The sequence below is a fragment of the Erythrolamprus reginae genome, chromosome 1 (genome assembly GCF_031021105.1).
Source record: "Erythrolamprus reginae isolate rEryReg1 chromosome 1, rEryReg1.hap1, whole genome shotgun sequence".
NCBI classification, from domain to species: Eukaryota; Metazoa; Chordata; class Lepidosauria; order Squamata; family Dipsadidae; genus Erythrolamprus; species Erythrolamprus reginae.
The window spans coordinates 190,265,614-190,387,509 of record NC_091950.1 but is presented as its reverse complement, the minus strand read 5'-3'; the positions used below and the strand labels follow the sequence as shown (position 1 = coordinate 190,387,509).

Below are 121,896 nucleotides of genomic sequence, written 5' to 3'. Positions count from 1 at the left end.
AAAAATACTTGTTGGCATGGGTGTCAAAATAAAGGAGTGTTTATGCACATGCTTTGGGAATGCCCGGTAGTGCAGAACTTTTGGCAAAAAGTGCAAGAGGATATTACTGTAATAGGATGTTAAATACACGATGGATAATTACAAAGGAAATGGCAGTATTAGTTAAAAGCAATACGATGGGAGAATTTAGAGAAATAAATTAAGCAGCGATAGAAAGCGCTCAGGCGGTAATAGTCTTGGGTTGGAAGGATGCGACAAAATGGACAATGCAAAATTGGTACCGGTACATGGTGGATAATATTCAATTTGAGATTATGGACAAAAGGATGAACTCGGTTAATGAAACTGATTTGCGACAACTGATGGAATGATGGGACAAGGTAAGACAATATATGGTTAGTAGAATCCGAGAACAAACTACAGGAATAAATTGGAATCACTTTATAATGTATAAATAGATATATTGCTCTTGAGTTTAAATGGCATATATAAGAAACACCCCCATTTTGGTGGAGGGGTGTGAATGTTTTTGTGGTGGTGGCTGGTGGGCATTAATCACTGAGCACTTGTTGTTTGTTCTGTGTGTGTTTTATATTCTTTATTTAAAAATCAATATATATATATATATATGTGTGTGTGTGTGTGTGTTAAATGTTTTTAGCTGGAATTTTTTTAAAATTAAGGGAGACTAGGATGGTCCCATTTCAGCCTTGTTCTGGCCTCATCAGCTAGCCACACCCTTCCTTTACTGGGATCCGACATAAAAAAACAAAAACAAAAACATATATATATATAGCAGCACGCTAACGAAAGCTAAGTGGTTTTATTAAAGTTTCTATGTTCCGGTGATCGAGATGGCTGCTGCCTCATCATTCACACACGTACCTGGAACTCGCATTTTTAGGACTATTCTTGAGAGAGAGAGAGAGAGAGAGAGAGAGAGAGAGAGAGAGAGAGAGATTTTTTTTTTCTTATGTCGGATCACCCTGGTATATTTTTAAGGAACGTCACAGCTCCTTTTTTGCCTCTAGGCCCAACCCGGGCCACTGCAAGGCAGTAATATATTTATAGCCGACAAACTATATTTTGTATGTGTTAAATCCCAGTAAAGAAAGGGTGTGGCCAGCTGATGAGGCCTAATAAGGCCGAAATGGATCTATACTAGTCTCCCTTAATTTTAAAATTCCAGCTAAAAAACATTTAACATATATATATATATATATATATATATATATATATATATATATATATATATCAAGAATAGTCCTAAAAATGCGAGTTCCAGGTACGTGTGTGAATGATGAGGCAGCAGCCATCTCGATCACCGGAACATAGAAACTTTAATAAAACCACTTAGCTTTCGTTAGCGTGCTGCTAACTTCGTCAGAGTTATGGCATTTTAATACTCTGACGAAGTTAGCAGCACGCTAACGAAAGCTAAGTGGTTTTATTAAAGTTTCTATGTTCCGGTGATCGAGATGGCTGCTGCCTCATCATTTATATATATATATATATATATATATGTAGATTGTTTTGAGTTCGGGTTTTGCCCTGTGTAATGTTTTGCATGTCTATGCGACGTTTCGGTAAAATCACATTTACCATCATCAGGCTGGAGTTCCAATCTCTGTGTTTTTGCAAATGAATATTAGCAACTGACATTCATTTGCAAAAACACAGAGATTGGAACTCCAGCCTGATGATGGTAAATGTGATTTTACCGAAACGTCGCATAGACATGCAAAACATTACACAGGGCAAAACCCGAACTCAAAACAATCTACATACATATACCCGTGAAAATTTACGAAAACAAATATATATATATATATATATATATATATATATATATATATATATATATATATATATATATATATTCGTAGATTTTCACGGGTACAGGTATGACGGTCTTGGCATATTTGGGTTTCTTCCCGTGTAGGATTTGGAAATTATTTCTGGGGACGTTTCGACGAGGTCCCACTTGTCAGCTGGTGCTTCTGTCCTTGTTCTAGGGCGAACACAGCGAGATCTGAGCTGCCTTCCTTCTATAAATACTGGTGGCTGGGTGTGGTTTGATGGCTCAGCAATTGCCTGCTGTGTAGAAACTTCCTGGTGAGTCAGTAGGGTAACACCTGGGGTCGTTGATGTAACTGAGGTATGCTGATTAGTTAATGATTGTGGATTAGGTATGATATCCTGAGTAGTTGGAGCTTGCAGACTACTTGATTGTTTTGCAATGTGTGTTCTGAGTCTGGTTTCAGTTTCTATGGCTGGGATACGTTTGTTAATGAGGGCTGGTTTCCAGATGTCTGGTAGGCGGGAGGTATCATCCCGCTTGTTCATATTTTGGGGATTTTTTCTATCTCGAGATATATATAAAGACAGTATAAATCTTCTCCCCTAGGGAAGGAGGAATACAGTGAGAGCCATTTCAATGCAACTCTCCCTATCCCAAGGAGAAAATATTAAGAATGTTCTCCTGGAAATCATATCCTCAAACAGATATAGTGGATTTTGCTATTGCAAATCTGCTCACTTATAAAGTTTTTAAAAAAGTGATTCCCTGTCCCCAAAGTGTCAATAGTTGAGGTTAATATAAGGTGAGAAGTGGAAAAATACTGTAGCTGCAAAATCATGGCCATAGGCATTTTATAAGAACTATATTTATGTCAACCGGAAATACCTGTGCATTTCTGAACAAAGCACGCGGTCTCGGGTTGAACACAAATCAGCATACCTAAGACAGAAAGGCTTTAAAGGCCAACTCTCTTATACCCAGGGAAGGGCTGAAATGGTGGTATAACATTGGTATATGAAGATTTGTAAAATGGTTTGAAGAAGACGATTCCAGGGAGTCAACCCGAGGCTGCATGCTTTGTTCAGAAATGAACAGGTATTTCCAGTTGGAAATGTTGACATAAATGTAGCTCTTATAAAATGCCTGCGGACATGATTTTTTTGCTTCCATGCATACGCAGAAACAAAAAATTGATGAAAATTCTCACACGTGCATCCCCTTGCAAAGAGTTTGCTTCCTGTGCTTGCGCAGAAGCAAAAACACACAGGGATGCAGGCATGTACACCCAAGATAAATGAATCTGCGCACGCAGCGCAGTGATCATTACCGGTGCGCCATCTTTTACTGTACTAGTAGCAACCCGCTACTGACTATAGTGTAATGATAAGTTGCGTCAGTACAGGTCTTTTATACAGGTAGTCTTGGACTTTCCACAAATGAGCCCAAAATTTCATCTGCTAAGCAAGTTAAATTCTAAGTGAGATTTTATTTATTCGTTTTTTATGCTGCCCTTCTCCTTAAACTCAGGGCGGCTTACAACATGTTAACATAGCACTTTTTAACAGAGCCATTATATTGCCCCCACAATTCAGGTCCTCATTTTACCCACCTTGGAAGGATGGAAGAATGAGTCAACCTTGAGCCGGTGATGAGATTTGAACCGCTGACCTACAGATCTACAGTCAGCTTCAGTGGCCTGCAGTACAGCATTCTACCTTTATGACCTTTCTGCCCCAGTTGTTAAGTGAATCACTACAATTGTTAAGTTAGTAATATGGCTGTTAAGTGAATCCTGCTTCCCAATAGACTTTGTTTGTCTGAAGGCAGTGTTCCCTCTAATTTTTTTTTGGGGGGGGGGGGGGGGCGGAAAAGTATAGTGTCTGAGCGGCAGTCCTTTCGGGACTGGGCGGCACAGAAATATTAAATAAATAAATAAACAAACAAACAAATAAATAAATAAATAAATAACCCACCCTGTTTTGCCTCAGAGAATTTCAAAATAAAATACTGTACTGTGTGTCTATAACAGTGAGCTCATAATAGGGCAACTCTATCAATATCAAAATGCCACTTAAATAGTTGAGCTAGTTTCAAACTAGATTTTCTTTCTCTCTTCCTTACTCCCATTCTTTTTCTTTCCTCTCTTTTTTCTATCTGTTTCTCTCTCTTCCTCTCTTCCTCTCTCTCTCCTTCCCTCTCACTCTTTCCCTCTCGGCTTCTGGGCAGGTTTGAAAAACTCTGAGTTGATGATGATTTTTAAGTGAGCGATTGCTCACTGCTCAGCTTAGAGGGAACTATGTCTGAAGGTCCCAGAATGTGGTCACATAACCACAGGACACTGTAGCCATCATAAAAATGAGTCATTTGCCAAGTGTCTGAATTTTGATCACATGACCAGGGGGATGCTGCAATGGTTGTTAAGTGTGAAAAAAGTCATAAGTCACTTTACTCGGTGCTGTTGTAACTTTGAATGGTCATTAAATGAATGATTGTAAGTTGAGGATTACAAGGTCAGAGATACCCATTTATTCACATCCCTTTGCATGCAGTGGCAACACATTTAAAGAAGCCAATCAGATTTTCCAATTACTATACTTGCTGTAGTTCAGTTATTTTGGCTCTGGAACAAGAGTATCATAAGGAAGGGGATCATTATGATAAGGCTGACATTAGTGTTTAATATGCATATTAAACAGTTGAAATGACTTCATCTTCATACTGAATTTCCAATCCAGTGCAATAAAGACATCTGATGTTGTAGGATAATATGCCAATCACAAGGAACAGAATTCAACAAGAAATAACAAATGGAGATATAACGATGTGAATATTTCAGTAACAAATTTATGAATATGGAATGCATAGCTTTTTAATGAAAAAGATACAAGTGAGCAATAATGGGAAGTAAATTAGGAAATGCAATTGAAGGTATAACGTTATGCTAATTCTGTATTTCAATTTCATTACTGTATAAATGTTTACTTAAGCATGACTATAATTTAGACTTGAGGCTTTAAGTTTTAGAATATGTTTTAAGTTCAGTACTTTTAAAATGATACACACACTACTTTGATACTATTCCTCCCAATATATTCAAAATTAATCCTATTGCTTACAGCCAAGATCTGAAGAGCTATAGAAGTCAGGACTTAAGGCGTAATCATCTCTCAGGCAAAGTCCTGTAAAGGGACATGCAAAATAAAGGAATTGTGTGCCTTTACAAACTCTAGAAATTGTTAAGAGCATGTTCAGTCTAACAATTACAGTGTTCACATAAAAATAATTAAGCTGATCTTCCTAACGTAGAAGACATGGTTTGCTTTGTACAACTTTCATGATTTAATGGCTATTAAAGAAGACTGCTTAATGAGTAGGAATAGAATTAGTGCTAGAGATTAGAAAAGGATGCTCATAGTCAGAATTTCTCTAGGCTTCAAGGTAGGGTTGCTGTTGTTTTTGTCTCTTAGACCCATATTGAAATCTAAAGGATGTGTAGTTCTTCCCCAGAGAGTAATTTCATACCTCAGTCCTTGGAGTTTTCATTCCAAACAGGGCTGTATAGCAATAGCACTTGTGTACAACCCCATAGTGCTTTGCATCACTCTCTGGGCGGTTTACAATGTCAGTATATCGCTCTCAACAATCTGGGTACCAACTTCAGAAGGATGGAAGTTTGAGTCAATCTTGAGCCCTATCAGTATCAAACTCCAGGCTGTGGGCAGAGTTTGTATGCAATTCTGCATTCTAACCACTGCAACATCAGAGCTCATGGTCTCATCTGCATCATTATTCTGCCTATTAAGTTCTGAAAATAATTCCTGTTATACCCATGGATAGGTACAGTTCAAATCAATTATTACTACTGTAAAAAGCTAGCCATCTAGTCTTTAATAAGATAAAAACAAACCTTGTCTCCTAATTAATAAACTCTTATTTAAAAAATTAACATATAATCTACTAACATGAACTATAACAGCATTAGCTATTGTTCTCTCTGACATTAGACTATAATACAAACTTTTATCACTGCCTTCCATTGAGGACCTGTATACTGCATGAGTCAAAAAGAAGGTAATGAAAATATTTACTGACCCCTCGCATCCTGGACACAAATTGTTACAACTCCTACCCGCAAAACAACACTATAAAGCACTGCACATCAAGACAACTAGACACAAGAACAGGGTTTTCCTGAATGCCATCACTCTGCTAAACAAATAATTCCCACAACACTGTCAAACTATTTACTAAGTTTGCACTACTATTAATCTTCTCATCATTCCTATCACACATCCCACAAACAACTATATGACTGTAACATGTTGCCTGCATCTTTATGATTTATATTAATATTGTTTTCTGATTGCTTATTTGTACCCTATGACAATAATTTTGTTCCTCATGATTCTTGACAAATGTATCAATTCTTTTATGTACACTGAGTGCACATGCACCAAAGACAAATTCCTTGTGTGTCCAATCACACTTGGCCAATAAAGAATTCTATTCTATTCTATTCTATCCTGCTCTGGTCTAATTAATGTGCTCAGTTTTATGTGATGAAATACGAAAGAACAAAATAAGTGTGAACAAAGGTCAACTGAACTGGTGCACAGTACTTAAAACTATCTCTATAGAAATTACAATACAAAAGCGCATGGATTTCATTTTTAATTGCTCCTGCTTCACAGGGCTAGATTTTTTAAAAAAATATATGGAATATTTCTCAACCTGCATTGTAGAATTTGATTTGGTAACATATCAAATCTTGCTTTCCAATATGCTAGATAATATTCTCAAATTATTGATGCTTCAACTTTTCTTGTTTTCTCCATATAACACTGTTGATTGAAAATATTTTACTTAAAATTATGTAAAGTTGTTTCAAAATGGTAAAACTCTCCAGTCCTTATGGACTGAGGATCCGAAAGCAGCAAGCTATGGCTGATCTTATTTTTGTACAGTTCATAACTTTCCATTCATCACGTACTTACTCTCCAATTATATAGCAGAATTAATGAGCTTCAATAATGAAGGAGATAGGAGCACTTGACTAATGTATGCTATTTTAGAAACCCGGGTCTTTATAACTAGAGATACTAAAAATTTTATTTAAAATTTAGACTTTCTCTAAGATTGATTTAAATAAAGGCATTTAAATAAAGGCATTAAAGTTTACAAATACTGTACTAATTGTTAGATCAGACAAGAAGAGGCCAGATGCTTTAGCTGCTATTTCTAACTTTATTAGATCAAGCTGTAATGTAGTTCATACTCCTGAGCCGCGTGCCCAGGCGGGGCACTTATAAAGTGTGTTGCCTGGAGGCACGGCTTGATAGCTCTTTAAATTTGCCATTTGCGCCAGATCCAATCAGCAACCAGCATGTAAATTTGGAATACTTCCCCCCCCTCCCGGACATAACACTAACATTGGTAAGAAAATTTCAAGAACTGATATTGTCAGAAATATATCTCATAAAGCAGGGATGTCAAACTCATATCACGTCATCGTCATGTGATAAATCGTGATTCTCCCCCTTTGCTAAATTGGGTGTGGGCATGGCCAGCATGTGACAGATCCAGCCCGTGACTCATGAGTTTGACAGTACTTTCAAAGAATAATAAGGGCCTTTGGAGCATCATAAGTTAAATCTGGCAAGGAATTCCAGAACCAAAGCAACAGAGTCACAGGAAGTTGTGCAGAACCTGGCAATGGCTGAATCTGTCCTATTTGATGTGCTAGTTGGTTCTTGCACAGCACGGTCATTTGGGACAACAATTTGGTTTCAGTGCTAAAGCTGTCAATGGCATGACAAGAGAGTCAGTTTCCTATAGTCTGGGTCAAGAAAACTCAAAGTAAAGTCTGCATCTTGTGAAGAGGGCATAAAAAGGTTGCTAGATTACTGTAATTGGCTGAACGCAAAATGTAGGAACAATATATTTCCCAGAATGCAACAATCAAATAGATTTAATGTAGCAAACCTATGAAACTATGAAATTATGTGGCGGAAAATATGTAACAACATTAAAGTTTATTGTGCTTCTTTCTCCTGCTTGCTCCATGCAAAGGGCTGGAAATTATTCTTTGGGCCAAAGATGCTGCTCCTGTTTTGCTAATGATGATCAAATTGTTACTTTTGATGTGCAAGAACCCCAACAAGCCCAGTGAACAATTCTTCAGAGAGTTTGCAGAAGTGGTGAGAAGCCTTGGATGGTAAAGCAGGAGAAAGCAAGGTTCTAATTCCCAGACTCCCCACACCTTGTCAACAGCATGAAAGTACCGTTCTCTCAAAGCTGCGCTCATCAGCAAATCAACTGAACTATCCAGCAGATTCACCAGGATGCTGGCTTTCTACAGTCTATGTGGGGGGGGGGGCAACCCCCCCAAACAGCTGCTCAGTGTTTGCAGAAGCTGAGGCTTCCATAAAACCATTGCCACAAGTTTCCAAGAGAGTGAAAACTTAGTTCCTCTGCAGTTCTTTGCATCTGGAGGAGGAAATTGGAAAAGCAATGGAAGAAATCATTTGGGGATGAAAGTGGAAGAGGTAGCCACATCAGCCTGATACTGATGGACCTTGTGTCTTGTGGATCTTGCAACTGGCTTAGTGACAGCAATGAATGGTATCAGAATTGATATTCCCCCAAATTGGTACCGATTACTGCTGGCCTAAGGGGAAATCACAACTAAGGACTGCATTTTTTCGCTCCCTCCACTAATCCTTCCAGAAAATTTATTGTTCTCTTTTCTCACAGAAGTGAAATAGAATCATGAAGGAAATGGATCACTTTCCATTCAGAAAGCTGCCAAATTCCTGCACATTACTTCAAAAAACAAACCCACTTATGTTAAAGAAAATATTTTATACAGTATTTACATTCTATGAAGCTGTCTGTGACCCAAAAATCTGTTAAAGGTTAAACAGCTCAGGGTTGCCTGACCCATGAGATAGGTATAAAATAAAACTGATAAATAAAAAATAAAGAAGTTACATTCTGGTGTCAGTCTCAGTTTGCAAGAAAACCAGGACGACTAGATAGCAATAGTTTGCAAGCTTTGAAATGAAGGCAACACCTTCAAAGACCAGTTACCTTCAGACTCCAATAGGGGAGCATCACAGTGGAATCACAGGTGGGATTGATTAACAACAGATCCCACCTCTCTTCCATTCTACTCTTGCCCTCCCCATCTTTCAATCGCTGTATTTGGCTGTGTGTAGTATTTTATTTGTGCTTTTATCTTTCTACAGTTTTTATGAATGTAAGCTGCCCAGAGTTACCTTGAGGTAAGATGGGTGGTTAATACATTTTGTAAACAAACACACATACATACATAGTACATACATACATACATTATTGGGACATGAGAGAATAAAGATGTTGGGGATATTTGTACCATAGTTAAATGCAGGTGGGAAAAGCGTCTGAGTCAAAAGCCTTGTCTTGAGAGTTTGAATCCCTCCCAAGCAAATGAACAATAGAAATTAGATACTTTAACTATTGTCTTTATTAGTCCAGAACTATCTAAGCCTCTGCAAAGGTTTGCCAGATTGCAGGTAGGGGATAAGCCCGATCGATACCTTCGATCAGTGTTTCTTAATTTTTGTCTCTCAAGACCTTCAGCACTTTTAAAAATGATGGAGGAGCCTAAAAGAGCTTTTGTTTATACAAGTTATACTTAATATTTACTGTATTAAAAATAAAAAATAATGCATTTGCTGCTGCTACCACTTTTCATGATTATTTGATAGAACCGTTATTTTTCAAGAGAGGCAAATATTGATTTTCTGGAGCGGGGGCCACCACTCTTTAGCTTTTCTCAACTAAAGTGACCTTTAATCTTCTAAATAGTAGTAGTGCTTTCCTTGAATGAGACCTGCTTAAAGTTGGGTGCAAGTGTGAAAACAATTTCAATAGACCTTCCACACTGAGCATTTTAAACTTAAGATCCCAATGATAACGCTGGCATGACTGGTGTCAAGGTTCCAGATAACCTCCAAACTAAGTCAGAGTCCAAGTCAAAGTACTCCTCAAAGTTCCAAAGTTCTATTGCTGGAGCCATCCTGGCACCTACACTGGGAAACCTGAATCTGAGTTTCCCACCCAGTTGAAAGTTCACATCCCTTGTCCTTCACCCACAAAGCTGTCACATTGCCCACTCAGAATATGCCAGCGTGACCAGTCCTCCTTCTGCTTCCGCTCAGGTGGGTAGGCATAAGATGTCCTTGGACCACTCGAAAGAATGCTTTGTGGCTGCATCTGTTCTCTCATGAAAATCACCCCTCCCAAGTTCCCATAAACATCAGGCCTTCTATAGATAGTGTGGCAAGCTGTTATCACCAACTTCCGCACCGGCTGGACAGCTGCATTAATCTACACAAGATCATGTGGGTTTTGCCAGCACATCATCTTCGATGAAAGCCTTTCTTTCTTTCTTTCTTTCTTTCTTTCTTTCTTTCTTTCTTTCTTTCTTTCTTTCTTTCTCTTTCTTTTTCCTCTCTCTCTTTCTCTCTTTATTTATTGAGCACACATTACATAAAGTGAAACTGATCCCCCTCCTCCCATCAGCAATGAAATAGAAACATAGAAACATAGAAGTCTGACGGCAGAAAAAGACCTCATGGTCCATCTAGTCTGCCCTTATACTATTTCCTGTATTTTATCTTAGGATGGATATATGTTCATCCCAGGCATGTTTAAATTCAGTTACTGTGGATTTATCAGCCATGCCTGCTGGAAGTTTGTTCCAAGCATCTACTACTCTTTTAGTAAAATAATATTTTCTCATGTTGCTTTTGATCTTTCCCCCAACTAACTTCAGATTGTGTCCCCTTGTTCTTGTGTTCACTTTCCTATTAAAAACACTTCCCTCCTGGACCTTATTTAACCCTTTAACATATTTAAATGTTTCGATCATGTCCCCCCTTTCCCTTCTGTCCTCCAGAGTCCAGACTATACAGATTGAGTTCATTAAGTCTTTGGGGGGGGGGGGGGAGCAATAGCATTTAGACTTAGATACCGCTTTACAGCCTTCTCTAAGCGCTTTACAGAGTCAACCCATTGCCCCCAACAATCTAAGTCCTCCTTCGCCGATCATGAGGCTTTCCCATGGCATTCCAGATGCAACTGGAGTGACGACGCCCTCTCCGCGCCCAGGTGGCACTCGGCAGGCGAATCGACTGGCTAATATGCCGACAGGCCTCGGCGTTTTTTAGGAATGCGGAGCCAACGCAGCCATAAAGGGACGCTGGCTTTGCGCTCCCCGCCGGCCCCACTGAGGGCCGGCTTGTTTAGAACGCGGAGGGTCCAGGACTCCGGAATTCTAGAACCGAGCGCGTTCCGGCGACGGGAGCGCCAAAACTCGGGGTCACGCCGGGACAAGCTCGGAGCCCGAATTTAGCGGAGGCGTCTCCTGGCAGAAGAGGGTCGGCTGGGGTAGGCGGGCGGCGGCGGGCCCCGCGGCTTGACAGCGCCGCGGAGAGGCTCCTCCTCCTCCTCCACCTCCTCCTCCATCCGCTTCCCAGAGCGCAGCATGGCGGTCAAGGTGACTCCCCTTTCTCCTTCTCTCTGCTTGTTGCTTTAAGGAGCCGGTTGGCACGAGCGGCTCCTTCCCGCCGGCGGGCAAGGTTGTTCGGGGCCAACCCGCGCCTTGCGGGGAAGGGGGGGACAGCCCCCCGCAGTGTAGCCTCGACACCTCCCCACACCCGCTCTTGGGCCCCTCGCAGCCGGAACGGGAGTACTGTAGTTTTAGCTTAGAGGGACGGCGGCGGAAAACCGGACATTAAAAAAAAAGTGACCTCAGAGAAGGACGACTGTGGGAGGGGGGGTCGAAGAATAGTCCCTCCGTTGGAGCCGAGGGAAAGGGGCAGCTTATAGGCAGCAGCCTTCCTCAACCGGTGTCTTCCGGGGGGATTTTGGTCAGAGTAGGACCGTCCCTGAGGCTGGGAGTTGAAAGTCTGGCGTGTAATATGGAGAGTCCTAAGTTGGGGAAGGTTATCGTAGAGGTCTGGTGGAGGGCACGTTGGAGAAGCATGAACTCCAGATGGCTTGGCTTGGCTGCTTTGCCCTCAACCTGGTTTCTCAATGCATCTTAAACTACACGTTTCTTGCAGCCTGGTTTTAGTAACTATGGATAACAGTATAATGTGCTATTCCTGGTTACTTAGTGGCAACTGTTGGTGTAATGATCAAATCTACCCATGCATTCAATCGAAGGTGAAATATTTCCTGGATTCCCTGAGAGTTTTGGCCCCCTTGGGTTTTTTTATAGTTGTTGTTGTTATTATTATTATTATTATTATTATTATTATTATTATTATTATTATTAATTGGATTTGTATGCCACCCCTCTTCGCAGACTCGGGATTGCTTAAAGTAGGCAAAGCTGGCTCTTCTATGACATGTGGACTTCAACTCCCAGAATTCCTGAGCTAGCCTGATTGGCTTAGGAATTCTGGGAGTTGAAGTCCACAAGTCATAGAAGAACCAACTTTGCCTACTCCTGGCTTAAAGGATTGGGGTTCATTGAGCTCAGGATCCAGTCTCCCTGACTGTAAGAGATTCTCTTAGCATAATTCGAGGAGGAGTCTTTAAAAGCTGCCTCTGGACCATACACCTGAGTTTGAATCCTGGTTTCTTCTTGCACACAGCACATTCTTCCCAGCCTCAGATTTGTGGGCATGACGGAGTAGTTTTCTAATCTGATTTAATGACCGGTGGAATGTTGAGGTGTGGATTATTTGGGGGGGAAAGTTGACAACTATGTTTAATGTGGTCTTTCATCACATTAAAGTAAAAGCTTTGTGCTGATGAAGCAAGTTAGGTTTGGATAATCTGTAAGGGAAGCAACTCTGATTTTCACAGTCTGCATGCATGCTAGCTGTGTTGCATTTCCTGGATGTGGACAATCATCTCACTTTCTAATTTATTATATAATTTAATTTAAATTTGTATTTATTTTTTTAAAATTTATTAAAATTAATTTAGATTTAATTTAATTTAATATAGAAGAAGGTGAGCGTTCAACTTAGAATATCTACCCCTGTTCTCCCCACTCCCCAATCCTACTCTATGGTTGGATTGGTTTTTTGGAGGGATAAGGGGTCTCCAGCTTTGGCAACTTTAAGCCTAGTGGACTTCAACTCCCAGAATTCCCCAGCTGCTGGCTTGCAAATTCTGAGAATTGAGGTCCGCCAGGCTTAAAATTGCCATGGTTGGAGGCCCCTGGCCTGGATCATTTTTGGCCAATGTAGCTGGGAATTCTGGGACTTGTAGTTTGACATATCTTGGAAGACACCCATTTGATAAAGCAATGACATGTAAGTGATTCTGAAGAGGAGGGGGATTCTGAATTTTTTTTTTAATAGAATTGAAATGGTCACTAATATATAACAATCATGGATATTTTGATGTTTTCCCCAAAGTTTGTAAGTGGGCAGTGCAAAAAGACAGTTGACGTCCATCTAGAAAAATATCCATGTGCGTAATAAAATAGGATTCTCTCACACATGCTATATTGCAGAGGTTATATGATCTTGCTTCTTGGAACAGGAATGAGATTAATTTACTTGAGGAAATCTGCTTGTACTTTCTGGCACCTACAAGGTCATGTTTGAGTTGTACTCTGTTATCTTTGCCTGAGAACGTAGCTGTCTTCTGTTTAAAACTTTTTATTAATTTCACACGATAATTTATTATAGCCCAGTCTTACTTTGTTCATAAAATTTTATATTGCAGGCCAGATGTTACTGTCAATTTTTTCTTGGTTTTTCATGGTTCAGTTTTATTTTTATTTTTTCCACAAAAAGTCATTTCAAGAGGGAAAGATGGAATAGTAATGCAACAAAGTTGGACTGATAGCATCAAGAAGTCTACCAAGAAGCATCCTGTTAATTTTGTTACTTTTCTTTGTTACACGGTCTGTTCTTGGCAATTCATCCCAAGTTTGACAATTATATGAGCACCTTATTTGCTTTTTAAGTGTGTAAATATTGTAAACATTTTATCATTTAGATAAGAGACTCGCTACCTTTATCAAAGAGTACAATGAGAGGGTTTCCCTCCTTGGTTATTGAATAACTTGACCAATGGACTATTATTTCCCCCCCCAATATTGTCTTTATAGGTTCAGACAACCAAAAGAGCAGATCCAAATGAACTGCGTAACATATTTTTGCAGGTGAGTAATTTTTTCTGAGAGAGCTGTGATAGTTCTGGATAAAATGACAGAGACTTCTAGTAGTCCTTAAACGTTTAAAAGTTTCTTTTAGAGTATAATCTGTTTCATCAGATGCAGAGAATGTTTGATGTCTGCAGGCCTCTACATTTTTACCTTTTGTTAGATGCTGTTTTCTGGTGGCATGCCAGAAAATTAGTGAATATATTTCTACAAAGGATAATGCAGAAAGAGCTTTAATTAGGTATTTTGCTCAATTTGATAGTGGCAGTATCAATTAGACACCATTGGGATTAACTTCTTTTGGGAGCATCCAACAAGAATATTTGTCTGCCTTTCCTGTCTAGACAGGACTGAGACAAAATGATCAAGACAGTTGTTTCTAGAGCATTGTGGGACTGCAGACATATGTCTCTTCTCTATCCCTGATCTGCAGTGGTAAAGTAAATACAGGGTCTACGTTTTAACTAAGTCAGATGGAGAGCACCACAGAATTAACATTACATGTTTTCCTTTTATACTTGACTCATCTTGTCTTGCATTCATATCTTAGGTGTGAAATTTCAAATCCATTTTCTTTCTTGTCTTTTGCATCTAACCAAAAATGTCCCCATTTATCTTTTTCTCTGTTTTCAAAGTCCACATGTTTACCCATATCTTTTTCTGGAATGTACCCCTTATTTGTGGATAATCTTTTCTCAGTGATTTTCTGTTTTATTTCAGTTTACGTTTTTTTTGTTTTCTGGGTGCTTCAGTGCTACCAGTGTTTTCATATTCCAGTCCTTCAAAAACAGCATGAAACCAACTTGTAGTTATTTTCAAGGCTGTTACATTTCACTATGTAAAAATATGGAGAATAAATTATGAGAAAAGCAACTGAGAAGCAGTGGAAAATGAGAGTTTCTTACAATAGGGGACAGCCTTTAGAACTATAGCGTATCAAGAGAAAAAACTAGATTATTGATTTATTGATATTTCAATGGAGCTACTAATAAATAACTTCAGCTTCCAGGCTTTATCAATAATGTAATATGATTAACTCTAGAGCTGATTCCAATAAAGTTTTATTTATTTTTCTTCCACATTCCACATATAACTTCATATACCTTCAATATATCTTAATATACTGGAGTGCTACAGGAGGATGATCAAAAGTAAATCTGACTGACTGAGGGTAAAATTACAGTATTTCTTAAAATTGCATTGGAGCAATAAGACTGGCAAAATGTAGCTATTTTTGTACGGTTGCTGCATCCAGAAGTCCTGTTTAGCATAACCCAGGGGTAGGCAAAGTTGGTTCTTCTATGACATGTGTACTTCAACTCTCAGAATTCCTGAGCTAGCATGATTGGCTCAAGAATTCTGAGAGTTGAAGTCCACAAGTCATAGAAGAGCCAACTTTGCCTATCCCTGGCATAACCCATTACAATTAATAGATTCAAGTATCATCCAAATGCTGTTGATACCAGCTGTTCCTTGATCCACAGCTTACAGCTTACATTAGAGAACAATCTTTCAGCTATGGTGAGGGAGGCGTTTGCCCAGGTTCGCATGGTGCACCAGTTGTGGCCCTACCTGGACCGGGATTCACTGCTCACAGTCATTCATGCCCTCATCACCTCGAGGCTCGACTACTGTAACGCTCTCTACATGGGGCTACCTTTGAAGACTGTTCGGAAACTTCAGATCGTGCAAAATGCAGCTGCGAGAGCAATCATGGGCTTCCCTAGGTATGCCCATGTTACACCAACACTCCGCAGTCTGCATTGGTTGCCGATCAGTTTCCAGTCACAATTCAAAGTGTTGGTTATGACCTATAAAGCCCTTCATGGCATCGGACCAGAATATCTCCGAGACCGCTTTCTGCGGCACGAATCCCAGCAACCGGTTAGGTCCCACAGAGTTGGCTTTCTCCGGGTCCTGTCGACTAAACAATGTTGTCTGGCGGGACCCAGGGGAAGAGCCTTCTCTGTGGCTGCCCCGACCCTCTAGAACCAGCTCCCCCCCGGAGATTAGAATTGCCCCCACCCTCCTTGCCTTTCGTAAACTCCTTAAAACCCACCTATGCCATCAGGTATGAGGGAATTGAGACATCTCCATGGTATGCTTGTGTCCTTTGTTTTTAAAATAATGGGTTTTTAGATATTTTTAAATATTAGATTTGTTCTTTGTACTGTACATTGTTTTATTATTGTTGTGAGCTGCCCCGAGTCTGCGGAGAGGGGCGGAATACAAATCAAATCAAATCAACTCAACTCAAATCAAATCAAATCAAATCAAATCAAATCAAATCAAATCAAATCAAATCAAATCAAATCAAATCAAATCAAATCAAATCAAATCAAATCAAATCAAATCAATGAATGTTCATCTTCACCCTAAGCCAGCCAAGTAATGCTGTTATTTCTTGAGGTCTGGAGGCTGTTGGGGTCTGGATAGGAATGGCTTTGAGTTGTGAGGTCCTTAAGTTTTGGGGGGTTTCCCCTTTAGAGTAGAAAGGCTTGTATTCCCTTAGAACAGTGTTTCCCAACCTTGGCAACTTGAAGATATCTGGACTTCAACTCCCAGAATTCCCCAGCCAGCGAATGTTGGCTGGGGAATTCTGGGAGTTGAAGTCCAGATATCTTCAAGTTGCCAAATTGGGAAACACTGCCTTAGAACACCAATGGCAAAACTTTTTTGCCCCGAGTGCCAAAAGAATATGCGGGTGCGTGATAGTGTGTGCATGCGTGCCCATACCCATAATGCAATGCCCTCCCACTGCACATGTGCACAACCCTGCATTGCCCCCCCCACATGTATACAACCCTGCACACTGCCCCCCCCGCACTTGCGCACAGGCCTCACTGAAGCCTCCACACTTCCAATTTTGCCATGATGACTGACCCAGATTGAATCCCACAACATTGTCCTGAGGCACCTTCATTCGTGAGTGTTATAGTCAGGTCAGCAGAGAGCTCAGTAGTTACTTTTCAGATAGAGTTCTCTGCAACTTTCCAGTGAATGTGTGAGTTATGGGTTCAAAAAAGGTTCTGGACTTACCATACATCAGCTTTCTCCCAAGTGCAACTGCCTACCAGTTACGTTGGATGATAGCTCCTACTGGTATGAATGGGGTGGTAAGTGTTGCAGTCTATAAGGTAATCTGTTTCAGGAAGGCTACTGTATTTCTCCCACCCCACCCCACATTTTTCTGAATACTTTTAAATACAACATCCGGGGTGGCGCAGCAGGTAAAGTGCTGTACTGCAGGCCACTAAAGCTGACTGTAGATCTGCAGGTTAGCGGTTCAAATCTCATCACTGGCTCAAGGTTGACTCAGCTTTCCATCCTTCCGAGGTGGGTAAAATGAGGACCCAGATTGTGGGGGCAATATGCTGGCTCTGTTAAAAAGGGCTTTTGCTAACATGTTGTAAGCCGCCCTGAGTCTAAGGAGAAGGGCGGCATAAAAATCAAATAATAAATAAATAAAATAAATCCATTCAAGGTAGCTAAGAGCCCTTGTCATTCCTGATTTGCCACCAGGTTATTGTGGCAAATCAGCAGTGCATTTCAAATATGCCTTTGATTCATTATTGTTTAGTAAGTTGCACGTCCTGTCTTTCAAGTACAATACTGACAACTGTGGAAAGTGAACTAAGATATTATTTGGACGGAGTACACAAGCACACAGAGAGCTTTTCAATTGAAGCATGAATGTTAAGTCTCTGGTATGCATCCTTAAGCTTATTTTCATTTGGGCCTTGTCATGATTTCCAACATTCTCTTGAAGACTTTGATTTGAATCTCTAGTAAGAGATTATTTGTCCCTTCTCTAAAAGCCTGCTACGTGGATGGGAGAGAGAAAAAAAAACTTACTTCTAGCTTCCGATTCCTCCCTTCCCGTATTATGCAGTTTTGTCTTCTGAGCTTTTGTGGGCGCCAGGATGAGTCACCTCTGGTCCTGGTTACTGACCCAGACTGGATCCTGACTAACACTCATCAGAAATTATTATTATTATTATTATTATTATTATTATTATTATTATTATTATTAATTGGATTTGTATGCTGCCCCTCTCCGTTGAGTCGGGGTGGCTAACAACAGTGATAAAAACAGCATGTAACAATCCAATACTAAAACAACTAAAAAAAACTTATTATAAAACCAAACATACACGCAAACATACCATGCATAAATTGTAAGGCCTAGGGGGAAGGAATATCTCAGTTCCCCCATGCCTGACGGCAGAGGTGGGTTTTAAGGAGTTTACGAAAGGCGAGGAGGGTGGGGGCAATTCTAATCTCTGGGGGGAGCTGGTTCCAGAGGGCCAGGGCTGCCACAGAGAAGGCTCTTCCCCTGGGCCCCGCCAAGCGACATTGTTTAGTTGACAGGACTCGGAGAAGGCCCACAAACTGGTCACTGGGATTTGTGCGGAGAAGGCGGTCCCGGAGATAATCTGGTCCGGTGCCATGAAGGGCTTTATAGGTCATAACCAACACTTTGAATTGTGACCAGAAACTGATCGGCAACCAATGCAGACTGCGGAGTGTTGGTGTAACATGGGCATATTTGGGAAAGCCCATGATTGCTCTCGCAGCTGCATTCTGCATGATCTGAAGTTTCCAAACACTTTTCAAAGGTAGCCCCATGTAGAGAGAAATTCCCAATATATCTGGAGCAAAGCATTTGTTTTTTTTGTTTTTTTTATATTTTATTTAACCTGATCTAATTTCTAATTAGAAGAAATATTGTCATCAATTGAAAAATAAATTCCCTTACCAGTTTCTGTGAATATTCCCTCCCACTTCATCTGCAGTCACAAATTCTGCATATTTTCATTCCATATTTAAAGGCAGAGTTTGTGACTGCAGGAGAAGTGGGAGGGAATATTCACAGAAACATGACAAACACCATACAGGTAGTCCTTGAATTACAACAGTTCATTTAGTGACCGAAGTTATAACAGCACTGAAAAAAGTGACATGATAATTTTTTCAAACTTATATGACCCATGGTCATGTGATTTATATCCAGATGCTTGACAGCTGACTCACATTTATGACAGTATGCATCAGCTTTCTCCCAATGCCTATTAGTTATGTTGGGGTCATGTAACCACCTTTTCCAACCTTTTGGGAAGCAAAGTAAATGGGGAAACCAGATTCACATAACAACCATGTTACTAATTTAACAACTGCAGCATTTCAGTTAACAAATATGAAGTCGCAAAATGGGGCAAAATTCACTTCACAAATTTTTCACTTTAGCAACATAAATTTGGGGCTTAGTTTTGATCGCAAGTTGTACTGTACAATGGTACTGTTTTACACAGATTTGCTTCCTTTAACCCTGGTGTGCTGCTCAACAACACACCCTAATCTTCTGTTCCCGGGTCTATATGACCCGGACCGCAAATTGTTCATTTTAGGTACTTATATTTGGTCTTTTTGAAAGCTTTTTTCACTTGGAAATAAGTTTGAACATTTCTGCACACGATGAAATGAAAATTGAAATGAAAAAATTAATGCTTATTGGTTTATTTTGCTGATAAAATGCGCCCCCCATTTTTGTGAATTTGTTTTCAATTTATAGATAGTTTTGCTTGCAAAATGCATTCTATTTTACTAAAGATGGTGTGGGATTGGTAGCTTGAACATTTCTGAACACAATGATATGAAAATTAAACTGAACAAATTGATGCTTATTTGTTTATTTTGCACATAAAAGTCTCCCCCCCACTGTTTTCAATTACAGTATTTCAATTTATATAAAAATTATGCTGTTAATTTCAAAATTACATACTTGTTTTTAGTAAAATGGATTTCTTTCATAAAATTAGTTGTCTGGCTATCATGTGCTTGCTTTTCAAAAGGATATTCCAAATATTTCAAGCCAAATATATATAAAAAGTGAAAATAATGGCACACAGCAAGGCCGAGTGGGGGTGGCCCTTTTGTGACCAAAATAAACAAATAAGCATCATTTTTTCCAGTTCAATTTTCATATCATTGTGTGCAGAAATGTTCAGACTACTTTCCAAGTGAAAAAGGTTTTCAAATGGACCAAACATAAGCACTTCAAATGAAGAATTTTCGGTCCGGGTCAGGGTGACCCGGGAACAGAACTCTAGGGATGGGGTTTTTTTCAGCAAGAAAGAAGCCCCCCACCCCCCAAAAAAAGTTCTTATAGAGAGAACCCCTGAAATGATGCAAAATAATGAAATTTCGAGTTTCAGATATGTAGGGAAATTTTTTTACAGGGTCTCAAAATTTGATTTCGGGTCTCACAGACCCGAACAGCACAGCAGGGTTGCATTTTTGAGAACAAATGTAAGTCCAGAGGGCTTTGCTATATACTTAGCTTGCCTAGAAATGGAACGAGATTCATCTAAAAAAGAAAATGAAACCATTAGAGAAACTTGAAGTGGACAAAATGAAAGTGCTTGCCTGCTTTGATTGACCTGTTACATGGCTATGCTACCTTTCTCCTGGAACCTCTCTGGTCTGGCCTATTGCAATCAAATCTATTTTCTGCCTCCCCAATAAAGACATGTTTTTCCTGGAGAGTTCCCAAATGTTAACATTGTGTAAAACACAATGGACATATGCGTGTGACATCTGTGGATTGCATGCAGAGCTGCAGGACTTTAGTACAGTTGGTATGCCAGTGGTATTTGCATGTGTATATTTTCGAATGTAACATACAACTTTCTAAACGGTTCCGTTATCCATCCACAGCTTTTGTGATTTGTAGTAGGCTATATTTAATCCAAATGCTTTGTGATTTGGGCCTCAGCAGCAGAATAAACAGTGTAAAAAAATTACTTGGTTTATTTTCTTGGTTTATGTGACTTGCTCTGTATAGTTTGGATTACTTGACATGCTGTTTACATGGATTTTCAACCCCAGAACATAAATATCCTTAGTTATATTCATTTGTCTAGGCACTTCAAGATTTACATTTTCTAGCCTAGTTTGATGAGGAATTATTATTTCAACTTTTAGAGACTGCTTAAGAAAATGTGAACATTTGTGTTGGTTTCTGTTCATGCCAACATTATTTAGAATGATGATGTCAGTTTCTTTCAGATATCCACATATAGCAACAATATCTGAAAGAGAGCAACATTTGTTAATCCAACTGGAATCTGTAGTCTTTGATTTACTCAGATTTACTCTTTATCATCCTCCTGCAGTACTCTAGAGCAGGGGTCTCCAATCTTGGTAACCCTAACCCTAACACACTCAAAACTGTAGAAATGGTGGTAGACTTTAAGAGAAACCCTTGCACCCTTCCACCTATCACAATACTAGACAACACAGTATCAACAGTAGAGACCTTCAAATTCCTAGGTTCTATCATATCTCAAGACTTAAAATGGTCACCTAACATCAAAAACATCATCAAAAAAGCACAACAAAGAATGTTCTTTCTGCGCCAGCTCAGGAAGCTCAAACTTGCCCAAGGAGCTGCTGATTCAGTTCTACAGAGGAATCATTGAGTCTGTCATCTGCACCTCTATAACTGTCTGGTTTGGTGCTGCAACCCAACAGGACCGACACAGACTTCAGAGGATAATCAGAATTGCAGAAAAAACAATTGCTGCCAATCTGCCTTCCATTGAGGACCTGTATACTGCACGAGTCAAAAAGAGGGCGGGTAAAATATTTTACTGACCCCTCGCATCCTGGACACAAATTGTTTCAACTCCTACCCTCAAAACGTCGCTACAGAGTACTGCACACCAAGACAACTAGACACAAGAACAGTTTTTTCCCGAACGCCATCACTCTACTAAACAAATAATTCCCTCAAAACTGTCAGACTTTCTACTAAATCTGCACTTCTATTCTACTAGTTTTTCTCATCATTCCTATCACCCATTTCCTCCCATGTTGACTGTATGACTGTAACTTGTTGCGTATATCCTAAGATTTTTATTAATATTGCTTCTTCATTGCTTATTTGACCCCTATGACAATCATTAAGTGTTGTATCACATGATTCTTGACAAATGTATATTTTATTTTATGTACGTTGAGAGCATATGCACCAAGACAAATTCCTTGTGTGTCCAATCACACTTGGCCAATAAAAATTCTATTCTATTCTATTCTATTAAGTTTGGAGGACTTCAACACCCAGAATTCCCTAGCAAGCTGGCTGGGGAATTCTGGGAGTTAAAGTCCACCGGGCTTAAAGTTGCCAAGGTTGGAGATCCTAGCTCTAGACCTCTCTCCTATCACTTCTTTGGCTGGAGTAGTAAAAGAGAAAGCTTGCTTTCTGATCGTGGAGCATTGATATTTACCTAATAATTTTTAAAAGAGAGATTTCAAGAAGAGAGATTAAAGTTATGCAAAAACAGTTTGCATAACCCTAATGACAGCACTATGATATTAACATTTCCGTTTGCAACAAAGATGTTTAGGGGACTAGAGGCTAAAACATATAAAGAATGGTTGCTGGAACTGGGCATATCTAGTTTAATGAAAAGAAGGACTAGGCTAGGGGGTGACATAGCAGAGCTCCAATATTTATTTATTTATTTATTTATTAGATTTGTATGCCGCCCCTCCGTAGACTCGGGGCAGCTCACAACACAATAAAACAGTTCATGACAAATCTAATAATTTACAATTTAAAATATTTAAAAAACCCCATTTTTAAGCAGACATACCTATAAACATACCATACATAAATTGGGGGAGATATCTCAGTTCCCCCAAGCCTGACGACAAAGGTGGGTTTTAAGGAGTTTACGAAAGGCAAGGAGGATAGGGGCAGTTATAATCTCTGGGGGGAGCTGGTTCCAGAGAATCGGGGCCACCACAGAGAAGGCTCTTCCCCTGGGGCCCGCCAACCAACATTGTTTAGTTGACGGGACCCGGAGAAGGCCCACTCTGTGGGACCTAATAGGTCACTGGGATTCGTGCAGCAGAAGGCGGTCTCGGAGATATTCTGGTCCGATGCCATGAAGGGCTTTGTAGGTCATAACACTTTGAATTGTGACCGGAAATTGATCGGCAACCAATGCAGACTGTGGAGTGTTGGTGTGACATAGGCATACCTGGGGAGGGCCATGATTGCTCTCACAGCTGCATTCTGCATGATCTGATATCTCAGGGGCTGCCACAAAGAAGAGGGAGTTGAGCTATTCTCCAAAGCAACTGAGGGTAGAATAAGAAGCAATGGGTGGAAACTAAACAGGGAGAGAAGTAACTTAGAACTAAGGAAAAAATTTCTGATAGTTAGAACAATTAATCAGTGGAACAGCTTGCCTCCAGAAGTTGTGAATGTTCCAATATTGCAAGTTTTTAAGAAGAGATTGGACAACCAGTCTGAAATTATATAGGACTTCCTGCCTGAGCAGGGGTTGGACTAGAAGACCTCCAGGACTTCATTCCAACCTATTCCATTCCATTCCATGGTGTGTTGCTACCAGTTTGCCCCAGATTGGGCAAACTGGTAGCGATGGTGCGAGGCTCCACTCACCCACCCAGACAGCATCAAAAATGCTCTGCACATGTGCAAAAGGTTCTGTTCATGTGTAGAAGTGTTGAATGCGTGTGAAGTGTGTGTACACCCATGTGCTCCCGTTCCCAAACTGGTAACAAAGGTAAATGAAATCCGCTATTGATTCCATTCCATTCTATTTGCTGAAAAAGTATACAATAATTCTATTTGCTTTTGTCTTTAGTATGCCACTGTTGAACAAAGTGGAGAACGTTACATGACACCTGAAGATTTTGTGCGACGATACTTGGGAATATATACTGAACCTCATTATAATCCTAAAACAGTGGATTTATTGGCAGGAGTAGCAGATCAGACAAAAGATGGGTGAGCAATCTACCACTTAATTGTAATCTTTGATAGAGAATGATGTCATTTTAAATTTGTTGGTTTTTTTTAAATACAGTGGTACCTCGGTACTTGACCACAATTCGTTCCAGAAGTGTGGTCGAGAACTGATTTGGTCGAGTACTGAATTTATTTATCCCATAGGAAATAATGGAAATGGATTTAATTGGTTCCCAGCCTCTGTTAACTCGCTGGGAACCAATTAAATCTATTTTCTTTATTTCCAATGGGATAAATAAATTCGGTACTCCAAGCTGCAGGAAGGGTGGGGGCTGCTACAATCCCAGCAGCTTCAGGGGGCTGAGGAGTTCTATAATTCCTCCAAGCTGCAGGAAGGGTGGGGGCTGCTACAATCCCAGCAGCTTTGGGGGGCTGAGGAGTTCTATAATTCCTCCAAGCTGCAGGAAGAGTGGGGGCTGCTGCAATCCCGGCAGCTTCGGGGGGCTCCTTTCTTCATTGCTTCCTCTTATTACCTGTAAGCAGCTGCAAAAACTTTCTCCTTCCCGGTGGCTCCTTCCCTTCGAGGAGCAACAGCGCTGGGAACATCACGTAATGAAGGGAAGCTGCTGGAACGGCGGCAACTGCTGAGATGGCTCCGGCGGCTTCCCTTCATCACGTGACGTTCCCGGCGCTGTTGCTACTCGAAGGGAAGGAGCCACCGGGAAGGAGAAAGTTTTTGCAGCTGCTTACAGGTAATAAGAGGAAGCAATGAAGAAAGGAGCCCCCCGAAGCTGCCAGGATTGTAGCAGCCCCCACCCTTCCTGCAGCTTGGAGCTCTTAGAGAGCTCCTCAGCCCCCTGAAGCTGCTGAGATTGTAGGAGCCCTCAGCGGTAACATTTCAGATAATGAACAAAATTTTCTCTGGCTGTTCAGTATCCGAATTTTTGTTCAGATACCGAAGCAAATTTTTGCCGTACGGGAACCAAAGCATTCGAGTACCGAGGTACCACTGTAATATGTTTTATTTTTCTCCACATTCAACCATCAACTTTATACACCTCCAATACAACTTAATATGCATATATCATTTTTCAAGTACAATAAACTAGATCACATTCCAATTTTGCTTTATACTATTTCATCTGTATCCATCTTTCTTCTCTCCACTTCCCTCTTTCTATCTCAGGTGGCTGTTCCACCTCTACTACCTACTTTCTTACTCCTTCTACTACCATTCCCTTCTTCCTCCTTCTTTCTCCTACTCTTCCTCTACTCTCTCCCTTTTCTCTCCTTCTTTCCTACTTCCGATCCACCCTCAAAATCCTTCCCTAAGTGGATAATTCTCTTACAATTACATGACAGACTAAAATTCTTCTCTAGATCTTACCCTTTATAATCACCTCTCTTATTTCTAAATCTCCTATCTATTATATTTAAATCTTAACTTTTGATATATGCATTTTAACTTGTATTACCTCCTTTTACCTCGTTTTGTCTCCTGGGTCTACCCCCAAGCAATTCAATTTTTGTTCCAGATTAGTTGCTATAGCTAGATTTTACAAACTAATTGTTATTTCTTGTGCTGCTTAGTTTTAGGCTTTATTACTTCCTCTCCTTCTTTAATATCTTAGCTCATCTTTTGCTTTTTTCCCCAACCATTTCTAAACACCCAATAAAAAAATCAAAATGTAACTATAAATTTATCCTGTGGTCTCGTATTAACAATAATATTATTCTCTTGTATCTTATGTGCATCAATATCATCGTAGTTCTTACACTGTGGTTTACTCACATTTATATTCAGATCCTGTATCATGTATGTGAACACATTAACTATACAACTTGTGTTTACAATTACTGTATATTATAAATTTCCTTAATAGAAATACATTTATCTGCTGTAAAATATGAGATTGAATAAACAATACCTTTTTAACATTCAATAATCATATTATTTGTCTAATCCAAGTTTATGCATCCTAAATCCAACCACATATCTTTTTATTCCATAGTATTCATCTGTATTTTAATCAGTTCTATCAACAAAATATTTTCATTGAAAAAACTTCTTTGCCAGACTATTAAATGACCACTTCAATAGCAAAGTTCCGAATCCTCAAGGGTTAGGCATCAGTTCAATTTTACTTCTTTTTTTTCAATTTCTCTATGGTCCTCTCTTAAACAGATAGCTGCATTTTTAAAGGTTCCTGTCCTTTTGATCCCCTTTAATTTTTTTAAACAATTTGTTTTGGGCTTCTATCGGTGAACAAAAGCACTCACCATCTTCTCTTTACTACCTTCTTCTCACTCTCCAGCATGCTCTTTCTTCTCAGGTGAATCAATCTTCAACAATCTTCAACAATCAATCCATCCGTTTGTGGCCGCCGCAGCTAGGATGACAATGTTGTACTGTATTCTGTCGCCTCAGCCCGAGAGGGCTTTGTCGGCTCCCTGTGTGGTTTGCCATTCTCCCAGCTTGCCGGCAGGTGCCTCTCTTTCCCCCACCCCTATAGAGTGGTTCTGGATTGGTTCTGATTGAGCCAGACTTCCTAGTGGTGGGGATATTGGAGTTCCCTAGCGGAGCGCGGGGAGCACCTGTCTCGCTGCGGCATTTGGCCACACCAATGAATGATGACATTTTAAATTGCAATCCAAAAGTAGGAACCATGTGAAGGTTATTGCATGTTACAGCAGCTTCCCTTGGTTTAAGAAACTATTATTTAGTTTTCAAAACAATCTTTTCAGTTATAATGGTTAAGGGATTGAATTGGGACTGGAGAGACCCAAGCCCCAGACCAGGCGTGTCCAACCTTTTGACTTGCCCAGGCTGTATTGAGTGAAGAGGAATTGTCTTGAGCTACATATAACATATATATTCTGCTCAAAAATAAAGGGAACACTTAAATAACAGAATATAACTCCAAGTAAATCAAACTTCTGTGAAATCAAACTGTCCACTTAAGAAGCAACACTGATTGACAATCAATTTCATTTTGTTGTCAGCACATTCAACTTTGTACAGAACAAAGTATACAATGAGAATATTTCATTCATTCAGATCTAGGATGTGTTATTTTTTTTGAGCAGTGTAGTATAGTGGCTTTTGATAAAAATCACACGTTACAATCTTATGCGGCCACATTGCTAGCTAACCAGGGCTACATGCAATGCAGGGGTCATGAGCTGCCCATGCCTGTTCTAGATCAACCTCAGCCACAGAAGTTCCCTGGGTGACTTCATGCTAGTTTTTCTTCCTTAGACCAGCTTGTCTTACAGAATTGTAGGAAAATATGGGAAAAGAGAGGTGTGTGCTTGAAAAGCCAGGTACCAATCTAATAAATGGACAATTTAAAAATTGAAGATTAAGCCATTAGGTGCTATGGTCTAAATTATGGGTGCAGGTAGCATATTTGGATCTTTCATGTGAGAAACCATACTGTGCTTGTTGTTTCATATATGAATATAGGAAAACAAATAGACTAAATAACAGCATGATATAGAGGTCTCTAAGGTAGGAATCAACTACCCAGTGTTGGGACAATATATTATCTTTAAACAGTGCCCCTGAGTTAAATTAAAGTGAATTAAAATTATTCTTTTTTAAAAATGCCCAAATCTTGATAAACTTAGAGTACTGGAATATTAAAACTTCTTATTGGATTTTGGTATTCCTTTACAAGCCTCGGGGTGACATTATTAAAACCTTGCATATTTTAGTGATCCCATACCATTTCTGGGCATTAAAAAGATAGGATAATTTGACAAGCTGAGCTTCTGGAGTCTGAATCACAGATGTTATTATACATGGTAAGAAAACTATTTGTAGAATCAGAGTTAATGCTTCTTTTAAGTATTTTTTTTACCAACAATATTTTTATTTTTAAATTGCTTATGGAAACTAATTTACAGATTATCCATTCTGTTCAGACGTAACCTTTTAACCCCAGCAGTTTTAGAGCAGCTCAGCGGGCGTCCTTTTCTCATTTTGCTTTCTTTGGATCTCCAATTCTATTTTCAAGAAGGGCAGATGTTTCTGGACAATATTCAGGAATTAAACACAGTGGGGCGCAAAGGCCACTAATGCCATTGGAGGACTGTGATAGAAAGGCAATTAAAGGTTACGTACAAAATTAAATGTAGCCCTTTTTGTGGGTGGCTGCCAGAATAAATATCTAATCTTCATTTTTGTAAAATTAAAAGCCTCTTAAATTCCTTAGGGTTATTTGGTGAGCACATATGACCTTTGCTGCTACTCTTAAAATATTCTTTCTTTTATTGTGTTGTTCATTTAAACATAAGTAGCTATAAGTTGCCAAGGAAATGTGTTGAATTAATTTCTATCCATACCAGAAATCATGCTTTATATCATTGCAATAAAAGGACTTTTCTTCTTAGATCTCAAATTCGATCGCCTTTCTGGGGCTGTGAATGTTGCTGTATTTTTGAGAGGCTGGAAGTTGCATTTTTTATTAGCATATTGGTAGTTACATCTCCAAAATAGTCATTGGCAAAAGAACAGAAACTAAGCTTGATATGATCTGATTTAAATTTAATATGAACAATTATGCATTTATTCATTTTGACTATTACATTTTGGGGACAACTTTTAGAAGTCCCTGAAGGCTGTATGTGAGTGGGACTTTGGGTTGTCTCTAGGAATGCAGGTTGGGAACTTCTGTTTTTTTTGTCACTTGTTTTATTTATTTGTCTTTGGCTGTATTGCAAACTAAAAGAGGAACCCTGCCTTCTATAGGCTAGTAAAGTTCTCTGAACACCTTTACTTCCATGTTCTCCTTCCTGTTCTTTGCTTTATATAGCAAGTGGAGTGGCTGAGATGTGTGATAGGCCAATTTGTAAGGGAATAAAACTGCTAAATTCAATAAAAGGATTATGTTTATTATGCAGATTAAGATTAAGGAGCTAATTCAGCATTGAAGGCAATTGAAGAAAAGAAAAGAAAGAACAATGAATCCTGGAGGCCTTAGTATCTAAATTCCCAGGACAAATATGCACCCAGACAAACACAAAATTCAGAACAAAATAATGGAGGACTAACTCCAGCTCAGATCATAACATAAATTTTAAAAGGATGCTAATTTATATCTAGCTCTATGTTTTAAAGTAAATTGTCACTGTTTTAATGGTTTTCTAGCCTTTTTCCAGGTTGGGATGTGTTCCTCGTCTGTAAGAATCTGATGGAAGGAAGATCAAAGCCAAAGTGGAATTTATTTATTCGACTTCTATGATGCCCAATCCTGAAGGACTCAGGACAATTTGTCTTGTCCCTTTTAAAAAGTATACCAGCATAACATTTCTGTTAAATACTTAAATAGAATTGTTAAATTGCCCCATAGTGATTTGGCCGTGACAAATTGTCCCATTTCTCTTCTTAGTTATTTGCTTACAGTTTGAATTTCCTAGGATTCGCTACATTTTGCCCAGCATCTAGATTTTATAAGATTTGATTGTTTCATAACTGAACCTCTTGAAATATTTTCTACCCCATCTTTGCATCACCTTCCGCTCTAAAATTTGTGTTTTTGGATTCACAGGTTAATTTCCTTCCAAGAGTTCTTGGCATTTGAGTCAGTTTTATGCACACCAGATGCAATGTTCATTGTTGCTTTCCAGTTGTTTGACAAGAGTGGCAATGGTGAAGTGACCTTTGGTAAGAACTTATCTAGGGCTAAGTATTATTTATGCCATAGGAAAGGATAATATTTTGAGTTTTTATTTCAGAAATTGCAGGACAAATTGCATATTTCTTTGTAGATTTGAATGCTGGACCTATGTAATAAGTATTAGAGTTTATTGCAAAAATCAAAACCAGAAGCACACACAGAAGACTGATTCAGTTGGATTCATAAACTTCTTTATAAACATAGTAACAGATTAATTTATGATACCAGTAGCAGAGTTCTTCTTGAAGCAGTTACAGACACCAGAGAACAGTTAGTTTCATTTCAGCAGAGTTCAGAGTGGATGAGAGAGCAGAGTGGACTGAGCCATGCCCAGCCTTAAGCTTACGTTTTAGTTTTGATTCTCTGCATAGATTCAGAAGTGATTAGCTCCCATTGGCTGACTTAGTTGCTAGGCCTGTTCCTTGACTGACCTTGTTACCATTGGCTCTCCCAGTTCATGAATATCTTAACAATAATTCATTCTTAAAATGCTACATAATTGTCTAACTGCAGAGCATGAACATTTCTAAAATAACTGGTGCAAAGGTTATCTTTGGGCCAATTTAACTTCAAGCAATTAGATTTCCCTGAGTTTCTAGAATAACATTTGAAAGCTTTGTTATCAATTCATTTTTTGCCAAAACGTCAGCTGTTTGATATGAGATGTTATTTAATGCCCCTGCTCGGTAAATGCCCTAGAAATATATTCCCCCAGTTCTCCATTTTCATGACATCAGTCATAGTACTGATCTGTCTAAAGAAATAAAAATGTATCTTTTTTGCTTCTTTAAATTGGAAGAAAGGAAAGAAACAGGCTTAAACACAAAGCAAGAAATAAGAGTGACCAGCATTTTCAAAACTCTGAAAAGTTAACATGTCAAGTTTCCCTCTGGATATTTTGCTAGTATGGAGTTTCTTGTTTCTGTTTTGTTTGCGTTTTACACTTGTTCTCTTACGTATTCATTAATACCAAAATCAGCCCTCAGATGACTTTGCTCCTGGCTAGTATTTTATGATGGTAGACATATAATGTTAATGGCTTTTATAGGCCTATGATATAATTAAATTAATGGCATTATCTAATGTTTTCTATTAAAGGTACCACACTTTATGCTTGAGGATGTAAGTCACTTATTTTCTGTATTAATAGTCCCCTTTGAACATATTATATGTGTGTAAAAAGAACCAGTCCCATTTACCCTGTTCTATTGGCATAACACAGCTGGGAATTGCCAGGAATGGGAGGTCTAGCTGTGTGTCTCCCTTTCCAGTTCTTTTTGCATACAATGCAACTTAATCATGTTGTAAACATCAAACTAAATGCCTATGCCTATAGAACAAAAATTGTGTTCACACGCTAGTACTAAATAGATTGATTTGTTCACATGCTTGCTTTCCTAATTAAGTATGCCAAATAGAAAGAAAATAATTTAACAATGTATTTGATATGCTTTCTACTGATTTTTCCTGAAATTGTTGCTGTCTGCACAAGTTTCAGATTTCCCCTTACTGAAGAGTTGCATTCTAATTAGTTGCTCTATTACAACAAAGCAAACGGTATCAAACTTTTCAATGGGTTAAATGTACAGTTCCTAGAATCACAGGATTGGATTTAGGAATTGTTGTCTCACCACATTAGAAGGCCGTGTGGTTAGACGTCTGGGCGGTACATCTAAGAAAATGTTTCTCAGCATTGGCAACTTGAAGATGTGTCGACTCCCATTAACAGAATTCCTCAACCCACATGGAGGTTGAAGTCCATACACCTTCAAGTTGCTAACCTTGAGAAACTCTGATGTAAGATACAGAAGCAGTATATAGTAGTTTTGGAATCACCATAGTAAAATAATTCCTCCCCTCCCAGGAATGGAAATTTCTGTAAAATAGAGAAGTCTGACATTAAAAGAGAATAAGAGATGTGTAATATGATTCATTAAATATTAGAAACTATTAAAATGCCAGGCATCCCTTAAACTTCTATTGCATTTTTACTACTCTTGGTAACTTTGCAGAAAACACTGTAGTTTGAGTTGGCTTCAAAACTGATTCACTTTGATTGAAAGCGTTGTCTGTTCTCTAAAACGCTGGAATAATGAAGCAAATGCCATTCAGAATTTTGCAGTATTATTTGCGGCTGCCAGGATGAAAAGGCAACTTTGCTGGAGATAATTAGTTGGGAAAGTATTCAGGGGTACTTCTATATTATATATAATTCTTACCTTTATTGTTTGAAGACAATGTAGTGGCAGAAACATTGTTGAGTATGTGTATGCAGTATGTGTTCCTTTTCTAAGTAGGCTCTCAGAAGTTTTAGTTTTAAATATATATTTGGGGATGGTCTGCTTCAATCGAGTAAACATGGTTTGTGGATTAAAAATAATCCGGCCAGGCTGATGAAGAATTTGAGATATTTCCCTCCTATTTGTTTGCCAATTCATGATGTGACCTATAAAAACAATGGCAGGTTTCTTCTCATTCAGCTGTTTTTTTTCCTGATGCAGGATTATAGTTGTAGTACATCTTACATTCCAATTTTTTTCTTTTTTTTTCATCACTGAAGGAAATACAAGTTGACTCAAGCCCCAGTGTACTGTTTGGAAATGTAGAGTATCATATGATAACATGAAATTATAATTTCAATTATAACTTATAAAGTATTAAGAAAAAGTTCTGAGGAAGTTGGAGGTAAAATTGCAAAGAACAAGAAGTATTTCTGAGCTAGCAAAAAGCAGAAAAGTTGTTTGTCAGTATAGTATTCAACATACCCCTGGAAATCTCTTTTAGTACATTCCTGATTCCCTGCTTCTCCCCAATTTTTTGGTTTTATGATTGATTGAATCACATTTTATTCCTGGGCAAGCAAAAAGCTTCTGTATTTTTGCCCAAAAAGGACCCAGCTGCATCCTGCCAACACTCATCAGGCTTAATTTCAGCATATAGTTACATTTATACTGTGTGTATTTTGATACAGTATATTTTTCAAATTGAATAAAATTGGATAGAACAAAGCAACTGCACATAGCATTATCTATCAACAGGGTATGGTGAAGTACTGTATATTGGATAAAAGGGCTCCTATAGTTCTCAACATTTTCACTGTGATTTCCATTCCGATCCTGTTGTCATCATGATTCTGTGGCTTTTGTGGCCATTTTCAACAAATTCCCTTGGGAGCATAAATAGGTCGCTGTGACTTTAGGCAAAAATTTCAGACATTTGGAATCATGAGTTGGTTTGGGCAGGTCATTCAGAGATTGAATCAACTTGCGGATTAATCTTTCAAACAGTTATGTCTCAGAAGATCTTAAAGTTTTATGAAAGCCAATGTATACAATGACTCCAGCTTCATTGGAGGACTCCAGGCTTTAATATTTTGAAAGAGGGAGAAAACGCCTTAAAGTGTAAGGTTTACAAGACCAGGTTGAGGTTTCTGTACTGTCACTTGCGTAGTTTTAGGGTCAGTTCCTTACATGAAGGGGTATCTTCATAGTATCACTGAAACATTAAGTGATAATAGAATAGAATAGAATAGAATTTTATTGGCCAAGTGTGATTGGACACACAAGGAATTTGTCTTGAGCACATGACATTAATGACAGCTTAATGTGAAATTAGTATGGAAGTATACCAGAAATATAATAGTTTCTAGCTCCTATACATCCTCCTGCAACACAAAACAACTGTAGGTAGGCCATTCTCCCTTTATTTATAGATACAAACATTCCTAACCCCAAATCCATGCCTAGCAAGATGCTTTCCTAGGCAACTTCGAGAAAATATCTTGGGTCAGATGTAATAAAGATTTCACCTGAAGAGTGAGATCTCAACCTACTTTACAGGGCTGAAAATTCATGTTGTTTAGCAAATATTTATTTATTAAATTTATGTGCCACCCATCACACTGCCCAAGGCAAAATAGGCCCAATAATGGGATATTTTCAATATTACTATAGTTTGATTCTTTATATAACACTCTGTCACTATCAGTTTTTTCAGAGCAATCATCTGAAATAGTTAATGTATTTTTCATGCTGTTAATGACACAATTTGCTGTATGTTTCTTATACGTATACATAATAGTGGCATTTGCACAAGCGTGAATATGATAATCAACTCTCAATCACAGCACGCAGAGCCTGCAAAATATTGTGATATACAGAAATATGGGTGTTCATTGCTTTTCAATAAGGTCTTAATTTGACAGGTTGGAAAATCAAGAAACACAACACTGATTTTATATCAGCATGCAAAGCACCAGGTATTTCTAATGAACAAAATAAATTGCTCCTTAATTAAAGTTGAACAAGGAAAAATCATGGTTCTCACGGATCTGCATAATATAAACACAGAAGTGGAATTTGGAAATAATCTATATAAAGTTTGTTTTTCTGCTGCAAAAGTAAATAGCTTTCTAACCTATATATGTTTTTTTTTTAAACCCTCTGAACAGCTCTTGAAAAGTAATTTCATTTTCTGTTAAAGTAAAGTAGGGCTGACGTTTTATTTTCTAACATTTTTCTTCTTTTTAAAGAAAATGTAAAGGAAATATTTGGACAGACCATTATTCATCAACACATCCCTTTTAACTGGGATTGTGAATTCATTCGATTGCACTTTGGACATAATAGAAAGAAACATCTGACATACTCAGAATTCACTCAGTTTTTGCAGGTCAGTTACTTTTTATTTATTTTTCGCTATAACATAATGTATGTCTGTTGAGCACAAGATCATGTTTGCAAAATAGTAATAAATTGCATTGCTACTTCAATTTTCAGTATTTTACATTTTAATCCAAATAGAAAAATGGTTGTTAATAATCTTGCTATTCTTACAACATGACAACAAATGATGAGCTGTATATGTGAAGCTTTCTTCTGTTAGTTTTAATGGGGTGGGGTTTTTTTAAGAATGCAAGGATGTAGCTATCAAGGAAAAGACAGAATTAGTGGGGATTCTATGCATTATTTCAGAATATGATTTACCAAACATTGTCTCTTGTACTGTGATTTCAGGAGCTGCAGTCAGAACACGCAAGACAAGCATTTGCGCTCAAAGACAAAAACAAATCTGGCTTGATCACTGGCCTAGATTTCAGCGAGATCATGGTTACTATCCGTCCACACATGCTTACTCCTTTTGTGGAAGAAAACCTAGTCTCGGTAAGTAGCCAGCAATCTCTGGATCAGCTGTTGCTCAGATTGTAATTGTCTTTGGAAACAAAGAAGAATCTGTCATTGATGCAACATTGTTTTAAGAACATAAGAAGAGCCATGCGGAATCAGGCCAAAGCCCATCGAGTCCAGCATTCTGTGTCACACAGTGGCCCACTAATTGTACATGGGGATCTTGAGCAGAAAGAGAAGGCAAAATCCTCCCTTTTCCTTGACCCCCAACAAATGGTACTCAAGGGAATCCTGCCTGCCTCAACCAACATAGAGGCGGCACATGGACATTCATTTCAATAACCACTGATACACTTTCAGTTTTAAGTCTACTAGGATTGTTTTAATGAGGCCATCATAACAACTCTGATAGATATTTGCAGAACTAGAAAATAGGTGAATGGTGATAGTATTCGGTAGTGGTTTTGCAATTAGAATTTGGTACAATTAAAATAAAACTAACATTCTGGAGCCTTCTATTGTTTTTAAAGTGTTAATACCCCCCATGAAACTTGAAAGCTTGTATATAATTTCACTACTAAAATTGTTTCATTTAAATTTTTTCAGACTTGGGATCAATCATCCATTCATCCATCCTCTTCATATTTCTTAACATATATTTGCATGACTGGTATGACAACTGTTAAAACATCACTAGTTAACGTCAGACCATTGAGTTGAAAACTAGCACATTTAAACTTGGGAAGAAGTTCAGTGACCTTCTAGATTTTTTTTTTGAAAAATCACTTCCATTTACCAAGCTAATTGGGTGGAATGGATGGGTGCTGGACTTTTCTGAGAATACAAAAGTTACAGAGATTTTCCTAACTGGTCTCAAAGTTAATGTTAGTCTCAAAGGATCAGAGCCATAGGTTGAATTGTAGCTCAGAAAGATTTATTGCTGACACTTGTACATAAGAATCTGATCAGCTAAAAGTCATCACTAAATTAATAATAATAATAATAATAATAATAATAATAATAATAATAATTTATTAGATTTGTATGCCGCCCCTGTCCGAAGACTCGGGGCGGCTCACAACAATAATAAAAAACAATATAACAGTGAACATTGGCGCTAGAAAAGGGCCAAGGGAATTCAAAGGGCTCTGGTCTTGGATCTCTCATGGCAATGCAAGGACTCTAAACTGATGATGTGTTTAACTCTACCCTCCAGCTCTGCCTGCCCTTCTCTTATAGTTAAGGATCACTATTATGCATATGTAATACCAAGACATTCTTTGAGCACAATGATATGCAGATGTATGCTGCATCCTCTGATAGTTGATTTAGATATATATTCCAATGTTTAATTATCCAAGAATTTGGGAGTGAGGGCTTTCATTTTTCAGTAGCAAAAATTCCTTTAATTTTCCTTGTAAAACTCCTTGTGCATCTAAGCACATTCTAGGTCTGTTAATAAATCTATCACCAAATGAAATGTGCTTTTATCACAGTATTTCCAACCTTCTCATTCTGTACTTATTTGGGCATTGAAATGTCAGGAGAAATGGGGTGTCAAATTCAATTTCATTGAAGGTCGCATCAGGGCTGTGGTTCTCCTGGGGGGGGGAGCATGGGGCGTAGCCAACTCTGGGTGTGGCCAAATGGGGGCGTGGCTAGATTGATGCCGTTCCCTAAATTTCTGGCATGTTTCCTTTTCATATTGGGTAGACCAGGCTGAAGCTCAATTGGCCTGATCTTTCCTTTTCACATTGAATTTGACCCCCCTGTTCTAAATGGAAACTCTTTTCTCTGTGTGACTTACTATGTTTTGCTTTCTCCAAGGCTGCAGGTGGATCTGTCTCACACCAAGTCAGCTTTTCCTATTTCAATGCTTTTAATGCTCTGCTGAACAACATGGAACTTGTTCGAAAGATATACAGTCTCCTAGCAGGCAGTAGAAAAGATGTAGAAGTTACAAAAGGTAAAGAAGTCGACCTCATCATTGTTTAGATTACTGATGCTTCAGGCTATACAGCAGTGCTTCTCAGTTATTTTCTGTTATGCCCCCCCCCAGGAAGAAGTAAATATTTTGCACCCCCCAACTCTCTGATCTGGGCCCCAATGGAATTTTAGTGTTAATATTTATTATTTTACTTATTATAAGTTTCAAGGAAACTATTGGCTGGGGAAAGCTGCTCTACCCACTTAACTGGGAATAAGTCATCCTGGACCCAGTGGAGCCTGTTTTCTGTTAGGCAGGCATAGGCTACCATGGTTAGGGCCAGCGATGGGCTACCAAAATGTTTACCACCACACTGAGGGCATGGTTTATGCATTTTGTTTCAACATCTTTCAGTGCAAATTGGGTGTTCTGGGTTGGAGCTCCATTTTCGCTACCCCACTGCGTGTTCAGTTCTGGAGACCTCACCTACAAAAAGATATTGACAAAATTGAACGGGTCCAAAGACGGGCTACAAGAATGGTGGAAGGTATTAAGCATAGAACGTATCAGGAAAGACTTAATGAACTCAATCTGTATAGTCTGGAGGACAGAAGGTAAAGGGGGGACATGATCGAAACATTTAAATATGTTAAAGGGTTAAATAAGGTTCAGGAGGGAAGTGTTGTTAATAGGAAAGTGAACACAAGAACAAGGGGACACAATCTGAAGTTAGTTGGGGGAAAGATCAAAAGCAACATGAGAAAATGTTATTTTACTGAAAGAGTAGTAGATCCTTGGAACAAACTTCCAGCAGACGTGGTAGATAAATCCACAGTAACTGAATTTAAACATGCCTGGGATAAACCTAGATCCATCCTAAGATAAAATACAGAAAATAGTACAAGGGCAGACTAGATGGATCATGAGGTCTTTTTCTGCCATCAGTCTTCTATGTTTCTATGTTTCTATCTAGGCAGTAGCCCAACCCTGATTATCTAAAGTGTATGTACACACACGCACGCACAGCTCTTCTAAAATTATACGCATTCAACCTCATTTACTGTGATAGGAAAAACATACCCAGAGCCCAGAAGGGAAAAAAAGAAAAAAAAAATCAAAATTTTGCTACTGGTACTGTGTACCTGACCAAAATTTTGCTACCGGTACTGCGTACCTGACCGTACCCTTAGGAACCCACCACTGGTTAGGTCCCTCTTTTGACATGGGGCCAGGCCAGATTAATCAAGCCAATATTTTGGGGTCGCCGGCCTGGCCCACAAGTGCCACCTCTGCCAGGCACTCACAGCGAATGGTGTGGAAGGAGTCTTTAGGGTGCCATTCGAAGCTTTCGCACAGCTCAGAGGATGCTGCTCCTTGCCTGGCAGCAGGTTCATAACACCATTCATGGCTACCACGGCGCCCATCGAGAAGAACAAGAACCCACGCAGCCGCCCTGCCCCGCCTGGCAGCCTTCTCTTCTGGGCTCTGAGCAGCATGCAACTGGGAAAACACTCCCTGTCTTCAAAGAAAAACCAGAAAGACCAGTTGGCTTTTGAAAAAGCACCTTTGGGACAACCATGACCTGGATGACTGAGAACCTCCATACTTGAAGGAGATTACATTATGTAAACAACAGAGTCAGTGCTAATCAGAGTTTCAGCGATGCCCTTTTGTAAAGGATTCAATGCTTATTTTTATTTATTTATTTTATTTATTCTTTGTCCAATATACAATACATATGGAAGAGAATAGACATTAAGTAATATATATAAAGATAGTAAGTAAAAAAGAAGAGAAGTAGATGAGAGGGAGAGAATATATATGATATATGAGATAAGGAAAGACAATTGGACAGGGGACGATAGGCACATCAGTGCACTTATATACGTCCCTTACTGGCCTCTTAGGAACCTGGAGAGGTCAATCGTGGAGAGTCTAAGGGAGAAGTGTTGGGGGTTGGGAGTTGACACTATTGAGTCTGGTAATGAGTTCCACGCTTCGACAACTCGATTGTTAAAGTCATATTTTTTACAGTCAAGTTTGGAACGGTTAATATTAATTTGATTTATTCATTTTGTGAATGATGTATTTTGATGTATACATTTCTATGCCCAATGGTAGAGATCAAGCTTTCCCAATCTGGTAGCCTCAAGAATTTCTAAGTGATAAAGGCCAGATTGTGCATTAAAAACATTGACTTATGAATAATTGGTTCTTTCTCTCTCTCTTTTCTGAAAATATCTTAAAAACAGAGGAATTTTCCCAGTCTGCCATCAAATTTGGACAAGTTACACCTTTGGAAATTGATATTCTCTACCAGATGTCTGACTTGTATAATGCTACTGGGTAATCTTGAACTTTTTTAATAAAAAAAATAGAATGGTGGTGCAGAATAGTGAAATGTTGAGGAGACAAGATGTTAGCCAGAGTACATATAATTTGGCAAGAGAACAAGAATACACAAGAACATACCTACTCTGTTTCCCCGAAAATAAGATCCTGTCTTATATTTTTTTGAATCCTGAAATAAGCACTTGGCCTTATTGCCATGCACTCAAAAGCCCGATCGGGCTTATTATCAGGGGATGTCTTATTTTGGGGGAAACAGGATAGTTTTTTACTTCCTTCCCCCACATTAAAGGAGAGCAATATTGATATTCAGTCTGTGTTGTGATTCATTTTATATTACCATACATGCATGAAAGATTGAAGCCTTATTATACTCAAAACTCTTTTTTGCTGGCAAATTTGTTTCCTTTGTAAACCAGCTGTTTGATTATCTAATAATAAAAATTAGAGATCCGATGTCCCATGATATTATTCACTGCTCTTTTCCCTAACTTTATACCCTTTAGATGTTGTGTGGTACACAATTGGCCAAAGATCTTATAGGTTGGGAATTATGAAAGAAATATAGGGATCAGCTTGAGAGATACCTTTCTGGCATAATTGACATCTTCTGTAACTACCCTTGATATCACAGAATGAAGGAACTGGATTTTTGCACCAATTTGTAAGATTTTGTGGGTGGTTGATGAATTTTGAGAGATTTTGAGGGTTTCTATGGGCATGTCTGAGAGCAGGTACCATAAGTATAATACAGAATATTTATACCTTTCAACAAGTAGGCTTCCAGCTTTTGGTATGTAGCTGTGGCAGATTGGTTATTGAAAGACAGCTTTAGTCTGATTGGAATTACAGGGGTTTTTAAATTATGAATTACAGGCAATGAATGCATATCTTAATATTGCTGTCCTTGCCTTTCGTAAACTCCTTAAAACCCACCTCTGTTGTCAGGCATGGGGGGACTGATATAACTTCCCCAGGCCTATATTGTTTATGTATAGTATGTTGTGTGCATGTTTTTTTTAAAATTATGGGTTTTTAGTTTTAATTATTAGATTTGTATTCTACATTGCTTTTTCTATTACTGTTGTGAGCCGCCCCGAGTCTACGGAGAGGGGCGGCACACTAAATAAATAAATAGATAGATAGATAGATAGATAGATAGATAGATAGATAGATGATAGATAGATAGATAGATAGATAAAAGAGGCTCTCTATATATTGCAAAAAAGACAGATAAACTAGGAGGAAAACTCTTATATATCATTGACGTAATCGTTTCCTGGGTGCTGGAATGAATATGTTGTACCTTTATTTACAATTCTCTTTAACAGTGATCTGTTTTCCCTGCACTTGTATGTAGACGCTTGACACTGGCGGATATTGAGAGAATTGCACCTTTGGCTGAAGGAGCCCTACCTTACAACTTGGCGGAACTGCAGAGACAGGTAATGTGCTTTCGGGGAAAGGCGGAGTCTACCAATTCCGGTAAATGGTTGGATGTTAAAACTCCTGAGATTAAGTTAAATACCTCCCCATTTAAAGATTTACACGACATTTTTATGGACGTTTGTTGAAAAAAAATCCACATTCCACTTATTTTTTTCTTTCCCAAAAATGCCTTCACTTTCTATATAACCTGGGAAGGATGGTATAAATGGCTCAAAGAGAGGAAATATTTAAGTAACACAAAATAAAATTAGCATTAAATTCATCACTCCACAAATGCAAACAGAAATCGTATTAAGTTAAATAATTTATTGATTATACACATTATTAAAGCAACAAACCCAATTTAGAGAGATAGAACATAACCATTACAGTATAGTAACACTAAGTCACATAGTAACGAAAGTCAATGGATAGATGACAGATGTTCATATTGAAGAAAAGCAGTAACGCATAATCATAAAGGATTACTTGGGAAAATATATACAATGATAAAATATGTATTAAGATAAAGAAAATTATAGGTAGTTTAGTTTTGCTTTATAGTTGTTTTAATAATGTTAATTTGTTTATTATTTTTACTTTTATAAATACTTTGATGTATGTACTAAATAAAATCTAGATTTTACAATTTGGGGTGGGGGGAGGCAATATAGCCTGCATCATTGAAGTATACATGAAATTAATTTGTTAATGGAAAAAGGCATGTACTAATTTATATACTTGAGACAAATTATAGTCTGATGTATAATTAATGTAATATAAATATAGTTACTTTAATGCTAATATAATGCTAATATCTGTATATACTACTATTAATTTAATTTTCTTCGATATTCTTCTGTACTTACTATTGCGTTCTCTTTTTTAAAAGTGGAAAATTAATAAAAAATATTTTAAAAGAAAAAATGCCTCTACTGACCTACTGAAATGCTTTTCATAGTGCTGATGCTGATAATAATAATAATAATAATAATAATAATAATAATAATAATTGTTGCAGCTCGATTTTTAGAAATACGAAGATCCAAAAATCGAGCTGCAACGACTCTGGCATAAGCCAGTGAAAGTGGTCCCAGTGGTACTTGGCATGCTGGACGCAGTGCCAAAGGATCTCAGCGGACATTTGAAAAACATCGGAATTGACAAAATCTCCATCTGTCAATTGCAAAAGGCCACTTTACTGGGATCGGCAAACATAATTCCCCGCTACATCACGCAGTCCTAGGTGCTTGGGAAGCGCCCGACTGGTGATGAAATAAGAAATCCAGCATAGTGATCTCGTTTGCTGTGTTGTATTGACATAATAATAATAATAATAATAATAATAATAATAATAATAATAATAATAATTGTTGCAGCTCGATTTTTAGAAATACGAAGATCTAAAAATCGAGCTGCAACGACTCTGGCATAAGCCAGTGAAAGTGGTCCCAGTGGTACTTGGCACGCTGGGCCCAGTGCCAAAGGATCTCAGCGGACATTTGAAAACCATCGGAACTGACAAAATCTCCATCTGTCAATTGCAAAAGGCCGCTTTACTGGGATCGGCAAACATAATTCGCCGCTACATCACGCAGTCCTAGGTGCTTGGGAAGCGCCCGACTGGTGATGAAATACGAAATCCAGCATAGTGATCTCGTTTGCTGTGTTGTATTGAAATGATAATAATAATAATAATAATAATAATAATAATAATAATAATAATAATAATAAAGGGGTTGACTGAAGTGGTGAATGGCATAAGCAAAATTGATCTGTTCTTTTAAGGAGCTCCCCAAAGAGTTATTCTACCAGTCTTAACCTTTTTCAAGGACCTTTGAGGTGTGGTATCTGCCTACAGGAGATGTAGACAACTGTCTGATGATGGGAGTGCCTCAAGGACCCCAACCCAAATTTCCAAGGAAGTTGCCCTTTGTCGTAAAAATAAGCAGTTGTGTTTCTGTCTGACCTCTGACAATTGGGCATGCAAAAGCTTGCGTTTTTACATTTCTTAAAACCAATAATTCCTAATAACAGAAATACCTCTGAGATGATCATTTATAAGGAATAAATCTCAGCACTCACAGCATATAATCAAACTGCCAGAGTGTGATTTGTTCTGGAAGAAAACGCAGGCTAGTGGAATTATATTTATGAGTCTGTGTTATGCCAATTCCTCTGTTTGCAAATGACTGCATTATCTATTTGTGTTAAAACTCATTTTCAAAATTAACTTGCTTTTAATATTTCAGTATATTTCTGTTGTTGGCCAATAATGCCACTCAGTTATTATACTTTAACAATCAACATATGAAAGATTTGTTAAACTAATTATCATGGAGATTGACCAGGACAATTTAACTAGGCTGTCTTTCTGAATTTTACTTAGGTTTGCTTGCTGGCTTTAAAAAAAAGCTTGTTGCCATAGCAATGCTACACATTTATTATTTAAACTTTGATTGTGGGAAAACACTGCTTAAAGTGGTTGTATTAAAATGAATAGAAATCTATGTTCTGTGTTCTGCTTGTCATTTTGAGATGAAAAACTATATAAAAATATATTGGGTGTCTGTATTCTTTTACAGAATTCAGTAAAAGATTCAGTATTGCTTGGCTCTGACTCAGGATGGTTTAATGTAAATGCTACTAACCGACAGATCGTACTGGGATTTATTTTGATTATGTTTGTTTTATTCACTTCTTTTAACTTCTTTAAGCATAGTACGTGTCGTGAGGTTGCACACTCATTTCTGATACTCACATGGGTACTTTTAAAAACAATATTAAATGGAAATTTGTAAATCCAGCTTGCCAATTCCTCCTATAAAAATGACACCTGTCGTGATTCCTGATAATGAAACAATGTGTAATTTCCATTAAAACCTTTAAAACAACTGCATAAGATCATTGTCTTAAGAGACCCCTGCCATATTATCTTTTTTCCATATCACCACAATGTAAAGGTATATTGCTAAGAAGCAGTTTTTATTAGTAGATAGGTTTGATTTTGTAATATCAGGAAAATATTTTTTGTTTTAAAGATGAAAGAGGGAAAGATAAACAGGGAGGAGATGAAAAACTAGTTTCAAAGCAAATTTATAACATTTCAAAACGTTGAAAATCCCAGTATTGTAGAAAGGTGCATATAAATCCTATTCACAACGGAGGCATTCAGAGGAGTGAAAACATGTTGGGCAGCTGATCAATCTGATTATTCACATTTAAGCTTTCCCCTCACCTCCACTCATCCAGTTTTACACTGGCATTGACTATCTATACTTTTTGAGGTTTGTTCTTCTGCTCTGGGTCCTTCTGCCTAAACAAATTATCTCTGCTAAGCCACAAAGGATATTGAGGGAAATAATATGGCTTGATAACTAAAGGCAGGCAATATGTCTGCATACCCTGTGAAATTATTATATTGAACCATGTGCTTTCCCCATTAACAGGTAACTCTGGAAGCAGCCACTAGATAGATTTGAGAGTCAGGAAAGGACTAACATCATCTATGTTGTCTGCAGGAAGGATACCTAATGTAAGAAAGTAGAGGTTATAATTAATGCTTCCAATGAATGAGTAGGTAAAATGCAGTCTTTTGCCATTTACGCAAAATTAACATGTTTGAGAACATGAGAAGTGAGACAAACAAGTGATCCGTTTTCATTTATTTTTTATAGAATTTGTTTGATACAAATGCTGTTTGGATCAAACATTTAGTGAAGAGAGAATTGTTTTGTCATTTAGTTCTACTTTGTGGAGTAACATAACTCTGGACAACATGGCTTCAGTTCGTGGCTTGGCTATGTACTGTCCTTATTTTATGGTCTCCTCTGAAAGACATGTGGTTGCAAAGCATTCTTTCTATGTTGCTACGTTGCTATTGGATTTGATCTTAAATATCTTCTGGCTAAAAAAAAAACCTGATAAGGAAAGTTAGATATTTGTTTTCTTCTTTGCTTGTTGCTACTGGAAGGAGTTGCATTTGATTTGAACAACACAATCACCTAAAAGCAAGAGATGGACAGGGGATTTATACTCATGTTAACTAATGGAGGCAGAGCCTCCAAGTCTAATCATAACTGAATTGCAGTCGGCAGTTGAGATGTCATTCAGAGTTCCCCATTGTGGCCTAGGATTAGGATGACCTGTTAGAAACTGCAGTCTCGGGTTGAGATAGAATGAACCTCAGCATATTTGTGCTGTACCAATAAAGGAGTTTATTTGTAGCCAAGGGTTAAAATGAGGAGGCTTTGATGCTCTCTAAGCTTGGTTTGTGATTAGCACTATTTATTTATTTATTTATTTATTTATTTATTCATTCATTCATTCATTCATTCATTCATTCATTCATTCATTCATTCATTCATTCAATTTGACTTCTATGCTGCCCAATCCTGAAGGACTCAGGGTGGCTTACAGCAGTATAAAATTACAATTAACAACAATAATTTAAAAAGTCAAGGAAAAAACTAATTACTAAAATCATCATTAAAACTAAGACAATTTAACAGCATACATACTAATCATTCAAACCAATTCGAACACGTGGACAAGCTAGTGGTTGATTTAGGGCCCCCAGGCCTGCGGCATAGTCAGGTCTTCGTGGCTTTATGGAAAGCCAGCAGGGTGGGGGCCATACGGACCTGGGGGGGGAGTTGATTCCATAAAGTCGGGGCAGCAACAAAGAAGGCCCTCCTCTGTGGCCCTGCCAGCCTACATTGTTTAGCTGACGGGACCCGGAGGAGGGCAACTCTGTGTGCTCTAATTGGTCTCTCGGAGATATGTGGCAAGAGATGGTCCCGTAAATAATCTGGCCCTGAACCATATAGGTAATAACCAACGCTTTGAATTGTGCCCGGAGACTAATAGGGAGCACTACCTAGTTGGGTAATGAAACATCTGCAAGAAAACAACCAAGCTCAGAGAAGAGCTAGAATGCCTCATTTCTGCTGTGTTCTGCCTTTTCAGGAAAAAACCCTTGTGCGGGCTTTACGTCAGTGTCATAGCACTGTTGACTACTTCTCAGATAGGTTCAGGCTGCAATGCAAGGAGGAGAAGACCTTGTGGGGGACCTCTGTCCCGGGACCCACTCTCTGTCCTCTGTAAAGTGGCTTTTGGACAAAGAAATAAGGAGCAGGATGCAGCCCGAACTTGCTTATCCGCCATGAATTCTCCACTTTTTATTAACCTACTCTTTCTGGCTATTTTACATGCAAAACAAGAATAGAAGCTGATCTTTCTATCACTGCTGATACGATCACTGGAAAAACGTCTTTGTTTTGCTGGTTCATATCTATGTGCGGGAGCTTTGTGGAGAGATGCTTGCTACAGTCGTTTTCTATTTATAAATATTCATGCTCTGAAAGCCATAGCGTTAATTTTACTAATTTGCATCTTCCATCTGAATGCAGGCAATCCATGGGATGCATCTTCATAAATAGGTTGTAAGTTATATTTGCATCTGAAGGGGGGGGGGGAGAGTATTTGCATTGTTATAGCTTTTTAAAATTGCCTGAGTAGTAGCCATAGGAATAGAGACTGTACTGGGAACAAGGGTGAGGTTGAGAAAGGGGAAATCAGGAAAAAAAACCCTCACATTTAGGATTTCTTTTCCTTTTCCACTGTTGTAAAGATTGTTACTTCCCAGCCATATGGCATATATATATATGCCTATCTATCATATCTATATCTATAACTATATCTATATCTATATCTATGTCTATATATCTATATCTATATCTATATCTAAATCTATATCTATATCTATATCTATATCTATATCTATATCTATCTATCTATCTATCTATCTATCTATCTATCTATCTATAATAGAAATGCAATAACAGATATATATATATATATATATATATATATATATATATATATATATATATATATATAAAATGTTATTGCATTTCTATCATGCCTTATTTTCCAAACCAGTCCTTCTCAAACATGTTGAGAATAGGTAGCCTTCAACTCTCAGAATTGCTCATCCAGCATGGTCCACCTATATTCAAGATACCAAGGTTGAGAAGCATAGCTCTTCATGATGTCACTTAATTCCCAGAACCTTGTGAGAGTGATTGGGCTAAGGAAGGGGGACCTTAGATCTTTAGATCAGGACATTTCCATGGCTGAAGATGGATTTGAACTTGGATCTCACTGCTCCAAGTCTAGCCTCTTAATATTCTATTATATTCTGTTCCGTAGTGTTTGTTTGTCTGTCTGTCTGTCTGTCTGTCTGTCTGTCTGTCTGTCTGTCTGTCTGTCTATCTATCTATCTATCTATCTATCTATCTATCTATCTATCTATCTATCTATCTATCTATTGGATTTGTGTTCTGTTCTATTCGATTCTACTCTACTCCATTCCATTCCAGAAAAGTAGAGTAGAGTAGAGTAGAATAGAATAGAATTTTATTGGCCAAGTGTGATTGTAGACACAAACAATTTCTCTTGTGCCCATGCTATCAGTGTACATAAAAGAAAAAATAAGTTTGTCAAGAATCATAAGGTACAACACTTAATGATAGTTCAGGTATAAATAAGGAATCCAATCATATTAGGAATCAGTCCATATAAATTGTAAGGATACAAGCAACAAAGTTACAGTCATACAGTCATTTGTGGGAGGAGATGGGTGTTGATTCTTCATTTCCCAGTGTTCTTCATATGTTCATTGTCATTTAAGTAGCGTGCATATTACAGTACTTCTTTTCTGGCATAGTGACACAAGTACATGCTGTTCCTAACAGGCATCACATTTGTTTTGAATCCATATGCTTGCTTAGAAAGAGTGGACCCTCCAGGGTGGCAAATGGTGTTACCCTTCTTGTGAATAATGTTCAGTGGAGTGGCTGCTGGGTGTAGGAATTTTACACACGTATCATAGCACATGAAGGTCTTGGGATGAAAACTTTGCTGCTGATAGTGTCACGTGAATTCTATTCTCAGGAATGCAAAGGGTTTAACTCAGCTTGAATGTATAAGGAAGTGAACGATCCAGAACCTTATGTTCATACATTCCTTGTTTATAAGGCAATTATACACTGCTCAAAAAAATAAAGGGAACACTTAAACAACGCAATATAACTCCAAGTAAATCAAACCTTTGTGAAATCAAACTGCCCACTTAGGAAGCAACACTGATTGACAATCAATTTCACATGCTGTTGTGCACATTCAACTTTGTACAGAACAAAGCATTCAATGAGAATACTTCATCCATTCAGATCTAGGATGTGTTCTTTGAGTGTTCCCTTTATTTTTTTGAGCAGTTTATATATACTCCACACGCACATACACACACATATATAAATATATATGAAAACCTGCTGTCAACTGTTAAACTGTTGACACCCCCCCCCCCCAAAAAAAAGATGATTAAGATTATCATGGCAAGAGGGGGAAAAACCTGTTTGGAAGTATCTATTTGTTGTTTCCATCATATATATTTAAAAGGGCCTTCTTTTGGAGCAAATTGGAGTTCATGTTGATTAGAATATTGTCTATCACTTGTATTTCATTTTTCTTTCACAAAATTGAACAAGCAAACATTAGACCAAGCCCCAGTATTTTAATTACGTGACTGTTTCTTAGTCCCTGTCAGGATTATTATCTTTGAAAGATACTACTTTTGCGATGAAAAAATAAAGCTGTGGTCCAATGCTGTATCTTGAAAGAAAGGCAATTATTTCAGTGGATTTTAAATAAAATATATTTACCATCCTTCATGCCACAACTGCTTTTAGCCCTTGTTTAGCTTTTGACCAAATTCATATATGACTCTTACTTACATTTGCCTTCTCCTTTCCCCAATTCTTCCCTTCTTCTGTTTCTGTCCTATTCTTTTCTTCACACACAGCAATCTTATGGTGATGTGGGCAGGTCGATCTGGGTCCAGGTAGCTGAGTCGGCTTACAGGTTCACTTTGGGCTCGGTTGCTGGAGGTAAGTAACATGTGACTGTGGATGTTTCAAGACTTTTGTAATATTGTCTGGCTAGCGTAGTTGTAGATCTCCTGAGACAGAGACTGGTAGCTCCCCCAGATTGATAAAGGTATAAATTGCAATAGCACTTAGACTTATATACTGCTTCACAGTGCTTTCCAGCCCTCTTTAAGCGGTTTACCAAGTCAGCCTATTGCCCCCAACAATCTGAGTCTTCATTTTAACGACCTCGGAAAGATGGAAGGGCTGAGTCAACCTTGAGCCTGGTCAGGATCAAACTCTAGGACAGTGGTGGCGCACCCTTTTCTTCTTGCGTGCCAAAAATGGGAGTATGCAACACACAGCCTTCCACCAAACACAACACACTGTGCATGCACAAATCTCTGCACATGCACACACCCACACACCGATTGGGCTGTTTTTCACCCTTGGCTTCCCTGAAGTCTCTGGATTGCGAAAAACGGCCCAACCGGCAAACCAGAAGTTTGGAAAAGCGGACTTTCAGTTTGCCCGTTGGGCCATTTTTTGCACTCTGGAGGTTTCAGGGAAGCCTCCTGAAGCCTGGGGAAGGCAAAAATAGCCTTGTCCAAGGCCAAAAGTTAGCTGGCCAGTGTGCACATGCTGACATAAGGCAACGCCTCATGTGCCCTCAGATATGGGTCCATGTGCCACAGTTTGCCATCACAGCTCTAGGATATGGAACACAGAGTTTGCCCTGCAATACTGCATTCCAAACCCTGTGCTACCAAGTCTCTAAAGAGAAGTCTGACTTTTCTTTCTTTCTTTCTTTCTTTCTTTCTTTCTTTCTTTCTTTCCTCCCGCCCTCCCTCCCTCCCGCCCTCCCGCCCTCCCGCCCTCCCTCCCGCCCTCCCTCCCTCCCTCTATCTTTTTCTTTCTTTCTTTCTTTCTTTCTTTCTTTTTCTTTCTTTTTCTTTCTTTCTTTCTTTCTTCTTCTTTCTTTCTTTCTTTTTTCCTTCCTTCCTTCCTTCCTGAATATATGAAGACTGGCTTTATTAGATCTGGCTCCTGACTGTTTTTGAAACCAAACTTGCAAGTGCAGTTTCAGAGTCATTTTAAAATTAAATATTGGTAGAACTGCTATTCAATTTTCAAAAGGGAAAACATGACATTCAATCTCCTATTATAAATAACTATTTGTGATAGTTTCTGTTAGTTATCAGCTTTCTACCCAAAAGCACACCGTAAAACATACTCACATCTGCAAAGCACTGTCACCCTTGAGAGTTTTGATCTGTAGGTTTTTAAAACAATTGGAGATTTCATCTATTGGTTTTTATGATTTTATTGCTTTTATGTATAAGTCATCCAGAGTTGCTTTTCAGCGAGATGGACAGCGAACTAATTTAATAAATAAACAAATAAATAAACTTCCCATATGGCTGTCGCCTTGCTGCGTTTGCTGTTACAGCGAGGGCTGAAGAGAAATGGCCACTTAATTTGAAAATTAATTTGAGAACTAATTAATTAATTACTCTGATGGCTCCTCCAGATTTAATGTTGCAGAGGAAGTAAATTGAGCTAAGAAGAAATGTGGAAGCTTGACAACATCCTAGGAAATTAGCAAGATCATTTCAATCCCCATTATAGGTACAAAAGCCACATATGCAAGTCCCAAATCTTCAAAAACATTTGTTTGTTTGCTTGTTTATTTATCTATTTATCTATCTATTTATCTATTTATCTATTTATCTATTTATCTATTTATCTATTTATCTATCTATCTATCTATCTATCTATCTATCCATCCATCCATCCATCCATCCATCCATCCATCCATTTATTCACTCCACTTATAATGCCACTCATCTCATTATCTGAAGTGATTCTTAATGACTTACAGAGCCATAAAAATCATAACTGTAAAAGTATTAACAACAATTAAATAAAAGTTAAAGATATTGAAATTAACAACAATTAAATGAAAGTTAAAGATCAAAAACATGAATAGTATGGGCAAGAGGTTTTATCTATCACTCTACCAAACTCCTCCAGCAAAAACTATCCCCAGTGGCAAGTTGGAAGCCAGGTTTTAAGGTCTCTCCTGAAGATCAAAAGGGTGATTGTGGCTTTCACCTCCAGCGGCAAGACCCATATTTGGGATATTTATTCAAAAAGTACGAGTGCAACCACCTCTTAAACTTTTCCTTCACTTCAATCGTATCTGATTCTCAGAAAATGCCTGCAGTTTTGTTGGCAAGTTTTTTTCTTCAGAAGTGGTTTGCCATCGCCTCATTGAGAGACAGGGATTGGCCCAAGGGTCAGCCAGTTGGCTTTGTGCCTAGGGTGGGAGTAAAACTGATGGTTTCCGGGTTTCTAGACTGATGTCTTAACTACTATTCCAAACTGGCTCTCTAATTTCTTAGAAAATGAGAAATGAGGTCAAATGCTTGTCCTCCTTCAGGGGGTAAAGCCAGAATTTCCACCTGCTCTTCCCTCCCACTTTTTCCTTTGATATTTGTGTTAGTAAGAGTAAACAACCAAAACACATTAAAGGTAGCACAATAAATGAATATATGTATTACAGTGATTTAAAAAATAGGGTAAAAACAGAAACAGAAAGAAAGAAGAAAAAGGGGGGTCCGTATAATATTAATATCAAATGACTTCCATCTGACCTGAGAATTTTTCTCCAAAATAGAAATGTCTCCATACAAAATTAGAAGATAGAAGGAAGTTCTTTGCCACGCCACAGGTTTAATCTGAGTTATGGCACCTGAACCTCATTTTAATGCCAGACCTCAGCAGCAACATACAATAGAAACATGAATATTTACCCTGAATCTAAACTGTTTAGGGTTATTAGTTCAGAAGCAGATCTCAGAAACAGATACTTCACTTTCTGCTCTCCTAAACATTCCTTGCTCCTCCCCTTTGGGTTTTCTTGGTTCAGAAGAACCTGCTATGACCTGATGCTCTCCAGAGTTGTCTGGGGTGTTAGTATTAAAGAACTGGACACTAGGTGGAGAAAGGCTGGCACAATTACAGTCACTTAAGGCTGTGAGTGGATCTCAACCTGGAAGTTGGGACCCCTTTGGGGTGTGTGTCAAATGACCGTTTCATAGGGGTCGCCTAAGACCATGGGAAAAGACAAATTTCCCATGGTGTTAGGGAAGCTTCTATTCTGGCGCCCTGGAACATATTTTTACAATCTGACCAATTGGGTGTTTACAGTGGGAGTGTCCTTCTGACCTTCCTGCCAATCAGCTTAAAGCTCTATTGGGAGAATTGGTGCTAGACTTATAGTTGGGGGTCACCACGACATGAGGAACTGTGCTAGGGGGTCGCGGCAATAGAAAGATTGAAAACCACTATGTAAGTGAATATCAGCCAGCACTTATTTTTGTGGGTGTGCACAATGAAAATCAGAGTATCAAGTTGATGTCCTCTTTTGATTGTTCTTCTCAGCTGTGGGAGCTACCGCTGTGTATCCTATTGACTTGGTAAAGACTCGCATGCAGAACCAGCGCTCCACTGGCTCCGTGGTAGGAGAGCTGATGTACAAAAACAGCTTCGATTGTTTTAAGAAGGTTTTGCGCTATGAGGGCTTTTTTGGCCTTTACAGAGGTAAGGCAACAATGGGTGTGTTTCAAATTTGCCTGCAGGGAATTCAAAGAGTATCGTGGCTCTCACCTTGTGTTGCTCTAAATTCAGAAGTCTTCTGAAAGGAGGAAAGCTCCCATTAGTCTGGGAGGTAGCTCAGCATCATATATTGGTTCTTTTTCTGAAGTCAGATGAACCTATAGTTGGAGCAGATTAATATATATGGTGCCTATTTTAATGGGATTGGCCCTTTGGCAAGTATTGCAAAACAGTGAGCTGCTGTATCATTAGGATATGCCCTCATCAACAAACAACTATACAAACTGATTTGTAAGTGGGTGGAAATATGAGTAACATATTTTTTTTAGCCTGTTGTCCTCTATTTGTAAGCAGTTCCCTTTTTGTAAAGTGCACATTGTAGAATGTTAGTCTGTGGTAGCCAAAAAATTGAATTGAATCTGGTCCCACCTTTTTCGACTAAAAGGCAATTTTTGTGTGTGATGTACAGCTCACTTCATCAGATGCCTTCTCAAATCATGACATGAACTCATGAAAACCTTATACCTTTTAATACATTGTATTGGTCTGAAAAGTGTGGTAAACATGCAAAGTCTCTAAGTTTTCTTCATGAAAAACGCTTCCTTGTCTCTTCCCGTTTTCTACATTGTCACAGTATCTGGAAAAACTTGGGTGGCTCAGAGGACCAATCTCCTTAGTAGTATTGACAAAATTGAACGGGTCCAAAGACGGGCTAAAAGAATGGTGGAAGGTCTTAAGCATAAAATGTATCAGGAAAGACTTAATGAACTCAATCTGTATAGTCTGGAGGACAGAAGGAAAAGGGGGGACATGATCGAAATATTTAAATATGTTAAAGGGTTAAATAAGGTCCAGGAGGGAAGTGTTTTTAATAGGAAAGTGAACACAAGAACAAGGGGACACCATCTGAAGTTAGTTGGGGGAAAGATCAAAAGCAACATAAGAAAATATTATTTTACTGAAAGAGTAGTAGATCCTTGGAACAAACTTCCAGCAGATGTGGTAGATAAATCCACAGTAACTGAATTTAAACATGCCTGGGATAAACATATATCCATCCTAAGATAAAATACAGAAAATAGTATAAGGGCAGACTAGATGGATCATGAGGTCTTTTTCTGCCGTCAGTCTTCTATGTTTCTAGTAGAAGAGGCTGGGGAAGATTGCAGTAGAAAGTAGGAATTGTCCTGAATTGAACAAAATAACGTGATGTAAGATCTTTGCAGATTTTGAGCTTTCCTAATCCCCACTCATCCTTCATTGTTCAGGGTAGCAAAGAGATCCCCGGAATTGTATAATGGCTTCTAGTTCCCAGGATTCAAAACCCACTATTGTTACCTGATGATTTAGTAACACAAAAGGACTTGTGTTTCCTTCAAACATTTTCAGGCTCAATATGGTTCCTGTCTTATTTCCAAGTTTTTAAAAAAGTCATAATTTGATGAGAATGAATGAATGAAAGATTGATTGGCAATTGATCAAATTTAACAAGGAATCTTTTTCAGTTGATTGTAATGTATACTGAGAACATATTGCAAGAATGGTTTGGAAATCCTGGGAGAAGGAAGTGCAATTGATTTCAGCAGGAATTGATGCTCGTGAAAATACATCATCCAATTGCCCACCTACAAACAACAGACTTACCAGATGTAGTACAGTGAGAATTTTTCTTTTAAAAAAAGAGTTATATTTATGAAGATAATTGTCCATGGATGTTCTTCATGTGGAAGTGAATGAATTAGTATTATAAAACCAAATGTTTGTGCTGTCTGTGTATATCTAGGTACAGTAATTGTGATAAACCTTTTTTATTTACACAGGGTTAATTCCACAGCTCATTGGTGTTGCTCCAGAAAAAGCCATAAAGCTTACAGTAAGTCTGTTAAAGATCAACCAAATTCCTTTCCCCATTTTCTTTTAGAAAGATTTATGGTACATATATGCATTTACTTGGAAGTTTAATTCATTGGGGCTTATGCTTTCTGCAATACACATGCATAATCCCCCAACTATTGGAACCTATTTTTGAAAGGAATTGCTTTTGATTATCAGGTCTTCTTAATGTATTAAACTGTAAGTGAAAACTATTGTGTAGTAGAAAATCTTTTCTTTTTTTTAATTAGGTCAATGACTTTGTCAGAGATAAATTCACTGAGAGAGATGGTTCCATCCCACTGTTGGCAGAGATCCTTGCAGGAGGCTGTGTAAGTACTAGATTCCACTGTCTGCTCTCTGTTTGTATTACAGTGACAGCTTAATACAATTATTAACTAAGTCATGGGAAGAACTACTAGGGTTTCAAGGTGAGAATATGCCAATCAGCATTTTCTATTGGTGCTAGAATGGTGCTTAAATAGGACAGATTCTAGCACTCCATGGACCATTTTTACGTTACAGAGCTGACACTGCTTCAGCCATCATGCATTTGCTATAAGAAAATACTACTTGTTTTCACACAGTGGTTAAGTCTGGCTAGCCAGTGCCTGCAGGAAATCTGAAAATGTTTTCTGTTGTAGAGTAATATTGTAATGCATTCTACATACGGCTGCTCTTGGAAAGTATTCGGAAGCTTTAACCAGTACAGAATGCAGTTATGTGTGCTCCTAGGATAGTCCATATTATACCTTGGCCCTACAAACCTCATGGGTTGCCAGTTTGCTTCTAGGTCCAATTCAAGGTGCTGATTTTAACTTGTAAAGCCCTTCATGAACAGGACTGTGTCACCTGAGGGATGCCTTTCTCAGACTATATCATCCCAGCTCATTAGTTCCAGAAGAGAGGGACATGCTGCCGGCTTTGGTAGGTCCCAGATGGTGGACCTTCTTTGCTATGGCACCTGTCTTATGAAACTTTCTCCCCCCTTCATCCCTAGACATTAGATGGGCTCCATCCCTTTCAATGTCCTGGAAGTCCCTGAAGACCTGGTTAGGCTATCAAGGATCCTAGGAAACGTAGACTTGTTTAGATGGGTCCATTATTGAAGTAGATATAGTAACCCTCCCTCTTTACATATTTTTAGTTTTAATCATCTCCCTTTTTAATGCTGATTTTTCTATTTTTAATGTGTGTTTTTACATATGTATTGTTTTTACTGATTATTTGTACAGTGCCCAGTCACTTCTTATGAGATGGGCAGCATAAGACCATGTGATTAATATTAAATATTAATATTAAATATTAATATTTAAATACATATACATGATTAATAAATTTGATTAATACATGTGATTAATAAACTTGATTAATAAACAAACATGGGATATGGATAATATCTATATTTATACAGCTTTTACTGCAGAAGGAAAATTAATCAAAACAACTGTTCCTGTACATGTTTGGTTTCCAGGGTTTTTTTCCCAGAAGAAGAAATTGACAGTTTTACTGTCAATGAGGGACATGTGCTGACTTTTATGTCCTCTGGATCTTTCCCATTATTCTGCTGTAAATATGGTTACTTGAGAGAATCACAAAGGTTGGAGACTTTTGTCTGAATAGATCATCATTAATCCCATGATTGATCCACAGTTAAGGCGAACCAGATAGATAATTAGAATCAAATCAGATTCTACCTTGACTTGAGCATATTCCAACTTATGGAGACATGTAATTAAAACAGCTTTTCCAATGATCGACAACTTGTAGATTCTGCACATAAAGACAAACATATATGCATTAAAATATAAAGTGTTGTGTTTGGGCCTGGGCCAGCCGTTGCTCCCACAGATGGGAAAGATGCGGCACAAAGTGAATGTGAAAGCCTGGCTGACAGCCAGGAAGATGTGGCAGACAGCCAGGAAGATGTGGCAGACAGCCAGGAAGATGTGGCAGACAGCCAGGAGGATTCAGCAGACAGCCCAGAGGATTTGGCCTGCAGTCCCTCAGACAGTCTTTCCTCGCTCAGTTCGTCTGCAGATCAATACATTGATCTACGTAGCCGAAGAACTATGCAAAGAAGGGATCGCTTTAAGGAGTATTACAAATCATTATAGGAGCACCTGGGTTGGGTGTGGTTCCCTTAATGAGGGCTAAAGGGATAAAAAGGGAACAAGGGCCAAGGCAAACTGTGTCTGTTTATCTGTGTTGTTTTGTGGTTCCTGCTTCGAAGTTTCTGTGCCGTTGGAGTTTTCAACCCAGGTTTGTCGGACAAGTGGGAGGTGAAAACTCTGGGACTTGCTGTTTGCTTCAAAGATTCAAAAGGACTCCTGAAATGTCTTTGCTCATTCCAGGTTGTCTTTGTTTGTTTTCCCTGTGTTTTTTGTATGCGGCTGAAGTAAGCCTTGCATTGTTTTCAGACATTAAGAACTGTTTTTTGAGTAAGCTATTTTTGTTTATCTAATACAAGTTTGCTGATTAGCAGAGCACGTATGTGTTTGATTTCTTTTCACTGGACTATTACGCATTGCTGAGCCAGTCAGGCAGAACATAAAGCAATATCATTCTCCAAGTAGTTGAGGAAAAAGTGTACGAAAGTACACAGTGCTGATACGGAGACTTTTATTTCTACAACCTCCAACAGGTTTTGGGTGATTTTTGGGCTAAGCAGTAATTTGTTCCATATCAATTAATGTATAAATGAGAATGGTTTTGTGATGGCAGATTTCAAAAGGTGCAGTAACCACAAAAAGTGATTTTAAACTGAAACAAATACAATAGTGCAAAATCAACATTAAAAACCTTAGCAATCGTCTTACGTTAATATTAACTTATTTTTTAGTACATATCCTTTTCTGTAACAATATTGAATTAAAATATGTGTGTTCTCATAATTTTTTAATGCCACAAACACAACTGTTTTTAGTCTAACTTTTTTAGCCATGCACAGACAACTATCAGTGAAAGATTTTCTAAATCTGATGGGAAAGACATATAAACATACATACTTAACTCAATCCTACCAATCTATAGGAGACGCATATATTTCAATTTATTGTGATTTTTATCATTAGCTGTAACTTTCCAGTAGGACAATATTTTCCCAGCAGGTTGCAGAATATTTTTACATTAGGTGTGAACTTTATTTGGAATTTATTTCTTCAAATGTACATTGCAAAAGTGCCCAGCCTTTGCTTGTTGTTTTAAATATTTGGTAGGACAGTATCCTTTACGATTGCCAAGTACAGTCTCTGTATCTTTAAAAACCTGGAAAATAGTTCTCAAAAGTGACCTCTTGGATCAACAGAATGAGAGAATGAATTGGTGACATGAAGCACCTTAGAGATGGACAGTAACTCATTGAGGCTTCATGTAGCCACTGTATTACCGTAATTTATGTTGGAGCAGAATGGATTAATACTGCTTTGGCTTGTTACCTACATTTTGGATGAGAAAGCTGTTGACTTTTACCAGCTGTAAATTCAAGGAGGCTACCTTGAAGTAACATTGTTTTTTTTCCCTTGATTATGAGTGGCAGGTCTGTTGATACTTCAGTCTTTTAATTGTCCATTTGTAAGTCTAAACTTAAGGAAAGGGTTTACTATGAAAGAATCTCATCTGTTCTGGAAGGCCCATTGAATGTCTCAATCATATACACCTGAATCCCTTCCACGTTGCAGATAAAAGGATTCCCAAGCTCAGCACATCTGCTAACCCTTTCCGCTTTGTAATTCTGCTCTAACAACTGGGTGCATTGCTGAGGGTAATGGGGGAATGAAAGGTCTGCTGAGGTTGTGTGAAGAAATCTGCACAGTTAAAAGCGGTGTAATTTTTATGGAAATATATGCACATTTAAATTAGACTGGGTTCATATTTTTTTTAAAAAACCTCAGCTTAAAGATGTTTTCAGGTATGCATTCATTAGGATATTTCTCCCCCTGCTGTGACTTGTGTTCAGTCACAAATGTTAGCAATTTCATTTTTTGTAATGAAGCCTGATAATCAAGGCTCCTAACTTAATATCATTTTGTACCACAATACGATTCCCACTTAGCAAAGCTTCCATTAAGCAGGTTCTCCATTCCTTCTCCCGGGCCATAATTTGCAAACTTGGGAATGGGTTGTAAATCCAGTTCTCTTTCCCTTTAGCTGAGCTTTGAATTAGTTTTATCTGATTATGGCATCCTGTATGGCAAATATGAAATAACCTCTTCCCAGTTAACATTTCAGTGTTTTATCCTGGCACTCAAATGACGTAAGTGAGAAGTTAAAAAGTTGTGATAGATAGATGATAGATAGATAGATAGATAGATATAGATAGATAGATAGATAGATATAGAGATAGATAGATAGATAGATAGACAGACAGACAGATGATAGAATAGATAGATGATAGCTAGCTAGCTAGCTAGCTAACTAGGCAGATAGATGATAGAATAGATAGAATAGATGATAGACAGACAGACAGATGGTGTGTTTGCATATGTGTGTGGCATATCTGCTCTATAGCTGGTAATAGACAAATACATTTGGGCAAGGGGCCCTACTTTATATTTTAAAAATGCTGAGCTCTGCAAGGACCATATGTTTACCTGTGTTTACATGTGCAATATGTAATTAATTTATTCATAAAAGAATTAATTACCATATATACCATGCTCATGGGATGATTGCCAGTAAAAAAAAAAGCACAGTTAAAATACATACAATGTTATTTTCAATGGGTTCACTCAAGCTAAAATATAATTTGAAATTTGATTAAATAAATAAATAAAGTAGGGTGTGTGTTTTTTTAAAAAATGGTTTAGCTCAATGGGTAAAGGAGCAGGCTAGGTTTTTTTTTTAAAAAAATAAACATTAAAAAAATGGCTGAGTTTCTAATTTCGGAAACCCTCACAAGAGATGCCGACCAGGAGCTGCAAAGACTTTGCCTATTCCAAACTACTTGAAATGTTTCCTTGTCACTTAAAAAACAATGACAACAACAAAACTTGAGCCTTTGAATAAGAGAGAGAGGCTTCAGAGCTTGGAGGAGACAGTGGCTATAGCACCTAGAAACCTTTGAAGGAAGTCTCTGTTAAGGGGTTCCTTCCTGTGAGGGAAAATATGTTAGCCTGGGATGGTCTGGGCTGAACCACAGCAGCAGCAACAGCAGTGGAGTGGCTGGGAACAGGCCCCCCACTGTCCACCCTCCTGTCTCTTGTGGCTGGTGCCTCGGGGGTGGAATTGGAAAGGGCAAGAGGTCTCCTGTTGCAAGGTCACGGGTGCGTTTCCTTCAGCCTCTGGCATGTCGAGAAGTGTCTATGGTGGATCTGGGGCGGCGTCTCCTCTCATAACCTTTGCCGTCAGCTCCAGTTCTTTGTTATTTGTTCCTCGCGGAGACTTTATTTTTCACCACACGGAGGTTAACTGAGGAAGACTGGATTGTTCCTATGCCCGAGTGGTATGAATAACCTCCATTCAGGATTCAGTTTGTCATGTGCAGCCTTAAACGTTGTCTGTCAAGTTTAGGAGTTGTGTTTCACGCGAAAATAGTGAGGTGTGCGACAGAGAATGTCCCATTTGAACGGGGTGGTTTATTTCTGGAGTTATTTACTTCCCACTTGCTTTCTATTACAGACCTCAAGCAGGGGCTATAGATTTCCTAGGCAGTTTTTAATTCAAGCATTGGCAGGAGCCAAGTCCTATCATGCTGAGACCAATATGGCATATTATTCCACTGCCCATCGTGTGAATAATATAGACTAGCAACAGTTTAAATGGATGACAGTCTGTTTATGCAGGCCAGCTCTTATTCCTGCTGGACCAGGGGACATGGGGAGGGAAGAAAAATTATGGAATATTTTTAGGAGGAAAAAAATAATTTTAAAAAACAGGGAAGAGGCAAAAATAATAAAACACAAAGTGAATAGGCAGGAATTTACAGGCCTCGCAGAAGACTGTATTTGTTAGGTAAGAATTTTCAGTTCATTCATTTTAGATAACTAAGCACGTTATTTTAAAAAGAGCAGATGATTGTTAAAATTTGTGAATGTATAGGTGTGTGCATAAAAATATACACAAAAGGGTGGCAATAATCAACACGAGTTAAAAATTACAGTAATTTCTGTCTGATTAGTGAAAGTTCCATATGATCTGATCCTATTTCTACAAAAATGCCACTTTTTTTTAACCTCTCCAACAACCCTTGTTGTGGTTAACTCTGGCCCAGCTCCTGCCCCAAGGACTGTGGATGTGGGGGAAACATCCACATGCTATAGGGCTGTTTTGCCCCCGGTGGAATCTGATGATGAAGGCTCCTCTGACCAAGAAGACATGAGTGACAGGGAGGGGGACAGTGTGGCAGACAGCTCAGAAGGAGATCAATTATCTAGCTCCTCCTTGGATTCAGAACAAGAGTTAATGATACAGCCACGCATGCGGAGAGCGATGCATAGGCAACAACAACTGAGAGATTATTATCAAAGAAAATGAGGCCACTTGTGGTTGGGTGGGGCTGTGGTAATTAGTGAGTCTGCTATAAATAGCAGCCTGTGGGTTTGGCCATTGCGGAGGATTATCTAATCCTTGTGTTTCGTGACTGCTTTACTGACTTTGACCTTTTGTGTGCTGATTTTTCCCCGCTTTGAAACTAAACCAGGGCAAACTGTGTTTCACTTTGTGAAAGAAGAAGGACTGTGAATTGCCTCACAGCTGCAAGCTAAGTATCACAGAACTGATAAGGGACTTGTACAAATTACCAGTTTGTTTGGAGACGAGTGCTCTTTGCTATACCAAAAGAGGGCTTGGTGAATTTTCATTATAAAGAACATTGTTTTGAATTTTCAAATGTGTGTGTGTCTGAAATTTGTATCTTTGAATTTTTGGGAGGAGTCTACCAGAGAGCCCGACAGAACAACCCTCAAGGCAAAGAAGTTGAGAAATGTTTTCAATCGGAACAGAAAAAAATGCTAACTAATTGTGGCCAACTAGAGCACCACACATGCTTTAAACTGATGAATACAATTAAGAAAATATCAAAAGGTTTTATTTAAGTAGGTGGGAAGGTCCCATAATCTCTTCCATTTTGCCAGGAGTGAATCTTATAAGGGAGAGCCTAAACATACCCCCGTCCCGGTCTGTTTCTGTGCTTCTGGAGCACAACTGTCACATTAAATCTTCCCGTGAAATTTGAAAGGCAGCTTCGTGGATGTCTTGGGTTAAAACGCACAACTTAGGAGGGAATAGCTCATGCAGCAACAACTTGCAAGGGGTAATGCTTCTGCTCTATTAATGAAATATTAAAAAAAAAACTTGACAGCTGTTAAATTTGTGTCATGTCCAGACTAGAAAAATTGTTAAAGTGTGTTTGTTTCTGTCTGTATCTACCCCTCCTCCCCACACATACAGACATTTCTGGGTTGTTTTTTTTATTGTAACAGATGTGGTGATGGAGATGCACCCATTATTCACTATTAAACAGTGAATTTTCAGGGAAAATGGTAAAAAGCTTCACAGGCAAGCCTAAGAGCCATGCCACTTATTTAAAATAACAAAATGTCATCTTGCTTCGGCTCGTCATTAACTATCAAGCGGATTGGTTAGATACTGGAGGGGAGAAAAAGTCAAGCTACCCTATTACCATCTTCATCCTTCCATCTGTCATGACAATTACATGTCCTGGCTCCCCATCCAGGGGTTTCTGAGCATCTACAGAACAGGCGATGCTGGTAGATCAGTTTTTCCATGAAGGTTGCTGTGACTCCTTCTTCCATGCCATGGGCTGCAAAGAGTTGGGGAAAGCTCAAGGGCAGTCTTGGAAAAGGAAGCCCACTCAAGGATGATGCCTATGTATATGTGAGAGAGATGGGTGGGTCCTAAATACGACAAATCAATAAAACCATCTAATATTTTGGAGCACTGGTATGTCTTGGAGATGTTTTTTTTGTACCCATGTCCAGAAGGACATTGGACTATTCTGCAATGGTTGTGTTAAATCCTCAAGTTACGCCAGAAAAGCCAAGCCGGCTTCTTGCGCTTTGGCTAAGTCCTCAACTTACGACCTGCCTAGAAGGCTGCTGCTGGAGCCTGATTGGCTGAAGTGCAAGAAACCAACGAGTGGGAAATTAAAGCATTCCTATTGATTGGCTGTTTGACAGCTCCACAACGCCAGGTTGCTGTTCTTTTACTGAATTGAAGCTGTGGTGCTGAAGTGGAGAAATAAAGGTTCCTGTTTGAACACAAGCCTTGCCTGTGTCTGTCAAGCCGTCAAACCCCTAATTTTAACAGGTTGTGCAGAGTTAGGATACAGTATTGCAAACAAACTCAGCCCAAAGCCAGGATGTTCAAACCTGACCAGGTCAAGGTTGACTCAGTCTACCCTTATTTTTAGATCAGTAAAATGAGGACTCAGATCAGTGATGGTGAACCTTTTTTTCCTTGGGTGCCGAAAGAGCGTGCATGTGTGCTATCGTGCATGTGTGAGTGCCCACACCCATAATTCAATGTCTGGGGAGAGCAAAAACAGCTCCCCCCCCCCACGGTCCTCTGAGGCTCTACAGTTGTCCTGGGCTTGGCTTGCTGCCCTTATTAACCCTGTGATCCAGCCGATACCTGGCTGTTTATTCTCTGCTTCGGGCTTTTCTTCAGTATTTTATACCATGTTGGCTGGAGTATTTTGGGAGCTAAAGCCCACAGGTCTTCAAATTATGAAGTCAGAAACACTGTTACAGATTGAAAGAACCCCACTCGTACTACTGCAGCTCATACTGTTTTAGTTACTGTTGATTTAATTTATAATGCGGCGACCCATTTAGCTTTTGCAATTTTGTCAAACTTGTTGCATTATTGACTCCGGGTAAATCATTTGGAATAACTAAATCATGTAAATGCTGCTGTAAGCAATGGAACCAATTGTTTAAAGTAAACACAGGCATCTGAGATGAAGATGGATTCTTTCCCCCTTTCCTATTGGTCCTGCAAAGTTTCCGTGATCCTGAATTATGGACTCTCGTTCATGTTAACAAGGTACACGGTAGTCTTAGCCACTTCCTGACAGTGTATTTGATATAGTCGATTGCATCTACAAGCTCAGGCCTGGCGGCTTGGTGGGTAGTTGCTGACCTTGGGAAGTAGCTGATCTGAGCTGCCTTTCTTTTGCAGGCAGGAGGTTCGCAAGTCATCTTCACGAACCCACTGGAGATTGTCAAGATTCGCTTGCAGGTAGCAGGAGAAATCACCACTGGACCCAGAGTTAGAGCCATCACCGTTCTGAAGGACTTGGGGCTTTTTGGACTGTATAAGGTACATCCTTTATTGATTTCTCTATCTTCCTTGAGGCTGTTGAAAGAAACAAACAATCCCCCCACCCCTGTCCCAAGGAAACCTTCAAATGTGATGGACTATAGGGCAGTGATGGTGAATCTTTTTTGGTTGGTGTGCCAAAAGGAGGCGCATGAGTGCGCTAGTGCATGCATGCCTGACCATATCCAATCCCGTCCATGCATGTGCACTCCCCACATTTCCCCTGCACATGAGTACTGTTAGTACATGGTACATAACCAACTTTGGGATTGCCATAGAGTAAACTAACAATGTTGGTCTATAGAAGTAAAGACTGAATCTTTAAGAACTTTGACTGGTTTGCCATAAGAGGGCGCCAGCACCGTTCTCTTTGGGGGGGAGTTACTTTGAGATATCTTTGCTTGTAAGTCGTATTAGTCTAGCTGTGTGCGGTTTGTAATCTATTGTTAATATTGTTGTGTATTTGTAAATAATAATATTGTTAAATCTTTATCTGGCTACCCACATTATCTACACCACTGCAACAACTCTGCTGATTGTATGGTGAAGGTTTCGCACAGAGCTGCACCGAGACATCATAACACGTACAACTCTTCCAGCCCCTGCACATACGCACAGGCCTCAATGAAGCCTGAGAAGGTGAAAAAACAACCAAATGGGCAAATCTGAAGTTTGGAAAAACAGACTTACAGTTTGCCCATTGTGTTGTTTTTTGCACTCCAGAGGCTTCAGAGAAGCTTCCTGAAGCCCCGGAGTATGAAAATCAGCCCAAGGGGCAAACCAGAAGTTCAGAAAAATGGACTTCCGGTTTGCCCATTGTGCTGTTTCCCCGAACTTCCGGTTTGCCCATTGACCATTTTTTCCCCATTCCGGGGCTTCAGGGAAGCTTCCCAGAGGGCGAAATGGCCTTCCCCAAGGCCAAAATTTGATATGGCTCCATGTGCCATCTGTGGCACGCGTGCCATAGGTTCGCCATCACTGCAATAGGGGAATTTTTTCACATTTGAAAATATTCTCTTCCAGCATGGGAGGTCCATTGGCAAAAATGGGAGAAGAAAAATCCACCTGTACAGGGAGTCCTTGACTTACACCTCTACCTTCAGCAACCCAGGGTCTATCCCCTGAGGCATCACATGCTCCAAATAAGAACCACAACAAGGAGAATTGGGATTACGTGGGCAGTTTGCTTAATGACCACAATTCTGTATGACCATTGTTCTGGGCTCAGTTGTAAGTGTAAATTGAGGGCTACCTCTATATTGGTGACCAAAGCTTGTGTGGAACAGGGGTCTCCAACCTTGGCTACTTTAAGACTCATGAACTTTAACCCCCAGAGTTCTACAGACAGCTTTGCTGGTTGAGGAACTCTGGGAGTTGAAGTCCACAAGTTGTAAAGTTGCTAAGGTTGTGGAGACCCCTGGTGTGGAAGGTCTCCTTTGCTTTATTCCCTGGGCACATTCTCCCAAAGCTACAGGGATAAAATACGGCCGACCTGCTGGGTATTGGCACTGCTCTGCTGTTTTCCATTCCTGGGTGGGGAAGGAGGGAGGAAATAAAGGAAGATTCTTCTTGCTTTCCTTTTATATTATAATGCCCCAAATTATTTGAGCATTTCTGTTGCAGCTCTGCTGTCTCTATTGTTGCATTCACAGCGGGCTACTCTCTTTGTCTTAATATGAGGATGGGAAAGTGGCAGAGTAGAATTTAGCAGGATTCAAATCTTTTTAGGAGTTAAGTAGAGGGATTTGTCTAGAATGAATTTTGGTTTTTAAAAAATATATATATATAGCCAGATCCAAGACGCCCTGCCTCTTTAGAAAGATGCTAGTCAAGATTTTCCCCCGGCAGGTCTGCTTATTTCCATCATTGTAAATAAGAGGTAATGGAGCAAAAGCTATTCGTTTTCTTACCCTAGGAGAGGTCTTCCTTTACCCTTTGCCAGGGCAAGGGGCTAATATGTAAATTCAGTGGATAGTAGCAGCTACAGTGCTCTTACAAAATAGAATTTGTTGGTTTGATATAAAATAGAGTCCCACGTTAGTTCATGGCTTTGTGACGACAGCATAAAGAACGTTTCACAGCCACTTCCCTTTCAACGTAAAATTCACGCAGAGACAATTTTTTTTCCTTAAGGGCAATTTCAAACAACATTTCACTACAGTTTGCTTTCTGCTTTTTTTTAAAGGGAAAGCATGTGAATAATTCCCTGTTTTACTTGCATGTTATCTGAAACAAGGTTGCACAGATTGCCAGCGTACCCCTTTCAATAAAGGAGAATATTTGGAGCTTAGGGTTGAAATAAGGGGTTCTCGGAGCTTGGTGTTCTCGGAGCTTGTGGTTTGGTGTTGCTTGTTGCTTGGTGTTCATGAGCCGGGGTGGCGCAGTGGTTAGGGTGCAGCACTGCAGGCTACTTCAGCAAACTTCTAGCTGTGGTTTAGCAGTTCAAATCTCACCACTGTAAATCCCAGTGGCCGATCAGGTCCCACAGAGTTGGCCTTCTCCAGGTCCCGTCGACCAGACAATGTCGTCTGGCGGGGAATAGGGGAAGAGCCTTCTCTGTGGCGGCCCCAGCCCTCTGGAACCAGCTCCCTCCAGAGATTTGGACTGCCCCCACCCTCCCCGCCTTTCGCAAGAGCCTTAAGACCTATCTATGTCACCAGGTATGGGGCAACTAGCACATGCCCCCCCTTCTGACCATTAAAAGTTATGTGTGGTTATGATAGTTGATTGTGTATTATTGTTTATTTTTTAAAATAATGGGTTTTAGCCATAGTTTTAATTATTAGATTTGTACTTATATTGTGTTATTGTTGTTGTGAGCCACCCCGAGTCTCCGGAGAGGGGGCGGCATACAAGTCTAATTAATAATAATAATAATAATAATAATAATAATAATAATAATAATATATTCTGACAAAATTAATAAATAAAATAAAATCTCAAACAGAGTTTTCATCCCAATTGTTCATGTGTCAAACAGAGACAACACATGTTTGAGATGAATGAATGTGGCAAAAGGTATATCTGGCCCATATTGTCCTCCCCAAAAAACATTTGGGTCTTAGAATGGAATTGTTCTTTTCTCATGTTCTATTTCCATCCAACAAATGACCAAAGAGATCTTCCATCTCAGAATACCCTTAAAAACTCTTTTAGCCAAGAGGTTTCCTTGCCTTGTTGTCTCAATGCAATCTAAGCCTTTTCTTTGGTACCATCTTTGTATCTTCATTGTTGGAACTTTAGTTCCATAGGGCTGAAGATCAATCGAGCTGGTTTGCTGGTACACAAAAGCATTTTGCCCAATGCATCCTAGGCACTATAATAAATTGCACTGTCCCCTCGTGAGCAGAGGCGGTGAGAATTTCTCCTGTATGCGTGACTGACTCATTCTTTGTTTCTCTTTTTCCACGTGACAGGGAGCCAAGGCCTGCTTTCTCCGAGACATTCCCTTTTCTGCCATCTATTTTCCTGTGTACGCTCATTGTAAACTGTTGCTTGCAGATGAAAATGGTCACGTGGGAGGCTTTAATCTCCTTACAGCTGGTGCTCTTGCAGGTAACTTTGTGGAGTAATTGGCAAATACGTCCTCCCCCACAACATTAAAATTCTTGGCAACATTTAATATTCATTAGACCACGTAGAGGAAGCTAATATACTATTGTGTTTAACTTAATCCAAATTTGATCACCTTTATCCTTGGTGGGAGGTAGCCTAATTTTGATGATGGCTAATTACATTTGCATAATGTGGATAAACAGCTTAATGCAGCTCAGCAACACGTAGTCAAATTGGGTTGGCTGGGGCTTGCCCTTGTTTCAAAGCTCTCAACTTGGGTGACCGTTTTTTAAGGCAGCAAGAATAATTTACTATACCCTTTCCCTGTGTTTGGTACAAAATTCTTAATTTTGGCAGGGTGTGCAATTTAGGCGGTTTTCAATTACGTTTTGGGAAGCTGTGCCTCATATGAGTTGGAAGGAGAAGCTTCAAAAATATTTGTGTAAAAGGAGGAAGGAAATTCGTCCTTGTTCCTGGCGTAGAAAAAAATGACACTTATTTGTTTGAAGTTTCTCCTTTCCGTTCCACTGGCGGTTTTCATTTAGGCGCATTGCCACTCAGTTAGGAACAATATATTAAGCCAGTTCTTGTTGATCATGTGAGGTCCCCTAAGTTTCATATATGGTTACCTAGCAACCTCCTCCTCTCTAAGTCTGTGTGCATACAGCACTCAAACTGATTGAGAGCATGTAAGGACTGACATTTGCTTGTAGGAATTGCTCTTTAGAATTGGTGCAATCTACTGTGTTGCTGGATTTGCAGTGAAAAATATTCAAAGTGGGAGGGAGAAGAAATGTGGCCCAAACATTTTTGGGCTCCTTGCCCAATACAGGTAGTCCTCGACTTATGACCTCAATTGAACCCAAATTTTCTGTTGCAAAGTGGGGGATTCATTAAGTGAGTTTTGCCCCATTTTACAAAAACATTTGCCACAATTGTTAAAGTGAATCAGTGCAGTTGGAAAGGTAACATGTTTGTGAAGTGAACCTGGATTCTTTATTTGCTTGCCAGAAGGTCACATCATTATGGGACACTGCAACGGTCAATAAGGATGAGTCAGCTGTCCAGCATCTGAATCAAATGATCGTGGGAATGCTTGTAAGGGTTGTAAATGTGAAAAACAGTCGTAGGTCACTTTTTTCCCAATGTTGTAAGTTGAATGGTCATTAAGTGAACTGTTGTAAGTCAAGGGCTACCTATACAGTGCTATTTAACAACCTATCAGTATTATTCAAAGTTATGGGAAGCTGCTCCTTTGTCACAGCTCTGAATGAAACCCTGAAGCTATTCTTCTAAAACTTTGATACTTCTCCCGGAGGTATTTCTATGTACTATTTCTCCCTTTTGCTAGTACAGTGGCACCTCTACTTAAGAACTTAATTCATTCCGTGACCAGGTTCTTAAGTAGAAACGTTTGTAAGTAGAAGCAATTTTTCCCATAGGAATCAATGTAAAAGCAAATAATGTGTGCAAACCAATTAGGGAAGAAATAAAAACTCGGAATTTAGGTGGGGGGAGGAGGAGAAGGAAGAAGAGGAGGAGGACAGTCGCTGCCCAGAGCGAAGGGAACGTTTCTTTTCTCTGGGCGCTGGCAGAGGTTTATTCCCTCTCCAAGCGCCCAGAGAAAGGAAAATGCTTTGTTCGCTCTGGACTGCCAAAGCCTCCTTAAGCGACACCAAAAGTTTCCTCTGGCAGCCCAGAAAAGCTCGAGATGGCTGGGATTAAAGGGGGAATGGCAGGAAGCTGGCTGGGCCTTCATGCCGCTCTCAAATTTCCTGGGAAATTTTTCTGGGCTCGGGTTCTTAAGTAGAAAACGTTTCTTAAGAAGAGGCAAAAAAACCTTGAACACAAGGTTCTTATCTAGAAAAGTTCATAAGTAGAGGCGTTCTTACGTACCACTGTATTTAGACTCAGTTCAAATCCATCTCTCCCAAAGGTGTACCTGCGGCTTCTTTGGTGACGCCTGCTGATGTCATCAAGACAAGACTGCAAGTGGCTGCTCGTGCTGGTCAGACAACCTACAGCGGAGTTATTGATTGCTTTGCGAAGATACTTCGGGAAGAAGGACCTAGTGCCTTTTGGAAGGGAGCTGCAGGCAAGATTTCACATCTTGATCAGTAGAGAAACGTATCTATATTAATGAATGGTATTAAAATTGTAAGAATGATGGATCCAGCCTTGCAGCTGTTTCCACCTCTGGCAATTTCAGATCCATCTTCATATCTTTGTCAGTACATTGAATGTACAGCTTCATTGGTGACAATGAGGACAACAAGGGGATGATTTGCAGGATAGATTTACAGATTCTACTTCCACAGGTGGCACACAGAGCCATCTCTGCGGGCACGTGAGCAGTCACACACTTGTGGGGTGGGCACACAGGGGTGTCGCGTGCACATTGCATTATCTGTGCCGGCTCAAATACATGGGCGCTGTCATGCTCATGCGCATTTTCCGCATGTGATGAGAAAAAGGTTAGCCATCACTGGTCTAGCTTTTAGAGAACACTATAAACAGATTTGGGTTAAGTTTTGGCTTTAATTGTGTTTGAATGCTGGCAGATATGCATACAAGCTGATTACTACTGTTTTTATTATGAGAGAAAGTTGGATGTTGTATTAATTAAGACATTAATACATCTGCCTATCTCAGCAGATTAAAACCCATTAAAAAATAAACAATAGAAACCTTATAAATTATAAAAATATTTTATTAGGGCCTCCCAATCCAGGTATAAGCATAACTGGTACACACAAGCTGCTCAAACTGGTACACAACTTCCAGCTGTTACCTGATATTTGAACAGGAACTATTGAGTCCCTTTGGACTCTCAAATTGTGCACCAATATTGTCTGGAAGAGTATTTATTTATTTATTTATTTATTTATTAGATTTGTATGCCGCCCCATTCCGAAGACACATCAGAGATAAAATGGAAACTCTCAGAATTTGGGAGGCCTTAAAATCCACAGTGATTCCATTATTATCAAGGTTAAGCTGGTAATCCTGACCTCTGCAGCATCCAGATTCTGGAAAAGAACCTCAGTTAATTTTCCTGGAATAGAGATACATTCGTTCATTTATTCATTCATTCATTCATTCATTTAATTTTTATGCCGCCCTTCTCCTTAGACTCAGGGCGGCTTACATATTAGCAATAACACTTTTTAACAGAGCCAGCATATTGCCCCCACAATCTGGGTCCTCATTTTACCCAACTTGGAAGGATGGAAGGCTGAGTCAACCTTGAGCCGGTGATGAGATTTGAACTGCTGATCTTCAGATCTACGGTCAGCTTCAGTGGCCTGCAGTACAGCACTCCACCTTCTGCGCCACCCTGGCTCATAATTAGGGATCACAAATATTTTATTTATTTATTTAGAAAAATAAATGTCCAACTATTTTATACAACACAATAGTAGGCATCTCACAGTGATAATAAATAAAACCCAAATACAGTGATACCTCATCTTGCAAACTTAATTGATTCCGGGACGAGGTTTGTAAGGTGAAAAGTTTGTAAGATGAAACAATGTTTCCCATAGGAATCAATGGAAAAGTGATTAATGTGTGCAAGCCCCAAACTCACCTCTTTTGCCAGTCGAAGCACCCGTTTTTGCACTGCTAGGATTCCCCTGAGTATCCCCTCCATGGGAAACTCCACCTCCGGACTTCCATGTTTTTGTGATGCTGCAGGGAATCCCAGCAGCGCAAAAATGGGTGGTTCGCTGGCAACGGAAGTCCGGAGGTGGGGTTTCCCAGCGAGGGGAGCCTCAGTGAAATCGCAGCATCACAAAAACACAGAAGTCCAGAGGTGGGGTTTTGAGAACTTCTGTGTTTTTGCGATGCTGCGATTTTGCTGAGGCTCCCCTCGCTGGGAAACCCCACCTCCGGACTTTCGTTGCCAGCAAAGAGCCCGTTTTTGCGCTGCTGGGATTCCCCTGCAGCATCGCAAAAAACATGGAAGTCCAGAGGTGGGGTTTCCCATAGAGGGGAGCCTCAGGGGAATCCCAGCAGTGCAAAAACGGGCGCTTTGCTGGCAACAGAAGTCCGGAGGCGGGACATCCCAGTGGTGGCAGCTTGGGTTTGTAAGGTGAAAATAGTTTGGAAGAAGAGGCAAAAAAATCTTAGACCCCGGGTTTGTATCTCGAAAAGTTTGTATGATGGGGGGTTTGTAAGACGAGGTATCACTGTATAACAAACCAAACCTGAAACAGAAACATGATAGTGCTGCAAGATCACATAGCCTTTCCATGCTGTAATCCCCTTGGCTAGGAGTAAAGTAAGCATATTGGTGACTTTTTGCTCTTTTTCAATGGATCACATCCCCCTGGGCTTTATAGGCATGGAATAGAAAGAGTAATTCCTGACAATAGTGCCTGTCCTATGTAATAGTCTTTCTCTGGAAATACAGACAGCCCCAACTCTACTGGCCTTACAGTACTCTAATGGAAGCAAGTCAAATATATGTCATACTCCATTGCTTGTTTATAATATGTTTACAGAGACACAAGAGAAATGTTTAGAGGGATACAAGAGGTTCGGGACAGGAATATGTATTTTTGTAACAGTTTACAGTATATTGTAATCTTGGCTGGGAGCCCAAATGATTTGCAACGTATGTGAGATAGAAGCAAGGCAGAATATGGATCTGTGAATGAATGTATCAAAAACCAAAGTAGTTGTGTTTGATGTAGGTAATGATCTGAACAATTGCAAAGCATATAAAAGTGGCAACCCCCTCCCCCAAACCTGGAGCAAATAGAAAAGTTTATTTTTCTAGATTTTTTTTGTTTTAAAAATGTATACTGTAGGTGAATATAAAAATAGTGGTTAATGTGTGATCTGTTCCAAAGAATACAGTACATACTACTAAAAAATAAATAAAGGGAACACTCAAAGAACATATCCTAGATCTCAATGAATGAAATATTCGCATTGAATACTTTGTTCTGTACAAAGTTGAATGTGTTGCCAACATGAGAAATTGATTGTCAATCAGTGTCCTAATTGGACAGTTTGATTTCACAGAAGTTTGATTTACTTGGAGTTATAATGTGTTGTTTAAGCGTTCCCTTTATTTTTTTGAGCAGTATATTTTGCAAGTATCGGCCCATTTTGTTATTTAGAAGGGAGGATCGGAGAGGTCAGGAGAATGTAAATTGAGTGCAGTGGATATGGGTAAAAATAAGGAGTGGTAAAAATGAACGTGTGCTTATTACTGTGGATTAAGTAAAAATGTGAAATAACCAGTTTAAAGAGAAGTACGCTGAAGTGACCTGGTTATATAGAGAAAATAAGAGTTGAGTATCAAACAGATATGAGAAGAATGAATGAATGTCTTGAGGGAAATTATAGTTGGATTGAGTTATGATTCTTAGTAGAGAAGTAGAAATTGAAAGGACAAAAAGCAGTTCATGAGATTGTTTATGGACATGGTGAAAGCAACAATGGTTTCAAGTACCAAAAACTATGGAATGGCAGTCATGTAAACTAAATTTAGCTTTCCTCCCCCTCTCCGCTGTTATCTTTACTTTGCTTGTTATTTCTTGGTGGTTTTGAAAGAGGGGAATATTGTTTGCGGTATATATATGTTACCTTGAACTCTACTTTTTCAACAGCCCGAGTGTTCAGATCCTCACCCCAATTTGGTGTTACTTTAGTGACTTACGAACTTCTGCAGCGCTGGCTCTATGTGGATTTTGGAGGCATGTAAGTATAAGTGTTCATCTAAATTTTAAAGGAGGTTGACATCCACCATCCCCTTACAAAACTGATGCATCTCAGTAAATTTTCTACTATTTCTGCTTTTCTTTGTTTTTATAAGAACAGAAAATTCTGTTAAAAGCAATTTGAATCAGAGGGAGCTTTCCTATTCATAGTGAGCAGCGCCTGTATTGAAGAATATACAATTAAAATTTTATAAAATGCTCCTTTGAGAATGGTGCCACAGTACGGCAGAACAATTGGTTCAAACAGGATTGGATTGGATAGAATTCCAAGTCAAAATGTGTCCACAATATCTGGTTCTGTAATGCCACAGAGTGAAGTACAACTTTAAAATGAAAAAGGTTGAAGAACTTCCATCCCCAGATTTGATAATTGTCATAATGCTATCGGAAGTTTAATAGAATAAAAATATGGATAAATAATGGGGTAATAAATGAAGAGCAGAGTAACTACTACTCAGTATACTTTCTAATACTATGTACTTGGATGTAAATGCATCCACACTGAGATAAACTAAAACCACAGGCCAGAGTTAAGGAGAAACAGGATTAAACCCAGAAAATGGAGATCAGAAATGTTAGATAGAAGCCAAAGTATATGCTTTATAATTTAGATTTATGTATACCAAAATTCTTTCAGACAACCTCTGCAGCTTTAATGTAAATCATCTGTTCAAACCAGTGTTTCTTGGAAAGAAGAAATACGCATTTTTAACATTTGGCCTGATCTTACATAGGTTAGCATGGCTATGAATTTCCTAGGGGAATCACCTGGTCTGGATTTACTTAGCCCTGATAGTCACTTTGTAAGAGGATGTGATAAGCATGTGATCAAATACACACCTGGAGAACAAGACATAAGTATAAAACTTAGCAGTGACAAAAAATGGATTCAAATGATTGATTTTGGTGCTGTAAGCCATGGCTATGCAGTTACATATTTGCAAGCTAAGCCACTGTTGTAGTCAATGAACTAGGATTATAACAGAACATGCTGTAATGCAGTTATGCTAAAAGTAGCTGAATGTGGCCAACGTTTGCTTGTTTCTCTCTTACTAGCAAGCCTTCCGGCTCAGAACCTCATCCCAAGTCTCGAATCTCAGGCCTGCCTCCTGTTAATCCTGATCACCTTGGTGGGTACCGGCTTGCCACAGCTACTTTTGCTGGAATTGAAAACAAATTTGGGCTTTCTCTTCCAAAGTTTCGAGCAGCGAGTACCACTCCTGTGCAAACCAAAGCAGCAGCCTGACTCCTGAGCTGACTTTCCAGCAGGCGGCAAAGGACAGACCGAGAACAGATCCTTGGCTCTCCAGCCAGCTGCATGACACTTTACTGAATGGAGACTGAATCATTGCTTCTTTCTATACAAAGATACAATTGTCGTTCGCACACAGGAGATTGATTCGGGCTTTATGATCAAGCCATTGATCGTTTTTCCTCTTCTGATGGCTTGAATTAGTATCCAGGGCTTGGCTTTGCACAGCTTGCACTCCATGTTACTGTACATATTGTACATCTTTGTACAGAGACATCATTATGGCATTGAAATTGCAGTTGCATTTGTAGAAACCGATATTGCAGTTCTAAATAGTTTGAAATGTACAGACTGTTTTGAAAGTGTTTTACTAAAAATCATGTGACAATAAAATGTATTTAAAACCAGAGCTCCATAGCATCTTTTCTTTGACACCAAATCCTTAAGAGACTAAGTTTTAAAGAAGGTAAAATTAACCTATCAATGTTGGCTCCCCAGTAATGTTCTAATACCCTCATGCTTATTGTTGTTTTAGTAGTAGATGTATAATTTTTAAAAAGCCTAAAGAAGCTGAAAAATTAGTAATCTCTCTGGCTTCCCCATTATAGATTTGAGAGGAAAAAATGCATGTTTTTAAGACCTGGAAACGGGGTCTCATTGTTTTGCCAGTAATTAGGTGAATGCAAGGAGAACTACTTGATTAAACCATGGCAATATGCAAGGGCAGCAGAATTTCAAGCAATGTACCCATGTGACTATTTCCTCCTTAATTGGGGGGCTTATCTACAAAAGGAGCTCTACTGTTACATCCATAAGCTTCTGTATGCTGACACAGGTTTCAAAAATTAGAATACAAAAGTTCTAGATACAAAATGCAAGACTTAACTTAGAATCAGGTTCTCTGTCTTTGGGAGATCAATGCTGAAGTAATGTAGGGTGGTGGAGTTATCATCCAGGATGGGTTGACCTTGTCCAATCATCTGAGGATTGAGTCTGTTAATTTGATTTTAGGGGCTCTGCCTTGACTGGAATCCCAGTTACGACCAAGCCAAAGACACAGACACAATGTGACTGTCACCAGATGTTAAGAACAGATTCAGTGTGGCCATCATAAGTCAGGAGCGACTACGAATTATGTACAGATAGAGGTCAGGAACTTGGGTGGATCTGGATGATAACTCCACCACCCTAAGAGAAGAGGCATATCAAGTAAGCGTCAACGTCCCTTCTCCATAATGGGTGGAGTTATCATCCAGGATGGGATATATCCAAGCCAGTCTGTCCACAGGAGGGAGAAGCCTAGACGCAAAATGTGGCACCCAAAGGAAGCATCCTCCAATGCCTAGGAATAAATTTTGTAATGACAAACTGGGATGGCAATGGCCAAGTGGATGCTCGACACATCTCTTCAAGAGACCCCTGGGTTGCCCATGCTGCTGAAGTTGCTGCACTGCAAATGGCCGTGATCCACGCTGGATGGGGCGTTGCCACGGCATTGTATGCGGCTTGTATTCCAGTCCTGATCTTGCAAACTGTAAGGCAAATCGCTCCCCTCACTTCTGAATTGTTGCACTCAGGAAGCCTCATAGGGGAAAAACTTGGAAACCCCACCCCCTCCCAAAGGCTGGAAAATCTAGTTACTAATATGTGCAATGAAGCTATCACTATTCCAAGAAATCCAAATGAATGGAGGACTTTTTAACAAAATCATTTTTAAAATATTTGTTTGTCATAGACAATATTTTGTATCTATGAAGATCATTTTAATGGCCTGACCTGAAAAAGACCATCCTGTGTCCTATCCTGAAGTAAGCAACTTTATTCCTCCAATGGCTACCTTTTTAAATAACATTGATTGCTGCAGAGTGCTGCATTATGCCATGATAGAAGAAACTGGATTGAAATATTCAGCTTTCTATATATAGTGGCAGATAAGGCAAGACATTTAGGAGCCAAAATCCACCCAAAAATTGGTTTTGGCTTATCTGCAGATGGGCTTATCTGTAAGTATGTATAGTAGGTTGCCCTCAGCTTCTTTAAAATACCACCTCTCTCTTAGATACTTGCAGATACTCCAATCTGTCGATAAGCAGATCCTAAAATTTTCAACCAAAATATGATGAAAAATGCACCAACTGCTAATAAGCCAATTGTGAAAATTAAATCATACAAAAATTTTGAGGATGGGCTTATCCACGGATGACATATTTTTTTCATGCCACTTGGGTTAAAAATTTCAGAGCCAGCAAATCTGCCAATGGGCTCATCTATGAGTATATTTTTTTTTCTCCAACATGCACAGACTTATTTTACGCATCCTGCCCCACCCCAAACATATCCTGAAATATGCTATTTTACTCCTCAATTAAAACAACAAAATCAGGTACATCTGGAAAAAAAAGGAATGGGGTAAAGGTTTACTTACATGTGACATTCAAGCCACAGGTTGCCCACCCATTATAAGTAACTATATGTAAAAGCCTGCAAGCAGTTATTTCAGAAGCAATTAAATTACAAATGCAAAAAAGTCTTATAGCGCAGGACAGTAACTGGCATTTACAAAAAAAAAATGAAACAATCATCAATGGTGAAGTCAGCTATAGCAATGCAAAATCTTGAAGGTTAAGATAGACATTATGGTCTTATGGACCATAAACTTTACTTTATGGTCAATTTGCTGGTTAGTTTACAAAATGTTATAACTATATTAAAATGCTTTATTTGAAGCTTTATTTTTAATATTTCTCAAGTAATCTAAACTGGTTGAAAATTAGAGGATTTGTTCTATTCCTGGTTACATGAGATTGCTGTCAGCTTACCATAAAAAAAAATTAAGTGTTGCCTCTTAAATTTTAAGAAACATGCCCAAACAAATTACAGATTATCCTGGGTCACAGGACTTTAAAAATATTTCATTTTTTTCTTTTTGGGTATAATTGTGCAAGCTATACCCAATCCAACAATTTAAAATGAAGTCTTAAACCTAAAAATCATTTGTACCCTTCATTTTTATTATAAGCATAAATAGAAAGTACATTATAGATTCCCTTTCCTTTCCTCTACAAATTTTTTTGCCTGAATTATTAGCACAAAACACAATCCTATTTTTAAAAAGCAGTAAGTGGATACGTGTGAGAAAAAGTCATGTATTTTATTTATAAAGAATCCTTACTAACTACACAAATTTAACAAAAAATCCAAGGGATTTGAAAATTTTTCCATTAATTAAAAAAAGTTTAATAGATTATTTTTATTCCTTTACATGATTTACCACCACGGGAGCGTATAACATATAGGATAAAGGTTGCTGTGAACAGATAATGTGTAACTAACTCTAAGCAGTTCCATAATCCCCCCCCCCCAATAGGTTTTCATAACTTACTTAAATCCCATTGAAAGTTGGACAGCCTAAATAACTTTAAATATATACGTAACGTTTCAACTGAAGATACAACTTGCTAAATTAGGATACCGGTAAATATTAATATATGCAGATTAGATTAAGAATATGTGATTTAGCTTTTAAAAAGCAACTTCACAAGATCTGCTTTAGTAATCTTTATGCACTTGTCAAATCCATAGTTGACTGCATGTTTTCACATTCAAGTTGCAGGTGCAGGCTAAAAACATGCCACTACATTGAAGCTCTTTGTAGCTGATTCCCAAATTCACTGCTAGAATCCATTGTAAAATTTTAAGAAGGAATTCGAGTTGCCGCTTCCTCTTCTGCATCAGCTCTATTTGCATTAATTTCAGCTAATGTCCGACCAAAACGCGTCCACTCATCACTTCGGGGAACAGCAATTTGCTGTGGAGAAATAGTTATATGGGAGGTATTAGTAAACATATCAATATGCTGGTTTTTTAAAAAAAACATTGATTTGTATCCCAAAACTAGAATTGAAACAAACATACATTTCTAGGTTCTCTGAATTTTTATGCACATGAAAATTTATTTCAACACAAAGAGTGGGCTCCATCTTCATTACAACGAGGAAATCACAGTGAGCAAAGATCTAGGCAGTAACATCTAGATTCTAACCAGTATCTAACTGGACAGAAACAATTCATAGGGTGGGAATAATATATTTCACATTTTCTAGAAGAATTGTAGTTCCAAGCTGCTGTTCTACTGTCCCCTAAGATTATATGTAGGGAAAATAAATTTGAAAACTATTTACCGGTACTTGTCCAAACCAGTAAAGCAAGCCTAAGTCACAACTATTAGTTTGAACAACTTTGACAGTACTGAATAATTTCTCCATACTTAAATATAAAGGAAGTAACGCAAAAGCTGTCATACAACAACCCTCTTTGGCTTCTGACCTAAACTCGGTTGCAAACTATCTTTGTTGTGTAGTAACTCTCTTTTCATATTTTCCAGTTTTAAACTTGGTGGATACAGACAACCTTTTACATTATTTTGCAACATGGAAGTTTCTGGATAACTTGCAATCTTTTCTGAAAAAGTTTGTAATTTGAAAGTCTTGCCAATTGTTGCCATTGGATGCCCCCAGAATAAAAAAGGAATAGTGATTGAGCAGCATTATTATGGGAAACTGGGCTGGCAGTAGTTTCCAAGAAATAGGGGAAGACTTGAACTAGTTTTAGGCTGCTTCGCAAAACTATATTAATGATAATTTCTTTAATTTTCATCTTCGCATGCACACACACACACTCGCACTTAAATCTACCCAAATTTTAAATAGACATTTTCTACATTGAAACAAAAACATGATTCCTATGTACTCTTTATTATTGAAGCAAAACTAAATTAGAAAATTACTTACCTCTCCCACATCATAAATTACTATTTGTCCTTCAGAATCTCCCACAGCAATCTCACGTCCTGAATTTGTCCATCTTACATGATTAAGGGCTGGATTTCCATCCACAGTAATGCTTGCTGTTGGCACCTACCCCAGTTCAAACAACAATGCTTTGTCATGATCTATACTCTCTTTGGAATTTTGCTAGATTTGTCACAAATATTCAGATGATAATATGACCATTAAAGTTATCTAACTGTCCCTTATCCTAACACAACAGAGAAGGAAATATTTTACCTTTAACAATATAAATCTCTCTGATATACCCACACAGGGCCCAATGGAAGATGGATTTAGTAATGATAGGAATTAGAGCACCAAGCCTTCAAAGATGACAGCTCCAAGTTACTGAGTTCTTCCTTGCTTGGATAAAACCTTCCCTGGATATGCCGAGTTTGAATTACATTGGAAAAATTACTTTATTATAGGTAATCCTCTTCCACTCAAGCACATCATAGGGAGAGAAACTGATTGCTGCACAAAAGTAGTGCTAAATACACTCAAGAGTCTGATGCTTTAAAGCATTCAGTGAGAATATCATGCCTAGGTTTTGCTCAGTGCTCAGCAACTGATAACACTGCATTCTTTAGCAATACACAGAATACCAGCTTCATGAAGCTTAACTGTTCCAACTATCTATTAGGTTAGGGTGATATGGTATCTGATGTAGAAAGAACATGTATCCGTGCCAGATAACAAAAAAGCCCTGGTTTGCCCTGTGCTAGAGTTAGGTAAAACAATGTTATGGCATATTCCTATCAGCATAAGTCATGCATACAGTCATTCATTTTCTGGTCAATTAAAATATTATTAGTTTTATTAATAAAATTTATATAGCTGTCCAATTCATCAAATGAGATTCCAGGTGCAACAATAGATTAAAAATATCAAAAGGGAGAAGACAAATATATAAAAATAGAATTAAATATCCTAAAAAAACATAATACAATCGAAGTGAAGGGAGAATTTTAAAAAATGCCCCCCTCACAATGGAGCCATCTAGCCAAGTCTCTGTTTCTGCAGAAGCCCAGACCAGGTCACCAGTCTTGAGGATATTACAGAATGTCAAAAGGGATCAAAGGCCAATCAAATGGGGAGGAGAGAGAGACTGTTCCATAAGATGGGCACTACAATAGAGAAGACACATCTACTAGATCCTACCAAATGTAAATCTCTAGCTGAAGGTATCCGCAATATGCCTCTTCTGCAAAATCTGATGGGAAGGGCTGATGTAAAAAGGGAAATGCGGTCCCTTAGATTGGGCTCCCCAACCCACAGTTTGCAGGGCACCAGAAACAAGGTTGGTTCATCTGTGCATGCATGGAATACAGGCAGTGCGCAAAACCATGCCTCATCTGGTCCATGGAAAAACCTCTGTCCACAAAACAGGTTGCTGGTGCTCAAAACGTTAGACTGCCCAGGCCCACACTGTAAGGGCTTTAGAAGTTAAAATCAGCATTTTGAATTGGAGCTGGAAGTAAAACAGTGCAGCTGTGTCTAACATGGGATATAGCAGTGTACATAATTGCCTACACTCTTGCATGATATTCTCCAAAGGCAGCCCCATGTAAAGCCCATTGCAGTAGTCCAATCTGGAGGGGACTAGGGCAAGAATGATTGCTGGTGCACAAGGCAAAGCTGTGCAAAGATCTTTCTTGCCTTGAGTACAATCTGTTTACCAAGCAGGAGTTGTGAACCTACAGGAACTCCCATCTGGCATAGTCCTGGAATCAGAGCCCCCAAAATCCAAAGCCATTCAGTCCTGCCAAGGTTCAGTTGAAGCCTATTGTTCCCCATCCAGACTCTTGCAGTCTCAAGGCACTAGGATAGAGGGTCATGGCATCACCTAATTTGCCAGGGGCAGAGATGTATAATTGGTGTATATGGCAATGGATGAGCTTACCCAATGGCCTCATGTAGATATTAAAAAGGAAAGAAGAAGATACCACCCTGTGCCGCCCCACATAGTTGGGGGACTGACAATGGGGCCTTTTCTCCCTAATTATCATCGAATTGGATTGACCCCAAAAGAAGGAGGCACTACCCCATCCCATTCATGCAAAAGGTCTTCCTAAAAACAGGAGTAGTGCTGTTTCTGCCCCATACCCAGTCTGTATCCTAATAGAAAAGGATCAAGATAATCCAAATCAACTGATTCCATGAAAAATTGGGCAGTTACAACATTAAAGGATTAGCATATAGACCACTTTTTGAGGTAATTAGGTGAAGAACCAAGAAAGATAAAATAAACATATGACTTTTTAACATACTATTTTTCTGAATATATGCTGAGTCAGCATGCAGTCTTGGGATACCAAACCAAATTTGCTTTACCTCAGTATCATTGTTGAGATTCCACAGATCAAGTCTTCCCATTCCATCTACGCAAGCAAAGAGGGCAGGGTGAGTGGGTGACCACATCACATCATAAACATAATCTGAGTTATCTTCAAATGAATATAGAGGCTTGTTGTTCTAGAGGAAAAACATTTAGCATTAATACACCCTGAATTTACCAAATCAAAAATAATTAAGGCATGGTGGCATGATTTGTGATAGTCAGGAATTGCTATTGTTAAATTATGTTTTTTGACCAAAGGATGGCTGATGGTCAGTAGATAGGATGTGGAATACTGAATCATTTTTTGTATTTTGTAAGTAATGGAATTAATAACACATCTTTTAGTACTCAAATTAGAAAAAGAAAGTATTACAATGCTGAGGACTGACTATCTGTAACACAATTTGTTGATTACAGAAACAAGTATTGGAACAAAATAAACCTTTGGGTGAAGGCAGTCTACCACTGAATGCTTCTATTTAATCCTGAGGACATTAAAGCAAAGTTTAAATACGTTTTTTCTTTTAACTGTTGATTCATTATGTGTCATCAAGTAATTCTTTTAATGACAAAGTTTCAGTAAAAGCTTGAAGTTTCTTATTTTAAAAAAATTACTGAGTCATTCTTGGGATTTACATTAAATTAGATTATATATGTATAGTAATCTAATTTTAACAATAATATTACGTATCAACGAAGTTGCAAAATTTAGTTTCCTCAGAGCTGACACAGAAGAGATTTTAGGAAGAGCTTGGACAACCATTTGTCTGAAATGGTACAGGGTTTCCAGCTTGAGCAGAGAGTGGAGGTGGACTAGAAGACCTCCAAGGTCTCTTCCAACTCTGTTATTCACTTTCATCATGCAGAATTTTATAATATTCATGAAACAAACAAGATATCACTATTTCATTTTGTAAGTATACGTGTAGTCTGTGACTGTTTAACACTGTTGTACACTATAGTGTAAATATAACATACTAATAGCAACTTTAAACAGCTACAATGGTTATAAGGATCTAAATTTATGAGAATTACCCCGACCATATAAGGAGGCTGAGAAATGGATAGATCTGATTTGTACACATTTAACTCTTATATTACAATCATATATTATGAAACTGATGATTAAAAATATGGATGCTTCAATGAAGCTTCTTGACAGAAATCTTAGTTCTGTACAGGCAATTTCCATAAAATGGGTTTTTATACAAGTCAAGATTATGTATATTTATCTAGTGATACCTTAGTTGTCCAAAGCTTTACAGTCCAGTCAAAAGAAGAAGTTACAAATAGATGTGAAAAGTCTACAGGTCCAACTGCTGCATGGCAATGTATACCTGTAATGGGCCCTTGGTGGCCTTCAAACATCTCACTTATTCCAGCTTTGCTGTTTAAAATGCATACAAAGAAAAAAAAGATTACTCTAAAAAGAAAAAAAACCCAAAACTCTAGATACAAAGTATTATTTAACAGTTCACAAACTGCATCACAGATTATCTCTACAATGTTGCATATTCCATGGAAATGAATTAAGCTCAATACCATTATAAATAAAAAAACCCTGTATTAATTAAACAACTAGACATATGCTTTGAAAAATAATGTTTACAAAATACTACATATCCTAGATAGCTATATTATTTTTCATACTCCAACTAAATATTAGGGCCACAAAAATTAAGACATTATTGTCCTCTAAGAAACATCAAACTTCCCAAGAGTTGCATTTCTTCCTTGGGTAATTTTCAGTCTGAAATCAGGGATGATAAACCCTCAAATGCATCGTGCAAACTACCAATTTTGGTTAGTTCTAACCTAAAGAACTGTACAGCGTGTGTGTTTGAGAAGAGACTGGAAGAGATTTAAGAAAGCAATAGATAAGCTACAGCTATACAATTTCAAAACAGATTGAACAGCAGGAGACAAGCTGCCCAATTTATGACTGGTGTGTGACAGTACTGTATAATTATCAACAAAAGAAGAATTTGGGATATTCTGCCACAATTCCCTTCCAAATTTGATTAACCAGTGTATTCTGCATCAAAGTTCAAAAGCAATTCTTATCTAGAAAAAAAGATGCTGAAGTTAATTGAAAGTTTTAATTATTAAATATACACACTTTTAAAATTCTTACACAATTTATTTTAGAGAAGTGCAATTGTATATAATCATCCTATGACAATTAAAGACCAACAATCCCAAAATTAATGTTGCTTAAAGTATGACCCAAGATGCAAAACCTGGTGGCTGAAAAAATGAAATCTCGGGGTCTAATCACCTGCCATGGCGACATGCTGTGTAGACAGAGCCCTCTTCACTTCCAACAACGAAGTTGTTGACATCTCCAACAGGGAAAGACATAGAAGTGACAGCAACAGCTTTGGATTGCTTATGAACTAACTCCATGCTATCCTGGAGAGAAGGATATCATATTTCTGTTTTCTGTTTTCCCAAACAACTTTTCTGCTAAGAGTATTTCTGATGTTATCCTTCTAAAAAACATTTTTATTCTATATATTGCTTTATTCATATTATCCAGCTTAAAGTATTTAACACAACAAAATGACACATAGTACATGATAATGTAATGTAAGATTTTTTTTCTTAATCAATTGAATGTATATTCTATTAATATCTGCAGTAAGACAAATGTACTACATATTTCTCACTATTTATAAGATGCTCTGAGACATAATTTAGACCCGAAAGTATAATCACTTAAAATCATTTAATGAGTTTCTATATTTAAATTTGCATGTGAACTGAAATATCCTCAGTACAAATTCTATACTACTATAAACTGCATGCCAGCTCTCAGAATTTTTTTAAAAATTCTGATAATCTTTAGATATATGGGACTGGGATATCAGACATTTCACATCGCAGTAGCATATATTTTATAGGCAGAACTTTCCTGAAACAGACATAACAATAAATGTTTGACATATTTAATAAGAAATATACCTGCGGCTGTGATAGCATATCCAGGCTCCATGAGCAAATCTTCCCATCAGTAGAAATGCTGATAAGGTTATGGGCATTTTGTGTCCCCACAACATTTACACAATACACAGGATGCTAAAATAAAATTATATAGCACAATTTAACAAAGCTTCCATGGAAATTTAAGATATCTTCAAATAAATGCAAATCTAAATTCTAAACAATCAGGCAAGAAGGACAAGAAAGATATCCAGGATTTAACAATCCATTGTTTTCTACAGCTAATCACCCGACCTTCCCTAGAAACTAAGATCTAGATTTGGTTGCTTAGCAATCCTGCAAGATTAGACACTTCACTAAAAGTACAAAAAGCAATGCTGGTATAAGAAGGATTAAAGATTTGTTCTTGAAATATAGGTAGTCCTCACTTACTGATCCTAATTGGGACCAGCAACTGACACAAAATGGGAAATTATGTGACTGTGACTGTCTTTTCAAGCTGAAAAAAGACAAGACTATTCAGTTCCACATCTTTAGCTTTTATTTGTCTCTTAACCACTCCCTGACCTTTAGAATGCTTGAATGCCTGTTTACCGTCTTGTACACATTGAAAGCAATGTGACTGCATGGCTCCCCAGGGTTGGGACTGTGGGGGCACTATGCAAATAGCTTATAGTACTCTCTTGAAATCTCTTTCTCTCCAATCTATGAGGTAGGGTGGAAAAAACAATTGATTTTTGTAGGCAATCAAAGTATCTTTGCCTGATCCTTTCCCAGTGCCAGCAAAATTGCATTGCTTTTGATATTTAGAACAGCAAATAGGTTACTCTCTTGTAATCCTTTCCACTACAATCTCTCTTCTCTGGGGGGGTGCATGGAGTAAAAAATCCAAAGGTGAGGTGCATGGTAAAGCCTACTTATAGTAATGGAAATTATGTGATTGAGATGCTGCAAAGAGTTGCAGATGATTGTAAATTAGCCTTAAAGTTATTTTTCAGCACCACTGTAATTTTGAACAACTGCTGAATGAGTGGTCAGTAAGCGAACCTCTATGCCAACATTAGAAGGCAAGGTTATGACAAAAGAAAGACTGAACATTAAAATGGAACAAAAGGAAAATAAAAGGAGATAGGAAGAACAGCTACAGTGATGTAAAAGCATGATATACCTATCAACATTCCTTAGCACAGAGCAAAGAAATGACCAGACAGTCTAGATTTTGAAAATATGAATAGTTAATACTTTTATTTCAGGCCTACATGTTTTCCCAGCAGGGAAAATGTGCTTCTCAAGGGAAAGTAAGAGCTAAAGAATAAGTAAGATATGATCTCCTGTTCATAATGAAAAATTCAGAGACCTTGGAACCTGGAGAGAGACAAATATAGATGACAGGAAATACCATAGAACCAAGTAATGTGAAATAGTGAATTGATCCTTTCAGCAAAAAGTTTAATTCAAACAGGATTATAGTATCTTATATAATACACTCATTTCTTGAATGTTATAATACTTTTTTCTTCACGCATTCTGAATTTTATCTCATCATACTCTAAGCCAACACTATCCTAGATTACTGAACAAGCCAGTAATTTTTTCTTATGTCTTGCCTCAGTTACTTTTGTCACTACTTTACACTCTTTCTGAGCACAACACTGTTTATCCTGAAAGGAGATTGGGTGATGAAGATATATGGATTTTCTGTTCCCTACCGTGTGAGCAGCAGCTGAAAGGGGAGTTCTCTGAACTGGGGTTCGCTTATTGCTACGGTTATCCCAGAGTACAATTTGTCCAGAGTATGTGCCACCAACCACCAAATTTGGATGAAATTTTGCAAATGTAGCAGACATAACGGCTGACTGTAAAGTGAAAAAAGAATGTAAATGTTATTTCTGAATATGATTGTTTACTAGAAATATTTTCTAAATATCTATATCAGAAAAAGGCACATTAATGGGTCATCTTTTAACCAATGAAATGCTATACCATATTAAATACATAACACAGAGAAATGAAACTTTGTTATTATGCTTAAGGCTACTTTCTTAAGCACAGGGTTCAAGAATATAGTTGAGCCCAGATGAGTTTGTTCTGGTTTTCTCAACTGTCATATTATCTTGTCTTATTATTTCACTAGTTCTTTCATTAGCTGCACAGACTTGCATTTGGAAGATGGGCAGCTGTATAAATTGACTTGAAATAAATATTTTACAGTACCCTATACTGAGGCCAACTTGTACATCTACATTAGATCATTTTAAGTTGAAATAATTTATTATTAATTTATTTCAGCTTTATGAACTTTATTTCCCTTAAATTCTAGGCTATGAATAATTGTTTTCCACATACAAATTGGGTTGAGATGTGATTATTTATTTTTAATGATAGATGCTAATTCTGTACTTAATGCACAGAACATGTCATCTTTTACATAGGGTGAGGTTGTGTATGTTAAGTAAGGAACATTATGCTAAAAAGAAGATAGGTGGATCCTTCAGACATCAACATGTGTTTAGAATATGTTACATCTGAAGTTCATGTCTCCTCAATTAAATCATCATGCTGTTAATTAAAAGGCGGGTCTTGTCCACTTTCCCTAATACAAAATATTTAACCCCGCAAGATAAGAACTTGTATTACCTGGCAGTGAAAGACATATTCTGGAGTTGTTTTCTTGTATTTCATATTCCAGACAAGGGCCACTCCATCAGGCTCATGAGGAGCATCTTCGTTGTTGTTATAAGATGCTACTAATAACTCTGGGTACTGGATAAGATAAAAGATTCTCTGTTACTGGCACATTCAAATAAATCCAAATTAAATTACTAAACACAACTTTATTTCTTGGAAATCTATTTTGACAAGAGAGTAAGGAAAATAATATCTACTAGATTTATTAGACTAAGTAATTTATTACCTGAGATGACCAGTCCAAGCAACTAACAACACGATGCTTTGACCAACGCTCATCAAAAAACTGTCTGTTTAAGGACAGTTTAGCTCCTGCCTGAATTTCTCTGGGGAAAAAAATAAAACAATAGAAGAGAGCAGACTTACGATCATTTCTAGTAAAATTAAAACAAATGGAGTAACATATTTTAGAAATGCCCATATTACCCTTCTTTGTCTTCTAAGTCCCGGCCACTGTAGTCAAAGAATATATTAATTTGCTCAGAAAGAGCTCTTTCTACAATTCTTGTAGATTGATCAAAGAAGCTCAAAAACTCTTCAGAATGCAAAATTTGTTGCTTTTCTTCTTCTGTTAGTTCATGAGGGGCAACTGTGGAGGGAGACAGATTTGGAATATGTCTTATAACCAAGAGATTAAAATGAATATATTTTAATGATTAGAATATTACTGTGCGTAGGCTTAAGCTTTTCAACAGCGATGAATAGCTGCAATTTTATTCAATGCTTTTTAGTCTTTAAACTTTAGTAAATACAAATTTTATACAGTAAAGAAAAACATACACAACAAAATGAAAACAGAAATTTGAGTCAGATATGCTTCCTCCTTCATATTATTGAAAATAAGGAACACAGCACTCTTTAAGAGAATACTGAAGTAGTGAAAAATTCCTGTTGGCAGTATTACTTTTTATTTATTATAGTTAATTGTTTCTTTATTATTTTAGTATTTAGGTTAGTTCTAGTTTTATATACTGAAAGTCACCCAAAGTTGTTAGAAACAATGGCATATGAATGGATATAAAGAAATAAAATATTTATACCTTCCTCTTCTTCCTCCTTTTTCAAAATGCTTTCTTCCTCAGGTTCAACAGATGGTTTTTGTATAACTACATCATCTTCATCTTCCTCATCTGTAAAAAGGAAGGTTGTCAATAATTGCTTGGAATTCAGGATTACATTTATTAAACAGAGAAAAAAAATAAAAAGTCAAATATGCTGTTACTTATCAGTAAACTCTATCTAATTATTTTTCTAACACAGCATCAGAACTAAACATACGGTACAGGGGAGTATTTAAAAGATTTTCAGTTTAAATTCTTAACTTTTATCCAGCTTTGGCTCTACAGGCAAAACATTCATCCATGTGATTTTACACTGCATGTTGACATATACCTGCCATAGAATAATGAAAATCAAGCATCTTAACACAGCTCTCAGAACCATAGCTTTCTTCAGATATAGATTCAATAACAAAAAGTTTTTTCATAATGGAAAGAAGTTGCTTTAGTTTTTGATGATGCTAGTTGGAAAGGCAAGTTTTGCTAAGACATAGCAAGAAAGATTATCATTTTTGGTCATTCATTCATTCATTGTATTTCTATGCAGCCCAACTTCCGAAGGACTCTGGGCAACTTACAACAGGATATAAAATACATTTTAAAACATCATTTTTTTTAAAAAAAAAATATTTTAAATTATATTTAGATTTGTCATGAATTGTTGTATCCTGCTGTGAGCCGCCCCGAGTCTGCGGAGAGGGGCGGCATACAAATCTAAATAATAAATAAATAAATAAATAAATAAATAAAGAACAGTTAAAAAATCATACATACATACATACATGCATACATAATGACGTTTGCCAGTGAGCATTTTAAAAGTAGAATGCTGTTTCCTTAAATAAGAAATGTTGATGCTTTGAAATAATGAGAATATATGTAGCATTTGCATTGTTACATTTTGTAAATAGGACAAGCCACTAGAAAATTTAAAAAGAGCAATGTGGTGTTGTAGAATATGTTTCCTGCCTCTTTTTATTCTGCTTCTCAGAGTATCTTTCTTAAAATACTTATTTCATTCGTTAAGCAGCTATGTCATCTGTCTAGAAGGGAATGGAAGCAGAAGCCTGCACCCTGCCTTCTTGCAAGTAATGAGGCAAGATTCAACAGGGGTTTATTTGTTACAGCCATTCCCCTGACCCATGTTCAAAGTCAGGAGGGGAGGGGGAGAGTGGTCAAGAGGTGCAAACCAGCTGCCAAGCTATGGTCCCAGCAGCCAGGCCAGCTGACTAGACAGCAGCAACCAGATGGTATTGCTGGGATTGTCTATCCCCGCTCTGAGGTGGCAATGGGATGGCACAGCATTTTTCTGCTTGACTGCTTCCAATTATGTTTTTTCTCCAATGGCAAGTCTGTGCAATTACCAACTCTCCAGGAGGTCCAGAGACAAGCCTTTACCCTGCAAACAAAAATACAGCTTGTAGGCTCTACCAGCTGCCAAGCCACACACATAGTGATAGGCTGAAGCAAAATCTGGAGAAAAAAATCTTTCTAACTCTAGTTTAGTCAATAAAAATATAAATCTATACCTGAAGGAACAAATGTCTTAAATGACACTATATAATGCATACAATAATACAAACTCCAACTTAATCAAAATGATAATGACGTATGCCAATCCCACATTATATGAAATCGAGTGATTTTTACGTTCTGACAAGTTTACAGAACTAGGATAAATGGCATGAACAATTTCAATATATGCTCATACTTCTGAACCAAATGGTGAAGGTTAAAATCTTTCCTTTCAAGGGCCTCAATCAGCCACAAAGGAAAACAGTAATCACTGTCTTTTCAACCAGCCCAACCACATTTGTCAGCCCTTTCTCCGTCAATGCAGCCAGAGCAATCAACCTGCCAAACATTCAGAATGGAAAAACAATCTGAAAATACAGGGTATAATGCACCTGCCAGTGAAAATGGCCATTTCAAGAAAAGCTAGTGATCTCAGTGACCCTGCTGAGGAGGCGGTGGTGCAAAGGGGAAAGAACGCGTAAAAGAATTCTTAGTGATCTCCACTCTCTTGCACATTGACATTTCCTTACAAAGCCTGCCAATTACAGCTTTTGTGCTACTTAAAAAAAATGAAAGCTTTTTTGGGCAAAATAATCACACAGAGAAACGGAAAGACACTGCTCCTTTTTAGATGAATTTGTACATACAATGGACTATTAATCAGAAAACTGGATAACAGAGCAATTCTATGCCATGTGCCCCAAACAAGAGACTAGATTTCCACCCAAGCATTGGGGGAAAGAAAATTGATAAATGTATAATTTTCGCTTAATAATGAGAGATTGTGAATAGCAAATTACAAGGCAATGACTAGATTAAATAATTTGGTTGCATTAAGTGTGGACTTTTCTTTTTGTATGTAGACATGCTACAGCAAACAATGCCACTGTGACTTCGGAACAGGAATGCCCCCTTAACCTTTATAAGTTGTTCAAAGCTCAAATTCCATACATTTAGAACTTAAATCTTAGCTTCCTGGCTCTGCCATTCCATTCTAATTCTAAGTACCATTTTCTGTGATAGAAGTCAAATCCATGTCAAAAGCAGATGGGCAGCTCTCTACTTCTGCCCAAGTAATCTGGTTATTTACATATATTACAGAGATGAAATCTGATAATCAATTGCCCCTCCCTTTTCACATTTTTAGTATAGATGACAGATGTATAAACAAATTCCTTCTCATCCTTATTCTTTATTGGCTGTCAACGCTTAGGAATAACGATTACTGAATCTCAGCCCTAGAAATGGTATTACTGCAATACACTTGTAAGTACTGGAGCAATTTTTCATCTCAGCTTAATACTTATTTTTAAGATATATGCAAGCACCACTAAATAAATAACAAACTTTAATCCTGTTAATCTTACATTTTATCACTTAATAGCCTACTAGCAAAGGAATTAAAAGAACTAAGTAGATATCCAAGAAGAATTATTCCTTAGTACAGTAGTTTAAATTTAAGCTGATATGCAAACAAATTAGCAGAATTATAAATTCACTTCAACACACACACACACACACACACACACACACACACACACACAGAGTATTTATTTTAGAACAATTTACTATTCTGGCAAGAAGCCATAGCTTTTTCTAAATCATCTTTCTGCAGGTCAACAAATTTGGGCTAACTATGTGACCAGAAAATTCTCTAGCTGTCAAAAGTCCTATTCCTGTTTTTTACCCAATAGTACACAGAGCCTTTGAAGTACTTCAAGCAGTGTCCGATGCTTTTAAACATCACTGTGATCCAAGAGATGAGGTTTCTGTCTATTACTCACTAGCCTAAATGATGCAGTTGTGCTGGCATAATAGCAAGCACATCTGAAATTCCTGCTGCTTCTGCCTTTTTTGTTCCCATTGCCAAATTAAGCTGCTTAATCCTGTACAACACTGAAAATATAGACCTACTTAATTTCTCCCCCCTCAACATATACTGGTCTACTTCTCCAGCTTTTTCACCTTAGTATCCAAATACCACCTGCTCTCTTAAATAAACATACCCTTTCTTTGGGGTATTTATATTATGTATTATTTTTCATACCGCAATATAGGCATTAATGTTTCTACCAACGGCTCTCATTCCTTACAATATCCTGTTTTGTGAAGTCTTTGAATTCTACTTTAATTTCTAGCCTTCAGCAAAGAAAGCCTATTCATATATCAAGCAACACAAAATCTTTCCCTTATTGATCTCACTTTCATCTTCCTTTTTTAAAAAAGTTCTTCAAGTGCAGCTATAAGTATCTGTTTTTGTTTGCTTCTCAATAAAGCTCCATATACACCAATGGCTCTACTAAAAACAGACAACAGAATGAAGATGCAAAACTATCCAAACTTTAAAATTAAATTGTCATCAAAGTTTAATTTTTTCCTTGTCAATATACGTATATGACCCCAGAATGTACTATTTAAAATGGCAATTTTTGTGACTAATATTTTATATACTAGATATTATAAATGCAATATTGAATTAAAATCAAGTACTAAACAGCTATGAAAGTTAAACAGTATTGCTTACAATCTAATATATATGCACCAGCTGTACCATTCTGGATTAGGCCCTGGAAAATATTTTGAGAAAATGTCCAGCTCTTTTATTTCATTGCTGTAATCTCTTTTATTATTCAGCATTCAAGATGTACCCCAATGGTGCAGAAATGCTTTATTTATTTCACATTAAAAGCTACACTGCCATGCAAGAACATAACAATGAGGAGTGAAACTACATGTCAAATCATTTTACTGATGAATATTTATTACAATATACTAAGTGGTTACTATGTTTTTTCCTTGACAGAGGATCTAAGGTTACAAGGCAAGCATTAAAAATCTGTAAAAGTAGCAGTTACTTTTAAAATGCCAAATCTCTTCTCAATGAATGGTAAATGAACCACTGAATTTTGACTTAGTGTTAACATCAAAATTGTGCTGTATTTTGTTGAGAAAAAAAGCAGGCTGTAAATTAGATAGCACCTTGCAATGAATCTAAGAGAATGAAGTTCCAGTTGTCTGCATGGTCTGTTGTTGCAGAGTAGGTTAATCAAAGTTAAATCATGTGTGAAATGGGTGTCTTTTGTTAAACCGAAGTGAGTTCAGACCACCTTTACTATTTGTTTTATTTTGGTTTTGGCAGATACTTCTTAAAAATAGTAGAAGGAAGTATTCTAATCAAATCTTTTTGTCTTGCATATAGATCTAGATTTTTTTTAAAAATGATAAAAGTTTGACAATATTAAAGCTCTAAGTTGAGATAATATGGTTAGCTTCACTTCTCTGCTAGAAGCCTCATTTGCATCCCTGCTTACCTTTTTTTCATTCTATCAAAAATCGTATGCATCAAAGTAGTGACAGTGACACCTATCAGTAACACTGCAAGATAACGACAAGCTTTCATTCAATGGAAGCTAACTGATTGTTATTTGTACTGGGGAATAACAGACAGGCAATCTGAAGTCACTTTGAAGATACACATCAACAACCAAACCTCTAACTTATGTGTTAACTTGACTACTTTTCCTTTGTATACATTTTTCTTACAGGAAAGGAGCACAGAAACATGTGAGACTAACATTTTACTGAATCTTAAGCTTGATCAATACTAAACTACTACAAAACATTGCACAGGCAATTAAGAAAAATGAGTATGTATGGTGACTTTTATTTTCCACATGTTTCTGGCACTATTTATTCATATCAGGGATCTACTGTGTCTTACATACACAATATAGTAGAAGACTGGAAATTACACACAATATTCTGTCCAGATATATTATTTTGGAACATTGTAAGAATTACGTATAGGTAATAATTAAGTACTTTCCTACTGAGCAATACATCCAGAAAGCTCAAGTATATCTATAATATAAAGCTATAATATAGAGCAATTATAGAATTATTGTTTTCCAATTGTTAAAACCTGAAAATATTAAGGATGAGAAGATTGTTAATGAATCAAATTTTTATAACTTCCTAATCATTTTCAGATTCTAAAAAAAAGACATCTTTGCTTTTATAGACAATTCTTCAAGCACACCATGCAACTGGCATGCATATGCCTTTTGAACATTAAGTCTGCTTCCTACAGCTTCTGCTGAAGTTCATAGGCTATTCTGGGAAAACTTTAAGATTCTAAACAGAACTTCCCCTTTCTTCTTCCCAAGAAAGTTAACCTTCCTCTTAATCTATATCTTTTAATATCTTGGATGGTAAAAGAAGGCTTTAAAAAAGCATTTGGCTTTGATATTACATCCCTGAATTTATTTTATTTAGTTCTGGGTTTTATGTGCTTGAATTTATGTTTTGAACTCTTATATTTACCATATATTCTTTTATAGCTGCTCTTTTGATCTGTTACTTCTTTATTTTTATTTTTGCTTTTTGCCTTTTATAGTGCACAAGATATTTGATTTACACTTTTCCACTTTTTCAGTCAAGTTTGACTCAAAGTCCCTGTAACCAACAATTAGTGAGAAGTTTACCACTGTCTTCTGGAAACCGCCCCCCCCCCCCAGTTCTTAGTCTAACAGGAATACATAAATAATGCGTAAATGGATAAATAGGATATATAGCACAAAAACTATATTATGTAGAACACCTATAAGTGTTTAATATAGAGTTAAGACATACTTAAGGGCAAATTTAGTGTAGTGGTTAAGACATCAGGCTATAAACCAGGAGACTATGTACTCCAGTTCCACCTAGGATATGAAGTTAGCGGGGTGACCCTGGCTGACCTAGTCACTTTTTCTCAGCCCCAGGAAAGAGGCAATTTCAAACCACTTCCAAAAAAACCTTGCAAAGAAAAGTGCAAGGATTGGTCCAGGCAGTCTCCAAGAACTGAGCACAATTGAACAGAAGAAAAATAAAAGCAGTTTTTATCTTAAAGTAGGATTTATAATGTACATTGAGAGTCTAACCAGAATACAGTGGTACCTCTAAGAACGCCTCTACTTAAGAACGTTTCTAGATAAGAACTGGGTGATCAAGATGTTTTTGCCTCTTCTTAAGAACCATTTTCTACTGAAGAACTGTGCCTGGAAAAATTTCCCAGGAAATTTGAGAACGGCACAAAGGCCTGGCCAGTTTCTTGCCATTCCCCCTGGGTTTCTCTCTCTGGCACAGTGTATGGGAGGCAGCCTCGTGCCGGGTTCATGGGAGGTGCATGTTCCTCCTCGCTGCCTCAGAGTCCCCCCCCTTTTTTTTAAGCCTTAAAGTTTTGGATTTTTTTTTATTCCCCTCCCCTCCCCTTCTTCCTTCGACAGTAACTGTCCTCCTCTTCCTCCTCCTCCTCCTCCCACCCAAATTCCAAGCTTTTATTTCTTTCCTAATGGGTTTGCATGGCAGCATTATTTGCTTTTACATTGATTCCTATGGGAAAAATTGCTTCTACTTACAAATTTTTCTATTTAAGAACCTGATCACGGAATGAATTAAGTTCTTAAGTAGAGGTACCGCTGTACTTGATAATTAAAAGACCCATGAGCAATCATTCTAAATATTTATATACACCTATGCCCAATTTCTTCTCCGACTCCATGCTGACCTAATCCTAAAAGGGTCTTTCCCCTTATGGGATTTTGCTATGTATTTTATCACCAAATGTAAATAGGGGTGCTTTTCTAGTGCACATACTGATGCACTATAAATCTGTTGCTGACGTCCATTTTTCTCTTTAAGTACATGGAGACCAAACCACAACCCCTCCTAATCCTTTCCCTGCCTATGGAATTTTGTCTACATGGCTGTTTATCTATGACCAGAAACAGAGAACAATTACTGGTAGTCATCACTTAACAAAAATAATTGGGATATGAACCTCTGTCACTAAGCAATGCAGTTGTAAATTATGATATCACATGAACCTGTTGCTTAGCAAAGCTGTCCCAGCTTGCCATTGTTAAGTTAATCACTATGAGTCATTAAACGAGGACACCATATGATACAACTTTCCAGTATATACATACATACATACACACACACACACACATACACACACATATATCAAGAATAGTCCTAAAAATGCGAGTTCCAGGTACATACGTGAATGATGAGGCAGCAGCCATCTCGATCACCGGAACATAGAAACTTTAATAAAACCACTTAGCTTTCGTTAGCGTGCTGCTAACTTCGTCAGAGTTTTAAAATGCCGTGGGAGACAAACATCTTTATAAAGCATTACTCAGTCTGCTCATTGCCCGCGTCACGGGGCCACACCCTTCCCTCCCCCCTGCGGTAAGCCTAATTGTGGGTTTAATCCTGCTGGCTGAAGGGAGATCTACCTCTTTTGCTCGTGTTTGTTGCCTTTTTCCCTCCCCAAGGGAACAGCGCTCCCAGATTTGGATACACATGGAGGAGCAAGGTCACGGCTTCGATTTCCAGGGAACTGAGATTCTGGCACGGGATGAAACCAAGGGAGGTCGCCTCCTAAAAGAAGCCTGGTTCTCGAATGAAAATTCTTTAAATAGACACATCGATATGCCATCGGCATACCAGGCTTTAAGGCACCAACAACGACTTAAAGGAGATGGGTCATTAAGATTGGACACAGCCCCCAGCAGAATTCCCCAGGCCAGACATAGAAACCAGCCAAATGAGGGTGGGATAACCCCCCACGAGAAACAAGGGAACATACTGGAGCAATACGGAGGTAGAGGTGGAGGGGCACAATTTAAGTCTAACATAGAGGACAAGGGGGGATTAGAACAGTGTAGACCTAGGACGAGGACATGGGTAAAAAAATTGCAAGAGCAGACATGTACCATTATAAAAAGTAACAACGACAATGGGGGGAAGAAAGGAATACCAAACACCTCCGAAGCATTGCCTCACAACTCCACCCCCTCCCTTGGGGAGGGAAAAAGGCAACAGACACGAGTAAAAGCGGCAGGTCTCCCTACAGCCAGCAGGATTAAGCCTCACAATTCCACCCCCTCCCTTGGGGAGGGAAAAAGGCAACAAACACGAGCAAAAGAGGTAGATCTCCCTTCAGCCAGCAGGATTAAACCCACAATTAGGCTTACCGCAGGGGGGAGGGAAGGGTGTGGCCCCGTGACGCGGGCAATAAGCAGACTGAGTAATGCTTTATAAAGATGTTTGTCTCCCACGGCATTTTAAAACTCTGACGAAGTTAGCAGCACGCTAACGAAAGCTAAGTGGTTTTATTAAAGTTTCTATGTTCCGGTGATCGAGATGGCTGCTGCCTCATCATTCACACACATATATATATACACAAAGCTGAAGGGATCAGATCCTGTGGCTTAGAGGTTAATTCTCTGCCTTACAAGGCAGAGGCCCCAGGATCAAATACCAGTAAGGGTATGGATAGCTGATGAGGTCAGAACAAGGCCAAAATAGCGCTATCCTACTCTCCCTTAATTTTAAAAATTCAGCAAAAACATGTGATACATATACATATACATACATACATACATACATACATACATCAGATTAATCCTTTGCATTATATAGTAAAACACAGAACAAATTACATTTTTGAATTTGTTCTTTGCCACACATACTGTTATGCATTAACACTAGAAAAAACGATTAGAGACAATTATGTTTACACCTCAATCTTTGTCTAGATCAGGGGTGTCAAACTGGAAGCTTGTGGGCCGAATGCATCACACTAAGGTCATGCCCACCTCAGCTCCATGAAGGGAAAATGTTATGATATGCCATGTGACAACAATGTAACACAGCAGGTTTGTCACCCTTGTTCTAGATCAGTGCTGGCACGTGAGCCGTTGCCCTAGCTCAGCTCCAATGTGCATGTGTGTGCCAGCCAACTGATTTTTGCCTCGCACAGAGGCTCTGGGAGGATGTTTCTGGTTTATAGAAAGCCTCCGCGGGTGTGAGGTGGAGAGGGGTGTTAATAGATAAATTAGTGAAGATTGGACTTAATCCCTGGATAGTTCAGTGGATTTCAAGCTGGCTGAAGCATAGACATCAGAGAGTTATTGTTAATGGCGAGTATTCGGAGCAGAGACTGGTTACAAGCGGTGTGCCACAAGGGTCTGTTCTGGGTCCTATTCTTTTTAATATGTTTGTGAGTGACATAGGAGAAGATTTGGTAGTGAAGGTTCGCCTATTTGCCGATGAGTCTAAAGTGTGCAATAGGGTTGATATTCCTTGAAGCATCTATAATATGGCAAATGATTTAGCTTTACTGGATAAGTGGTCAAAGCAATGGAAAATGCAGTTTAATGTTTCCAAATGTAAAATAATGCACTTGGGGAAAAGGAATCCTCAATCTGTATTGGCAGTTCTGTGTTAGCAAAAACTTCAGAAGAGAAGGATTTAGGGGTAGTGATTTCTGACAGTCTCAAAATGGATGATCAGTGCAGTCGGGTAGTAGGGAAAGCAAGTAGAATGCTTGGCTGCATATAACAAGCAGGAAGAGGGAGATTGTGATCCCGCTGCTTAGAGCACTGGTGAGACCACATTTGGAATACTGTGTTCAGTTCTGGAGACCTCACCTACAAAAAGATATTGACAAAATTGAACGGTTCCAAAGACGGGCTACAAGAATGGTGGAAGGTCTTAAGCATAAAACGTATCAGGAAAGACTTAATGAACTCAATCTGTATAGTCTGGAGGACAGAAGGAAAAGGGGGGGACATGATTGAAACATTTAAATATGTTAAAGGGTTAAATAAGGCTCAGGAGGGAAGTGTTGTTAATAGGAAAGTGAACACAAGAGCAAGGGGGCACAATCTGAGGTTAGTTTGGGGGTTAGTTCCCCCGCCCCGAGTCTGGGGAGAGGGGCGGCATACAAATCTAAATAAACAAACAAGATCAGAAGCAACGTGAGAAAATATTATTTTACGAAAGAGTAGTAGATGCTTGGAACAAACTTCCAGCAAACGTGGTTGGTAAATCCACAGTAACTGAATTTAAACATGCCTGGGATAAACATATATCCATCCTAAGATAAAATACAGGAAATAGTATAAGGGCAGACTAGATGGACCATGAGGTCTTTTTCTGCCGTCAATCTTCTATGTTTTTATATGTTTTTGCCCTCTCCTGGCTCCAGGGAAGCCTTTGGACCTGGGGTGGGGGGTGCGCGAAACATGAGCCTAGTGAGCCCACCAGAAGTTGGGAAACAGGCTGTTTAAAGCCTCCGGAGGGTCTCCTCTGGGGCGGGGGAAGCTGTTTCCACCCTCCCCAGACATTGAATTATGGGTGTGGGCATTTGTGCCTGTGCGATAGCGTGCATGCACGCTCTTTTGGCACCCGAGGAAAAGAAATTTCGCCATCACTGTTCTAGATAGTCCTCCAGTCTTCTAGAAGACATTTTTAACATGCAGGGATGGCTAGGCTTTCATGGAGGAGGAAACCTAGAAACCACTCTGGGGACACAGTTGCAGGGGTTTTGTTTTTAGTTTTTGCCACAGCACATCCCAATCTCAAAAAAGAAAGCCACTGTGCATATTCCAAGTATGCTAACTTTTTTTTTTAATTGAAGCTATAAAAGTACGTAGCCGCTTATTGGTTTAAAAACGTGCCTTTTGTTGCCCTTGTGACATTATTATTATTATTATTATTATTATTATTATTATTATTATTATTATTATTATTATTATTATTATCATCATCATCATCATCATCATTTATTAGATTTGTATGCCAACTATAACTGGTTCTACAATTTATTTTATATTAAAGAAACTCTGCAAAGCCTTATTTCTCCAAGAGAAAAAGACTGTATAGGATGTTTTACCAAAATATCAAATGAAAGTAAAAGCACATATGAATTTAATGCCAATTCATATTTCTTGACAGAATTGTTTGCCTTTCTGCAAATATTTTTAAATATTTTCAAGAATAAAAGTATTGAATTTATTTCTTGTGTCAAAATTTATGGTACTTACTTACCTTGTCACATATAAGTCTTTTTATATAGAAAGATATTATTTATGTATAAGGAAACAGTAAGAGTGAAATTTATATTTACCTTCTTTAGGCTGAGTCATAACAGGAGTTTGGGTTTCCTTTGTATATGAGACCATTTCTCGAGGAGGAAAGTCAACTTGAGTAATTTTGGACATTGCAAGTTTAATAGGTCCACGTCTAAATAAAATGGAAGTGGAACATTATAAGGAATGTGTTTACAACACCCTCCCCAACAAAAATATTCTATGGAGCAGTTCTATATGAACATTTGATAGAAAATTACTAGAACTAAACTAAAACTGATCACAATTTCTTACACTGTTTCAGATGGCATATACATTAGTGAATTATTATTAATATTGTTGTTGTTGTTATTATTATTAATATTATTATTAATTAGATTTGTATGCTGCTCTTCTCCGAAAACTCGGGGTGGCTCATAGAATAAATATAGAAACAAAGCATACAAAAACAAATCTATTACATTAAAAAACTACAGCTAAAAACCCTATATATATTTAGGATAATTTGCTTTTAAAAGTAAATAAAATAAAATTCAACAGAATTTCATGTACAGCCCCATACTCTCAAAACCCTCCAAAGAATTCCAAAACATCACTACAGGATAACTGATTTTCTTTTTAGACTTAATTATTATTATTTTATTCTCTATTATTTCTCTATTATTCTCTATTATTAGCATAGAAATGCTAATAATAATAATAATGTGCAAGTCTAGATCCAACCTAATATAAAGCATGTGCTTTATATGTAAACTCAGTAAACTACAATTTAACTTATAAAGTATCTTATCATCTTGAAATCAGTTATAATTAAGATACCATTGTGCAATGACTTTTGAATTAAAGACTCATGAAATGCCTGAAGAACTTCCTGATAGGAATACACAGATTTGATTTGATTTGAAAAAGGTGCTCCGGAGTGCAAAGAAACATGTAACTATTGAGGGAGGCTTCTGCTACAACTGTGTGATTATAGAAACGGACCAGACATCTTTAAGGAGTTGCAGATAAGAGACATGTTTGCATTACTGAAAAGTGCCTCTTCAAAACTAAATCCAAAGTACTGCACTATCATTATACATCACAAGCTTTCCCCCATTAAACATGTGAATATATGCCTACTGTATTTTGGCCATAATGCATCTATGCTTCTCAAAAATGTTATGAGGTAGAAAAGCCCAATAGTCCTGTTCTATTCCATACAGTGTAATAATATTTCATATTTATATTATACTCTTCCCACTGCAATTCATGTCTATTTTTTATACACCTATATGATAGGCCAATATAATTCCTATACTATAGGTTTGTGAACAGGCAAACTATTTGCAGATTCAGTTTGTTACAAATATCAAAAGGTATTTTTTTTTTAATTTAGAAAAAACTTTTAGTATGTAAGTAAAAATTAAAGTGTTGTATGTAAATTCAAAAGAGACAACCCAGAATTGTAATTTATATTGTATTTACAGTTTTTAAAATTATGTTAGTCAGTTTTCCCAAACACATTTTTTCTAGTTTTATACTGTTTGGAAATGTATTGTAAAAATTGCTGATTAACATATTCAACTCTATATTGTTGCTTAATATCTTACCTCATTACAAGAAAAATAGTTTCACATGTTATTTTTAAGAATCTTACTTTGAATATATATAAACAATTGCTACATAAGGATGGAAGATAAAAAAACTCTGCTGTACCCCAGATCGGAATCAGAATGGAGCTGTAGAACAGATGGATCAGTATCCCAATGCAGCGTCCTGATACAGAGGTTGAAGGGACAACCATGCAGCATTAGCAAAAAAGGCCATAGATTAGTGAAGCAAGTACAGTCTATGAAATGTTAAGGCTATTGTTACACTCATATTATGGTTTCAAAAACAAAGAAATGCCCAAAGATCAGTTAGTGAAAAATCAAGTGAACATTCAGAGCTACAAGAAAACATGCAATATATAACCAATTAAAATACAAACATATAATTAGTATTGCTAGTAATATCATATACAGGCTATCAACATCTGAAAACCATTTGTTTTTGGTATCTTTTTGCTGCTTCTTAGATTTTTGCAGTCTATATATTGTACCCTTAACTATGACTGCAATTATATTACTTTATATTATTATATTAATCAAATAGTTCACAAGACCTTTTCATAAGCTTAATATGGTACATTTTAAAGTATAAATGTTAACTAGATTATTTATAAAATCTGTGTTTCATCAATTTTATTCATGTGGAAATATATGCAAAGTAAATGTTTTAAAATTAGCCAACAAAGATTTCTTTAATTAGGTGCAATTGATAGTATTATTTGATACATTACATTTTCAGAAAGAGTTATAATTTCAAAACCATGAGAACATGTTAACACATTGATAAAACAGATACTACAGATTTAGTAGTGCCATCTGATCCATTTCATTAACATATTGTAATCTTGCCCTAAGCATTAAATATGTTCAGGAAATTGTCATATTGGTAAAGGAAATGAGTCAACACATAAACCTTTGGCCATAGAAAAAATGCTTTTCCACTGGGATATACTACTGCTAGTGTTTCCAAGACATGACATTGCTATAATTACGGGTTAAGCACAGCCTTGGGCTTATGTCATTTAATTTAAAACCAACCCAAGACATCCAATGTCAAGAAAACAGCATGTTTAATAAATTTATTCTACACATGCTTAAATTCCAGTGAATCAAAATAGTCTTAGAGCACGATGCAGAAGCCAGTATAGTCATATATTAAACATACAACGCAACATACTGCAATAAACATATAAAATCAAATATATTTCATAGTTTATTCTAATGCTTTATTTAAATATACATATACAATTTATTAACTATTTTTATTGCCAATAGTCTGCAGTCAGAAATGGCATAATTATCCCAAAATTTATTACTGGGATATAATCATGTTGCCAAAGCCCCCAAAATAATACAAAAAGTGTTTATATTAATGCTATCTACGTTTTATAAGCTTTTTGCTTTGAGGAATGTTATCTTCAATTTTGGGTAGAATTATTACATTCTCTCATTTATTCAGAAGAACAGTTGTTTATAAATAATTCTATTTAACTTTGTAGTTTGAATGAATGTGTATGTCTGGTTTTTATGTCTTTGGGGTTTTAATATTAGTTTTAGGATTGGGTTTCTCTCACTAGATTTTGTACTGTATCTTATCCTTATTTTGTAAGCCGCCTTGAGTCTGCAGAGAAGGGCGGAATAGAAATCCAACCAAATAAATAAATAAACTATAATATTGTATGAATAATTTATACTGTACAAATTGATATTTTCGGGCACAGAATTCTGTTCTGTCTCAAAGGCAACTAGTGTCTCTTTCTTTTAAATAGGCTAATTAAACCCTCTACCTTCCTGGCTCAATTAGAATAATAATTTAACTTCTGGTTTTTTAAATTAATCTTTTCATTAGTTCTTTATCCTGGTTACCCAAGGTTTCAAGATTATACATTGCACTGTCTAATCTTGATTTTATTATATTTTTAACTTTGTTATATTTTAAATTTGTTGACATTTGAAAAATTAAGCAGTACTCTATGATTTTTTTGATCATAAAAATTTCAGCAGGTTTAGAACTATCTGCACTTTCTTCATAAGAGATTACTGGTACATTACTATGCTTTCTGGGGACATTAAATGGTCAAACACTATGCTGATTTGTTCTGTAAATATTCCTAATTCTCTTATGAATTTAAATGAATATGAATTGAGAAGGTATATTATAGCAACAAAGACAGTATGGTCTAATAGTTAAGGCACCAGACTAGAAACCAGGAGACTGTGAGTTCTAGTCCTGCCTTAAATATGAAAGACAGCTGGGTGATTTGGAGTGAGTAATTTTTTCTTAGCTCATGATGTCAGACTTGGGCAATTCCACTGGCAACCAATTGATTAACATGATTGCCCCCCCCCCCCCCCCCAAAAAAAGCAGACCCTTCATTTGTGGAAAACACAAAGAGAATGAAAAAAATATGAGATATTATAGCCTGAAAGCCCAAGCTGCACCATCAAATGAAACCACTATAAATTTATTAGCAGCGAAATGAGCTTAATAAAAGAAATTCATAGAAACTATATCAGCAAGACAGGGTTATTATCTTTGAAACTGATAAATTATTAGTTTATTAAAAGAGAATTGTTATATAAATGTACAATTAACAAATAAATCATAACAAACTACAAATTTTAGTGGGATTCTATTAAAAAGTTGACTTATCAAGCTTGAATAGCTCTACTGATTAAAAAAAATGTGGATGAAATGGTTGCAATATGCTTACCGCTATAGGACAAAGAAAGGCTGGTAAGCAAGAAAGATTAGTTCCAAGTATTCTGTAAATTGAATTCTACTTCCTAATTGTACTAAAAATCACAAACCAAATCTTATTGAAGGATGGCAAGGAATCAATTATGTAATTTCTGGCTAGCCACCCCCCAAAATGAACATGTGGTTCTTGAATTATTATGGCGATTGGGATGTCATTGCTAAATGATCTGATTGTAAAGTGTGACATTATCCAACTGCATAATTTAGTGACAGCAATCTAGGCAATCCTGAATGTCATTAAGCAAAAAGCAGTGGGAATTCTTGGTAAAGACTGAGGCAGTGCCATAGTGAGCTGGAGAAAGAAAGCCTTGCCAAATCGATCTACATGTCTAAGGCTTTGACATAAACTTTAGCATGTAGTTTCCCAGTAACTGTTGGGCAGGATGGAAAGTTGGAAACCTATACTATGATATTGCCCAACCATACAACTGTTTTCCATACAACTGCCTAGATGATTTATTTATTTATTTATTTATTTATTTATTTGATTTGTATGCCGCCCCTCTCCGGAGACTCGGAGCGGTTAACAGCAACAATAAAACAGATTCCACTCATCACTGCAGTTTTACAATCAAGAAGAAAGTTAATGTTCACATGTTTTGCTGAATGCAGCATCACTTCTGTAACATTCTTATCCTGCATTGTTTCTAACATTGTACAGCGGTACCTCTACTTTTCGAGATAAGAACCTGGTGTTCAAGATTTTTTTGCCTCTACTTAGGAACCATTTTCTACTTAAGAACCCGAGCCCAGAAAAATTTCCCAGGAAATTTGAGAGTGGCGCAAAGGCCAGTTTCCTGCCATTCCTCCTTTAATCCCAGCCATCTTGGGCTTTTCTGGGCTGCCGGAGGAGCCTTTCGGTGGCGCCGAAGGAGGCTTTGGCAGTCCAGAGTGAACAAAGCATTTTCCTTTCTCTGGGCGCTTGGAGGGGAAATAAACCTCTGCCAGCGCCCAGAGAAAAGAAATGCTCCCTTCGCTCTGGGCTGCCTCAGAGTCCCTCTTTTTTTTTTAAGCCTTAAAGTTTTGGATTTTTTTGATTCCCCTCACATCACCTTCTTCCTTTGGCAGCGACTGTCCTCCTCCTCTTCTTCCTCCTACCCAAATTCCGAGCTTTTATTTCTTTCCTAATGGGTTTGCACACATTATTTACTTTTACATTGATTCCTATGGGAAAAATTGCTTCTACTTACAAACCTTTCTACTTAAGAACCTGGTCACGGAATGAATTAAGTTCTCAAGTAGAGGTACCACTGTATTTTTGAAGTCTGGTCTGTTACCATTTCTATCTATTTAGGGCATATTTTAAATACTGTTGGCAGCAATCATGCTAGGTCATGCAGATGTTGGCATCAATCATGCAAAGAAGACTCAGATTTATCAAATCAACCATATCAGTGACAAGAAAGCTTTCTGAGTCAGCTGAAAACTTCCAAAGGGCAATTTAAAATTCACATGAATGTGTATTTGGAAATTTTCCTAACAATATGCAATAAAAGATAATATGAATAATTCATATTTATAATTTTGGAGTTGTATAGGTCATGTTAGCAATAGCACTTCTTAACAGAGCCAGCCTATTGCCCCCACAATCCGGGTCCTTAACTAGCTTCCAGGTGCCTGATTATAGTGGGTTTTCTAGACAATATAGACTAAATTTAATAAGAGTTTTACAACTATACCTATAAAATTCAGCAAAGAATTTCTTGGGCACTATTTAGCATTTCTAAGCAAATACAAGTAATGGTAATTTAAAAAAATCTATAAGCTATTTTTTCCAATTTATGCCAAAATACTAAGAATAATCTTTTCAAAACTGTATTTGCTATACCATTTGAATCTATAGTGGCTAACTATACTGGCTATCACAAGAAACCTACAATAAACACGTTGACATTATCCTGTGACAGAGAACTCTGAGGTAAGTAATTATACCAATTAATACAAAAAAACCAGGCTGCAGGTTGTTCTCAGATTACAACTATTAGTTGAGCAGCCATTCAAAGTTACAATGGTGTTGACTGAGTGGGAGTTACGATCAGTCCTCAGAATTTTGACTACAACAGTATCCTCAAAATCAAATACTCCCAATCTAAGCACTTGGTGGCCAGATTCTTATTACAACATCACAGCAAACTATGGCCCTGTAATCTGTGATTTGCAATGTTCCTTGACTTACCCACAAGCAAAGTCAAGATAGATGTCAGGAGGAGGTCACAGTTGTTCTGCTGCTTTTTCACCTGCTATCCATAGTGGCTGCCTGCAGCAACCTCCTGTAGCACCCACTTACACTCCACAGCCTGAAGTACATCCTGTCTTCTACTCATACAAGAATTATAGGTACAAGTGAAACTTACAGCTTAAATGCATACGTGTATTATATTACTGAAAAATACCCCAACGAAGTATTTTATACTTCAAAATATCAATTATTCTCAGAAAACATACCTTGATCCAACAGCACCATCACCAGAATCCTGGCTTCCAGCCTCACTTGGTGTGCTCACAGATTTCGAAGATGGAGACATAGGAGGAGGGACTAAATAGTGAAACAGACAGGTATCCGCTGTTACTAGTCGTAGAGGTTGCACAGCTTAGGATGTTTCCAAATTAATTTAACATGGAAGCATTAAAAAAGTGATGGTAAACAAAAGAAAACAAAAACAAATAAAATGGATGAAAATGAACAATAGAAAAAAAGGGGAAAAGACAATGTTAACATATCATGCTGGACATTCATGCAATATTTGCCATTTAAATGCATTTTGGGATAATATTAAAAGATGTTATTTACTTAAAATGCAAGGAAAATATAGATTATTAATATAATGGCAATAACCTTTTCTTAGAAATTAAGTAATTAAAATGCAATGTATTGCATAGAATTCCCATAGGTTTTGAGGAAAAGTCTTATTAGAATCAGGAGAGAAAGAACTAAGATGATTATCCTTTCCAGATATTATCTTGAAAAACTGCTACACAAGAACAACAGAATAGTAGACAAGGTTATTTATTTTATTTTAACCTAATTTTATTATTATTTTTGTGCCTCCATCTTTCCTACAAGATAATTCTGGGTATTTTATTTATTTATTAATTAGATTTCTATCTCGCCCTTCTCTTGGCGACTCATTTACAGGTTCCATGAAAATTACCTCTATGCAACTAGTTTTAGAAGATGCTGAATCCTAGGGCCTTTTGCAAATAAGGACTTGTAAAACATGCTATTATGTATTGAAAATAATGTAATTTAAGCACATTCTCTGTTTTCTAGTTCTAGTTTTTTTAATTTTATTTTTAATATTTTGAAATGTTAAGTGGCACTTGTTAACCTTAAATGATTTTTTTAATTACTGAAGAGAGTAGGATTGCATGTTCTTTAGTGTTTTAATTTTAGAGAAAACACATTTTTTTCCACAGAAAACCATTCCTACATTAAATGTATTTTCACCAATATATTGGTTTTGATCCATAGCAGTGATGGTAAACCTATGGCATGCATGCCACAGGTGGCACGCAGAGCCATATCTGAGGGCATGTGAGGTGTTGCCCTATGTTAGCTCCAGCATGCATGTGTGTGCTGGCTAGCTGGTTTTCCGCCTTCTTTTCGGCCTTGTTTGCTCTCCTTAGGCTTCAGGAGGCTGGAGAAGGTGGAAAACAGGCCAACAGCCCAAGCAGAAGTTTATTTCCAAATTTCTCTTTAGGATGTGGGCCATTTTTCATTGTCCCTGGGTTTCAGGAGATTTCCCTGAAGCCTGGGGACAGCAAAAAATGGAAGTTCATTTCCAAACTTCCGGTTGGGCCGCTTTTCACTGTCCCCAGGCTTTGGGCATCCAGAAGCTTCAATGAGGCCTATGTGCACATGCAGGGGGGGCGGGGGGCGGGGAGCTTGTGTGCATGCACGGGGAGCAGTGTGGCAATTGTGTGCATGCACTGGGGAAGGCATGGGTACATAAGAACACACTAGTATGCACACACATACCCTTTTGGAATGCAAGCCAAAAAAGGTTCACCATCATTGATCTAGTGTCCTTTTACAAAAGTCATATTAAAGTATGCTTTAATAAAGGAAAATAGAAGAGAGCCAATTCCTGTTCCAGCGTTGCACTATGCAGCATTGCTCAATATACTCAGATAATTAAAATATTAGTACTGATGGAGGGTGAAATATATTTAAACAGCTTAAACTTCCTATAGAACTGATGAAATGGATAAAATCTTAACAAAATTTGCATGCATTATTTCTTTCACTATTGTAACTTAAATGTTAATTTGAAAGGGAAAACAACTCTCACAGCCAGTATTAGTTCAACTAATTATTTGATTACTTTAAAAAGAAACAGTTGATTTAAAGTCAAGAGTCTTTGCTTAAAAATGGAGTAGGAGTGAGGGTAGGATAAGCAGGCTATTCAACCCAGATAAGCTTGAAAGGCTATGGGTGCATAATCTTTTTAGAGCTCAAAATTTTCCATCTTTGGTTCTAAATTAGTGGTATTTTCCCATACAGAACTGACACACAATTGGGCATCCTCCAGGACTTAGACATCCTGCTTAAAGAGGAGGTAATATCTATGGCCAGGACAGCCTTCACTCAGATTTAACCTTTCTTGGCTAAAGGATCACTTCTCATGGAAACTTATGTCTTGGTCATGCAATTTACTCTACCTGATCTGCCTTTGAAGACAACTTAGAAGTTGCAACTGATTCAGAATGCAGTAGTACAAGCAATTACGGCTACAGGCTCATTTGCCCATATACATCCTGTCACATCAGCTGCACCAGTTATCTGATGGAACCTAGGAAATGGACTTTCCTGTTATGATTCCTGTTCTTTGGATGGTCCTGAGTCCTGCCCCTGCAAGCCTTTAAATAATTATTGAAAATAAGTATTTTCACCCAAGCTTTGATATAGCTTGAAGTATGTCTATTTAGCGTGCTGTTCTGCATCTATTCTGATTAGGGCAAGTTTGTTTTCCTCTTACATATACTCGTTCATTTTTTATTTTTTTATATTATATGTTTTCAATCTGTACAATACTCTGTCATTGTCAAGTTAAAGGCCTTATAAATAAAATATTTTAACTAGTCACTGCTGCCATCTACTGGCTATTTTATATTAGTAGGAAAAATCTGATAGTAAACTAAACTGTTCCCATTCCCAGTAATTTTCATGAAATATTTTTAGATTGAAATGCTTAAAATTACTTAAGGTGATGTTCTTCTAGTTTCAAAAACTTTTCTATTGTTTGTGGCACTCTGAATAGAAATTTCAAATTTGCGTGGGATCCTTATTTAATCATAAGAAATACTAAAAAATGCAACAAAGTAGAAATAGCATTATATTATTTCCATAATACTTTGGCTTTTAGAATTTCAAAATGTATTGAAAATTTCCAAAACAAAACAAAATGAAAGATCTGGCTGAATTCGCACTTAAGGCTTAATTAATGAAATTGACTAACTATTGTTTATTAGATTAAACAGTTAATAGATTAGTTTAAATCAATTCAAGATCTAAAAACCAAATTTTAAAATTTTTAAATATCCCATTTTACTATGAAACTGCCTACTATAGAATTATGTTCTTGGCTTTTATAGGCAGAACTGGAGTTATTTACTTCAATATTTTCCATTTCCTGGTACCAAGGACAATGAGAATCCTCATGAACAGATGGGAACCATATGTGGTTAATGGTGCTCTTGCACATGAACTACCTAACTAAAATAATACTGAAAGTAATGACAATATTATAAGGGATCAAAAATATTTTCCCTCACAGAAATTACTAAGCAATAAGGACTACCAAACAAAGCAATGTTTACTTCCAAATAAAGATGCAGAAAATGAGTTAATTATGACCCAAAGAAATCAAGCATAGTAATTTCTCTAATAAAGGCTGAGATCTTCCTTTCAATTAGCATAACTGCAGTTATGGACCAGGAATGTTATATTTTGCAGTGAAATTCCCCATATTTCTAATCTAAAATTTAAAATGTCACAGCCAAATAACATTTGAAATTGGACCTATCGTCAATTTACCTTTGACTATTTTTTTCAGATAACAAGTAATTTTTAAAGCAAACAATATATATTTGAAACCAATGCTTAAAAGACTTCCTAAATGCTTCTAACTTTAAAAAAAAAGAATTTTATATTTTGTTTTTTGAAGTGTGTTTATCATTCTGGATAGCTGTTTCCAAAACATATCCTTCATTTTTAAGATTCATATTAAAAGAAATAAATCATTTTGTACCCAAAATAAGCTATTTTCTTTATTAAGAAATTGGCCCTTTCAAACAACTTGAACAAGTAGTAATCTCTTGATTGAGATTGGTGGCTATAGAAATTGAATGAATGAATAAGGTAGTTTCCTGCAATGCTGCAATGCCCTCTTGTGGCATAGTTCTAACTCTTTGTGCTAATAGGCAGCAACTATCTTCAACAGTTAACTATTTTAAGTACAGTAGTTAATATTTTTAAAAAATAAGAAATAAAATATTGGAGATGCTTTTGAAACACAGGCTTTTAAGTTTTAAAATAAACGTTTAAAAAACCCTTCAAATTAAAATGTCAGTTTCAAGAGAGGAGTCCTATCAGTAGAATTGCAGTCATGGGATGCTTCCACTGGAGAAATGATATAATTTATATCCCTTCTTTCTTGTACAAGCTCTTTAAAAGTTTCTCTGAACTCTGAAGTGGACTTAGCTAAAACCAGCTTCCTCCCAAATTCTAGTCAAAGCCTCTGCTGTATCATATTTCTACTCTATGAACTGACAGCCACGTTCTTCATTCATTTAATTATTTACTTAGAAAAAGAATGAAAACATTTACTTGGCAACATTTAAATTAGGAGTAGCAATCTTAAACAATCCAGATGTAGTAAAAACATCTGTTAGATCTAGGCTGCCAATCCTTTTGCTGCATTGGTTTTATATTTTAATGGAATAGTCTTAAAAGTTTTAGTTGATGAAATATAAAGAGATGCAAGAATTAGAAATCAGTAATATTATTCTAATAAAATAATTCTAAATCAAACAGTACAATGAGAAGTTTCCTAAGTTAACTGTAGTGAAAATGAACACATATCAGTTACATGCATGAGTGAGTAATTCAAGTTCCATGCTAATGTTTAATTGCATGAAGGACATTTACATGACATTTTGTTCTGTACTTCTTACCCATGGGAGTATCAGGTGTTAAACCCATGCTCTGAAGCAAAGCTTCTGCTTCCCGTCTCTTTTTTTCAAGGTCAGATTCATCTTGTGCAGGAAGGGCATCTTTCTTCTGATCAGTCTATGTATTTTATTAAAATGAATATGTCATTTCTTATCTTTACTGTATAAGAAAATATTTGGTGATAATAAAACTACTATTTCACTGAAAATCTTATCTTGCTGTCTGGGATAAGAAATTTTATAGCAACAATCCTACTTAGATAAGAGAGAGGTTCTTTTCTTTTACACTTTATATTTATTTTCTATTTTTTATATTATTCTGCATTTTGATTAGCTATTTTTAAAATCAATAACAGAAAGTATTTTTAAACATTGAAATAAGAAAAAAGAGTACTATATTAGTTTTAGCCAATTTTTGAAAAGCAGAATACAATAAAATTCAGACTGTACATTGTTTCTGATTAATGTGATTCATTAACATACAGATACCGGTATTCCATAGAAAATGGAAATAAGATATGGCTGCTTTAATGACTCAGAGGTAGTACATTTTCCAAATTATCTATTCCAAATTGAAGCTGAAATATTGCATACTGAGGTAAGTGGGGATGAAACTATCCTATAGCAGTAATAATAACTAAGGTAGACCTGCATTCAATAATTTACTGATAAACTGTAAATTAGTATTTGTACTAGTAAGCTACCGTACATGGCCAAACAAAAATATATTCCAGGCCATCAGATCTACAGTTATTCAAAAACTCCTTTATACGACCTTTATAGGTTTACTGGCTTTAAGTAGAAAAATTGTTCCTAGCAACTTCACATGAATTTTTAGCATAATTTTGTAAAAAAAAAAAAAAAAAGATAATTTTACTATGGATCACGACTTAATATAAAAATAAATTTGCTCACATTCTAGAAATATTTATTTACTTTTGCTCTGAAATAGCAAATTTTATTATGCTCCTCAGTTTAGAGATTTTTCATGGGAATTTAATAATAATTATTATACTTTTTCAAACAATCTGAATTTAAACTTGTCCATAAAAATTTCATCGGTTATCACAATTCATAAAGATCATTCATTTATCATCCATTTATTGTAATATAGGTTCATGTTTGCTTTAGCTGACTTTATCAGCTATATATTAACAGCAAATATTGTTAAATCGTTATACCAAATAGAAAAATAGTGTTTATTTCCAAGAAGTTCTAACACTTGTTAAAATGCAAAATTTTAAAAAACCACATACTTTTATTAACAAAACTTACTAGAAAGTGTTAGCATGTAAGCAAATTATTTGCTAGGTGTAATTTGAAAGAAAAATTCTTACTTCTTTTTTCTTTCTTTCTTCTTCTTTTCTTTTTTTCTCCTCCCTTATTTGAGCCAAGCGTTGTTTTTTACGTTCTAACTCTGCCTTCAGTTCACTTTTATCAGACATAGTTAGAATCCTGTCAACAACATAAATCAAATATAAAAGTAAGCATTTTTCTATATGCATATCTATTGGTTAAAATAAAAAAGGCTTACTACAAAATACAGTTCCTTGGTAATAATATATTAAGGACTACCATCTGAAATTTGGAACAAACTTTTGACACCAAACGGTAAACTGTAAACATATTTATCTCTAGATTAATTTAATAAAAATGCAGAGAAGCTAACATAAAAATTAGAAACAGAGAAGCTGGATGACAAATTTATTGGCATATAAATAGGGACTTTCATTTAAAGAATTATTTATAATACTGTTTCTGAAAGGCCAACTATTTTTGACATACATACATACACACATACATACATATGTTCATCATTCAATCATTCTTTGACATAAACTTATCCTTTTTCTTTAAAACATACTGCAAAGAAGCCCTTATTATTAGGCAAAGATATTAAAAAACTTTGGGTCAACATTTTAAAGCGAGTTGACTTTATAAATTATTCTTCCAGGAACTCAAAATGGACAAATTTCTTTCATGTTTTGTGCTTCTCCAGATTTTTAAATGCATTTATCATGACTAAAATTATGTGTGTGTGTGTGTGTGTGAGAGAGAGAGAGACAGACAGACAGAGCGAGAGAGAAAAAACAGGAATTCTTGCTTTTTTTGTTTTAATATCAGGATAATTAAGAAATACCAGGACTATATATATCTGAATGAACAAACTGATTCAATCAATACAAAACTCAAATGATATTTGTCTTTTTCCTCCAGCACAAGCATGCATATTTTTCTGAAATATCCCACTTCCACTTTATAGTTATTATATATATTTACCTCCTAGACAGATTTGGTTCGTTCTGGCAGTACTGTTTGTAAAGCTGTGTTTCCCCCCCCCCCTCTTTATTCCAACACAGTTGAAAGACAGCCTCAAGGTATATAAAGTCCTCTAATCTTTGTCCAGATTCTCTGAGGACAGCAAATGACCATAAACCTTGAGACAAAGCCAAAAGAGGCAGGATAGGGACTAGTAATAACAAAGACAGCTAACTCGGTAGCACTTTCATTCTGTAGTGAGGAAAACATTCAGATCCTAATCATACATTATTATTTACATTTTGTTAAATCAATGTCCCATCAATATTGTGGCTGTGAATTATGGAATACACTTGGCATCTGGATCTGTCTGGCTCCCAGTTCTGAATCTAGATGTTTATTGGGAGCTCAGATGGGGGGGGGGGGGGGGTTTGCTCCTGCCTAATACATTTTATTTCAATTGTAATTTTTTTAGGGCAGAGACATAAATATGTTGCTCTTTTAAATGCTCAAGACGCTTGGTTGTCCTTGATTGTGACCACAACTGAGGCTGAAATTTATGTTGTAAAGTTAGATTATGTTGGATTTCTATGTTATTTATGCTTTTTCAGGTGATATTCTTCACTTCATCCAGCAGAGTATCTTCATAGCAGAACCGTGATTCAATGTATATTGGGGTACAAATACAATGACTCCAATATAAAACGTATGCTTTTATTTCTTCTTTTCTCATTGAACTGGTTTCACATTTACACAAATAAACAACTTGACAGTATAACTATACTTCTCTATACATCTACTCTCTATGATGTAGATTCACCAACAGTCAGCATATGAATCCCCAGAATTCTATCTTCCAACTGCCAAAAACTGATTTACATACCAATATGCAAATTAGCTCTCTCTCAACATTCCATTCCCTCTTTCTATGCTATATATGCTAACATACCCCTGCTGAAATAATTTATATTTGTTTTTTTTCCAAACTAAAACAATATAAATTCATTTATTTCATTTGCATGGGAAAACATTATTTATTTACATTTTATTTACTACTAGCGAATCCATCAAGTTTCTATGTCTTTCATTTGATAATGGCTTTGTAAATATATCAGCTAGCATTATACCTCATCACATTGCCTTCTCCATTATATTTGACATTAAACACCCATTTGCAACCAATTGGCTTCTTTCCTTCTGGTAGCTTTACCAATTTCCAAGTTCCATTTCTCTTCAATGAATCAATTTCTTCTGAAGCTGCCTTTTTCCATCTTCTTGCCTCTTCATTTGGCATTTTATTTACTTCTTCCCAATTTTGTGGGTCTTTTACTAACATTACTCTAGCCTTATTCTCTTTTTTAACTTCAGCTACTTCCTTTTCCTTACTGATTTATTTTCTAACTTTATTTTCTTTCTCATTATTTTTATTTCTCAACCACACATGTTCTCTCCCTATGTCTATCTTCCAACTGCCAAAACCTGATTTACATACAAATATGCAAATTACCTCTCTCTCAACATTCCATTCCCTTTTTCCATGCTATGTGCTAACAGTTTTGCCCCATTTAAAGACTTTTCTTGCCTCATTGGTTAAGTGAATTACTGCAGCTGATTAGTTAGTAACTTGGTTGTTAAGTGAATCAGTGGCTTTGCTTGTCAGGTCACAAAAAGTGAACACATGATCTTGGGACAATGCAAATGTCCTAAATATGAACCAGTTGCCAAGCATATGCATTTTGAACATATGATCATGGGGATGCTGCAAACTTAAGACTTAGAATAACTTTATCATTTGAATGTCAGCGTACATTAAAATGAAATTCTGTTGCATACAACTCTCAAAGAGTCACCACCTCTGATCTACACTACAGAAATAAATAATTATGCATATATCTACATAAATTGCAAAGGTCAAAACTCTGTTCATATTCTCAGTCATACAGGTGATGGTTGTCCCAAAGGTGCTTTTTCAGGAGGCAACTGGAATTTCTTTGAAGAAGTTTTGCTTCTCATTCAAGATGGTTCAAGTGACTGGATGATGGGGAATGGAAGGATTTATACTCCTTGCAGCCGGTTGTAATACTGCAACGCAAATGACCAGCTGTCTGCAAGGAGTATAAATCGGGGTGAAATTCAGCAGCTTCTGGAGAACTGGTAGCACAAATCAGAAAACCGGCAGTGAGAAAGTTGGGTAGTTTGGAGAAACGGTAGTGGAAATTTTGAACACTTCGGAAAACTGTAAGTAGAAATTTGGGGTAGTTCGCAGAACTGGTAGTGGAAATTTTGGATAGTTTGGAGAACCGGTAATAAAAATTTTGAGTAGTTCCCGGAGAACTGGTAGTGGAAATTTTGGGTAGTTGGGCAAACTGGTAGTGGAAATTTTGAGCAGTCCAGAGAACTGGTAGTAGAAATTTTGGGTAATTCACAGAACTTGTAGTGGAAATTTTGGGCAGTTCGGAGAAAATTTGAGCAGTTTGGAGAACTGGTAGTGGAAATTTTGAGAAGTTTGGAGAACCAGCAAATATCACTTCTGGCTGGCTGAGTGGGGAAGTATTGGAGTATCCTTCCCCTGCCACAACCACCAAGCCACGCCCATAGAACTGGCAGTAAAAAAAATTAGATTAGATAAGATATAAATCGTTCCCTTCCCTGCCATCTAGTCGGAGCTGAAGAAGCTTCTCACATACAAAGCAAAAGGTCTTCAAAGAAGAAACAAGAAAGCCCAGTGACTTCCTTGAAAAAAAGCACCTATAAGAAAGGTCGAACAAAGGCTGTAACTGGAAAAAACGGTCCCAAGTCACGTTTTCCCAGTGCCCTGGTAACTTTGGTGACAAAATGAACGGTTGTAAGTCGAGGACTACCTGTATTTCCCTCAGAAAAACCGTTCCGGAAATAGGAGCCTTTCGTTTGCGTGAGCGTGGAGAGAGGAGCAGAGGGCAGAGTTCCCAGAAGGAGGCCTCGCCCAGCAGTCTCTTCGAGAAAAAAACTCACGGGGACGACCGGAGGAATCTCCCCGAAAGAGACCCAGCCGAGATAAACAGAAGGTCGGCTGCCGGGTGTTGCCGGCAAAAAGCGGCCGCCCCTCCCTCCTCCTGCAACCCCCCCCCACGCCCGCCTTATGCCTCCTCCCCCTCCCACCCTAACGGCCGTGGCTCGCGCCCTGCTCATCCTTCAAGGGCCCCGCCCATCCGGGCCCACTTGGGCGGTGATGGACAGCTAGAGGCCGCTCTGGCTCGGCGCTGATTTTAGCCAAACCGGCATTAGCTCATCCTTCCCGAGGCTAACCTGTCACTTAGGCCCTCCTCTGGTTCAGGCCCCCGCTGCCGCCTTGTTTCGAGACACTCCTTCAACAAAAGCGGGAAGGGACGGAGGAAGCCGCCGCCGCCGCCGCCGCTGGAATTTCAAATAAGGGGGAAGCTGTATCCTGTTAGGTCTCTTTACAGGAGACAGCTCAGCATCCTCCGAAGGGAACACGCATGCGCGGAAATAACCCGTGCCGACGGAACCGAAGGGTCGGTCAGGGTTCTCGGTCGCAGTTATACATATCATAGGCACGCATGCGCACATGCGAAAGGCATGGAGAAATTCGTCTTTATTTGTTTCGGGCTTTAGGCGGATGGCGTTTTTAGATTTCACAAGCGGCCGGTAGTTTGTTCATTCTTTGAAACACCTTCTGCCAAAGGGAGGAAGATATAAGGTTAGATTAAAAAGAAAGTATTGTCTGCTAATGTCTCCAATATTACAAGTTCGAGGCGGCAAGAGAACTACAATTCCCGGCATGCTTTGCGGCAAGTCGAGGCTGTCAATGGGATTTTTCCTGCGGCACCTGTCTACGTAGGCCGGCTTGACAATGTAAATTCAGAGTCTATCTTCTGTCTGTTGCTGGAAATTTATTATTTATTTATTAGTAGTAGCAAGTTTTATATGTTGCCCACTCCAATTGGACTCTGGACGGCTCACAGTAATAACAATATTTAAAACAATATAAATATGAATTGCACTAACAATAAAACAATATAAAAATACATTAGCAACCCTTAAAAAAACCATACATACTATCAATTGTATGTGATACGCTGATATTGGAAGGTTTATTTTGCTAGGGGCTCTCTGAAATTTTCCCCAGCACATGTAGATAAGTGCTTCTGGTTGGTTTGTTTTTTCTCCCCTAGGATTTTGTCTGTGACCTCAAGCCAATGTACTGCTTCTTTATTCAGAAATAAATTCAACCAAGAGAGTGTAGTAGTTAAGGCATCAGGTTAGAAAACAAAAGACGGTGAGTTTTAGTTCTGCTTTAGCTGGGTGATCTTGGCCAATCACTCACTCTCAATTCTGGGAAGGAGGCAAGGTCTAGAACACCTTGCCAAAAAAAAAACCACCCCCAACTCTAGGGACTGGTTCAGGCAGTCTCTGAGAATTGAACAAAATTGAATGAAAGGAAAAAAGAAAAGAAAAATCAATTGATTTCAAAGGATGTTATTCCCACTGAAATAAAGTGCTGGACACTGCTACAGGCCACTCAAATATGCTTGGATTTGGTATTAAGGTTTGGTCACTACCAGCTAGAGTTGCTGCATCTAGAACAGGGTTATTTGTGAGCAACAGTAGAATAATGAATTTGAAATTCGGGGGGGGGGGCTGTTTGGTGAACCCAAACTAATATTTATGTATTCAACTGAGTCTTTATAGAAAATCATAACATATAATAGGAGTAAAGAATCTATCTATAAAAATCAGTAGTCACATCCATCTATAAGTACTGGTAATGCCAGAGGCAGCCATAGATGGATAGAAGTTAGCATTTCAGATAATCCTTTATTTTGTTTTTGTTTTTATTTATTTTTTGATTACCTATATGCTCTGTGGCATATTGCCAATATTCCAAATGTATCCATCAGCCCAATAATGTTGCTTAGTATATTTAGTTTGTTTTTTAAACAAACCATCAGTACTGTAACTTTCAAAGCAAAATAATAATACTGTATAAGAATTAAAAAATAATATAATAATTAAAAAAATCATCCTGCTATATGCATACTTCCTTAAAATCACATACAATACCAATGCTGGGTAAAACTTTGCAAGAATGTTAGCTACTAGCAATAAACTAATAATCCCAAACAGGATAGTCATTCACCAGAAGTTTGCAATTTATTATATGGATATTATGTATACTATGTGAAACAGGAAGTGAAACGAATAATACACAGTATGCCATTGTCAACTATGCATTTTATCTAGATGTCTAAATAAGCTTTGTGCTTATGAAATAATAAAATTATTGGTCTTTAAAATGCCTCCAGACTATTTGCTGCAAAAAGTTATCATGGTTAATGAGCAATTTTATCCCATTAATTCCTGGGCAGGGATAGTGTGAAAAGTCCCATCTTTTGTGGTAGTAATATAACTTTCAACAGCTGAATTCAGGTTTTGCAAACATTTTAGGATGCTGACTGTCTTCAAAGAGATCTAATAAAGGAGCTGTGGAACAAGGGCATACTAAAAAGTTATGGTTTGCTTATACATGGTTTGTTGAATATCTTATTGGTCAGGTTCGTATAATATGCTAAACTATAAATAACAGCTCACAAATTGCAAACCCAAACAAATCTTATTATTGTTTGTTGCATGACATGGGCTTTTCAGAACATTTGCTTCAGTATCCCAGCCTTAAATTTTGTTATACTGTAATGTTTAAATATGCTAAAACTAACCAGAACTGAACATTCATATTTTGACCTTCACCAAAAAACAATTTGTGTCAGCAGTAGGGAAATAATCTTGGATGACAATGCCAGAAATACTGTAGTTGGCAATCCTTTTGTTTTCTTGCCTTAGTACAGTGTTTTTCAACCAGTGTGCCGTGGCACACTAGTGTGCATCAAGACATGGTCAGGTGTGCCGCGAAGCTCAAAGATAAAGAAAACAAAAGAGAAAGAAAGAAAGAGAGAAAGAAAGAAAGCAAGAGAGAGAGAAAGAGAACAAGAGAGAAAGAAAGCAAGAGAGAGAAAGAGAACAAGAGAGAAAGAAAGCAAGAGAGAGAAAGAAAGAGAACAAGAGAGAAAGAAAGCAAGAGAGAGAAAGAGAACAAGAGAGAAAGAAAGAAAGAGAGAGAAAGAGAACGAGAGAAAGAAAGAGAGAGAGAAAGAGAGAGGGAGGGAAGGAGAGAGAGAAAGAGAGACATGGAGGGAGAGAGAAAGAGCAAAAAAGAGAGGAAGGAAGAGAAAGAAAGAGGGATGGAGAGAGAGAGAAAGAAAGAAGAAGGACAGGAGAGAAAGAAGGGAGAAAGAAATAGAGCGAAGGGGAGGAAGAGAGAGATAATTTTTTTGTCCAAACTTTTTTTAACCCCCCCCCCCCCCCCGCTCAATGTGCCCCAGGGTTTCGTAAATGTAAAAAATGTGCTGCGGCTCAAAAAAGGTTGAAAATCACTGCCTTAGTAGACAGCTAATACTATTTAAAAGCAGGATGGCAATGAGATACGAAAAAGCATTTTATGTCTTCTGGTTGGTATAAGGCAACCTAACACTCTAATCCTGGTGTCGGTTGAAGAAATATTTTTAAAATATTGTCAGTCTTTCTGACAGTGTTAGTTGCTTTATTACCATGTTAAGAATACAGTTGCCCATCATTTTCTATAAATGGTTATATATGATGTTTGGTATTGTGGAGTCTGTCATCAGCACCCACCATAAAATTGTGCATATAGAAGAAATATGATTTAAATACTGTTTATTTCAAGGAATCCTGATGCTGATCCACAAGTTTTCTATGAGTGGAAAGAAGCTATTGGTAGAGCAGGAGTGTCAAATTTGTGGCATCATGACAGCATCATGTGACATATCAGGACTCCCCCCCCCCTTTGCTAAACCAGGTGTGGGTATGGCCAGGGTGTGATGCATCTGGCCCATGGGTCGTGAGTTTGATACTTCTGTGGCAGAGGAAAAGAAAGAAATATTCACTACAATTTTTATTAATCTTTTTTTGAAGGAAATGGACACTATTAAACCAATTATCAACTTTCCCTTTCATGCGTCATTTTATTTCCTCTAGATTATTATCTATATTTCTGCCTATTTACATTGTTTTGCAGAATTTAAATAGTATCAACTGATCCTAGGTTTCTATTACTGAAACTATTAAAACTGCTGTAAGAAAATATTTAACTTGGTGGCTACCTAATCAATGTGTCTGTAACAATACTTCCATAATAGTGAAGATGCTTTTTAATCTTAAAATAAGAGACTAGGAAGACATGCTTAAACCATTTGTCCTTATTTTTGAGTAAATATATTGGATTGGAACATTATTTTTAGTTATTACTAGACAACATTTCCTTACTTAAACAGAGAAATAGTATAAACATGGCTGGGCAAAACGCAGTAGGAGCAGGAATGACTTCTGACTTCTTGTTGGCTTCTCCACTCTTGTTGAGTTTCCTTGTAGAAACTGGCAGAGAGTACTGAAAATTCCTTCCTTCCTTCCTTCCTTCCTTCCTTCCTTCCTTCCTTCCTTCCTTCCTTCCTTCCTGCCTGCCTGCCTGCCTGCCTGCCTGCCTGCCTGCCTGCCTGCCTGCCTGCAGGCAGGTAGGCAGGTAAGTGGTTGCTTCCAGTGGGGGATCAAGTGAGTTTGGCAGCGTGACATGGCAGTGAATAGCAGATGAAGCAGAAAAGAAATCCCCAAATCTCATTCCCTCAGGAAGACTGTGTTCCAGGGTTTTGTAAGTTAGTCCATTTGGGATACTTTTAGTTTTGTCCTATGATGCAGGGATTTTTTCCACATGAAGGTTACCAATTATCAAACAGACACCAGAATATTAGTACTGTAGTACAATGATACCTTGTCTTACAAACTTAATTGGTTCCGGGACGAGGTTCTTAAGGTGAAAAGTTTGTAAGATGAAACATTGTTTCCCATAGGAATCAATGGAAAAGCGATTAATGCGTGCAAACCCAAAATTCACCCCTTTTGCCAGCCGAAGCGCTCATTTTTCCGCTGCTAGGATTCTCCTGAGGCTCCCCTCCATGGGAAACACCACCTCCAGACTTCTGTGTTTTTGCGATGCTGCAGGGTAATCCCAGCAGGGGAATCCCAGAATTGCAAAAACGAGCACTTCGCTGGCAATGGAAGTCCGGAGGTGGGGTTACCCAGCGAAGGAAGCATCAGTGAAATCGCAGCATCACAAAAACACCAAAGTCCTCGAAACCCCACCTCCAGACCTCTGTATTTTTGCGATGCTGCAATTTCACTGAGGCTCCCCTCATTGGGAAACCCCACCTCCGGACTTCCGTTGCCAGCGAAGCACCTATTTTTGTGCTGCTGGTATTCCCCTGCAGCATCACAAAAACACGGAAGTCTGGGGGTGGGGTTTCCCATGGAGGGGAGCCTCAGGGGAATCCCAGCACCTCAAAAATGGGTGATTTGCTGGCAACGAAAGTCCAGAGGCGGGGCATCCCAGCGGCAGCGGTGGGTTTGTAAGGTAAAAATAGTTTGTAAGAAGAGTCAAAAAAATCTTAAACCCCAGGTTTGTATCTCGAAAAGTTTGTATCACGAGGCGTTTGTAAGATGAGGTATCACTGTATGTACAGTAGATAGATATTTTATGCAATAATGAACATTTGCTGGAGAATGAAAAAGTGATTGCCCTGACCAAAAAAATTCAGTAGCACTGCATGTTTCCCCTTGTTTTCAACAGGATATAAGGCAAAAATAGTATGTTAAGCCTTCACTAAGCTCAAAGCACTTAATTTTGTTTGTAAACCTCATTATCTCTGTAAATTCTTTTTTTTCTTTTTTCCCCTTTTTTCTACTTTCAGTTCTTGTTATCTGACTAAATAAATACAGTAGAACCCCGACTTACGAGACTAATTGGTTCCGGAAGGAGGCTCGTAAGTCGGAACGCTCGTATGACGAAACATTGTTTCCCATAGGAAACAATGTAAAGTCAATTAATCCGTGCAACAACAAAAAAAACCCGCTGCCGCCGAACGCGGAAGTTAGCGTTCGGCTTCAGGAGACAGCTGCGAAGCGGCGCGCGTGTTTTAAAAGGTTGCAGCCGGCCTGGGGGGCTTGCCAGCACCCCCCCGAGCCCCCCAGGCTGGCTGCAACCTTTTAAAACACGCGGGATACGAGCGCCAAGGAGCTGTCTCCTGAAGTCGAACGCGGAAGTTAGCGTTCGGCTTCAGGAGACAGCTCCTTGGCGCTCGTATCCCGAATGTGAGCTCGGGAGGCGAACAAAAATGTCGCTCCCCTCCCAGCTCTTATCTCGAGTAGCTCGTAAGTAGAGCTGCTCGTATGTCGA

At 37.9% G+C, this 121,896-nt stretch overlaps 2 protein-coding genes across 5 annotated transcripts; one reads left to right on the top strand and one right to left on the bottom strand.

Annotated features, from left to right (window-relative positions):
• Window positions 1-10,970: 10,970 nt before the first annotated feature.
• On the top strand, window positions 10,971-73,922 carry SLC25A12 (solute carrier family 25 member 12). Its single transcript, XM_070731755.1, has 18 exons — window positions 10,971-11,342; window positions 13,923-13,976; window positions 23,654-23,796; window positions 29,310-29,425; window positions 33,970-34,109; window positions 34,454-34,600; window positions 36,392-36,530; window positions 38,744-38,837; window positions 40,201-40,285; window positions 48,136-48,220; window positions 51,647-51,805; window positions 53,641-53,693; window positions 53,944-54,024; window positions 62,834-62,974; window positions 66,391-66,529; window positions 68,466-68,624; window positions 72,151-72,241; window positions 73,318-73,922. The coding sequence occupies exons 1-18, from the start codon at window positions 11,331-11,333 to the stop codon at window positions 73,505-73,507; spliced, it is 2,028 nt and encodes a 675-aa protein (XP_070587856.1). The 5' UTR covers window positions 10,971-11,330; the 3' UTR covers window positions 73,508-73,922.
• Window positions 73,923-76,645: 2,723 nt separating this feature from the next.
• On the bottom strand, window positions 76,646-116,352 carry DYNC1I2 (dynein cytoplasmic 1 intermediate chain 2). Of its 4 annotated transcripts, none has more exons than XM_070731756.1 (17): window positions 115,884-116,352; window positions 111,677-111,794; window positions 110,343-110,457; window positions 105,612-105,702; window positions 100,512-100,571; window positions 98,852-98,967; window positions 87,355-87,444; window positions 86,741-86,903; window positions 86,541-86,640; window positions 86,264-86,389; window positions 85,336-85,482; window positions 83,648-83,761; window positions 82,962-83,095; window positions 81,926-82,070; window positions 80,677-80,817; window positions 78,304-78,429; window positions 76,646-77,321 (listed from the first exon to the last, which is right to left on the bottom strand). In XM_070731756.1, exons 2-17 carry the CDS (start codon window positions 111,782-111,784, stop codon window positions 77,208-77,210), a joined length of 1,890 nt encoding a protein of 629 aa, XP_070587857.1. In that variant the 5' UTR covers window positions 111,785-111,794; window positions 115,884-116,352; the 3' UTR covers window positions 76,646-77,207. The 4 variants fall into 4 exon arrangements, with proteins under 4 accessions (XP_070587857.1, XP_070587858.1, XP_070587860.1 ...); XM_070731757.1 differs by lacking the exon at window positions 115,884-116,352 and adding an exon at window positions 115,460-115,691; XM_070731759.1 differs by lacking the exon at window positions 100,512-100,571 and having other exon boundaries at window positions 115,884-116,117.
• Between the last annotated feature and the right edge of the window lie 5,544 nt (window positions 116,353-121,896).

Excerpts from the sequence above, each read along its gene's own strand:
- SLC25A12 (XM_070731755.1), top strand. Across the intron at positions 38,838-40,200 it reads GACTTGTATAATGCTACTGG|ACGCTTGACACTGGCGGATA; the intron begins GTAATCTTGAAC and ends ACTTGTATGTAG. Across the intron at positions 48,221-51,646 it reads TTTGGGCTCGGTTGCTGGAG|CTGTGGGAGCTACCGCTGTG; the intron begins GTAAGTAACATG and ends TGTTCTTCTCAG.
- DYNC1I2 (XM_070731756.1), bottom strand. The coding sequence starts at position 111,784 with ATGTCTGATAAAAGTGAACTGAAGGCAGAGTTAGAACGTAAAAAACAA. Across the intron at positions 105,703-110,342 it reads AACACCTGATACTCCCATGG|TCCCTCCTCCTATGTCTCCA; the intron begins GTAAGAAGTACA and ends TTCACTATTTAG. Across the intron at positions 86,904-87,354 it reads AAAGGAGGAAGAAGAGGAAG|TTGCCCCTCATGAACTAACA; the intron begins GTATAAATATTT and ends CTCCCTCCACAG.